Source organism: Electrona antarctica, assembly GCF_951216825.1.
Source record: "Electrona antarctica genome assembly, chromosome: 11".
Lineage (NCBI taxonomy): Eukaryota > Metazoa > Chordata > Actinopteri > Myctophiformes > Myctophidae > Electrona > Electrona antarctica.
Window position 1 is genome coordinate 47,442,831 of NC_136792.1, and position 144,179 is coordinate 47,587,009.

The 144,179-nt window shown below is 42.2% G+C and overlaps 2 protein-coding genes across 2 annotated transcripts in view; both read right to left on the reverse strand.

The window, feature by feature from the left end:
- Window positions 1-36,849: 36,849 nt before the first annotated feature.
- Window positions 36,850-100,624, reverse strand: LOC306932939 (S-adenosyl-L-methionine-dependent tRNA 4-demethylwyosine synthase TYW1-like; the record flags this gene model as incomplete). Its single annotated transcript, XM_079514912.1, has 6 exons — window positions 36,850-37,079; window positions 48,385-48,552; window positions 49,546-49,656; window positions 91,831-91,966; window positions 98,658-98,783; window positions 100,617-100,624. The coding sequence occupies 6 exons, from the start codon at window positions 100,622-100,624 to the stop codon at window positions 36,852-36,854; spliced, it is 777 nt and encodes a 258-aa protein (XP_079371038.1). The 3' UTR covers window positions 36,850-36,851.
- A 17,496-nt stretch (window positions 100,625-118,120) lies between these two features.
- The window catches only part of LOC306932941 (S-adenosyl-L-methionine-dependent tRNA 4-demethylwyosine synthase TYW1-like), a gene marked incomplete at both ends in the record, with an annotated part of 43,377 nt that continues 17,318 nt past the window's right edge, over window positions 118,121-144,179 (reverse strand). Inside the window, 4 exons of the mRNA XM_079514914.1 lie at window positions 118,121-118,138; window positions 119,129-119,264; window positions 130,626-130,803; window positions 139,963-140,072. Of these exons, the coding sequence (XP_079371040.1) occupies window positions 118,121-118,138; window positions 119,129-119,264; window positions 130,626-130,803; window positions 139,963-140,072 (442 nt within the window). The remainder of the gene's footprint in view (window positions 118,139-119,128; window positions 119,265-130,625; window positions 130,804-139,962; window positions 140,073-144,179) is intronic.

Below are 144,179 nucleotides of genomic sequence, written 5' to 3' on the forward strand. Positions count from 1 at the left end.
CTTCATCCTGCAGTCGAACTTTTGATTTATCACAAACTATACATACACCAACTGAGTACTTTTTCAATTCGGCTTTAACTCTCAACCCAAACAAATGATATAAGGTATTTGTATCTATTCCTCTACATGTCCCTAAGGTATTTCTATGTAATTCAGGGTCTTTTGATTTTTCCATATCGTCTTCTAAAGTGAAATATCTCCAATCTGATCTTTTGCCACTATGCCTAACATCTGTTGAGGAATAACTATAAAGATTGATTATATAGAGATTGATTCACTCTGACGTGATATCTGTGATGTCAGTGACGTCACATACTAACCATAGCAACCATGCTCGTTTTTTTGGTTGCTAATCATAGCAACCATGCTTGTTTTTTTGGTACGAACAAACACGGGTACACGGGTACAAAGCCAGTTGTTTGAGTGGTTTGCACCACTCAAAAATATAGAGACAAACACAATGAAATGTATAAAGTCATACCATTTTTTTCAAGACACAAACTGCCACCCACCCCCTGAAAATTGTGAAGAACACACTTCATAAATAGTACACTAACACCAGCTTTCACATTATGACATCTAATAATTGTTTAAAAAATGTAACTAGTAAAAAACACATTGAGACACTGTCTCTTTTACAAGTGGGAGCTGGCCAAGAGGCAGAAATAAAATTACACTTCAATACTACATCATAAATGTTACATTTTGGAACAGCAAATAAAACATCCATAATACACCTCAAAGTACATATGAATAAATACAACACATCACCAAAGTCCTAATCTTTTAGTAGTAGGGCAAAATACACAATATACAAAATCTAAGCCGACATAATATATATAGGCATGAACATAGGCTAGTACATATCCAAACAGATGCAGATGTTGGACTGTACATCTAAGATGATCCGTTTGAAACTTCTCAAGGGTACTTTCAAAGCCAATTTTAGTCTGGACTGGTCGTTCCACGACCAAGGGCCAAAGAAGGCCAGACATGTTTTACCCCCCTCTGAGCCAAGCATTTGACCTGAGGTTGAGACCATTTTGGACCAATTCGCTTTGTAAATGAAAATATGCCAATGTTGCAGCCTGCAAGAGAACCAACCGACTGCAGCATACAATGTGCAGTGATGTGTTCTGAAAGGTGATTTAGTTATGAATCTCAATGCAGCATGGTACAGGGGATCCAATTTGGCCAAGGTGGAGGAGCAGGTAAACCTATAAATGGTTTTCTTACGAGCTGAACAAGCAAAACAAGCCTTCAATCTGTAGAAGAAACCCAGAGTGATTTTTTTTGCACAAGGAATCAATATGAAATTTGAAATTAAGGTGTTTGTAGCCACGGTATTTGTAGTGCTCCACCCACTCGATGGGAGTTCCATCGAGAGTGGAGATGGTCACTGGAGTTGAAATAGCTTGTGGAGTGAACATCATAGCTTTAGTTTTACTTAGTTTAGACAGTTTTTGGTTTAGACTAGTCATTGGTTAGACCAGTCATTAGTCCTACAACTACAACCTAACTCAAACCCTCACCCTAAACCTAACCTCCCACGGGGCAGCACACCTAAACCTAACATTAACCCATATCTAACCAATGACTAGTCTAAACTAAGTATGCACCCCCTTTATTAACTCTTTAGAAGATTTGGGTCCAGTCACTTTGGTTGCTAGTTTCTGCTATGGCAGATTTTTGAATGATTTATTGGAAATTCTCTGTTGTGAATCCAAGACACAAACCGCCACCCACCCCCTAAAATTGTATGTTTTATGTGGACCCCAGGAAGACTACTGCCATGGCACCAGCTAATGTTAATAAAATAAAATCTAGACTAGGACTTTGTACATAGCCTCATCATCATCCTTCGACTGTCGTCGAGATCGTAGATGCCACGTCTTTCCATCGGGTCCTGTCAGCCATTGCTGCTCCCAGTTCTTGGAATGTCAGTCCTGTGTCCCTGGAGATTGTGTCAGGATATGTATGAGGCCTGGTTCCTCTGGACGATTGGGGGAGCCGCCATAGCAGGATATCTGATATTACTTGATCCTTGGAGCGGTAGCAGTGACCAGCAAAGATCGCTCTACGACATGCTACGGTTGTTGTTATTGGTGGCAGTTCACCATAGATCTGCTCTTTGGTTGGATGAGTTTTCCAGGAAATGTTTTTAACACACATGAGGAGTCTTGTATATGTGCCATCAAGCCGGTCTTGTAATTCCTTCTTCATAGTCCATGTCTCAGCACCATATAATAGGATGCTTTCAACACAGGCCCTGAAGAAAGAGACCTTGGTGGAGGTTGAAACGCTGGACTGCCAGACTCTGAGGAGTTTGTTGCAGGCGTTCCAGGCTTGTCCCTTTCTGGCAAGAAAGTCCTTTCTGCTTTCAGCCACATATGAACCCAGATATTTAAAGTCCTCGACTTCCTTAATGTGTGATCCATCCATTGATGTAATACTTGGATGGGTAGGGTCCTCATTCATAAGCATGCACTCCGTTTTCTTGGCATTTAATTTGAGTCCTACTTTGACAGCGGCTTCTTCAAATGAGATGAGCAGCGTCTGAGCAGATTGTATGTGCTCTGCAGTCAGGGCGACATCATCCGCATAGTCGAGGTCAGTCAGGTATTTCTCGCTCCGACGACCAGATCTCCTTCCAACCATGAGGCCTTTGTCTCTGATTTTGTCCACTGATTGTCGCAGAGCATAGTCCCCTACGATGACAAACAGGAAAGGTGCAAGTGTGTCACCTTGGAGAATTCCAGCTGTAGTCTTGAATTATTTTGTTGGACCATCGTGGCTCTGAACGAAGCTGGTGGGATTTTTGTACATTATAGCAATGGCTTCAACAATCTGCTCAGGAATTCCATAGTTATGGAGGATGTGCATCATGGCTGCTCTGTTCACACTGTCAAAAGCCTTTGAGAAGTCTACAAATATGATGGTGCCTCTCCTCTTTGAAATCTTGAGTTCCTCAATGATTCGCCTTATTGCCAGAATCTGTGGAAGGGTGGATCTTTTCTTCCGCAACCCATTTTGGTTCCTTCGAAGAATCGGGTCAACGTGTGGAGTGATCCTGTTCAGAAGAAGAGAGTTGTAGACTTTTGAGGCAATGGCAGATAAAGTGATGCCCCTGTAGTTGTTTGGTTGTTGTAGATCACCGGTCTTTGGTAGTGGTATAATGCAGGACTTGGAGAATGCTTTGGGCTTCCTACCCTTGAGTGTTCCGTTGCAGAATTCCAACAGCTGATTGTGGAAGAGCTCGTGCTTCCATAGGAAGGCTGGAATATTATCAGGTCCTGGCGTTTTGGCCTTGTTGAGGTTCTTCAGGACTGATTGGAGTTCCTCCATGGTAAACAGGTTGGTATCAATGGGTAACTTTTCACTCACCCTTCTGTTGTAGAAAGGGTCATTCAAGTCAACCGATTGTTGGTCAGGAGTTCCAAGAAGAGTGCTGAAGTGATCAAACCATTTGTTAAGTCTTTCTTGAGTGGTGTCTCCGCTAATCTTTATAATTGGAGAGGCCTTTTTGTTTGTTATCTCCCTTAGAGCTTCCCAGGCTGCGCCATGTCGCCGTCCAATGTGAGCCTTTTCCAGTTCCTTGGTTTTAGCTAGGAGCTGTTCTTCAAGCTCTCTGGTGTAGGCATCTTTGAGTGCAGTCTTGGCAGCATCTAGTCTGAGTTCAGATCCCCTTGTGGGACGAGCTCTATGAGAGTTGGCCACACTCTTCAGTACCCTTCTTGCCTCCAGCACTTTACCACTGTTGGAGATCAGATGTGACTTTTTCTTCTGTCTGGGAAGGCTGTCAAGGGCAATTTCCCGGGTTGCATCTACAAGCTTGTCATACTTTGAGCTGATGTCAGTTGGGTCGTCCAGTTGGTCAATAAGAGCAGAGTATCTGTTATGGACTGCTATTGTAAATTCCTGGTTTAATGTGTTGACTGATGACACTTTCTTCCAGTCTATTTGTTTCATGGGGTCTTTGGTTGGTGGTTTGCTTTGCCTGTAGCTTATTTTAAAAGTACCAGAAACTATCTTATGATCTGAGCCCACACTTGTGAATGATGTGTAGGCACGACAGTTTTTGATGGTGTTTTGCCACTTCCTCCGAACAAGGATGTAGTCTAGCTGTGATAGGTATCCGTGAGGAGACCTATGTGTCCACAGTCTGTTCAGGCGGTTCTGAAACCTTGTGTTTGCAGCAATGAGATTCCACTGTTCCATGAAGTCAGTCAGGAATCGGCCATTCTTGTTAGTGGCTTTATGGTAGGTGAATCTGGCCTTCTCAGGGCCCAGCTGGGCATTGAAGTCACCTCCTATGATCAGCAAGTTGTGTGCAGGAACAGCAGCCACAGTAGTTGATAGCACTTTGTAGAAGTTCTCGGTATCAGTTGTATACCTCTCCTCATTGGTGGGACTATAGCAACAGATGACAGTTGTTTGTGGGTTGCCTAATAGTGTGAGAACCACAATGCGCTCATTGATCTTATTAATATTGTGGCATGCTTTCTGAGCTCTGGGGGACAGGAGAAAGCCAACGCCCCTCACTGTAGCATTGATGGTGTTCTTCTCTGCTGAGGCTGTTACAAGTAAGTAGGCGCCAATCTTTTCCTGCATCAGAACTTCAGTATGATGGGTTCGGTGCTCCTGCAGACAGATCACATCGATGTTATATTGGAGGGCATGGTGGAAGAGTTCTTCTTTCTTTGAGACATGGTTGATTGTCCGAACATTGAAGGTGCTGATATTGCAGGGGGTCATGCGACGAATGAATCTTCTTTCCAGGTCTTCTTTGTCCAAATCAGAGCTGATCCTTCCATCCGGATTTCGGACCAGTTCATCATACATTGTGGCAGGGACCACAGTGGACTTAGAAGGCCTGGGGGGGACAGGGGCTTTAACCCTGGTGCTATTGAGTCGTGACATCATTAATCTTGTCGTTTGCTTTAGTGGATCTGAGGGCGCAACTCCTTCAGTCACCCTTTTCTTGTCAGGGGAGGTCCCTTAGCCTTTGACCTTTCCGGGCCCTACTACAAGGCAGCAGGCTCGTAACCCTGATGGGGGAGGCGTACGGGTGATGCACCTTGCCCAAGGGTGACCCGGAACTATGCAGGGCAGGGGGCGTTCATCTCCCTGAGGCTTATACGAGCCCGCATGCCCGCATACCCTACATAGCCTACTCCCTACTATATGTATTATTTAACCGTGCAATTCAAATATACAACAATAAAGTTGCAATGTACGTCCAATCGTTACATTTATTTCACTTTTTGTACCTAGAAAACAGTGGTCTGGTTCTGTAGTGTAGAGGACTGGTGTTGTTTTGTACAGAACAGCCATCCGTCTTCATAGATCTGGCCAGACTTTGCATTTCAATACATCCTAGGTGTCGATGGGCCGGTTCACTATTTGCATCCTGGGTGATCAAAAGTGGCATATCATAATACAGGTGTAAATGTCCTCTAAGAGGAGGACAATCATCTCCACCTCTAATAGGTGAAAGAAAGGATGTCCAATCTACTTAAACCTTTTGTTCTGTAAGCATGTCATCAGAGACGTGCTGGCCATTGGGAAATTCGGGACAACTCCCGAACGGCCGGTCCAGTCCAGGCCGGTCTGGGCCAGCCGTTTTGTTTGTTTTTTATAAAAAAAAATCATATATTTAATTTCAAAGATACAGAATTATCTTTTAACAAGGTAACAGCCTATATAATCATGTTGCTTTTTGACATAATAATGTTGTGCACAGCAGCCGCTCTCAGCCATCCTGGCTGCAGCGCAGCCTGTTAGGTCACTGTAGGACCTAAAGTGACCTAAAATGCGCTCGCACGCCCTTGATTCGTCGGTGTTTCGATTCGTCGGCTCTGGCCGCGTGCCGAGGGCAACTCCACTTCCCGGGCTGAATTATGGGCCCACCACGTCCCTGCATGTTATTACTAAAATGTATAGACTAAAGTAGCTTCTGAAACACAGAGACTCCATCAACAAAGTGACAAATTTATTTTGCAAACAGGAATTTCACTTTATGTATTTTGATGTCTCATAAAGGAATGGGAGATCACTCTGACTTTGACAAGTAAAACATGAACCACTATATATCATTGCTGTTCTGCAGGTACTACTGTGCTTTTATTAAGGGACCATGTCCTAAGTGACTTCTTGGTATTGTATTAGTCTGTTTTTTTCTTCTTCTCCTCCTTCCACCAAAAATAGAAGTTCTGGCTTAACCGTGCAGTCTGCTTTTGCAAAACTTGGTAATGGTAGAGGGCTATCCCAAACAGTGAGGACGCGAAGCCCATAACCACGGATGGCACGGATAATCTATCAAAGTCATATTTGCTTTAGATGGTCTACGTTTCAAAATGAACTCAACTCTCCCATCTCTCTATCACAAATGAGGGAGAGAGAGAGGGGAGAGAAACAGAGAGCAGCTGCTAAATCGGTAACTATTCACCAGAACCGTCTATCTGACATAACAGACGATGATAACTATAATGATGAAATCAGTCACATAATAATATATGACATAATGTGACAACATCAACCACAGACTACAAACTCTACATGGCAGTCTTGTCTGTAGTAGCCAGTGTCTTAACCCATTGAGACCTGAGACCAGATTCTACAAATGTCTTCTAAATCATGCATGGGCAACTGGCGGCCAGGGGGCCACATGCGGCCCTCACCTTCACTTATTGTGGTCGGCAAATCAGTTACATTTCGAAACATGACCTGCTTTAATTACTTCAGTCTATATTGGTAGCTGAATGACTGGTATTAGAATGTTATTGTCCTTTTTAATGTCCAATGTATTTGCATTTAAGTTCATAAAGTTAACATAAGTATAACTAAGTGCATTTGAAATAAAAGCAAAAATAGCTCAAAATAGCTCAAAACGTGCCGCAGTGTGATGCGTTTTGAGCTTGTAGATCTGCTATTTTTTGCTACGACAGAAATATGCATGTGGCCCTCTGGAGTGAGTGTGGAAATATAGTGGCCCTCTCCATCTTCAAAGTTGCCCACCCCTGTTCTAAATCATGACCGTTATATTCTGTGGTTTCATGTGAAGGACCCCAGCAATGATATGTAATTGGCCGTCGACCCCCATGTGAAAATATGTTATTCCATGGTCAGTGGTCACACTACTTTGCATTTCAATGCATCCTAGGTGTTGATGGGCAGGATCACCATTTGTGTAAATGTCCTCAAAGAGGTCAATATCCACCCTCTAATAGGGGAAAGAAAAGTCTGATTCTGTTTGACACAAATGTTATATGTTCTCTAGTGGTCCAAGGTGTATTGCCTTCCAAGTCGTCCTGAACAACCTCTGAGACAAAGCTCATCTAATATATAGCAAATCTACAGGTCAAATTACAGTGGAACAAGAATACGATTGAGAATAAGATTTAATATTGAGACTTGTTTATTTCTACAGCATACTGTTGATGTGGCATGTTCCACAAAGACAATACAGTAACAGAATCATAATAATAAAGATGTAATGAAATAATGTAAATAAAAGAAAAAAAAGGGCTCTAACAGACTCAAACACAAGTCACCATCACTTTTCTGCTCTGAAAACTCTTGACCCAGTTAATAAGAAATACAACAAAAAGCAGACCATTTAAACAGAATGTTAAGTTTACTTGCAATTAATCAACACATTAATCAAAAATTGATAATCATACAACAATTTACGTGGATGTCCTGATGTCGTGGATGTCCTGCCTCTAAGTTTTTGTCATACTGTTCACACTAAACAGATCATGTGCACTCGTGACATTTTCTGTGGCTTAAGGTATTTAAATCCAGTGTGTACAACCTTGTGAAATTCTACATCATTTAAGCGACTGAAAGCTTTTCCACACACATCACAATGACATGGTTTCTCTCAAGTGTGAATTCTCTGGTGGATTTTAAGGTTGCCCAATTGAGAGAAGTGTTGTTCACACTGATCACATCCATAGGGTTTCTCTCCAGTGTGAATTCTCTGGTGTCTTTTAAGGCTAGACATTTGAGAGAAGTGTTGTCCACACTGATCACACCCATAGGGCTTCTCTCCAGTATGAATTATCTGGTGTCTTTTAAGGTTGGCCAATTTAGCGAAGTGTTGTCCACACTGATCGCACCCATAGGGTTTCTCTCCCATGTGGATTCTCTGGTGGCTTTTAAGGCTGGCCAAATGAGAGAAGTGTTGTTCACACTGATCACATCCATAGGGTTTCTCTCCAGTATGAATTATCTGGTGGATTTTAAGGCTAGACATTTGAGAGAAGTGTTGTCCACACTGATCACACCCATAGGGCTTCTCTCCAGTATGAATTATCTGGTGTCTTTTAAGGTTGGCCAATTTAGCGAAGTGTTGTCCACACTGATCACACCCATAAGGTTTCTCTCCAGTATGAATTCTCTGGTGGATTTTAAGGTTGGCCAAATGAGAGAATTGTTGTTCACACTGATCACATCCATAGGGTTTCTCTCCAGTGTGAATTCTCTGGTGGGTTTTAAGGGTAGACATTCTAGAGAAGTGTTGTCCACACTGATCACACCCATAGGGCTTCTCGCCAGTATGAATTCTCTGGTGGCTTTTAAGGGTAGACATTTGAGAGAAGTGTTGTCCACACTGATCACACCCATAGGGTTTCTCTCCAGTGTGGAGTCTCTGGTGAATTTTAAGTGTGGAGATGTTAGAGAAGCGTTGTCCACACTGATCACATCCATAAGGTTTCTCTCCAGTATGAATTCTCTGGTGGCTTTTAAGGTTGGCCAATAGAGAGAAGTGTTTTCCACATTGATCACATCCATAGGGTTTCTCTCCAGTGTGAATTCTCTGGTGTCTTTTAAGGTTGGTCAATAGAGAGAAGTGTTGTCCACACTGATCACACACATTGGGTTTCTCTCCAGTGTGAATTCGCTGGTGTATTTTAAGTTTGGATATGCTAGGGAAGTGTTTTCCACACTGATCACAGCATTGGTGTTTTTTCTTTGCCAAGCTTCTTTGTTCATTCACCTCTGGTAGGTCAGGGCAATCAGACTGATGAGACACTGGATTGGAAACAAATACAAAGATTGTTGATAGGTAGAAAGACAGCACTTTGTGGACTTAAAAGTAGATGTTGCAACAAATCCCTATCATGTAGCCAATGAACAATGGCCTTAAAACGTTAATACATTGCATCACTAAAAATATAGGAATTAAGTGGTTACTTAATACTTAAGTAATACTACAATTATTTAAAAGAAACATTCCAAAGGTCAAATTACATTGAAACACAATATAAGATTCAGAATTAATAAAATGACTATTGACAATATTGAGGGAAAATAAAACAGAACATATGGGTTCTACATCATATGGGTTGAAAGGGGAGGGAGAGTAACATACCAAGCTCTTTGGGTTCCTCCTGTTCAGCAAAAATGTCCTTGGTGGGGTCGAGAGAGTTCATCTTCAGCTGAAGTCTGTGCGGGGTCCAGTCCGATGCGATCAGAAATGATTGATATCCTGGAGCAGTTGCAGAGAATTAGAAATGACACAGACCAACCCTTCTTATACCAGTGCTTTGATATGATTGGCCAAAGAGAACAATAGAACTACCTCTCCACTAATCACAGTCTAACATACTGTCCTCCACCCTCCCTCCTCCCCCAGATATGCTCAATTGATCCAAAGTGACATTTTAATGATATATATATGATATATATATGATATATATATATATATATATATATATATATATATATATATATGTGACCTCTCCTATTCTGCCTGCTGTCTCATCAAATATTGACGCAAGTCCAGGTTGGAGCAGTTGTTAGAGTGTGGTTTATTCACCTGAGAAAGCACAGTTGGGACACACAACCACAGCTCAGACACAGTAACACATGTGGTCATCTCCCTCAGTATGGAGTTCCTCTGTACTGACATAGTGATCGTATAGTGGTTATTTGTTTTTACATAGTCTGACAAAAATACAAAATACAAACATTCCCTTAAATACATGAATTCAAGTACAGCAGAATAATTCCCCTCTAAAACTCCATTTCTATGTAAGTGGGAAGCAATGGACATTAGTGCCACCCACTGAAATAAATGCAAAAGCAACAACATTACAGATGCACAGGACATACCTGAGAAAGCACAGTTGGGACACACAACCACAGCTCAGACACAGTAACACATGTGGTCATCTCCTGTTCAGACACAACATACTCCATGTCAGAGAATTCTTATGTAACACAGCACACTAGCAGAGCTAGCTAACATGCTAACCGTTTTTTACACACAATGAATGAAATAAGAAATGTCATACCATGAAATACAAAAACGAATGTTACTGAATAACATTATGTAAACATGAGTGCATATCTGGTCACTTATATGAAGCTTAGATGTTTGTAATTAATTTGTTTGTGCCTGAGCAAACAGCAGACCATCTTACCCTCAGTATGGAGTTCCTCTGTACTGAGGATTACCCACAATGCAACACAACATCTTCAAAACCAAATGTATTACATACAAAACGAAATAAATTAGCCATGGCTGTGTCCCAAGTTTAACATAATTGAACTATAAAGAAAGTATTTCTTAACACTGTTACATATATATACACACATACACATACACATACACATACAAGGGCAAACTACAATGTTGTCTTGTCCATACTACAACAATGACAATTATATGAATTAAATTACAAATAAAAACAAAGTTAAGATGTTAATAACAAAGAAGCATTTGAGTAGTGTTTTAGTAGTAGGGCAAAATACACAATATACAAAATCTAAACCGACATAATATATAGGCATGAACATAGGCTAGTACATATCCAAACAGATGCAGATGTTGGACTGTACATCTAAGATGATCCGTTTGAAACTTCTCAAGGGAACTTTCAAAGCCAATTTTAGTCTGGACTGGTCGTTCCACAACCAAGGGCAAAAGAAGGCCAGACATGTTTTACCCCCCTCGGATTTGAATGCTGGTACTACACACCGTAGCCAAGCATTTGACCTGAGGTTGAGACCATTTTGGACCAATTCGAATTTGGACAAAGACGGAAGGTCACCAAGAATGGCTTTGTAAATGAAAATATGCCAATGTTGCAGCCTGCGAGAGAACCAACCGACTGCAGCATACAACGTGCAGTGATGTGTTCTGAAAGGTGATTTAGTTATGAATCTCAATGCAGCATGGTACAGGGGATGCAATTTGGCCAAGGTGGAGGAGCAGGCAAACCTATAAATGGTATCACCATAATCCAATTGGGACAGAAAGAGACCAATGACCAGTTTTCTTACGAGCTGAAGAAGCAAAACAAGCCTTCAATCTGTAGAAGAAACCCAGAATGAATTAAAGATTTTTGCACAAGGAATCAATATGAAAATTGAAATTAAGGTGTTTGTAGCCGAGGTATTTGTAGCGCTCCACCCACTCGATGGGAGTTAATTCCATCGAGAGTGGAGATGGTCACTGGAGCTGAAATAGCTTGTGGAGTGAACATCATAGCTTTAGTTTTATTGCCATTTAACAACAACATGTTCTTTATTAACTCTTTAGCAGATTTGGGTCCAATCACTTTGGTTGCTAGTTTCTGCTATGACAGATTTTTTGCACTTTTTGAATGATTTATTGAAAATTCTGTTGTGAATCCAAGACACAAACTGCCACCCATCCCTGAAATTGTATTTGTATGTTTTATGTGGACCCAAGGAAGACTACTGCCATGGCACCAGCTAATGTGGATCCTTAATAAAATAAAATCTAGACTTTGTACATAGCCTACTCCCTACTATATGTATTATTTAACCGTGCAATTAAAATATACAACAATAAAGTTGCAATGTACGTCCAATCGTTACATTTATTTCACTTTTTGTACCTAGAAAACAGTGGTCTGGTTCTGTAGTGTAGAGGACTGGTGTTGCTTTGTAGAGAACAGCCATCCGTCTTCATAGATCTGGCCAGACTTTGCATTTCAATACATCCTAGGTGTCGATGGGCCGGTTCACTATTTGCATCCTGGGTGATCAAAAGTGGCATATCATAATACAGGTGTAAATGTCCTCTAAGAGTAGGACAATCATCTCCACCTCTAATAGGGGAGAGAAAGGATGTCCAATCTACTTAAACCTTTTGTTCTGTAAGCATGTCATTACTAAAACGTATAGACATAGAAACACAGACTCCATCAGCAAAGTGACAAACAGGGATTTCACTTTATGGACTTTGAAGTCTCATAAAGGAATGGGAGATCAATCTGACTTTGAAGTAAAACATGAACCACTATATATCATTGCTGTTCTGCAGGTCCTGCAGTTATTTACATGTAGAATGAAGCTTAAAGAGAAGTCCACGTAACAATGTTTAACGCATGCAATACTGTTCAAATCACAGTACATCGCAGTACAGTATCTGCACTGTGCCCCCATGTTGAAAATAGTGCTTTTGATTGTTACCTTAAAGTCATAAGTGACTTCTTGGTATTGTATTAGTCTGTTTTTTTCTTCTTCTCCTCCTTCCACCAAAAATAGCAGTTCTGGCTTAACCGTGCAGTCTGCTTTTGCAAAACGTGGTAATGGTAGAGGGCTATCCCAAACAGTGAGGACGCGAAGCCCATAACCACGGATGGCACAGATAATCTATCAAAGTCATATTTGCTTTAGATGGTCTATGTTTCAAAATGACCTCAACTCTCCCATCTCTCTATCACAAATGAGGGAGAGAGAGAGGGGAGAAACAGAGAGCAGCTGCTAAATCGGTAACTATTCATCAGAACCGTCTATCTGACATAACAGACGATGATAAATATAATGATGAAATCAGTCACATAATAATATATGACATAATATGACAACATCAACCACAGACTACAAACTCTACATGACAGTAAGGCTGTCGCCAAACATTCACGGTTTGAATGTTCGCTCGTTAGGGTTGGCACTCGAATCTTAATTAATGGGCTTGAACCATTCGTTTATTTTATTTTTATTTTTTTTATTAAATAAAAAATATTATTATTTTGTTGTCCTTTTTTATTAACTCGAAAATAGCAGATCTACAAGATTATATTGCAGCACTCTGTACCGTGCTATGAGCTTGTAGATCTGCTATTTTCCAACAGCTAAAGTTTAAAATAATGGTTAAAGTGGTTGAAAGCTAAAGTGATACAGATGTGTTCAAGATCTTAGTGTCTCAATTGCGGTGGTCTGCTGGGGGTCAACATCAACACAAGGAGAGGGACATTTATACTGAACAAACTAGTAAGTAAGGAAGGATAGCTCTGTAGTTGGACTTAAACTGAACAATCTGGCAGTGGTGACGGACGGTGGGGAAAATAAGGAGGAAGATGGAAGATATCCTTCCCCTGCTGAACAGTGGAGACAGGGAGGTGTATCAAGCATGCTCTACTATAAAATTCAACGATGCATCAACCATCAATCTCCCAACATGCTGCAATGGAGGCCACTTGGATGAGAGATACAAGGAGAATGTGGTCCAAAGGGGAGAAGTCAGAGAAGTAAAAGTCGATCCGTCAATAATATGGAGGTGGAGAGTCCACCATGAGGAATAAAGGGGCGGTCCGTAGAGAGAAATGGGTCAGGAGAATCCGAAAATAGATGAATATAGAGGGAGAGAATGGAAGAGATAGTGTGAGGCTCAATTCACTGTAAAACGTTTCATTTTGAGAAATGAGAACTTGGCACACGGCAATCCACAATACATGCAATTGTTAAGCTGTATAAAGGATGGGCATTAAATACGATAACACTGTAATGACAGCATTTTCTACACACAAAATCAAACATAAAAATGTAACATAATAAACTATGCTGGAATTGCCTTTGTTATCAGTCTGGTATGAGTTACGCTTCCCTGGATGCTTGGCTGGCATAATGAGCCTGATGGCCTCCATCCAAACCAAGCAGGTTCAGGTCTTTTATCCAGAAACATTGAACTAAAAATACAGTCGTGCAATAGGCTGCCATGTGACGTTCAGCGAGTTCTATTTTTAACGACAAGCATTTCATAACCATTCATCCTCACTACTAATTGTTTTTTTTTCTCATATTATCCAATTACTTCAACTGGAGTTATTCATTGCAACAGTGATGTTTTCTTTTATATTGCTGTAATTATTTTAAAAAAAAAGTTTCTATATCAGTGGAGCTCAAACCCTTTCATGTCAAGGACCCCCAGAATGATCTGTATTTGGCCACATGTGAAAATATTTTGTTCCAGTGACGACCCCCCCCCCCCCCTTAGAAGCAAATATTTGAGTTAAAAATAGCAGATCTACAAGCTTGTATAAAATGGTAAATGGTGCATTTAACCAAGGTGCTTTACATAGATTGTGCATTACATTCACCCATTCACACACACATTCATACACTGATTGCGGCGGAAGCCATGCAAGGTACCAACCAGCACATCGGGGGCAATTTGGGGTTCAGTGTCTTGCCCAAGGACACTTCGACATGTAGCCAGGAGGAGCCGGGATTCGAACCGCCAACCCATGGATCATTGGACGACCTGCTCTACCTCTTCAGCCACAGTCGCCCTCACAGTCGCCCTCATCTATATATATCCGCTATAATATAACAGTATAAGTATAAAATAATTGTTAATCTGGTTAAACGCTAAGGTGACACAGATGCGTTCCAGGTCTTAATGGCTTAACTGTGATTTACCTTGAGATGCCAAGTCAAAACAACTCTTGTTGAGTGCTAATGAATTTGTCCATTGTTTTACCAATGCATTAGACAGGAGGTAACAAGCTCATTACATACATATAGCAATGAAATAAGCTACCTCTGAAAGGTTTTCACAGCCCACTCCTTTTTTTCAAGGTTGTTAAGCCCCGATGCGCCTGTGTGAGGTTTTTCACTCCCTTTGGCTTAGCTTTCGAGGAAATAGGATAACGTGGAGAATCGATTTACACGCGTTGCCTGTTGGGCAGAAAGCAGGCGGTGTTAATGCTCATACCTTCTGCCAACACATGGGATGTATAATACCTTGGAGGTAAATGGCTGCAAAAAATAGTACCTAGAGGGTACCAATATACATTGGGGTCCAGAGATAGAAATGGGGATCACATAGCCTAATTCAGGTCAAATCAGGGGTCCTTGAAATGAAAATGGTTGCTAGGGCCGTAAAAATCGTCTCTTATGGGTGCCCTTGGCATATATTGTCTAATGGGGGTCTGCAGGCTAATGATGAGTGTCAATTAATTTTCTGGTGTAAATGTCCTCAAAGAGGACATTTCATCTACCACTATTAGGGGAAAGAAAAGTCTAGTAATTATTTATGCTGGCACAAATCGTATGTTCTCTAGTGGTCGAAGTAGTCAAACAACCTCTGAGACAAAGCTTATCTAATATACAGCAGGTCTACAGGTCAAATTACAGTGAAACAAAGAATACGATTGAGAATATTGAGACTTGTTTATTTCTACAGCATAATGTTGATGTGGCATGTTCCACATAGTCAATACAGTATATAACAACAGAATCATAATAATAAAACATGTAGGGTCAGATGTAATGAAGCAGAAAGAAATAATGTAGATAGATTCTTGCAATAGGGGAAAATCAAAATGGGAGGAGACAAAGGGGACTCTAACAGACTCAAACACAAGTCACCACCACACGCAAAAAGCTGATCAACAGTATGTTAAGTTTACTTGCAATTAATCAACACATTCATCAAAAATTGATCATCATACAATAATTTCCATGGATGTGCGGATCTTTCTCTGCCTATATTATTAAGCTTTTGTCATAGGCCTACTGTTCACACTAAACAGATTTATTCGTCTTATGTGTACACTCATGACATTTTACGGAAAACCTTTTCCACACTGACCTCAAGGAAACAGTTTAAATCCAGCGTTTACTTGTGAACTAATACATCATTTGAGCGAATGAAAGCTTTTCCACATACATCACAATGAAAGGGTTTCACTCAAGTGTGAATTATTTTGTGTCTTTTTAGGTTGGCCAATAGAGAGAAGTGTTGACCACACTGATCACATCCATAGGGTTTCTCTCCAGTGTGAATTCTCTGGTGTCTTTTAAGGTTGGCCAAATGAGAGAAGTGTTGTCCACAATGATCGCACCCATAGGGTTTCTCTCCCATGTGGATTCTCTGGTGGCTTTTAAGGTTGGCCAAATGAGAGAAGTGTTGTTCACACTGATCACATCCATAGGGTTTCTCTCCAGTGTGAATTCTCTGGTGTCTTTTAAGGTTGGCCAAATGAGAGAAGTGTTGTCCACACTGATCACATCCATATGGTTTTTCTCCCATATGAATTCTCTGATGGAGTTTAAGGCTAGGCATTCCAGAGAAGTGTTGTCCACACTGATCACACCCATAGGGTTTCTCTCCAGTGTGAATTCTCTGGTGTCTTTTAAGGTTGGCCAATTTAGAGAAGCGGTGTCCACACTGATCACATCTATAGGGTTTCTCTCCAGTGTGAATTCTCTGGTGGCTTTTAAGGCTAGACATTTCAGAGAAGTGTTGTCCACACTGATCACACCCATAGGGTTTCTCTCCAGTGTGAATTCTCTGGTGGCTTTTAAGGTTGGCCAAATGAGAGAAGTGTTGTTCACACTGATCACATCCATAGGGTTTCTCTCCAGTGTGAATTCTCTGGTGTCTTTTAAGGTTGGCCAAATGAGAGAAGTGTTGTCCACACTGATCACATCCATAGGGTTTCTCTCCAGTGTGAATTCTCTGGTGGCTTTTAAGGCTGGCCAATAGAGAGAAGTGTTTTCCACATTGATCACATCCATAGGGTTTCTCTCCAGTGTGAATTCTCTGGTGGCTTTTAAGGCTAGACATTTCAGAGAAGTTTTGTCCACACTGATCACACCCATAGGGTTTCTCTCCAGTGTGAATTCTCTGGTGGCTTTTAAGGGTAGACATTTGAGAGAAGTGTTGTCCACACTGATCACACCCATAGGGTTTCTCTCCAGTGTGAGTTCTCTGGTGGATTTTAAGGCAAGGCATATGAGAGAAGTGTTGTCCACACTGATCACATCCATAGGGTTTCTCTCCAGTGTGAATTCTCTGGTGGATTTTAAGGGTAGACATGTTAGAGAAGCGTTTTCCACACTGATCACAGCAGCAGTGTTTTTTCTCTGCCAAGCTTCTTTGTTCATTCACCTCTGGTAGGTCAGGGCAATCAGACTGATGATGAGATACTGGATTGGAAACAAATACAAAGATTGTTGATAGGTAGAAAGACAGCACTTTGTGGACTTAAAAGTAGATGTTGCAAAACAAATCCCTGTCATGTAGCAAACTAATAATTGGTCTTAAAACACACATTACATTGAAACACAATGTAATATTCAGAATTAATAAAATGACTATTGACAGGCCTGCACACAACTGGTGCGCCAGTGCGCATGCGTCGTCAAAATGTTTTCTGCGCGGTAGATCAAAGGATGCAAAGCGCATTTGCGCACCAAGAGCTGCGACAGTTATATGTAGAGAATCTGACAGGTATTCAAAAGGAACTCAAAATATGATGTTATGTCCTGTAAGTAGACTTAGAAATAAAACTTGTGTTGACTAATCTTTACACTTGACTCTTATTTTGAAGAGGAAGTCAGAGCACAGGAAGTCTGTTTCAGTTGTAAACAAGCTACTATGACACTTTCCCAAAGTTTACGTTGCTCCTGTCATAGTGCCAGTCGCTAAACCACCTGACCATATTTACAATGTGAAAACCATGCATCTGTCACTTGAACAACACTGGAATTAATTTATTTAAACATGGAACCTGCAGCAGTAGGTGAGTAATTAATGTTATCTGTGTAGGACGTTTCAGTGCTGCTAACAAACCTCCTGCTGCGTAACGACCACACTGTTTGTGACTGTAGTTTAGCATCTTTGTGTCTTTTGCATCTGGCTGTGTGGGCAGCATAACATTGTGGCAGTGTAGAGACGTCCGTCCGTCCGTCAGTCCGTCCGTCCGTCCGTCCGTCCGTCCGTCGACAGTACCCCCCCCACCCCCCCCCCTGTGCGCACCAACTTGCATGTCCAGGTGCTCCTTTGAGAACTAGCCCAAAATAATGATGTGCAGCCCTGACTATTGACAATATTGAGGGAAAAGAAAACAGAACGTAGGGGTTGAAAGGGGAGGTAGAGTAACATACCAAGCTCTTTGGGTTCCTCCTGTTCAGCAGAAATGTCCTTGGTGGGGTCGAGAGAGTTCATCTTCAGCTGAAGTCTGGGCGGGGTCCAGTCCGATGCTATCAGAAATGATTGATATCCTGGAGAAGTTGCAGAGAATTAGAAGTGACACAGACCAACCTTCTTATACCAGAGTATGGATGGTGGAGCCACTAACTGCTTTGATATGATTGGCCAAAGAGAACAATAGAACTACCTCTCCACTAATCACAGTCTAACATACTGTCCTCCACCCTCCCTCCTTCCCCAGATATGCTCAATTGATCCAAAGTGATAACATTTTATATATATGTTACACACTTGGATTGAAATGATGATTTTCCAGTGTGCAGGAATTAAAGGGATTTATTTATCTGTAAACACACAGACAAAGGCACACATAAGCAACACTGCTCACGTTGTTGCTAACTCTGGTCCTAACTGATCAGTCATATCACAAAGATCACAGTCAATAAGGTGCATTCAGTTGGTATACATGAAATAGCAGTAATACTCTTGTACTTGTAAACAGTATACAGAAACCACAAATGACTTCTCTCTTGTATCAAAATACTCCCAATTATGAAATACATCAAATATCACATTACTATATCAATAGCAAAACGTTTTCACCTTGTAAACAACAATAATGTGTCTTCAGTATAAACTCTCACAGTATTATTTAAATAACTCTCAAAAAACGGACTTTATCAGCTGCAATACATTACTCTGGCTACCATAGTGAAATCATCTTACACAACACACATCCACATCACATTCATTCCAGGCTACAGATGAGCTTTTTAACCCAACCCAAAACGTCATGTTCAGTATATTAAGATAAGCATTTCTAATGACAACTCATGTGCATTCCACACACACATTTGCTTCACAGATACTCTTCTCTGTTTATACATTCATTTAACATGTTCACTATCACATTTCTACACTTTATCTCATCGTTTCTCACCTGTAAACACACAGACAAAGGCACACATAAGCAACACTGCTCACGTTGTTGCTAACTCTGGTCCTAACTTATCAGGACCCCTGCTGTCCAAGTAGTGCCTTGAACAGAGAGTGTTTAGCTGCCCAAACGATTGCCTGTCTAAAAATGAGCATCACTCATTAATTGTAGTGCAAACCAGGAATGATACTGTTTCACAGCTTCAGTAAATGTATAATCATGCACAATGTCTCAACCACAGTTCACAGTATAATGTAACCAACTAATTAAATGAAATGAAACACAATCATGTATTGGAACAATCAAATGAAATAATGAAATAATATGATGGGGGTATTCCCGTTGGCTGTATTAATCATGTACTTCAGAATCCCAATATAATCATGTATCTCACACTCTCCCCTCCAAAACAAATGTCGTCCCGACATTCCGTATGTCCCAGAACACTCATGTCTTCAACAGCTAGGTGAGTAACAGCCACAGATAACAGGAGTCAGTGTTCATATCCCAGGATACAGTTCTCAACCTCACATGCATCTCCCAGTTCCATGTAAAGTGTCCATAGCTGATATCATCGTGCACTATGAATATCTGCTGTTGTTCTCCGCCCAGTAGCGGGAAAAGTGTATCCCCACTGATAGGTTATTACCTCTTTCCTGTGCTAAAACTCAGTATAGTGACCAACATTTTATGTTCTATTACCATGTACGCAAAACATGTATAAAATGTCACTGATCTTAAGTGTCTGGCATTTAAATCAAAACAAAACAAAACGATACAATTCACACCCTGAACACTGAACTTGTTCTTAAAGGAGCATTCAGTGATTTGGGTGATTTGGAAAACCACCTAGTCCGCCCGGTAGCAAAATGTGCACATGCACACACTCTACAGTGGGGGGAAGTGCAACAGGCCAACAGCATGTGCACCAAGGCCCGCCCCCACTCGATCATGATTGGAGGAAGGCCCCTCTCATCCTGATTGGATGAAGGCTTTGCCACCCGCCACCAAAACTGAAACTAGGGTTTTTGACCCCAGGGGCTCACTGGGGACAGGGAGGAACTCCTTATATGGTCAGCACACTCTATAGTAGGGAGGATTATCAAAAAAAAAAAGAAAAAATAATTGATATTTGAATGAAGTGAAATCACTGAATATACCTTTAAGTAAACTGTAAACAAACTTCTAGACTAACAATCTGAACCTCACTAGTGTCTAGGAGTGATGCTGGGCTGTCCCAGTGAGTCATAGGTGAGTGTCTTAGTGGGGTGTCTGTCTCTGCAAGGATACTTCCTGACAGCAGGAGACGATGGCTCTGCATCACTGTGGTCATCTGCTTCACCCGACTCTCCAGCCTCTGGCTCCGCTGACTCTGCATTCTCCCCCTCTGGCTCCACTCCCTCCGGCTCATCACGTTCGGCCTCTGGCTCCAACCCGTCATCCTCCTCGTCCTGACGCTCATCTCTCTCGTCGGGATTTGGCTCTGGATCTGCTGTCGCTGGCTGTGGCACGAACTCCTCTGCTTCCACTCTCAACTCGCTGCTGGACCTTCCATACCGTCCTGTTGATGGAGCGCTGATGACTCCCCAGTTATCTTCCTCATCCTCGGAGCTGCTTTGCTGGTCTCGTTGTTGTGACTGCTCTTGGTGTCTGTGCCTCTTTTTGGACTTTCTCTTTGATGTTTTCGGTGTCTCAGGTTGGCTTTGTTCGACTGGGAGAAAGTCACAAGGCAGCAGAAGGTTTCGGTGGAGGACTCTTGTTCGACCTGAGCCTCTCTCTGGCTTCACCTCGTAGACCGGACTGTCTTGGTGCTTTCTCTCCGTCACTACATGGACCTGATCCTCCCAGAAGGATCTCAGCTTCCCTGGGCCGCCTCTCTCAGAGAAGTTGCGTATGAGGACTCTACAACCGGGATATAGCTCTGCTCCGTAACTCTTCTGGTTATAATGCTCCTGTGATCTGTCTCTCTCTCCTTGTGCAGTCTCTGATGCCAGGCAGTATGCCTCCTCCATGCGTTTTCTCCACTTGCTGGCATACTCATTGTGTGATGCACTCTGGTGACTCGGCTTGAGACCAAACATGATGTCCACAGGGAGCCTTGGGTTCCTGCCGAACAGGAGATAATACGGTGCATAACCAGTAGCTTCACTGCGTGTGCAGTTATATGCATGAACGACCTTTGCCAGGGAGCTCTTCCAGTCAGCTTTTGCATCTTCTGTCAGGTTTCTCAGCATGGAGAGCAGTGTTCTGTTAAATCGCTCCACCTGACCATTCCCTTGCGGGTGATACGGTGTGGTGCGTGAGCCTTGGATACCACAGTATGCTTCCATGTTGGTAAACAGCTTGTTCTGGAACTCCTTATCCTGGTCATGGTGGAGTTTGGCAAAGAATCCGAACTTGAGCACGAAGTCACCCCAAATCTTCTCAGCCGCTGTCTTTGCTGATTTGTTGGTACAGGCATAGGCTTGAGCAAAGCGAGTATAGTGGTCCATAACCACTAAAATGTACTCGTATCCTCCTTTGCATTTCTCAAGGTGAAGATAGTCAATTGAAACCATCTCAAAAGGATACGTAGTAACTATGCTCTTCAGTGGTGCTCTGGTTTGCCTATTGGGTCGCTTACTCTTTATGCAGCTGCAGACCTTGGTGATGTAATGCTCAATGTCTCGTTGCATGTGTGGCCAGTAGAAGCGGTTGCGGACCAGATGCAGGGTCCGTTCCACACCAAGATGCCCCATTTCCTCATGCAGTTCTTTGTATATCAATGGGTAGAACTTACTGGGTAGCACTAGTTGAGATCTTGTGGCAGTTTTTCTGAACAGGATGCCATCTTCATCGATGTAGAGTCTGCTCTTCTCCCTCATTAGTGCTGCCACGTCGTCTTGATGTTCTTGACGCTTTACAGTCGGCCACTGTTTAGTCACGATGCATTCTCTTACTCTTTTAATGACGGTGTCCTCCTCTTGTGCCTTTCTCATCTCGCTGCGGGAGATCTCGGTGATCGGAGATGGCACTTGATCCTCTTCCTCTGCACATGCTGTGGCGATGGTGAGTGGGCACATCCATGGTTGTTGCTCTTCGACCTGTATGGATACTGCATGTGTGACACTGCTTATCACCTCAGGCTGCATTTCCTGTGACCACTCTTGCATGTACTTATCCATGTCTAGTGGCATTCGTGACAGGCCATCTGCATCGCCGTTGAGCTTTCCGGGACGATAGCGAATGCAAAAGTTGAAGTCGGCCAGCTCTGCCACCCAGCGGTGTGTCGTTGCATTCAACTTTGCTGTTGTCAGAACATACGTCAACGGATTGTTATCTGTGTAGACGACAAAAGATGGTGCATAATACAGATATTCTCTAAACCGTTCACATATCGCCCACTTCATGGCCAAGAATTCAAGTTTTCCTGAGTGGAGATGGTAATTCCTCTCAGGTTCTGTCAGGGTTCTTGAGCCATATGCAATAACAACAAGCTTGCCTTGCTGTCTCTGGTACAGTACAGCACCCAGTCCTTCTTGTGACGCATCACAGTGCATTACGAATGGGTCTTCGAACTGTGGGTAGCCTAGGATAGGCGGATGTAAGAGGAACTCTATCAGTCTACACAGGACCTCTTGGTGCTCTGCCGTCCAGGTGATGGATTTGCTGGATGGCGCCTGGTCTGATTTCTTCCATCCTCCCGTCTTACTCTTTTGTTTTCCCTTGGGCTTTCCTTCTGGTGTTTTCTCAACCACTAGCAGGCTATACAGTGGCTTGGCAATGCGGGAGAAGTTGGGAATGTACTGTCTGTAGTAGGATAAAAATCCCAGTAGTTTTCTTAAGTCTCCCACAGTTGCAGGTGTCCTGCTCTTCAGAGCTTGCACTGGTGCTAACTCAGTAGGGTTCATCGTGTAGCCTTCTTTAGACACAATCTTGCCCAGGAACTTCACACTGTCTTTGAACACGTCACACTTCCGCGGTGTCAGCTTGACTCCATGTTGCTGGTAGCGCTGTAAGACTGCTCGCAGATCTTGCAGGTGATCATCGAAGGTGCGACTGTGCACAAGGTTGTCATCGAGGTAGGGCTGGCATGACATTTTGGACTCTCATCAGGCTTGAATACTACTTCCTGTTTGGTGGAAAGGGGGCTTGTTCGCACGCAGCACTTGACCTCCTTTGTCTTGCCAGCTGGTATGACTGCATGACGTCGTCCGACTCTGACCACTCCTTCTTTCGTGTCTATGTCACTGGTTTGGAGGAGCTGTGTCAGCACTTCTATTTTGTTGCAGTCAAAGGAGAAGGCTTCCCTCAACGCCTTGGTGGTGACGTCAGGCTGTTTTTCCATTCCACACTTTACTAGCTCTTTGATCACGTTGTAGCCAATTATTGGCTCGGATGGTACTCTTGGGTCACGGGCAATGAGCACAGGTACATGGAGTTCAGGGTTTAAGGTGTCACCTGATTTAAGCTGAAACTTCACTTCCACCCAGCCTGCGAAAGGTATGGCTGTCTGGTTCACTGCCTTTCCCAGCACTGTGCCCGATTCTAGGAGTTCTTGTCTGCTGCGTACTGTCGTGTGTGGCAGGTGATTTCTTCTCCATTTCTCACTCATCATGCTCACCTGTGACCCGGTGTCCCAAATGGCTTGTGTTTTCACTCCATTAAAGGAACAGTCGACAATACACTTCTTCCCAATGAGGCTCAGCAACTTTGATTGGCGCTGTGTGGATAGGTGACTCACATGGATGGCGCCTTCCTCTTCTGCTGACCCCCATGGCTCTGACTCCATCTCCTCTAGCTGTCTGATCCGTTCACACAGCAGGTTCTGCACATCTTCACTCTGTTCACTTTGACTTGGGGAGGGTGCATTTAGTGGCATGACAGTGTGGCCTGAGATCGCTGCTTCATCAGGGTTGCCAAGTGGCTTCCGTGGACCTCTGCAGCCTCTCGAGACGTGCCCTGATTGGCCACATTTGAAACAGTGTTCACAGTGATCACCCACCCCATTGTCTTGACAGGCTTTACATCCTCTCCTTGTATTCCATCTGGGTGTGCGGGGAGCCACTGGAGTGTTGTGCATGCATTTTCTCATTTCCTCCACTTCTTGTTTTAATTGTTTTACCACTTCATACAGCTCAGTGTCCTTTTGACTCGTTGGTGCGGCTCCTTTACGCCCCTTGGTGTTCTTTGCTGCAGCTGCGTGATCTGGTCGATCTTCGTCGTTGTCATGACTCTGCTCAGAGATGGGCAGTATTTGAAATACATGTATTTGAAATACGTATTTGAAATACTTTTTTGTATTTTGTAATTTGTATTTTGCTGGGATGGAAGAAATGAGATGTATTTTGTATCTAGATACTTTCAGATCTAGTATTTTCTGTATTTCAAATACATAAAATACTTTTTAATGTCATTTTACACAGCCTCAGGTTTAAACTGTAGGGGCAAAACACATACCCTGACTCCGCCAGATGGGGCAGCAGAGAGTACACTGGGTTCCCCCCTCCTGCTCCCATCTGGGAACTCTCAGGCAGACTTGATGCCCGGCCACAAAACGGCCTGGCCAATCAGCAGCAGCTAGAGGCGGGATAGCCGCTGCTGATTGGCCAGGTCGTTTGAGGCCTGGCAAGGAACGGTGAGCACAGGGCGGGCGGAGCCGTGGGGGCTTTTTACGTTATTTGCGCAGTGAGTGTAACGCTGCTCAATGGTGAAATCTTCCGCCAACAGCGTACCTTAGTGATCAGAATCAAGGACAGGCCTATCGTAGTAGACATTTCCACCACGCGGAAACGCCCCCCTTTCAAAGTGGGGGGGCGGCGGGGGTGTGTATATATATATATATATACATATATATATATATATATATATATATATATATACAATTGAGTTTTTTTTTATCCTTGTGTTTGTATCTATAATTTCCAGGGGCTATGCTTAAGTTTGTGACTAAAGCCACAACACAGCCTCCCCACTGGGAGCACTGTTTATACCAGTCAGTCTGTCATACCATCCCTCCCCACTGGGGGCGCTGTTTATACCAGTCTCTCTGTCATACCATCCCTCCCCACTGGGGGCGCTGTTTATACCAGTCAGTCTGTCATACCATCCCTCCCCACTGGGGGCGCTGTTTATACCATCCCTCTACACTGGGGGTGCTGTTTATACCATCCCTCCCCACTGGGGACGCTGTTTATACCAGTCAGTCTGTCATACCATCCCTCCCCACTGGGGACGCTGTTTATACCAGTCTCTCTGTCATAGCATCCCTCTCCACTGGGGGCACTGTTTATACCAGTCAGTCTGTCATACCATCCCTCCCCACTGGGGGCGCTGTTTATACCAGTCAGTCTGTCATACCATCCCTCCCCACTGGGGGCGCTGTTTATACCATCCCTCTACACTGGGGGTGCTGTTTATACCATCCCTCCCCACTGGGGACGCTGTTTATACCAGTCTCTCTGTCATAGCATCCCTCTCCACTGGGGGCACTGTTTATACCAGTCAGTCTGTCATACCATCCCTCCCCACTGGGGTGCTGTTTATACCAGTCTGTCATACCATCCCTCCCCACTGGGGGCGCTGTTTATACCAGTCTGTCATACCATCCCTCTACACTGGGGGCGCTGCACAGACAGACAGACAGACAGACAGACAGACAGACAGACAGACAATAAATGTGTATACCTTATTCTGCTCTGTTTGTCTACTTAAAACTGTTTTAAACTGTTTCAAAACCCCCCATTTTTTCATGGGGGGCCCCCTTGCTACAATCATGCTTAGGGCCCCTTGGAGGCCAGAATCGGCACTGCATGTGCACATCTTGTTACCGTGGAAGACGGGGGGGGTTTCCAAAATCACTGAATGCTCCTTTAATTGATAATCTATTCATCTTAGTCATTAGTATCTTGTTTACTTATCTTGTTTTTTATTGTTGGTTTAAATGTAAATTGGTGGTAGGCCTAATCAATCAATCAATCAATCAATCAATCAATCAATCTCTTTCTACATTTTTCTTGAGGTAGAAGTCAAAGAGGAGTGACAGTGATGAATCAGATGGCCAATCCATTCCTTTGTGGGTCCTGTTTGATACAGTTATAGCACATTGATTTGCTTAAAATATAAAGTGTATCATTCTTAATAACCTTCAATGTATTAGACATTCTGACAGGTCATTAATTTAATATTTGGCAATTAATTATGAATTTACTTATCATTATATACATTTTAATGAAAATGTATTTTCATGTATTTTCAAAATACAAAATACGTATTTGTATCTCAAATACATTTCTCAGACCAGTATTTGTATTTTGTATTTAAATACATTCTGTGACCCAGTATTTGTATTTTGTAACAAAATACATTTTCAATGTATTTTGCCCATCTCTGACTCTGCTGATGAATTCCCACTTCTGTCTGCATCTCGTGCACTCTTGTTATTTTACTGCTTGTATTCTTTTTCAGCTTATTCTGTCGTTCAAGATCAGCACTCGATGCTTCATTCATCCTTTCAATGAGGATTTCATCTGTGACCTTCAAATCATCAAGAAAAGTTTTTAGTTGGAACTTGATATTGTCACTGATGAGCCCTGTGCTGACAGACCTCAGGAATGTCAGGGTTGACGTCACGACTACCTAGTCGTTACGGCACTCCCTCCTTTTATAAGGCCTCGTGCCAGAAAATATTCTCTGACGGATTTAAGATTTCTGTAGAGTTACTTCAAGAAGATAAATCTAACTTTAAACCTAAGTTAAAGCTTCCATCTCTAAACCCGGAATCCCATCTATTCGGTAGCCTCTAGACAAGACGTTACATCTAGTCAGCACTTCCGCACTTGTGACCACGGAATATCCTCAACCCTTACAGTTAAATCCGTCCAAAATTTTGGTCGCAGCGGTTGAGCATGTCTACAGGCTCCGTTTAACCCCAATGAATTACCCCTCCCCGGCGACAACCCGCCTCCGGCTGGGGGCAACGATGTTTTGCTTCGCCCAAATTGTACGGTGCGCCCACTTAGCACGGTCAGGATTGAACAAGATGAAGGAGATTATACCCCCAAGGAGATTATACCCCCATCCCAGGCTACCTCAGCCATCCCAGGCTACCTCAGCCATCCCAGGCTACCTCAGCCATCCCAAGCTACCTCAGCCATCTCAGGCTACCTCAGCCATCCCAGGCTACCTCAGCCATCCCCCCTACCTGCAACATCCCTACCACAGTCTCCTACCACAGTCATCCTCCGACTCTGTTTCCGCAACCGTGGACATCCAACCGTCCCCTACCCTGACGCCTCTGCCTACCTCCACCACTCCACCACACCGCGTGGACGCGTTCCTCGAGGGGAGGGTACTGTCAGGGTTGACGTCACGACTACCTAGTCGTTACGTCACTCCCTCCTTTTATAAGGCCTCGTGGCAGAAAATATTCTCTGACGGATTTAAGATTTCTGTAGAGTTACTTCAAGAAGATAAATCTAACTTTAAACCTAAGTTAAAGCTTCCATCTCTAAACCCGGAATCCCATCTATTCGGTAGCCTCTAGACAAGACGTTACATCTAGTCAGCACTTCCGCACTTGTGACCGCGGAATATCCTCAACCCTTACAAGGAATCTGCGGTGTATGAGTTCTGGGCTGTATTGTTCATCTGTCCCTGGCTCCTTAGCAGCAAGCAGTAGTCTCTCTTTTAACTCCATGGCCCTGAAGAGAAAGACTCACGGCTGTCCTGTGTGATATTCACCAGCCGATGGTACAGGTCAGTGGAACTCTCTTCCTTGAAGTGGCCTTTGAGTATTGTTTTAAGTTGGGGGAGAGTGAGGTCACTTTTAATTTCCAGCCTGATGCTGAGGCCTGGGCTGATTGCTTTTACTACGGCTTCAGTAATTTCAGCTTGACAGTGTCCCCTGCTCAGTCCCACATCAATTTGATGCATCAGGTTTGTGAATGAGAGCTTTTCTCTTTGACCCCTCTCCCCAATCTGTCCATGGATCTTAAATTATCTCCGTATTGTCACTTCAGGCAGTCTGTTTTGTGGTGACTGCTGTTTCACCTCTTGCTGGTCTGGAGGTCGACTTGTTTTCTTATTTTTCACTACTCCACTCAGGCGTTTTATTTCTTCACTGAGAGCTTGTGTAGATGACTGAAAACTCAACTGAAGGCTGTCAAATTGTTTTTTTAGGATGGCAAGTTCTTCAGCTTCTCTCTCTGTGTTCGGTTCACTTTCTGCTCCATGCTCCAGCGCCTCTGTTAATTTCAGCAGCTTGTTTAGATGGTCTTCTGCTACATCTGATTCTTCTTTCTCAATTACAGTTTCAATAGATTCATTGATAAGGCGGAGCAAGACGTGCCTCTTTGTTTCCTCTTCAGCTGACACCTTAATTTCAATGCACACTGTCTTTAATTGCTCCACACTCAGGTCCAGTAGCTTCTCACCCAACTGGTCTTGCAATTCTTCCAGCGCCATTTTCTTTAAGTGTCCAGTCTCTCATCCACGTGGAGGCACTTCTCCGGTCCTGGCTCGCTCGCCATATTTTGTTACACACTTGGATTGAAATGATGATTTTCCAGTGTGCAGGAATTAAAGGGATTTATGTATCTGTAAACACACAGACAAAGGCACACATAAGCAACACTGCTCACGTTGTTGCTAACTCTGGTCCTAACTGATCAGAGTCATATCACAAAGATCACAGTCAATAAGGTGCATTCAGTTGGTATACATTAAATAGCAGTAATACTCTTGTACTTGTAAACAGTATACAGAAACCACAAATGACTTCTCTCTTGTATCAAAATACTCCCAATTATGAAATACATCAAATATCACATTACTATATCAATAGCAAAACGTTTTCACCTTGTAAACAACAATAATGTGTCTTCAGTATAAACTCTCACATTATTATTTAAATAACTCTCAAAAAACGGACTTTATCAGCTGCATTACATTACTCTGGCTACAACAAGCATACATCAGTCTGTTGTACCACTGACATAGAAACGTAGCTTTTTCAGGATGTAGAAGACATTTTTAGAATCTGATCTCAGGGCAAAATGGGTTAAGAGCGTCTGCTAAATGGCTAAATTGTACCGATATTGACGTCAGACTTTGGTGCTCTATGTGTTATTCAGGTGTGGCTGAACCACATCTAGCCTAACAAGTGTTGTAACCGACTGCCTTGTGGATACGACAAGAAGAACAAGAACAAGAAACCCTAAAATTCTCTGTTGTCGGCAGACCAATATTTGTCAGGGATTAACACAAATATGCATTGGGAACGGAAATAACTGGGCCTGACCTCGATTAGTCGACTAATCGATCGAGTTTGTTTTTCATGATTTGACTTAGAGATCATGAAATAATTTCTTATATTATAGTAGTTTGGAGAAAAAATACATTAAAAAAAGATATGATTTGTAAGGGAGAAACCAAGCAAGTACATGTTAAATCAGACATTATGCACCCCCATAATGATTCTCTATTGCTCTTCATTCTCCATTTCTCTATAACATTTTTATGTTACGCAATCAGACTGAGAAGGCTGCCAAATTAGACAATATTTGGCCAATCATAGTCGACTATACACATCCTTAGTCGGGGACAGCCCTAGAACCAACTATGGTAATCCATGTGTTCATGATAAAGAAATGAAACAAAAAGTTGATGTTTAACCTCTGCCATTGTGGAAGACATGGTTGAAAAGCACTCGCCTCAGCATCATCTGACTTTCAAACTGTTAGCTTCAACATCTCAGAACTTTATACGCTCCTAGACGTCTTGCAAAGGGCCTGTATAACTTTATACGCTCCTAGACGTCTTGCAAAGGGCCTGTATAACTTTATACACTCCTAGACGTCTTGCAAAGGGCCTGTATAACTTTATACGCTCCTAGACGTCTTGCAAAGGGCCTGTTTAACTTTATACACTCCTAGACGTCTTGCAAAGGGCCTGTATAACTTTATACGCTCCTAGACGTCTTGCAAAGGGCCTGTATAACTTTATACACTCCTAGAAGTCTTGCAAAGGGCCTGTCTGAACTTTATACGCTCCTAGACGTCTTGCAAAGGGCCTGTCTGAACTTTATACGCTCCTAGACGTCTTGCAAAGGGCCTGTTTAACTTTATACGCTCCTAGACGTCTTGCAAAGGGCCTGTATAACTTTATACGCTCCTAGACGTCTTGCAAAGGGCCTGTATAACTTTATACGCTCCTAGACGTCTTGCAAAGGGCCTGTTTAACTTTATACGCTCCTAGACGTCTTGCAAAGGGCCTGTATAACTTTATACGCTCCTAGACGTCTTGCAAAGGGCCTGTATAACTTTATACGCTCCTAGACGTCTTGCAAAGGGCCTGTATAACTTTATACGCTCCTAGACGTCTGGCAAAGGGCCTGTATAACTTTATACGCTCCTAGACGTCTTGCAAAGGGCCTGTTTAACTATATACGCTCCTAGACGTCTTGCAAAGGGCCTGTCAAAAACCTCCCAAATCTCATCTCACATGCCGTCTGCCGTCACCACATCAAAGATGCAGGAGACAAGAGAGCCGCCCTTGGAACAATATTTACTTTCCTTGACGTTTTCCTGAACTCCATCCCAGATTCTATAAACATAAACTTGAAATATTATGCATTTCGGGACCAAAGATGTGTCACAAAGTGTTTTTGCACACAAAAGGGTGTTTGTTTGCACAGTGTATGGCGTATGTCCCAGTACCAGATGTCAATGTACTTTCACATATTTTGAACACAAACACAGTAGCTTACTCTCAGCAGTTCTGAGCACAAAAATATGTGCACCGCTAAACGTCTGTTATAACGAACAGAAATCAATGCATTATCTGATGTTTGTAAATCAAGAGTCACAATGACATTTTCACATTGTTCTACGTCAGTTTTAGTATCGATGCTGCGTGCTTCCAAGTCAAACAGAGGATATGTACACTAGGGTAGCTACATTTACATACTTTGCCCTCTCTCATGGATTCACACACACACACACACACACAGATAATTGGAAAACATACCCAAACACATTTACAAGCCATCTGCGAAAGCCATTATCACTCTCACATTCGGTACGACCAGGCACATAATCATTAGGCCTGATTTATGCTTATTTACTCTAGAAGCTCACAACACATCTCAGCGCAACGCATTGTGGGCTTGTAGATCGGCTAGTTTTGCTGAGCGACACAATGCATTGATTGCACTGTCAGACAATTTACAGTATAGGCATTTAGCATAAATAAACTTTCATAAATTCAGGGCGGCTGTGGCTCAGGAGGTAGAGCAGGTAGGTCCAATGATCCCTGGGTCGGCGGTTCGAATCCCGGCTCCTCCTGTCTACATGTCAAAGTGTCCATGGGCAAGACACTTTGCCTTACATTTACATTGCCTCAAATGAGTTGGTCGGTGGCGACTCTGTGCTAGCTCGCCACCATTGGTGTGTGAATGTGGGAAGTGAGGACGCTGGCGTCGACTGTTCGCCGCTTCACCTCCCAATGTATGAATGAATGAACCATTGTAAAGCGCTTTGAGCACTTGGAAAAGCACTATACAAATGCAATTCATTATAAATGCACACTTCCCTGACTCAAAGTGTTGATGAACAGAACCTATAGCAGACAATAGAATCACCCCTGCCTGTACGGTAGCCATGCCTCTGCTCTGCTTGGCAAAACATCCATGCATTCATTCTCAATGATTACATGTGAAATTATTGCGCAACCTTATAATTTCAACTCACGATTCAACACTTTTCTGCATGCTAAGAGATAAAGGGCAGTATTATGTGTGTCTTAAGTACCAGGTCTTATTACTTAACTTAAGACCTGGAGGCCACTGTTTGGCCACTCAGAATAGCCAAATGGCATTGATCACGCCTCCAGGTCTTAAGTTAAGTAATAAGACCTGGTACTTAAGACACGCATAATACTGCCCACAGTCTGCAAACAACTATACTGGCAACCTCAGTCTTAAAAAGATAAAAGACAAGTAAATTCTCCTGCATTTATTAGAAAATGCACAAATACATGTTTACTGTAACCGCTGTTCTGCTTTTTTCCCACACAGGGAAACACTGGAGAAATATGGAAATAAAAAAATAGCAAATAAAAAAAAGAAGCAAAAGCAAATCAACAATCAAACTGGACAGTTTCAAGTATAACATTTGGATTCAGCGGCTTAGTACAGGACCAGAGAAGGCAATTAAATCCACAAGGGATGAGCCTGGGAGAAAGCAGGGAAATGGAACAGGATTGTGCGTATAGTATACAGTAAGTAGCCTGACGCTTTATAGCAGGGGTGGGCAACTTTGATGATGTACAGGGCCACTATATTTCCACACTCACTCCCTAGGGCCATATATTACTGTCGTAGCAAAAATAGCCGATCTAAAAGCTCAAACCGCGTCGCGCTGCGACGCGTTTTGAGCTTGTAGATCGGCTATTTTTGCTATATTCGAATTGAAATCTTGCATTATTTTTTGCCATTTTTTAATTGGAATCCTGAAAATTAAATAGGATATGATAGGATATATCATAGGATATATCATAGGATATCAAATGCCTTTAATTATACGTGTGTTGAAGCATTGAGCTACTAATTTAGACTGAAGTAATTAAAGCGGGTCATGTTTGCATGTTGTGGAATGAAGCTGAAACCAATATTATATCAGTATTCTGACATTAACCTGAGGGCCGCATTAAGTGAAGGTGGGGGCCGCATGTGGCCCCCTGGGCCGCCAGTTGCCCACCCCTGATTTATAGGATCACTGTGTTTATAACTCTTTTCATATCAAGGCCCATTATTTATTTGGAGCCACAGACCACCATTTTGATGACATTTAGCCTCAGTATTTTGTTATTGTCGGATAAGATTTTGTCCACAATTCCATGATGTATTGATGTTGGTACCATTAGGAGAGATAACAAGGCATACGGTCAAAATAACTATTCTTCTACATTCTCTAATTGTGTAGACTTCCTGTAAATTAAGCAATGCAGATGTTTAACAATAATTTTACTCTTGAGAGTGTAAAATTATTTAACACTCAAGAGTTAAAGATCTATAAGGGTCCATAGGGGTGCATACTTAGTTTAGACTAGTCATTGGTTTTGGTTAAGGTTAGGTTTAGGTGTGCTGCCCCGTGGGAGGTTAGGTTTAGGGTGAGGGTTTGAGATAGGTTGTAGTTGTAGCACTAATGACTGGTCTAACCAATGACTAGTCTAAACCAAAAACTGTCTAAACTAAGTACTGCACCTGGGTCCATATGGTTACCAACTTTCCATCATTTAGCTGGGGACCACCTGGAACCCCCTCAAGGACCACTGGTTGAGAACTACAGCTGTAAGTGGCACAATGGAGCTGAGATAACAAGGAATTCATATTAAAGTATACACAAGACATATCTATTTTTGAGGGGCGATAACCCCGCCTATCTCCAGCTTTTAGTGTGTGTGAAAACACAAACTTTGTGCTAACACAAACATTAACTGCCAAACTACACCAGGCTTTTCTCGCACGTTTCTCGCGCGTTTTCTCCCGTGCGTACGTTTAATTTAGGTCCACTCCTATTTTAAAAACGCACGCGCGGGTCGTGCGTTTAGGGTAAACGCGCGAGAAAAGCCTGGTGTAGCTTGGCCGTTAATGCCATTGAAAATTTTGAACGGACAATTCTGAGTGTTTGTGGAAACACAAACATTGCTTAAACACATGACATTGCGTAACACAAACATTAAAGATGAAGGTGAGGACGCAAATTCTGATTGGCTGGAATGAGATGATGTACGATTAAAAGAGCGTCCCTCACTTCACACGGGTGTGATTTTTATATGTATACATGATTTGTTTTGTATGGATTATGGAATGGGATTTCATTGTAGGGTGTGATTGTGGCCCTCCGGTTGTGGTTTCCACAGAATACGGCTGTGGACTATCATGATAAGTACTTGGATGGTACTTGTCGACCCAGATGTGGCATTATAATACAAGTTCATTTATTTTAACCCATTTAAGCCTGAACTAACGTCGAAATAAAAAAAAAGTCTTCTGAAAGAATATATATTCAAAGATTTGTGCCGCATTTTCACGATTTTTCAAAAATAGCAGGCCTACAAGCTCATAGCGTGCCACGAGGCACGCTATGAGCTTGAGCATGAGCTTAGCACCACACACCTGAACTTAAGCCTCGCCTACAACTGGCTTTGATGTCACTAAAGTGGTGCATTTCCATTGGGCTTTCAGCTTTCAGGAAGAAACCAAAAATACACAGGTAAGACATATTTGAATATTATAATAACCACACATGAGGTGTAAAACAAAATAACGGCACTCCATCTTTAACCCATTTTGGACTGAGGTCGATTAAAAAAATGGCTTCTAAATCCTAATTTTTTTCTGAAAAACCTATGTTTCTATGTCAGTGGTGCTCAACCTTTTTCATGTCAAGGACCCCCAGAATTATCTCTATTGGGCCATGGACCCCCATCTCAAAATATGTAGTTCCAGGGACCCCCCAGAAGCAAATATTTTAGTTAAAAATGTTCGCTCTGAAATATATATTCAATGATTTGCGCCACATTTTAACGATTTTTCAAAAATAGCAGACCTACAAGCTTGTAGATCTGATATTTTTCAATAGCTTTATTATAACATGATGTTTAAAACACCAAAAGTGGTTCCCGCCCCCAAAATGGGTTAAAGGACTAACTACTTCAACCATTTTCAACCTATCTTCATATATGGTCATCACTAATGTTCATGATAAAACAGCACAATTATTTTCCACTCGGTCTGTGTCTCATAGGAGGGCTGTGGGCAGTTCAGAAACCCGTCTTCCAGTGACATCGTTGCGAAGTTTTCTTTTTTTCAACTAACAACATGGGCATGTCATATTGTTGCTGCTTTCCATGACAGTGTACAACTGGAATTATGTATATAGTTCATACCTCCTTGCTAGTATTATTCTGATGTTGTTTGTCACAGACCAAGGACCACAATGAAAACAAATCGAAAGACTTATGTGTTTTTTATCCTTGACGCTTCCCAGGTGAACATGACGAAACTTGTTTTTCGTGCTTGACGTCTAATAAAATCAAATAAAATCATGAATCCTTGCTACACCACAGATTACTATTAGCCCTATATACCTTACCTATATGACTAAGCTTGGCACACATTTCTAATTAGCCTAGTAGCCAAAAAGTGAACCCGGACATGTTGAGTACACCAACGTTTTATGTTAGAAATGTTTAGTATGGGTCCCCAGCATGTAGAAACTGCCGGATGCTGTGCTGACATCATCACATTTGTGATGACGGCATTGGCCGTTTTTTTTTGCAAAACTAATGTTTGAAATGGATTCAACATCCTGAAAACCTCCTAGTTTGACACATCACATGCTACATAAAGCATGATGACATTATTAATATTTTGCCTTCTATAGGTTGTAATTGGTATGGTCACATATTATGCCAATTATGAAAATTGCTCAACATATGCAAGTTAGCATCCGGCAGTTTCTACATGCTGGGAACCCATACTAAACATTTCTAACATAAAACCTTGGTGTACTCATCATGTCCTGGTTCACAATGGGGCTCTATGGGCTGGCTACTAGACTAAATGAGTGTGTCGAGTATTCAAGGTTCCCTGCAGGGAAAGAACTGCAGCTACACATGGGTTGACATGTGGGGGGAAAAGATTGGAGCTGCTTGAACATCCTGAGCATGTCCCGAGTTGCCAGCGTTAGAAGAAGCTTTATTGTTAAAGTGTCAGAAAGGAAAGAAATGTGCTGTGTGTCGCTCGCAGGCAACTACATAAACAGCATAATCCTTCCCAAATGCCTCCATTCTGGGCAATAAAAGCCACAGCCATTGACATTTATATAATGGTGATCGGAAAGGAGAGGAAATATTCAAGATGTGAGTTCCTAAAAGTAGGGAGAGGAACTTTTAAAGGTTAAAGTGAGGTGGAATGACTGAAGAATCAGAGGTCCAGCAAACAAATCAAACCTGCAGAGCGAAGATCATCTATAAGTAAAAAAGAAAAAAATAAGTTCAAGTTCATAGTGGAATGCTTTGAGAAACCAAAAAACAACAACAACACAAATGAGAACAAAGTTTGTGTGAAACCACCCGCTTTGGATGTCATCAACCGATAATCATTCACCAGTAGGTAACTTATCACTCCAATACAATCTCCTGGAGCCTACTGGCTGCTGTTAGGAAAACGTGGAAGTGAAATTACTGCTGCCGAAGCCAAAACATCGTGAAACTGACTTACGTGGCCGGTTGACCCGGCAGATCTACAAGATCTACAAGCTCATAGCGCGCCACCGAGTGGCGCGCTATGAGCTTGTAGATCTGCTATTTTTGAAAAATCAAAGAACGACTGACATAGAAACATAGCTTTTTCAGAAAACTGTCAGGATGTAGAAGACATTTTTAGAATCTGATCTCAGGTCAGAATGGGTTAAGACGGAGGTCAGGGTTAGATTTAGTACTAGTCGGACAACGCGGCCGCCACGTCGGACGTCTCTGTGTTTCCTAGTCACAGCCAGTAGGCTCAGGCGAGCCTGCTGGCTCGATTGCATCCTTGCATAAGTAACCTACTGGGTGATTATCGGACGTTTTTCATTCGAATCTGGGAGTTGAAACTCGGCGTGCATACAACAAACTCCTTGTTCCGAGTAGTCATTTCATTATGTGCAACAACTCCCTCTACTCTCAGCATCCAGAGATGTTTTTGGCCTTGTTGCTGCGCCGCTGGAAGCGCGTCTCGGCGGGATCGAAGCCTTGCTCCTGGGCTCCGAAATGAGCCCAGCGGGGCGTCTTGGCCATGTAGTCCAGGGCCGAGAAGCTCTGCAGTCCCCCGTTCTGCTCATCGTGGGCCTCCACCAGCTCCTGGAAACGATCGTAGTCGATCCACGTCCACCACTCGCCCTCCACTTTGAACTGGACACACAGCAGCAGACAAAGACAAACAGAGACGATAGAAAACTGTAGCATGTGCGTCATGTAGTTTGTTTATTAAAGGACCACTTCACCACTTTTCAACCTATCTTCATATAATAGGTCCTCACTAATAATCATGATAAAATGGCAAAAAAAATTCTACTTGGTCTGTGTCTCATAGGAGGGCTGTGGGCAGTTTACAAACCCGTCCACCAGTGGGAACTGCCCATAGATCCGAAGTCCCGTTAGTCCGAACATGCACTGCTCCCGTGCTTGCGGTTATGTTTAGGTTAGGATTAGAGATAGGGATAGTAATTTCGGAACAAGGAACCTTCTGACTAACGACACGGCACCCCACCAGTGACATCATCAATGGGGAATCCAATCTAACAGAAACTGCAGGCTTTCTAGTCTTGAAAAGTTGCAATGCGAAAAAGGAAGCCATCGTTCTCGCGATGATAGAAATCTAAACATTTTAGTAAAAAACCTCTTGTTTAAAAAGAATCTGCCTAACGATGATGTCACTGGTGGACGGGTTTCCAAACTGCCCACAGCCTTTTTATGAGACACAGACTGAGCAGAAAAGAATGGTGGTATTTTATCATGATTATTATTGAGGACCTATTACGTGAAGATGGGTTGAAAAGTGGTGAAGTGGTCCTTTAACAGGGACAATGGACTTAAGATATTTTCAAAAAGGAAGAACTGGAAAAGATATGGGTGCTACAAAATCCAGACATTATATATACTGCTTTAGCACAAAGCCACTCAAAGCAAATCACAGACAATGCACTCTGGACAAAAATGGCATTCATCATCTCGCTCCCTATAGCGACCGGAGGTCGCATGGTGAGTCTAACTAACCGACCCTACAAGACGCATGTCGGTGACGCCTCAAATGCCACCTTAAAGGACCACTTCACCACTTTTCAACCTATCTTCATATAATAGGTCCTCACTAATAATCATGATAAAATGGCACGCTTTTTTTCTACTCAGTCTGTGTCTCATAGGAGGGCTTTGGGCAGTTTAGAAACCGTCTTCCAGTGACATCATCATTAGGCAGAATTTTTTTTAAAACAAGATTTTTTTTACAAAAATGTTTAGATTTTCATTATCGTGAGAACGATGGCTTCCATTTTCGCATTGCAACTTTTCTGGACTAGAAAGCCTGCAGTTTCTATTAGCTTGGATTCCCCATCGATGAACGTTTCTGAACTGCCCACAGCCCTCCTATGAGACACAGACCGAGTAGAAAAAAATTGCGCCATTTTTTCATGATTATTAGTGAGGACCTATTATATGAAGATAGGTTGAAAAGTGGTGAAGTGGTCCTTTAAGTTATTATTTAAAAAAAAAACAATCACGTCGATTATACAAGGTCACGGAAGGGGGTTGGCCTTAGCGATACATAAAAGGCAATATCTCTCACTTGTCCAATTATAGACGTTCTGTTGGACATCATGGCACTGCTGAGGGTGTATGGGAATTTAGATTTAAAACAGCCATTACATGCTTTTTTTTAATCTCTGCGAGTCATTGAAGGAATTGGTACGGTTTTACCCGCTATACTCTGCTAATGAACCCTGAGGGCATTAAAAAAAGGAGGCCTACTGGGAGTTAACCCATTTTGGGCGGGAACCCCTTTTGGTGTTTTAACTAACTAACTAACTAACTGCCTGAAGAAGGCCGAAAGGCCGAAACGTTGCTATGACTCTTTAAAATAATGTTCTTGAACCAGCAAGTGGCGGTGTGCGGGTCTCTCCTCCTTCCTCATGGTGTTTTAACTAAACATTATGTTATAATTTAGCTATTGAAAAATAGCAGATCTACAAGCTCATAGCGCGCCACCGAGTGGCGCGCTACGAGCTTGTAGGTCTGCTATTTTTCGAAAAATCGTTAAAAATGCGGCACAAATCTTTGAATAAATATTCTTTCAGAGCGAATGTTTTTTTTATGTCGACGTCAGGCCTGAACGGGTTAATGTAACAAGGAGGGAAGCAATTTGTTCAGCCGGAATCTCAATAGAACGTATTTCAGTCTCTAAGCAACACAGTGAAACCACACTGACTGTACGGAACAAGACAAGCCTCTTGTGATGAAAAATGTGCACCATGGATTAAAAGCCAGATCTACAAGCTCACAGCGTGCCCCTTTGTGCCGCGCTTGCGAGATTGTATGTCTGCTATTTTTCGAAATCTTGAAAGTGTGAGAACTACTGATTTTAGAAGAGGGCATTTTAGTCCGGGAGCTAGACCCAGCCCTCATATAAATTTTTGCTACCTTTTTTTCACTATTATTTCCTGTTAGCATATACCTTGGGCCATCTCAAAATGAAGGGACCACTCCCAACTTGGGGCCGTTTGGTTTCAGGGGCCCAAAAACCCCTTTTTTGGTATATGTCTCTGGCGAAATTGTGTAAAGGCAAATAGAAATTCACTAAAATTACATAAATACACATGGAAGTGTGAAATTTGGCATGGAGTATCCTGACACATAGGGGTAAGTATCAGAATAGGATTTTGGGGCTATCTACCATTGTATTCTTAAATATGACCTACATCATCCTCAGAAACACAAAAATATACACTGTCCGCTTAACAAATAACAACAAAGATAGTTATTTTCCAGCACATTAGGGTGAATATAACTGCCTCACTTGTATATAGAAAACTTCCCATATCCTTAAGCTTCAATTTGAGCCCAAGATGACCTCTCTATCTTGAAAATTACTCTTTCTGTGGCCAAAATGCTGCGCTATACCTCAAATCGGAGACATTTTCATTATCAGTCACTATAGCCTTCCAGAGTCCTAGAATGTAACAATAGGTTCACATGTTCTGCAACTACTGATGTCTGAAGTTAGAAACATAAATACTTTATTCTGCCTTTGTGTTCTGTATCTTATTCTGTAGTATCATTCCTATTGTTTCCTGTCTGCCTAGTCACTGTTTACCTGCCTTGTCTCACCCCCCTGTGATTAGTTATCTCCATCTGTGTCCTGTTAGTCCCTCTGCCAATCATCTCTTAATTGTCTATTGAGTTCACCTGTCCTGTTAAGCCCTGTGTCTATTTAAGCCATGCGGTGTGTTTGTGTGGGTCTGTTGACCATTGTATAGGAGAGCTATCTGACGTACTGTACGTACGTACGTACCTATACTACCTGCCTGTTTGGTTTAATGAACACTTTTAAGTTGATCCTGCCGGAGTCCTGCTTTTGGGTCCACACTTTCCTGACATTGTCACTGTTGTGTGCAAAGAAATTGAAGAAACCTCAATACCACAAGACCACTACAGATGAAAGGTATGTACTTAGGTACAGTGACTAAATGTTTAACAATGATTATATGGTTTGTGGAAGTACTTTGCAGCTTTAAATCATACTGTTGCAATCTGTAAATTTATTTAAACTTTCAATATTTAAAAGTCCTGCTCAGGATTTGAAAACTTATTACACACAGAAACGATCTGAACCAGTACTGGCAGCATCCAATTCAAATACTCCATCCACAAGCAGCAACTCAAATTCAGATACTGATCTCATTTGGGTCATTGCTCGGAAAATCAACTCCGGGGATCAGCACATCCCTGGTTTGTCAGGCTGGGTGTCGGTTACAGGCTGTCCTCCAAAATGCCTCACCACAATTGGGTATTACCCCATGATCAATGCTCCTATAACAGACTTGTCAACCATTCAAGAATGCCTTAGATGCAGCCAAGTTGCATCTTCTGAAGCTGGACAAGAGTACACCATCAGTAATCCTCACTAACCCTCTAATATGGAACGAACCTGAAAAATACAAAAAACACATCATCCTCATTGGCACATTCCATTGCTGTGGAGCATACTTGAAAGGAATAGGCAAAAGATACTGCCAGGGTAGTGGATGGGTCGAAGTGGCTTTAGAGGCTAAACTGATCACCACAGGCTCTGTGAATGGAGTCACTGATGGGAAGAATTGGGATAGAGCTATGAACACACACAAGTCCATGCTCGAAGCTCTCGAGAGACTCCTATACGAAAAGTATCTGGAAACTCATGAACCACTCTCTCTGGAAAGTGCAGATTTTCTGGAAAAACTTAACCTGAGTGAATCTACTCTCACTGATGTGTTATCATCAGCTGATGTATCTAATCACATTGGAGAATATCTTTCCTTCAGACAAACTGTGAGGAATGGGGAGCTGGGAGAAACTCCCCAGTTTTGGATGGGATACATGGACTGCGTTTGGCGTGTGCTGTCAATGAATAAAGCAATCAAAATTAATGATTTTGATGGGTACAAAGCTGCCATAAATGCCATGCCAGACCTCTTTTTCTGCTCAGACCAGCAGAATTATGCTAGATTCCTCACTTACTTTGGCTACTTTCTTGAACATATTGAGGAAACACATCCTGGTTCAGAGAAACTTTTGCGTGCTGGAGCAATGAGTGTAGCCAGATCGCATATCCCAGGCAACCGCTGTCACACTGACAAAACAATAGAGGAGACAGCGATGAAATGGCTTAAGTCAAAATCAGGTTCTGGGACATCTTGTGCTGGGATCTGTGGAATCACCACTAATTATGAAGCAAGCCAACGTCACATCCTGACTGCCCATGCTAAAGGAGAGTTTGTCGAGGAGATGTGGAATATGGTTAGCTGCCAAAGTAAGCATTCTGAAAACCAGCACAGAGACCTAAGGCCACGTCAAATCACTCGGTCTGAGAAGCAAGTGCAGCAAACAATAGAAGCATTTCAGAGTTTCATCAACCCATTTCAGCTTGAGACTAATCAGCCACTGACAAGTCTGTCTTCAGGAGCAGCTATGCCAGAAGACGTGCGCTATGATGTGTTGAATGCTCTGAAAAATGGCCAAACTCAAAAAGAGCAGTTCATCAGTAATCGACTCATTGCAAAACAAATCCGTTTTTTCGAACCTATCAAGCGGAACAAATTCAAGACGATGTCTTCCACTGCACCTAAAAGGAAGCTTGTGGCATCAAACCAGAAAGTGATCCAGTATAAGGCGACAAGTGGATTTATCTTTCAGATCTTCATCAAATCCCAACTACTAAGGTCACAAATCAGCATCTCTGACCTGATGTCCTACCCACTGACTCTGACTCCATATAGCATCTCAACAGTTGACGGATTCTTTGCAAAAACCAACAAAGCACAAGGGATGAACTACATGATCAAAGATGCTGAGAAAGTGGAGCTCCCTTCTCCTGGTCAATGTGGTCTCATTGTAGATGGTAATGCCACATTATATATGAGCAATGTGCCCCAGACAATGAAGACTATATCAGAGCGCATCTTCAAAAGTCAACCTACTGCCGCAGAAACAGTATTCAGTACTGACACTTATGTTGACCGACTTCATTCACCAAAATCAGCTGAGAGGGATCGCAGAGGTTGTGGTGAGCGGTACATAGTTAATGGTCTGAATGTTCGCCAACCTGCAGATTGGAAAGGTTTCCTCACAAATGATGACAACAAGAAGTCACTCATACATCTAATTCTCGAGCACTGGAGCTCTCCAGATATGATGGAAGAGATACTCTGAAGGCCCATCATCTTCATTGAGGCTGGTCAAGCTTTCAGGATAGAAGCTCAAGCTGGAGTGATTTCCAAAGCACTTCTACCTGATCTGAATTCAACACATGAAGAAACTGATGTGAGGGTGATCATCTACATCAATCACATCCAAAGCACAATGCCTCACATCAAAACTGTCCGAGTCAGAGCCAGAGACTCTGACATTTTCTTCATTCTCCTCTATTATGCCAAATCCTTCACAGTCGATGTCATATTTGACATGGGAGATAAGCTGATTAACATCAACCAGCTGGCTGAAGATTATTCACAAGAGCATATTTCAGCTTTGCTGGCCTTGCATGCCTTCACTGGTGCTGACTGCACCTCTGCATTCAAAGGCAAAGGAAAGGTGCGACCCATCAAGCTTCTGAATCAGCATTCTAAGTTCATTCAGATCTTTGCCGCAGTGGGGAACTCTTGGGAACTTGATGGGCTTGTGCTAACTGGTGTTGAAGAGTTCACCTGTCGCCTCTATAGCTTTGGTCCTCGAGTGAAGCGTGTGGATGAGGCAAGAGAGATCAAGGTGAAGAAAATGTGTGGCTCAAGCCTCGAGCTTCGACCAGGTCTCTCCCTTGACCTTTCAACTTTTCCACCATGCAAGAGGGTCCTCTTGCAGCATGTCAAAAGAGTTAACTTCCAGGTATGCATCTGGAAGAGGGCTCATGAGAATAACCCAGAAATTCCATCACCTCTTGACCATGGGTTTCATCTGAACTCAGAAAATGGCAAACTAGAGCCTCTATGGTTTGAAGGTGACGTCATCCCCAAAGCCCTCATTGATGTGTTGTCTGAAGAGGGGACAAACGAGGATGACCTAGAAGAAATTCATACACATATGAATGATTCTGATGATGAAGAGGAGGAGGAAGATGAATCTGATGATGAATAAACCTAAAGTAGTTGTCAATATGGAAGGGTTGTGAATTTAAGGTTTAAAATATGCAGTGGTATAACAATTATTTTGTTGTGGTTGTTTTTGTTGTTTTCTTTGATTTCTTTGATAAATTATGAAAAAAAGAAAGAAAAAGAAAAACAAGGAATCTGATGCCCCCTTGTCATACAGTATTTTTCTGTTGTGTCTCCCTTTGTCTTTAACTCGGTCACTGTTACATTTGGGTGCACATTGATTTGGGTGACTATTGATAGGCTATGTACTGAAACAAGCTATTATGTGCATATAATATAATAAATAAATATAAATATAATAAAAGGCATTTGTGTTCCTGCTGTAGTATTCATGTTTCTAACTTCAGACAGCAGTAGTTGCAGAACATGTGAACCTATTGTTACATTCTAGGACTCTGGAAGGCTATAGTGACTGATAATGAAAATGTCTCCGATTTGAGGTATAGTGCAGCATTTTGGCCACAGAAAGAGTAATCTTCAAGATAGAGAGGTCATCTTGGGCTTAAATTGAAGCTTAAGGATATGGGAAGTTTTATATATACAAGTGAGGCAGTTATATTCACCCTAATGTGCTGGAAAATAACCATCTTTGTTGTTATTTGTTAAACGGTTTTTGTGTTTCTGAGGATGATGTCCATATTTAAGAATACAATGGTAGATAGCCCCAAAATCCTATTCTGATACTTACCCCTATGTGTCAGGATACTCCATGCCAAATTTCACACTTCCATGTGTATTTATGTAATTTTAGTGAATTTTTATTTGCCTTTACACAATTTCGCCAGAGACATATACCAAAAAAGGGGTTTTTTGGCCCCTGAAACCAAACGGCCCCGAGTTGGGAGTGGTCCCTTCATTTTGAGATGGCCCAAGGTATATGCTAACAGGAAATAATAGTGAAAAAAAGGTAGCAAAAATTGATATGAGGGCTGGGTCTAGCTCCCGGACTTTGTAGAATCGGCCTCAGTTCTTAAAGGCTGTAATTAATACGACACCTGGGGAGCAGTGAGGCATTAAATGCTTCAACTCAAGACTGTGAGCCCCAGGGGGGGCGAACCGGCAACCTTCTGATGACCAGATGGCCTCTCAGTCCCACTCAGCTACCTGAGGTCTGCCAGATGCCAACACACTGTACTGTACATTATGCAACAGGGCGTTTCCAGGAAGCAGTCAGATTGGTTGAAATAGCCATCTAGCCCGGGCTTCAAACGAGCATGATGGAACGCCTAATCAAAAACATAAAATCACACCCATGTGAAGTGAGTGGTGCAACTCCGTGTGGGGGTCCCGGAACATCCAGACCCGGAGCACGGCCAGGGGGGGGGGCGGCCCGGTTCCGGCGAGCCGCTGAGCCACGTCCCAAACGGTAGAGAAATTATTTACCATGTGGGGGTCTCCGGGGAGTCCCTGGGGGGTCCCCGGAACATCCAGACCCACAGGAACACGCCCAGGGGGCCGGGCCGATTCCGGCGAGCCGTCCCACGTCCGAAACGGTTGAGAAATGAGTTACCGTGTGGGGGTCCCTCTACTGTACCCTCTACTGTATTGTACTGTGCTGTCACTGTACTGTCTGGCACACCCAAAATCATCATATATACACTTAATATGTGCGTGTGTGTTTGTGTGTGTGTTAGGTTGCGCACAGGTGGTGGAAAACAACCATGCTATTGTTGTGCTCATACCCACCCAGGCAGGCACACACACACACACACATAGCTCCGTAAAATCAGCTGTGCCAAGTCTCGCTGCTCTTTTTGCTAGGCTAGCGATTTTCTAGGGACATTTTCGGTCGTAGTGGCTACATCTGTCATTAAATAAATTATGTATTTTTAGCAAATGTAATCAAACGCAATATTACACTCGAGGGTCGTGGTTTACTGTCATTAATGGCACTTCTGCGTTGCTGCATGAACGAGCTGATAGGCGAGTTCTGCAACAGAAATATACTGTACTTTTGAAGATGTTTGATATACTTTCTACCAACTAAATCTGTACCCTGCCCATAAACCACTTAAAAGCCTTACCACTACATGCTAAATACAGCAGTAGATGGGGAGATTATGAGTAAATGAATGGAGGTGTCTAAAGTGGTGGCACAACTTGGCGTGCTTATAGATCACACGGCAATTGTGTTAAGTAAGAAGAAAGGCGGTGATGAAGAGAGAGAACCAAAGAGGAAGGAGGCGTAAATCAATGCAGTGAAACATTGACTTTGGCCTTGTTGGCCGGCTTGTGACAGATGGAGCATAAAAGGAACAACTGGCTCTTTAACAGCTTTTCCCCCCCCCCCCCCCCCCCGGCCAGCCATGGCGCCTGATGGAGGGGAAGGGAACCGGTTGGAATAACGTGTTCCTTCCACGCGCTACGTCCAACCAGCGAAACTCCCCCTGTCAGGTGAAAAGAAGCAGCTTGGACGCTCATGAACTGAAGGAAGCATGAGGTCAGTCCGTTGCTCTCCCCTGGTTGGCGGAGGGAGTGTAGAGCCCAGGATTACATTAGATAATTGACACTGGGTGAAAAATGGACAAAAGAAATCGTGGGATAAAAAATATAAAATAATTATCCCCTCTATATATGGGGATGTTGAGTTGTGGGAGCGTGCTAAGGGGATATTGTATGTCCTGTTCCAAAGATGGGCAAAGATTAAGCTGCTTTAGAGATCAGATTCTAAAATTGTCTTCTAAATCCTGAAAGTTTTCTGAAAAAGCTATGTTTCTATGTCAGTCGTTCTTCGATTTAAAAAAAATAGCAGACCTACAAGCTCGTAGCGCGCCACTCGGTGGCGTGCTATGTGCTTGTAGATCTGCTATTTTTCAATAGCTATATTATAACATAATTGCTAACACCAAAAGGGGTTCCCGCCCAAAATGGGTTAAAAAATATGTAGTTCACAACGTGTCACATCGCCACATGTCCCAACTTGACGCACTGTGAGCTTGTAGATCGGTTATTCACAGCATTATATAATAATGACAAGAGTATACATTAATCATTCTAATCATTTCAGCAGATCCTTTCATCCTTTTCCCTCTCTCTCTCTCTCTCTCTCTCTCTCTCTCTCTCACACTCTGCTATTAGGCTGATTTCAGCAAAACAACGAACATGTTTCAGCGTGTAGCCTTCGTCAGCATTGCCTGGCTCATTATGTCCACTGGCAGAGCCTGACCAGAGCCTTTTCTAGCGGTTCTGAACAACCGTGATTACACACACACACACACACACACACACACACACACACACACACACACACACACACACACACACACACACACACAGTATATTGTTTGTATGCAAGCTGACATCCCTTGTGAATAAGTTAAACTCGCGCAAATCAATAATGGGGACAGTAGCTGGGGAGAGGTATACTATTGATGCTGTGTCTCCCCAGCAGGGGGCAGAGCACAATGGGGGAGAGGTATTATTGATGTCGTGTCTCCCCAGGGGACACAGCATACAATGAATCAACATGGAGGAACACACGATCAATACAACAGTGGCTGAGGAAGACATGATCATATAAAAGTCTCTTCCATAATCTGATGGGAGTTTTTACAGCAGTCTATAGAAAAGATCTATTAGAAAGAGCGAGTAAATGAACCCATTAAGACCTGCTGGAACGCATGTGTGTCCTTAGCTTTTAGCCACTTTTAACCATTATTTGTGTGCAATAGGCATACCACAAGAATACAATTAACCCATTTAGACCTGAGTTAAAAACATTCACTTTGAAAGAATAGATATTCAAAGATTTGCGCCACATTTTTACGATTTTTCAAAAAATAGCAGACCTTCAAGCTCCTATGAGCTTGTAGATCTGCTATTTTTCAATAGCTAAATTATAACATAATGTTTAAAACACCAAAAGGGGTTCCCGCCCAAAATGGGTTAAGAGACAAGGGGGAAAAAGAACATTTAGGAAAAGGTAATACACTGTACAGTATGTGTGTCTATTGTATGTGTTTGTGATTATTATTGACAGCTGGAATGCAGCTGACTAGTAAAATCCTGACTTGGGTGATATAATAATAATAATAATAATAATAATATCTCAAACTTATATAGCGCTTTTCTGAGTACCCAAAGACGCTTTACATGGGGGGGGGGGGGGGGGGGGCTTTACAGAGGTAACAACAAAATAAAAACAACTTTATTAGAAAAAGGAAAAACACTAAAAGCTAAAAACATTAAAAAGAAAGACAGTGGGAAGGGTTAGCTAGGGAAGGCAATATTGAAGAGGTGGGTCTTGAGGGCGGTTTTGAATGTTTGGAGGGTGGGGGCATCTCTGAGTGCCTTAGGGAGGGCATTCCACAGGGCTGGGGCAAAGGCAAAAGCTCTGTCCCCCCACGTACGGATATGTGTAGTATTTGGTTCATACAAAGCTGAACAAACCTACTTTGTTCAGAGTACAACGTTAACTCAGGTGGGATTTATCCAGCTGCTCCTCCAGCTCTCAACATTGCAGATTGTTGACCTGGCCGGGGCTCGCGCTCAACGCACATGCATCCAAAGCATCCGTTTTTCACGTTCCGTTATTATTAGCCAAGGGCCGGAAAAACGATAAGATTTTACACGATTTGTCTAGTTATGTGATAATAAATTAACGTGCTTGTTTAATCAAAATGTATAAATGTTTGATTAAATCTATTTTGACAGCACTGTATGGATGGTCTCTATGGATGGTCAACGGAAGTAAGTATGTTTTACCACCAATTTTTAAGCAAAAATTACAAATATATTTGATTAAATCTATTTTGCGTTAAAACAGATGCACATCGTTTTGATGGATGGTCAATGGAAGTAATAAGCATGCGTTTTACCTTTGTGTGTGCGATAAGCAGGCAGTTGGAATGCTCGTGTTCGCAGGCGATCTCGTACTGAGGCAGCATGTCAACCAGCCGCTGGACGAAGCTGACCACTTCCTGGTGCCAGGGGACGTTGGCCATGGTCAGAGTGCTGGCAGAGCTCTCCCCGCAGTACGTCACGCCCTGGGTGTGGACACACAGACAAGGTCAGTGCCAAATGAATACCCCCCACTGTTGACCTGCAGAGGGTATAGGCAAACATTGAGACGCAAGCCTGACAGGAAGACGTTTTAAAACAGATGGGTGGCGGTGGCTCAGGGGTAGAGTGCCTGGATGGGAACCGCAAGGTTGCCAGTTCGAACCCGGGCTCCCCCAGAGTTACTGTCGAAGTGTCCTTGAGCAAGACACTGAACCCCTAATTGCTAGTTGGTGCCTTGCATGGTTTCCGCTGCCATCGGTGTATGAATGTGTGTGTGAATGGGTGAATGTAATGCGCCTTGGATAAAGGCGCTATATAAATGCACCATTTACCATTTACATACATACAACCCCCCCTCCTCCCCCCTTAGGCTAAAAAAAGAAGAAGAACAAATTACACCCATGTGAACTGAGTGGTGCAACTCTGTGTGGGGGTACCCGGGGGGTCCTTGGGACTTCCAGACCCCCAGGAATGCGCCGGGCCGGTTCTGGCGAGCTGCCCCACATCCGAAACGGTTGAGAAATGACAGAGTTACCGTGTGGGGGCCCCCAGGGGGTCCCTCTGAAGTACTGTACTGTCACACCCGAAATCATCATACAGTTAATATGTGTGTGTGTGTGTGTGTGTGTGTTAGGCTGCGCAACAACACATTATGAGCTTGTAGATCGCCTATTTTCAAATGGCCGAAATGTACAGTAAAAACAGTAGGGCTGAAGTGGGTAAGGCATCTACAAAATCTACAAAGTAACTAAAGTTTTCAAATAAATGTAGTGGAGTAAAAGTACAAAATTTGCCTCTGAGATGTAGAGGAGTAGAAGTAAAAGTGGATGGAAATGGAATGGAAAATATTCAAGTAAAGTACGGATACCTAAAAATTGTACTTAAGTACAGTACTTAAGTACATTTACTTAGTTACTTTACACCGCTGATTTTGCTGTGTGTATGTGTGTGCAACTTTGCATGCCGATCAGACCTACCTTGACTTCTATAAAGTCCGGCTGGCCGATGGCGATTAGCTCAGAGTAGGACAGCATCTCTTCCACGTTCCAAGCCTTCACCAGAGTCAGCCTGTACACCGTCCTCTGCCTCTGCATGCCAGGAGGGATGGGCAAAGTGGAGGCAAAGGATATGACCATTACAATTTAGACATTTATCAGACCAGAGCGATTTACAGTAAGCAAGAACAACACATGCATGGTAATACATCAAATGCATAGAAATAGTCATCAAGGATCAGAAGAAAGCTGAGAACCTAACATCCGTCTAACGGTAGAATATCTGTACAATTAAACTGAGTATACACTATAGAGTGCCATGTCTACAGGAAATACTATCTAAGTTTAGCCTTTGTATAAAGCCTGTAAGGTTGTCGAGGCTAGGTCAAGTGCTACGGGCCTAAGATGGAGTCTGAAAAGGTGATTTTTTGTCAGACTACGGCGGAAGATTGGGAGCGAGTCTGCAGTTCTGATTGCAATGGGAACTTGGGAAGTTCATTCCATAGTTTTGGAGCAGAGAGAAGAGTCTGGGACGTATACATAGACAGAAGGGGAAGAAGCAAGAAGAAGATAATGAAGTGTGGAGTAGGAGGGACGAGGGACGCAGGGAAGGTTTGGAGAAAGGGAAAACGGAGAAGAGAAATCAGTTGTAGATTACTGTACACATAATACTGTATGCTGTTAGAATCCATTAAAGCAATTTAAAACAAGGACTTCGGGGTCTTTGAAAAACGTTTTTATTAAAGGTTTCATGGCATTAATTTTCATTTATTTGAATTTTTCGTTTTTCTTTTAGGTTCTATGACCTCAAGTACACCCACACAGCCTGAACTTTGAACGTTAAGTGGATTTTCTGTGGTTTGGTCTTTCTTTTCTGTGTTCTGAAGCCTTTTGAGCTGCAATAAAAACAGGTACAATCGCTCAACAGTTACAGTTCAAGCACAGTGCAGTGGCAAGCTTCACAGGTACTGAGACTGTACTAGATTTAGATGGTCTAAGTTGCAAATGACCTCAACTCTCCCATCTCTCTATCACAGGCGAGGGAGAGAGACAGAGAGAGAGGGGAGAGAGACAGAGAGAGCAGCTGCTAAATCGGTAACTATTATTCAGAACTGTCTATCTGACATAACAAACTATGATAAATCTAATGATTAAATCAGTCACATAATAATATATGACGTATGACAACATCAACCACAGACTACAAACTCTTCATGGCAATCTCGTCTGTAGTAGTGTCTTAATTGCAGTGGTCTGCTGGGGGTCAACACATCAACACAAGGCGAGAAGGGACATTAACATACTGAACAAGCTAGTAAGGAAGGATATATACTCTATAGTCTATAGACTGTGACGCTGTATATTATAGCGTTTTATAGCATTTTTTTTTTTGGGGGGGGGGGGGCGAACTAATACTTAGAAAGTGTTGTTCTGTACCCTGCCCTGACTGGTCTATTTACGTATTTACTTTTCCCGACTGGCGCTGGTGGTGGTCTCTCTAGCAGCGTGCCCATTTTGTTTTGCGCAATCGTCATTGTGTATTGGCTGCCGCTGCATGCTTGCCTCTCGCTGCAATGACCATTCTGACCATCCGCCCAAAATAATAATACTTTATACGTCCCGGTGGCGCCACTGACATGAATCACCACACCGTAGAGCTCATGATCCCGATAGGAGAGTGTGGAGGACAACGATTCAGGAGTAGCGAGTTGGTGTTGGCTAGCCCGCACTTTTGCAATGCATCAAATCACCTCAAAATAGTAACAAAGTTCTGATATGGTAATTTCAGTCAATCACGTTAAACACCCATTGGGAGGCAACGCCCAACAGTGTAATGTTTGACTCTAACTCTAAATGCTAGGTGTTGATGGGCAGGTTCACCATTTTCTGGTGTAAATGTCCTCAAAGAGGACATTTCATCTACCCTCTATTAGGGGAAAGAAAATTCTAGTAATTATTTATGCTGGCACAAATCTTATGTTCTCTAGTGGTCGAAGTAGTCAAACAACCTCTGAGACAAAGCTTATCTAATATACAGCAGGTCTACAGGTCAAATTACAGTGAAACAAAGAATGTGATTGAGAATATTTTTTTATATTGAGACTTGTTTATTTCTACAGCATACTGTTGATGTGGTATGTTCCACAAAGACAATACAGTAACAGAATCATAATAATAAAAATGTAATGAAATAATGTAAATAAAAGAAAAAAAGGGGCTCTAACAGACTCGAACACAAGTCACCATCACTTTTCTGCTCTGAAAACTCTTGACCCAGTTAATAAGAAATACAACAAAAAGCAGACCATTTAAACAGAATGTTAAGTTTACTTGCAATTAATCACATTAATCAAAAATTGATAATCATACAACAATTTACGTGGATGTCCTGATGTCGTGGATGTCCTGCCTCTAAGTTTTTGTCATACTGTTCACACTAAACAGATCATGTGCACTCGTGACATTTTCTGTGGCTTAAGGTATTTAAATCTAGTGTGTACAACCTTGTGAAATTCTACATAATTTGAGCGACTGAAAGCTTTTCCACACACATCACAATGACATGGTTTCTCTCAAGTGTGAATTCTCTGTGTGTGTCTTTTAAGGTTGGCCAATAGAGAGAAGTGTTGTCCACACTGATCACATCCATAGGGTTTCTCTCCAGTGTGAATTCTCTGGTGGATTTTAAGGTTGGCCAATTGAGAGAAGTGTTGTCCACAATGATCACATCCATAGGGTTTCTCTCCAGTGTGAATTCTCTGGTGGATTTTAAGGTTGGCCAATTTAGAGAAGTGTTGTCCACAATGACCGCACCCATAAGGTTTCTCTGCCATGTGGATTCTCTGGTGGCTTTTAAGGTTGGCCAAATGAGAGAAGTGTTGTTCACACTGATCACATCCATAGGGTTTCTCTCCAGTGTGAATTCTCTGGTGTCTTTTAAGGTTGGCCAAATGAGAGAAGTGTTGTCCACACTGATCACACCCATAGGGTTTCTCTCCAGTGTGAATTCTCTGGTGGATTTTAAGGTTGGCCAATTTAGAGAAGTGTTGTCCACACTGATCACACCCATGAGGTTTCTCTCCAGTGTGCATTATTTGGTGGCTTTTAAGGCCATACTTTGCAGAGAAGTGTTGTCCACACTGATCACACCCATAAGGTTTCTCTCCAGTATGAATTCTCTGGTGGCTTTTGAGGGTGGCCAATAGAGAGAAGTGTTTTCCACATTGATCACATCCATAGGGTTTCTCTCCAGTGTGAATTCTCTGGTGGATTTTAAGTGTGGAGATGTTAGAGAAGCGTTTTCCACACTGATCACAGCAGTGGTGTTTTTTCTCTGCCAAGCTTCTTTGTTCATTCACCTCTGATAGGTCAGGGCAGCCAGAGTGATGAGGAGATACTGGATTGGAAACAAATACAAAGATTGTTGATAGGCAGAAAGACAGCACTTTGTGGACTTAAAAGTAGATGTTGCAAAAATCCCTGTCATGTAGCCAACTAATAATAATCACACATTACACATTACATTACACACATTACATTGAAACACAATGTAAAATTCAGACTTAATAAAATGACTATTGACAATATTGAGGGAAAAGAAAACAGAACATAAGGGTTGAAAGGGGAGGTAGAGTAACATACCAAGCTCTTTGGGTTCCTCCTGTTCAGCAGAAATGTCCTTGGTGGGGTCGAGAGAGTTCATCTTCAGCTGAAGTCTGGGGTCCAGTCCGATGCGATCAGAAATGATTGATATCCTGGAGCAGTTGCAGAGAATTAGAAATGACACAGACCAACCCTTCTTATACCAGAGTCTGGATGGTGGAGCCACTAACTGCTTTGATATGATTGGCCAAAGAGAACAATAGAACTACCTCTCCACTAATCACAGTCTAACATACTGTCCTCCACCCTCCCTCCTTCCCCAGATATGCTCAATTGATCCAAAGTGATAACATTTTATATATACATACACACAAAGGCAAACTACAATGTTGTCTTGTCCATACTGTGCTACAACAACAATGACAATTATATAAATTCAATTAAAAATAAAAACAAAGCATTTAAGTAGTGTCAACTTCAGCACAGCAAAATTAGGGCAAGGACATAAAGGTATCTACTAAAGGGCATGTCATGTTACTGACTGAAATTGCCATGAACAAATTGGACTCCTATAAAGCATAGATAAAAAATAACTCTTGCCTTTGAATATTTATTAAAAATAAAGACAAAAACACAATGAATTTATAAAGTCATGCCATTTTTTTTCAAGACACAGACTGCCCCCCATCCCCTGAAAATTCTCCATAAACACTTCATAAATAGTACACCAACACCAGCTTTTGACATTTAATACAATTTTGTAATTGTATTTGTATGTTTTATGTGGACCCCAGGAAGACTACTGCCATGGCACCAGCTAATGTGGATCCTAAAATCAAATAAAATCTAGACTTTGTACATAGCCTATTCCCTACTGTATGTATTACTTAACAGTGCAATTAAAAAATAAAAAATAAAGTTGCAATGTACGTCCAATCGTTTATTAATTCATTTATTTCACTTTTTGTACCTAGAAAACAGTGGTCTGGTTCTGTAGTGTAGAGGACTGGTGTTGCTTTGTAGAGAACAGCCATCCGTCTTCATAGATCTGGCCAGACTTTGCATTTCAATACATCCTAGGTTTCGATGGGCCGGTTCACTATTTGCATCCTGGGTGATCAAAAGTGGCATATCATAATACAGGTGTAAATGTCCTCTAAGAGTAGGACAATCATCTCCACCTCTAATAGGGGAGAGAAAGGATGTCCAATCTACTTAAACCTTTTGTTCTGTAAGCATGTCATTACCAAAACATATAGACTAAAGTAGCTTCTGAAACACAGACTCATCAACAAAGTGCCAAACAGGGATTTCACTTTATGGACTTTGATGTCTCATAAAGGAATGGGAGATCACTCTGACTTTGACAAGTAAAACATGAACCACTATATATCATTGCTGTTCTGCAGGTCCTGCAGTTATTTACATGTAGAATGAAGCTTAAAGAGAAGTCAACGTAACAATGTTTAACGCATGCAATACTGTTCAGATCGCAGTACAGTATCTCACTGTGCCCCCATGTTGAAGATAGTGCTTTTGATTGTTACCGTATTTATATAAAAGTGTAGAGAGACAGAAAACTGAGGCAGAGATCCAGGGAGACATGTGAGAAATTACACCGGACACCTACTGTGCTTTTATTAAGGGACCAAGTCCTAAGTGACTTCTTGGTATTGTATTAGTCTGTTTTTTTCTTCTTCTCCTCCTTCCACCAAAAATAGCAGTTCTGGCTTAACCGTGCAGTCTGCTTTTGCAAAACTTGGTAATGGTAGAGGGCTATCCCAAACAGTGAGGACGCGAAGCCCATAACCACGGATGGCACGGATGATCTATCAAAGTCATATTTGCTTTAGATGGTCTACGTTTCAAAATGACCTCAACTCTCCCATCTCTCTATCACAAATGAGGGAGAGTGAGAGAGAGAGAGGGGAGAGAAACAGTAACTATTCATCAGTAACTATTCATCAGAACCGTCTATCTGACATAACAGACGATGATAAATATAATAATATATGACATAATATGACAACATCAACCGCAGACTACAAACTCTACATGGCAGTGCAATCAATCTTGTCTGTAGTAGCCAGTGTCTTAACCCATTGAGACCTGAGACCAGATTCTACAAATGTCTTCTAAATCATGCATGGGCAACTGGCGGCCAGGGGGCCACATGCGGCGCTCACCTTCACTTATTGTGGTCGGCAAATCAGTTACATTTCGAAACATGACCGCTTTAATTACTTCAGGTAGCTGAATGACTGGTATTAGAATTGTATTGTCCCTTTTAATGTCCAATGTATTTGCATTTAAGTTCAACATAAGTATAACGAAATGCATTTGAAATAAAAGCAAAAATAGCTCAAAACGTGCCGCAGTGTGATGTGTTTTGAGCTTGTAGATCTGCTATTTTTTTGCTACGACAGAAATATGCATGTGGCCCTCTGGAGTGAGGGTGGAAATATAGTGGCCCTCTCCATCTTCAAAGTTGCCCACCCCTGTTCTAAATCATGACCGTTTAAAAAAATAATCATGTGAAGGACCCCAGAAATGATATGTAATTGGCCGTCGAAGTTTAAAATAATGGTTAAAGTGGTTGAAAGCTAAAGCGATACAGATGTGTTCAAGATCTTAGTGTCTCAATTGCGGTGGTCTGCTGGGGGTCAACGTCAACACAAGGAGAGGGACATTTATATTAACATACTGAACAAACTAGTAAATTGGACTTAAACTGAACATTCTGGAGGTGGTGACAGACGGTGGGGAAAATAAGGTGGAAGATGGAAGATATCCTGATGAACCCCTTCCTTCCCCTGCTGAACAGTGGAGACAGGGAGGTGAGGCGAGGTGTATCAAGCATGCTCTACTATAAAATTCAACGATGCATCAACCATCAGAGAATGGAAGAGATAGTGTGAGGCTCAATTCACTGTAAAACGTTTCCTTTTGAGAAATGAGAACTTGGCACACGGCAATCCACAATACATGCCATTGTTAAGCGGTATAAAGGATGGGCATTTTTATACAAGAACACTGTAATACAATGTAGATGGGCAGGATCACCATTTGTGTAAATGTCCTCAAAGAGGTCAATTATCTACCCTCTAATAGGGGAAAGAAAAGTCTGATTCTGTTTGGCACAAATGTTATATGTTCTCTAGTGGTCCAAGGTTTATTGCCTTCCAAGTCGTCCTGAACAACCTCTGAGACAAAGCTCATCTAATATATAGCAAATCTACAGGTCAAATTACAGTGGAACAAGAATACGATTGAGAATAAGATTTAATATTGACACTTGTTTATTTCTACAGCATACTGTTGATGTGGCATGTTCCACAAAGACAATACAGTAACAGAATCATAATAATAAAGATGTAATGAAATAATGTAAATAAAAGAAAAAAAGGGGCTCTAACAGACTCAAACACAAGCCACCATCATACTTTTCTGCTCTGAAAACTCTTGACCCAGTTACAACAAATACAACAAAAAGCAGACCATTTAAACAGAATGTTAAGTTTACTTGCAATTAATCAACACATTAATCAAAAATGGATAATCATACAACAATTTACGTGGATGTCCTGATGTTGTGGATGTCCTGCCTCTAAGTTTTTGTCATACTGTTCACACTAAACAGATCATGTGCACTCGTGACATTTTCTGTGGCTTAAGGTATTTAAATCCAGTGTGTACAACCTTGTGAAATTCTACATCATTTGAGTGACTGAAAGCTTTTCCACACACATCACAATGACATGGTTTCTCTCAAGTGTGAATTCTCTGGTGGATTTTAAGGTTGCCCAATTGAGAGAAGTGTTGTTCACACTGATCACATCCATAGGGTTTCTCTCCAGTGTGAATTCTCTGGTGTCTTTTAAGGGTGGCCAATAGAGAGAAGTGTTGTTCACACTGATCACATCCATAGGGTTTCTCTCCAGTGTGAATTTTCTGGTGTCTTTTAAGGTTGGCCAAATGAGAGAAGTGTTGTTCACACTGATCACATCCATAGGGTTTCTCTCCAGTGTGAATTTTCTGGTGTCTTTTAAGGTTGGCCATTTCAGAGAAGTGTTGTCCACACTGATCACACCCATAGGGTTTCTCTCCAGTGTGAATTTTCTGGTGGTTTTTAAGGTTGGCCAATGTAGAGAAGTGTTGTCCACACTGATCACACCCATAAGGTTTCTCTCCAGTATGAATTCTCCGGTGGCTTTTAAGGTTGGCCAATTTAGAGAAGTGTTGTCCACACTGATCACATCCATAAGGTTTCTCTCCAGTATGAATTCTCTGGTGGATTTTAAGGCTAGACATTTGAGAGAAGTGTTGTCCACAATGATCACAACCATAGGGCTTCTCTCCAGTATGGATTCTCTGGTGGGTTTTAAGGTTAGACATTTGAGAGAAGTGTTGTCCACACTGATCACAACCATAGGGCTTCTCTCCAGTATGAATTCTCTGGTGGATTTTAAGTTTGGCCAAAGTAGAGAAGTGTTGTTCACACTGATCACACCCAAAGGGTTTCTCTCCAGTATGAATTATCTGGTGGATTTTAAGGCTAGACATTTGAGAGAAGTGTTGTCCACACTGATCACACCCAAAAGGTTTCTCTCCAGTATGAATTCTCTGGTGGGTTTTAAGTTTGGAGATGTTAGAGAAGCGTTTTCCACACTGACCACAGCAGTGGTGTTTTTTCTCTGCCAAGCTTCTTTGTTCATTCACCTCTGGTAGGTCAGGGCAGCCAGACTGATGATGAGATACTGGATTGGAAACAAATACAAAGATTGTTGATAGGCAGAAAGACAGCACTTTGTGTACTTAAAAGTAGATGTTGCAAAAATCCCTGTCATGTAGCCAACTAATAATGGTCTTAAAAACACACATTACATTGAAACACAATGTAAGATTCAGAATTAATAAAATGACTATTGACAATATTGAGGGAAAACAGAACATAGGGGTTGAAAGGGGCGGTAGAGTAACATACCAAGCTCTTTGGGTTCCTCCTGTTCAGCAAAAATGTCCTTGGTGGGGTCGAGAGAGTTCATCTTCAGCTGAAGTCTGTGCAGGGTCCAGTCCGATGCGATCAGAAATGATTGATATCCTGGAGCAGTTGCAGAGAATTAGAAATGACACAGACCAACCCTTCTTATACCAGAGTTTGGATGGTGGAGCCACTAACTGCTTTGATATGATTGGCCAAAGAGAACAATAGAACTACCTCTCCACTAATCACAGTCTAACATACTGTCCTCCACACTCCCTCCTCCCCCAGATATGCTCAATTGATCCAAAGTGATAACATTTTAATGATTATATTTAATGAATGATTATATATATATATATATATATGCTACAACAATGACAATTATATAAATTCAATTAAAAATAAAAACAAAGTTAAGATGTTAATAACAAAGAAGCATTTGAGTAGTGTCAACTTCAGCACAGCAAAATTAGGGCAAATACATAAAGGTATCTAACTAAAGGGCATGTTACTGACTGGAATTGTCATAAACAAACTGGACTCATAGATTAAAATAAAAACTCTTGCCTTTGAATATTTATTTAAAATAAAGACAAAAACACAATGAATTTAAAATTGCCACCCATCCCCTGAAATCCCCCATCCCCCTCTCCATAAACACTTCATAAATAGTACACCAACACCAGCTTTTGACATTTAATAATTTTGTAATTGTATTTGTATGTTTTATGTGGACCCCATGAAGACTAGTGCCATGGCACCAGCTAATGTGGATCCTAAAATCTAGACTTTGTACATAGCCTACTTCCTACTGTATGTATTATTTAACAGTGCAATTACAAAATAATAATAATTCCAATCGTTTATCCATTCATTTATTTCACTTTTTGTACCTGTAGTGTAGAGGACTGGTGTTGTTTTGTAGAGAACAGCCATCCGTCTTCATAGATCCGGCCAGACTTTGCATTTCAATACATCCTAGGTGTCGATGGGCCGGTTCACTATTTGCATCCTGGGTGATCAAAAGTGCCATATCATAATACAGGTGTAAATGTCCTCTAAGAGTAGGACAATCATCTCCACCTCTAATAGGGGAGAGAAAGGATGTCCAATCTGCTTAAACCTTTAGTTCTGTAAGCATGTCGTTACTAAAATGTATAGACTAAAGTAGACCACTCTGACTTTGACAAGTAAAACATGAACCACCATATATCATTGCTGTTCTGCAGGTCCTGCAGTTATTTACATGTAGAATGAAGCTTAAAGAGAAGTCCATGTAACAATGTTTAACGCATGTGCAATAGGCTACTGTTCAAATCGCAGTACAGTATCTCACTGTGCCCCCCCCATGTTGAAGACAGAAAACTGAGGCAGGGATCCAGGGAGACATGTGAGAAATTACACCGGACACCTACTGTGCTTTTATTAAGGGACCAAGTCCTAAGTGACTTCTTGGTATTGTATTAGTCTGTTTTTTTCTTCTTCTCCTCCTTCCACCAAAAATAGCAGTTCTGGCTTAACCGTGCAGTCTACCATTACCAAGTTTTGCAAAAGCAGAGGGCTATCCCAAACAGTGAGGACGCGAAGCCCATAACCACGGATAATCTATCAAAGTCATGTTTGCTTTAGATGGTCTAAGTTTCAAAATGACTGGTCGTTCCATGACCAAGGGCCAAAGAAGGCCAGACATGTTTTACCCCCTCGGATTTGAATGCTGGTACTACACACCGTAGCCAAGCATTTGACCTGAGGTTGAGACCATTTTGGACGAACTTGAATTTGGACGAAGACGGCAGGTCACCAAGAATGGCTTTGTAAATGAAAATATGCCAATGTTGCAGCCTGCGAGAGAACCAACCGACTGCAGCATACAACGTGCAGTGATGTGTTCTGAAAGGTGATTTAGTTGTGAATCTCAATGCAGCATGGTACAGGGGATCCAATTTGGCCAAGGTGGAGGAGCAGGCAAACCTAGAAATGGTATCACCATAATCCAATTGGGACAGAAGAGACCAATGACCAGTTTTCTTACGAGCTGAACAAGCAAAACAAGCCTTCAATCTGTAGAAGAAACCCAGAGTTATTTTTAGCCAAGGTATTTGTAGCGCTTCACCCACTCGATGGGAGTTCCATCAAGAGTGGAGATGGTCACTGGAGCTGAAATAGCTTGTGGAGTGAACCTCATACCTTTAGTATGACTTAGTTTAGACAGTTTTTGGTTTAGACTAGTCATTGGTTAGACCAGTCATTAGTCCTACAACTATACAACATATCTCAAACCCTCACCCTAAACCTAACCTCCCACGGGGCAGCACACCTAAACCTAACCTTAACCCATATCTAACCAATGACTAGTCTAAACTAAGTATGCACCCCCTTTATTAACTCTTTAGAAGATTTGGGTCCAGTCACTTTGGTTGCTAGTTTCTGCTATGGCAGAGTTTTTTAATGATTTATTGAAAATTCTCTGTTGTGAATCCAAGACACAAACTGCCACCCACGCCCTGAAATTGTATGTTTTATGTGGACCCCAGGAAGACTACTGCCATGGCACCAGCTAATGTGGATCCTTAATAAAATAAAAACTAGACTAGGACTTTGTACATAGCCTACTCCCTACTATATGTATTATTTAAACGTGCAATTAAAATATACAACAATAAAGTTGCAATGTACGTCCAATCGTTACATTTATTTCACTTTTTGTACCTAGAAAACAGTCTTCTGTAGTGTAGAGGACTGGTGTTGTTTTGTACGTCTTCATAGATCTGGCCAGACTTTGCATTTCAATACATCCTAGGTGTCGATGGGCCGGTTCACTATTTGCATCCTGGGTGAATACAGGTGTAAATGTCCTCTAAGAGTAGGACAATCATCTCCACCTCTAAAAGGTGAAAGAAAGGATGTCCAATCTACTTAAACCTTTTGATCTGTAAGCATGTCATCAGAGAAGTGCTGGCCATTGGGAAATTCAGGTCAACTCCCGAACGGCCGGTCCAGTCCAGGCCGGTCTGGGCCAGCCGTTTTTTTTTTTAATACACAATTATCTTTTAACAAGGTAACATATATAATCATGTTGCTTTGTGACATAATAATGTTGTGCACAGCAGCCGCTCTCAGCCATCCTGTTAGGTCACTGTAGGACCTAAAGTGACCTAAAATGCGCTCGCACGCCCTTGATTCGTCAGTGTTTCGATTCGTCGGCACGCGGCCTCTGGCCTGCAAACAGGAATTTCACTTCATGTATTTTGATGTCTCATAAAGGAATGGGAGATCACTCTGACTTTGACAAGTAAAACATGAACCACTATATATCATTGCTGTTATTGTAGAATGTAGAATGAAGCTTAAAGAGAAGTCCACGTAACAATGTTTAACGCATGCAATACTGTTAAGATCACAGTACATCGCAGTACAGTATCTCACTGTGCCCCCATGTTGAAGGTGCTTTTGATTGTTACCGTAATTATATAAAAGTGTAGAGAGACAGAAAACTGAGGCAGAGATCCAGGGAGACAGAGAAATTACACCGGACACCTACTGTGCTTTTATTAAGGGACCAAGTCCTAAGTGACTTCTTGGTATTGTATTAGTCTGTTTTTTTCTTCTTCTCCTCCTTCCACCAAAAATAGCAGTTCTGGCTTAACCGTGCAGTCTGCTTTTGCAAAACTTGGTAATGGTAGAGGGCTATCCCAAACAGTGAGGATGCGAAGCCCATAACCACGGATGGCACGGATAATCTATCAAAGTCATATTTGCTTTAGATGGTCTACGTTTCAAAATGACCTCAACTCTCCCATCTCTCTATCACAAATGAGGGAGAGGGAGAGGGAGAGGGGAGAGAAACAGGGAGCAGCTGCTAAATCGGTAACTATTCATCAGAACCGTCTATCTGACATAACAGACGATGATAAATATAATGATGAAATCAGTCACATAATAATATATGACATAATATGACAACATCAACCACAGACTACAAACTCTACATGGCAGTGCAATCAATATTGTCTGTAGTAGCCAGTGTCTTAACCCATTGAGACCTGAGACCAGATTCTACAAATGTCTTCTAAATCATGCATGGGCAACTGGCGGCCAGGGGGCCACATGCAGCGCTCACCTTCACTTATTGTGGTCGGCAAATCAGTTACATTTCGAAACATGACCCGCTTTAATTACTTCAGTCTATATTAGTAGCTGAATGACTGACTGAATGACTTTTATTGTCCTTTTTAATGTCCAATGTATTTGCATTTAAGTTCGTAAAGTTAACATAAGTATAACTAAATGCATTTGAAATAAAAGCTCAAAACGTGCCGCAGTGTGATGCGTTTTGAGATTGTAGATCTGCTATTTTTTGCTACGACAGAAATATGCATGTGGCCCTCTGGAGTGAGCGTGGAAATATAGTGGCCCTCTCCATCTTCAAAGTTGCCCACCCCTGTTCTAAATCATGACCGTTTTAAAAAATAATCTGTGGTTCTCAACTATTTCATGTGAAGGACCCCAGAAATTATATGTAATTGGCCGTCGACCCCCATGTGAAAATACTGCATGTTGTTCCAGGCAGGGACCCCCAGAAGCAAAGATATTAGTTAAAAAACGTTTGATGTAAAAGAATAATAGTCAAAGATTTCACGATTTTTCAAAAATAGCAGATCTACAAGATTATATTGCAGCACTCTGTACCGTGCTATGAGCTTGTAGATCTGCTATTTTCCAACAGCTAAAGTTTAAAATAATGGTTAAAGTGGTTGAAAGCTAAAGTGATACAGATGTGTTCAAGATCTTAGTGTCTCAATTGCGGTGGTCTGCTGGGGGTCAACATCAACACAAGGAGACATATTTGCTTTAGATGGTCTACGTTTCAAAATGACCTCAACTCTCCCATCTCTCTATCACAAATGAGGGAGAGAGAGAGGGGAACAGAGAGCAGCTGCTAAATCGGTAACTATTCATCAGAACCGTCTATCTGACATAACAGACGATGATAAATATAATGATGAAATCAGTCACATAATAATATATGACATAATATGACAACATCAACCACAGACTACAAACTCTACATGGCAGTGCAATCAATCTTGTCTGTAGTAGCCAGTGTCTTAACCCATTGAGACCTGAGACCAGATTCTACAAATGTCTTCTAAATCATGCATGGGCAACTGGCGGCCAGGGGGCCACATGCGGCGCTCACCTTCACTTATTGTGGTCGGCAATCAGTTACATTTCGAAACATGACCCGCTTTAATTACTTGAGTCTATATTAGTAGCTGAATGACTGACTGGATGACTTTTATTGTCCTTTTTAATGTCCAATGTATTTGCATTTAAGTTCATAAAGTTAACATAAGTATAACTAAATGCATTTGAAATAAAAGCAAAATAGCTCAAAACGTGCCGCAGTGTGATGCGTTTTGAGATTGTAGATCTGCTATTTATTGCTACGACTGTTCTAAATCATGACCGTTTTAAAAAAGAATCTGTGGTTCTCAACTATTTCATGTGAAGGACCCCAGAAATTATATGTAATTGGCCGTCGACCCCCATGTGAAAATACTGTATGTTGTTCCAGGCAGGGACCCCCAGAAGCAAAGATATTAGTTAAAAAACGTTTGATGTGAAAGAATAATAGTCAAAGATTTCACGATTTTAAAAAAATAGCAGATCTACAAGATTATATTGCAGCACTCTGTACCGTGCTATGAGCTTGTAGATCTGCTATTTTCCAACAGCTAAAGTTTAAAATAATGGTTAAAGTGGTTGAAAGCTAAAGTGATACAGATGTGTTCAAGATCTTAGTGTCTCAATTGCGGTGGTCTGCTGGGGGTCAACATCAACACAAGGAGAGGGACATTTATACTGAACAAACTAGTAAGTAAGGAAGGATAGCTCTGTAGTTGGACTTAAACGGAACAATCTGGCGGTGGTGACGGACGGTGGGGAAAATAAGGAGGAAGATGGAAGATGTCCTTCCCCTGCTGAACAGTGGAGACAGGGAGGTGTATCAAGCATGCTCTACTATACAATTCAACGATGCATCAACCATCAATCTCCCAACATGCTGCATATGGATGCAATAAAAACAGGTACAATCGCTCAACAGTTACAGTTCAAGCACAGGTGATAAGGATAAGATAAGGATAATCTATCAAAGTCCTTTAGATGGTCTAAGTTTCAAATGACCTCAACTCTCCCATCTCTCTATCACAGGCGAGGGAGAGAGAGAGAGAGAGAGAAAGAGAGGGAGAGAGACAGAGAGAGCAGCTGCTAAATCGGTAACTATTATTCAGAACTGTCTATCTGACATAACAAACTATGATACATCTAATGATTAAATCAGTCACATAATAATATATGACGTAATATGACAACATCAAACTCACTACAAACAAGCTAGTAAGGAAGGATATATACTCTATAGTCTATAGACTGTGACGCTGTATATTATAGCGTCACAGTCCCACAGTCACATCCGCCCAAAATAATAATACTTTATACGTCCCGGCGGCGCCACTGACATGAATCACCTCACCGTAGAGCTTTATTCCTCATGGTGGACTCTCCACCTCCATATTATTGACGGATCGACTTTTACTTCTCTGACTTCTCCCCTTTGGACCACATTCTCCTTGTCTCTCTCCTCCAAGTGGCCTCCATTGCAGCATGCTGGGGGATTGATGGTTGATGCATCGTTGAATTTTATAGTAGAGCATGCTTGATACACCTCCCTGTCTCCACTGTTCAGCAGGGGAAGGATATCTTCCATCTTCCTCCTTATTTTCCCCACCGTCCGTCACCACCTCCAGATTGTTCAGTTTAAGTCCAACTACAGAGCTATCCTTCCTTACTTACTAGTTTGTTCAGTATAAATGTCCCTCTCCTTGTGTTGATATTGACCCCCAGCAGACCACCGCAATTGAGACACTAAGATCTTGAACACATCTGTATCACTTTAGCTTTCAACCACTAACCATTATTTTAAACTTTAGCTGTTGGAAAATAGCAGATCTACAAGCTCATAGCACGGTACAGAGTGCTGCGATATAATCTTGTAGATCTGCTATTTTTGAAAAATCGTGAAATCTTTGACTATTATTCTTTCACATCAAACGTTTTTTAACTAATATCTTTGCTTCTGGGGGTCCCTGCCTGCCTACAGTATTTTCACATGGGGGTCGACGGCCAATTACATATAATTTCTGGGGTCCTTCACATGAAATAGTTGAGAACCACAGATTCTTTTTTAAAACGGTCATGATTTAGAACAGGGGTGGGCAACTTTGAAGATGGAGAGGGCCACTATATTTCCACGCTCACTCCAGAGGGCCACATGCATATTTCTGTCGTAGCAAAAAATAGCAGATCTACAATCTCAAAACGCATCACACTGCGGCACGTTTTGAGCTATTTTGCTTTTATTTCAAATGCATTTAGTTATACTTGTGTTAACTTTATGAACTTAAATGCAAATACATTGGACATTAAAAAGGACAATAACATTATAATACCAGTCATTCAGCTACCTGAAGTAATTAAAGCGGTCATGTTTCGAAATGTAACTGATTTGCCGACCACAATAAGTGAAGGTGAGGGCCGCATGTGGCCCCCTGGGCGCCAGTTGCCCATGCACGATTTAGAAGACATTTGTAGAATCTGGTCTCAGGTCTCAATGGGTTAAGACACTGGCTACTACAGACAAGATTGATTGCACTGCCATGTAGAGTTTGTAGTCTGTGGTTGATGTTGTCATATCATGTCATATATTATTATGTGACTGATTTCATCATTATATTTATCATCGTCTGTTATGTCAGATAGACGGTTCTGATGAATAGTTACCGATTTAGCAGCTGCTCTCTGTTTCTCTCCCCTCTCTCTCTCCCTCATTTGTGATAGAGAGATGGGAGAGTTGAGGTCATTTTGAAACCATCTAAAGCAAATATGACTTTGATAGATTATCCGTGCCATCCGTGGTTATGGGCTTCGCGTCCTCACTGTTTGGGATAGCCCTCTACCATTACCAAGTTTTGCAAAAGCAGACTGCACGGTTAAGCCAGAACTGCTATTTTTGGTGGAAGGAGGAGAAGAAGAAAAAAACAGACTAATACAATACCAAGAAGTCACTTAGGACTTGGTCCCATAATAAAAGCACAGTAGGTGTCCGGTGTAATTTCTCACATGTCTCCCAGGATCTCTGCCTCAGTTTTCTGTCTCTCTACACTTTTATATAAATACGGTAACAATCAAAAGCACTATCTTCAACATGGGGGCACAGTGAGATACTGTACTGCGATGTACTGTGATCTGAACAGTATTGCATGCGTTAAACATTGTTACGTGGACTTCTCTTTAAGCTTCATTCTACATGTAAATAACTGCAGGACCTGCAGAACAGCAATGATATATAGTGGTTCATGTTTTACTTGTCAAAGTCAGAGTGATCTCCCATTCCTTTATGAGACATCAAAATACATGAAGTGAAATTCCTGTTTGCAGGCCAGAGGCCGCGTGCCGACGAATCGAAACACAGACGAATCAAGGGCGTGCGAGCGCATTTTAGGTCACTTTAGGTCCTACAGTGACCTAACAGGCTGCGCTGCAGCCAGGATGGCTGAGAGCGGCTGCTGTGCACAATATTATTATGTCACAAAGCAACATGATTATATAGGCTGTTACCTTGTTAAAAGATAATTGTGTATTAAAAACAAAACAAAAAACGGCTGGCCCAGACCGGCCTGGACTGGACCGGCCGTTCGGGAGTTGTCCTGAATTTCCCAATGGCCAGCACGTCTCTGATGACATGCTTACAGAACAAAAGGTTTAAGTAGATTGGACATCCTTTCTTTCACCTATTAGAGGTGGAGATGATTGTCCTACTCTTAGAGGACATTTACACCTGTATTCACCCAGGATGCAAATAGTGAACCGGCCCATCGACACCTAGGATGTATTGAAATGCAAAGTCTGGCCAGATCTATGAAGACGGATGGCTGTTCTCTACAAAACAACAGTCCTCTACACTACAGAACCAGACCAGTGTTTTCTAGCTACAAAAAGCGAAATAAATGAATGAATAAACGATTGGACGTACATTGCAACTTTATTTTTTATTTTTGAATTGCACTGTTAAGTAATACATACAGCAGGGAATAGGCTATGTACAAAGTCTAGATTTGATTATATTTTAGGATCCACATTAGCTGGTGCCATGGCAGTAGTCTTCCTGGGGTCCACATAAAACATACAAATACAATTACAAAATTGTATTAAATGTCAAAAGCTGGTGTTGGTGTACTATTTATGAAGTGTGTATGGAGAATTTTCAGGGGATGGGGGGCAGTTTGTGTCTTGAAAAAAATGGCATGACTTTATAAATTCATTTTGTTTTTGTCTTTATTTTTAATAAATATTCAAAGGCAAGAGTTGTTTTTTATCTATGCTTTATAGGAGTCCAATTTGTTCATGGCAATTTCAGTCAGTAACATGACATGCCCTTTAGTAGATACCTTTATGTCCTTGCCCTAATTTTGCTGTGCTGAAGTTGACACTACTTAAATGCTTTGTTTTTATTTTTATTGAATTTATATAATTGTCATTGTTGTTGTAGCACAGTATGGACAAGACAACATTGTAGTTTGCCTTTGTGTGCATGTATATATGAAATGTTATCACTTTGGATCAATTGAGCATCTCTGGGGAAGGAGGGAGGGTGGGACAGTATGTTAGACTGTGATTAGTGGAGAGGTAGTTCTATTGTTCTCTTTGGCCAATCATATCAAAGCAGTTAGTGGCTCCACCATCCAGACTCTGGTATAAGAAGGGTTGGTCTGTGTCATTTCTTATTCTCTGCAACTGCTCCAGGATATCAATCATTTCTGATCGCATCGGACTGGACCCCAGACTTCAGCTGAAGATGAACTCTCTCGACCCCACCAAGGACATTTCTGCTGAACAGGAGGAACCCAAAGAGCTTGGTATGTTACACCCTCAATATAAGATGCCGAAGGGGATGCGTTTTGAAAAGGACTCACTGATATTAGAAGCCCCACCAGTCAGCCTCGGGTACGACGCAGGTCGGGAGAGATCTGAGTTGGGAATGCATTCCCAAAAGGCTATGCCACACCCGCAGCGCGGCCCGTCGGTCTGTCAATGTAAACTCTGTACCATTCTGCTTGTCTGCCTGTCCCCCGTTGAACTGGATATGTGGACTTTGTGGAAATCTCGTTCTCAGTCACTTCATCTGTCACAGCCTGTGTCCCTTTTAGGCCCACATGTATCATGCCTGCATATGTGGAATGTGTGGAGATCTCTTTAACTGTCACAGTCTGGGTCCCTTTTAGGCCCTTATAGAAGGCGTTAACAGATGATTCGCTACCATGGAAGATGAACTGTACATATAACCAGGTGTATTATATAAGAGATATTGTACGGTGACAACGGTATGTAATCTAAGCAGTAGCATTTCCATCTGTTTTTTCTTACCAATATCTATGTATGCTGACAATGTGACTCTTGTATGAGACACAATGGCTTGTTTTGTATTCATGTATTTAATTGATCAATATATTAAAGTATCATAATCAACATAATTCATTACGTGTCCTGGGGTAATAACACACACACACCTGAGGTGTGTGTGTGTGTGTGTGTGTGTGTGTGTGTGTGTGTGTGTGTGTGTGTGTGTGTGTGTGTGTGTGTGTGTGTGTGCGTGTGTGCGTGTGTGTGTGAGTTAAAATTCTGCTCTATTACATTGCTCTCTCACTTCAAGGTTTTTCAGGCCAAGAACCTATTTTAGACATTAAGCTGTTTGACAGCACTATCATCAGTGTATGTTGGGATTCTAAAAATGTGTATTTTCAAATTTTCATACATTTAACCACTTAAACACTCAGGCCCAACCTTGAGTCGGTGGGATACACCGTTGTCCAGAAGCAGCACAAAAGCTTCTGCCCAGGGCCCAAATTAGCCAATTCATCGGTTGCTGTGTGTGTCCAATACATACAATGGTCGGTTGCTAGGGTCTAATAAGCGGTTGCTAGGGTAGAACTGTTGGTTGCTATGGTAAAACAGTGGTTGTTAGGGTACCAATTAGCTGTTGCTAGGGTGTAATAGTTGGTTGCTAGGGTCTAAATATTCGGTTGCTAGGGTAAAAGCGGTGGTTGTTAAGGTGAAAAGGATGGTTGCTAGGGTAAAACAGGGGCAAAATATATTGAAGTACAGCAACTTGAGAAACACATTCTGTACGGGAACGCCTTTTGGTGTTTTAAGCATTATGTTTTACTTTATCTTTTGAAAATAGCAGATCTACAAGATCATAGATCTTGTAGATCTGCTATTTTTTAACAATCGTTAAAATGTGGTGCAGATCTTTGAATATTTATATTATTTCAGAGCGAACATTTTAACTCAAATCTTTGCTTCTGGGGGTCCATGGAACAACATATTTTGAGATGGGGGTCCACGGCCAAATACATATAATTCTGGGGGTCCTTGACATGAAAATGTGAGAACCACTGACATGGTGGTTGCTATGGACCAATAGCCGGTTGCTAGGGTCTAATATGCGGTTGCTAGGGTTAAACTGTTGGTTGGTATGGACCAATAGTCGGTTGCTAGGGTCTAATTGGTGGTTGCCAGGGTCAACATGTGGTTGCTATGGACCAATAGTCGGTTGCTAGGGTCTAATATGCGGTTGCTATGGTCAACAGGTGGTTGCTATGGACCAATAGTCGGTTGCTAGGGTCAACATTTGGGTTGCTAGGGTCTAATATGCGGTTGCTATGGTCAACAGCTGGTTGCTATGGACCAATAGTCGGTTGCTAGGATCTAATTGGTGGTTGCTAGGGTCAACATGTGATTACTATGTACCAATAGTCGGTTGCTAGTGTCTAATATGTGGTTGTTATGGTCAACAGGTGGTTGCTATGGACCAACGGTCGGTTGCTAGGGTACAACTGTTGGTTGCTATGGACTAATAGTCCGTTGCTAGGGTCTAATATGCGGTTGCTAGGGTAAAACTGTTGGTTGCTATGAACTAATAGTCGGTTGCTAGGGTCTAATATGCGGTTGCTAGGGTAAAACTATTGGTTGCTATGGTAAAACAGTGGTTGCTAGGGTCTAATATGTGGTTGCTAGGGTAAGAATGGTGGTTGCTATGGTAAAACAGTGGTTGTTAGGGTCCCAATTAGCTGTTGCTAGGGTGTAATAGTTTGTTGCTAGTCTCTAAATATTCGGTTGCTAGGGTAAAAGCGGTGGTTGTTAAGGTGAAATGGATAGTTGCCAAGGTAAAACAGGGGTTGCTATGGTAAACAAATAAACTGTGTTTGTTGAAGGTGAATGGTTGACAAGGTAAAACAGTGGTTGCTATGGTAATAAACTAAAACAGTGTGTTTGTTGACATGTGTGACACGTGTGTGTTTGTTGACATGTGTGACACGTGTGTGTTTGTTGACATAGCAACGGGCCTTGCGTGACATCATCATGACTGATGGCATAAAAGATGAAGTGTCAAACTGTCAACAGATCATTTCACTTCATTTAATCTCATCATCTGAAGGAGGAGTAGACACAGTACTGAGAGCAACATGCCACCCAATCCGGGAACCCATTTGCAAAACCATCTAATCTCAAGGTTCATGGTGCCTGACACTAAACATGGACGTCCATTTAATGGACATGGATCACCTGACACCGTACGCACAATGTTCAATTTGAAAAAGATGGATACAAGGTGCATTTTACAGGACACGCTGAAGGAGAGTGACGTTGGCAGACGGGGAGAGGAATGGGCCTGGCTGTATCTGAAGTCGCTCTACGGCGACAGCGCCACGGTCACCTGGATGAACAGCGGACAGGAATCGCGTCAGCCCTACGACATCATGGTGGTCCACAGCGCCGGAGGGACTCAGTACATCGAGGTCAAAGCAACCAAGGAGGTCCGCTATCATCGGGCCAGATTCGTCGCGTCGCACAACGAACTCAAACACGCCAGAGAGAACCGGTACAACACCGAGTTCTACTTCGTCGTCAACGCACTGGCGGACGAGCCCGAGCTGTACCACGTGACCAACTGGAACGACCACTGGGCGATTCGACGGTCGGAAGATAAGATGCCGAAGGGGATGCGTTTTGAAAAGGACTCACTGATATTAGAAGCCCCACCAGTCAGCCTCGGGTACGACGCAGGTCGGGAGAGATCTGAGTTGGGAATGCATTCCCAAAAGGCTATGCCACACCCGCAGCGCGGCCCGTCGGTCTGTCAATGTAAACTCTGTACCATTCTGCTTGTCTGCCTGTCCCCCGTTGAACTGGATATGTGGACTTAGTGGAAATCTCGTTCTCAGTCACTTCATCTGTCACAGCCTGTGTCCCTTTTAGGCCCACATGTATCATGCCTGCATATGTGGAATGTGTGGAGATCTCTTTAACTGTCACAGTCTGGGTCCCTTTTAGGCCCTTATAGAAGGCGTTAACAGATGATTCGCTACCATGGAAGATGAACTGTACATATAACCAGGTGTATTATATAAGAGATATTGTACGGTGACAACGTTATGTAATCTAAGCAGTAGCATTTCCATCTGTTTTTTCTTACCAATATCTATGTATGCTAACAATGTGACTCTTGTATGAGACACAATGGCTTGTTTTGTATTCATGTATTTAATTGATCAATATATTAAAGTATCATAATCAACATAATTCATTACGTGTCCTGGGGTAATAACACACACACACCTGAGGTGTGTGTGTGTGTGTGTGTGTGTGTGTGTGTGTGTGTGTGCGTGCGTGTGTGTGTGTGTGTGTGTGTGTGTGTGTGTGTGTGTGTGTGTGTGTGTGTGTGTGAGTTAAAATTCTGCTCTATTACGTTGCTCTCTCACTTCAAGGTTTTTCAGGCCAAGAACCTATTTTAGACATTAAGCTGTTTGACAGCACTATCATCAGTGTATGTTGGGATTCTAAAAATGTGTATTTCAAATTTTCATACATTTAACCACTTAAACACTCAGGCCCAACCTTGAGTCGGTGGGATACACCGTTGTCCAGAAGCAGCACAAAAGCTTCTGCCCAGGGCCCAAATTAGCCAATTCATCGGTTGCTGTGTGTGTCCAATACATACAATGGTCGGTTGCTAGGGTCTAATAAGCGGTTGCTAGGGTAAAACTGTTGGTTGCTATGGTAAAACAGTGGTTGTTAGGGTACCAATTAGCTGTTGCTAGGGTGTAATAGTTGGTTGCTAGGGTCTAAATATTCGGTTGCTAGGGTAAAAGCGGTGGTTGTTAAGGTGAAAAGGATGGTTGCTTGGGTAAAACAGGGGCAAAATATATTGAAGTACAGCAACTTGAGAAACACATTCTGGACGGGAACGCATTTTGGTGTTTTAAGCATTATGTTTTACTTTATCTTTTGAAAATAGCAGATCTACAAGGTCATAGATCTTGTAGATCTGCTATTTTTGAACAATCGTTAAAATGTGGTGCAGATCTTTGAATATTTATATTATTTCAGAGCGAACATTTTAACTCAAATCTTTGCTTCTGGGGGTCCATGGAACAACATATTTTGAGATGGGGGTCCACGGCCAAATACATATCATTCTGGGGGTCCTTGACATGAAAATGTGAGAACCACTGACATGGTGGTTGCTATGGACCAATAGCCGGTTGCTAGGGTCTAATATGCGGTTGCTAGGGTTAAACTGTTGGTTGGTATGGACCAATAGTCGGTTGCTAGGGTCTAATTGGTGGTTGCTAGCGTCAACATGTGGTTGCTATGGACCAATAGTCGGTTGCTAGGGTCTAATATGCGGTTGCTATGGTCAACAGGTGGTTGCTATGGACCAATAGTCGGTTGCTAGGGTCAACATTTGGGTTGCTAGGGTCTAATATGCGGTTGCTATGGTCAACAGCTGGTTGCTATGGACCAATAGTCGGTTGCTAGGATCTAATTGGTGGTTGCTAGGGTCAACATGTGATTACTATGTACCAATAGTCGGTTGCTAGTGTCTAATATGTGGTTGTTATGGTCAACAGGTGGTTGCTATGGACCAACGGTCGGTTGCTAGGGTACAACTGTTGGTTGCTATGGACTAATAGTCCGTTGCTAGGGTCTAATATGCGGTTGCTAGGGTAAAACTGTTGGTTGCTATGAACTAATAGTCGGTTGCTAGGGTCTAATATGCGGTTGCTAGGGTAAAACTATTGGTTGCTATGGTAAAACAGTGGTTGCTAGGGTCTAATATGTGGTTGCTAGGGTAAGAATGGTGGTTGCTATGGTAAAACAGTGGTTGTTAGGGTCCCAATTAGCTGTTGCTAGGGTGTAATAGTTGGTTGCTAGTGTCTAAATATTCGGTTGCTAGGGTAAAAGCGGTGGTTGTTAAGGTGAAATGGATGGTTGCCAAGGTAAAACAGGGGTTGCTATGGTAAACAAATAAACTGTGTTTGTTGAAGGTGAATGGTTGCTAAGGTAAAACAGTGGTTGCTATGGTAATAAACTAAAACAGTGTGTTTGTTGACATGTGTGACACGTGTGTGTTTGTTGACATGTGTGACACGTGTGTGTTTGTTGACATAGCAACGGGCCTTGCGTGACATCATCATGACTGATGGCATAAAAGATGAAGTGTCAAACTGTCAACAGATCATTTCACTTCATTTAATCTCATCATCTGAAGGAGGAGTAGACACAGTACTGAGAGCAACATGCCACCCAATCCGGGAACCCATTTGCAAAACCATCTAATCTCAAGGTTCATGGTGCCTGACACTAAACATGGACATACATTGAATGGACATAGATCACCTGACACTAAACATGGACGTCCATTTAATGGACATGGATCACCTGACACCGTACGCACAATGTTCAATTTGAAAAAGATGGATACAAGGTGCATTTTACAGGACACGCTGAAGGAGAGTGACGTTGGCAGACGGGGAGAGGAATGGGCCTGGCTGTATCTGAAGTCGCTCTATGGCGACAGCGCCACGGTCACCTGGATGAACAGCGGACAGGAATCGCGTCAGCCCTACGACATCATGGTGGTCCACAGCGCCGGAGGGACTCAGTACATCGAGGTCAAAGCAACCAAGGAGGTCCGCTATCATCGGGCCAGATTCGTCGCGTCTCACAACGAACTCAAACACGCCAGAGAGAACCGGTACAACACCGAGTTCTACTTTGTCGTCAACGCACTGGCGGACGAGCCCGAGCTGTACCACGTGACCAACTGGAACGACCACTGGGCGATTCGACGGTCGGAAGATAAGATGCCGAAGGGGATGCGTTTTGAAAAGGACTCACTGATATTAGAAGCCCCGCCAGTCAGCCTCGGGTACGACGCAGGTCGGGAGAGATCTGAGTTGGGAATGCATTCCCAAAAGGCTATGCCGCACCCGCAGCGCGGCCCGTCGGTCTGTCAATGTAAACTCTGTACCATTCTGCTTGTCTGCCTGTCCCCCGTTGAACTGGATATGTGGACTTTGTGGAAATCTCGTTCTCAGTCACTGTATCTGTCACAGCCTGTGTCCCTTTTAGGCCCACATGTACCATGCCTGCATATGTGGAATGTGTGGAGATCTCTTCATCTGTCATAGTCTGGGTCCCTTTTAGGCCCTTATAGAAGGCGTTAACAGATGATTCGCTACCATGGAAGATGAACTGTACATATAACCAGGTGTATTATATAAGAGATATTGTACGGTGACAACGCGGTATGTAATCTAAGCATTTCCATCTGTTTATCAAAATTTACCAATTGAGTACCACAGACGAATAACAGTCTAAGTCCACACTATTGATCCATAATATATAAATGATAGATAAGGGTTCAGGACAACGAGGCCTTTTCGTGGAGGGGTCAGTCTGAAATTTGGACTTAGACTGTTTTTCGTCTGTGGTACTCAATTATCTATGTATGCTGACAATGTGACTCTTGTATGAGACACAATGGCTTGTTTTGTATTCATGTATTTAATTGATCAATATATTAAAGTATCGTAATCAACATCATTCATTACGTGTCCTGGGGTAATAACACACACACCTGAGGTGTGTGTGTGTGTGTGTGTGTGTGTGTGTGTGTGTGTGTGTGTGTGTGTGTGTGTGTGAGAATTAAAATTCTGCTCTATTACATTGCTCTCTCACTTCAAGGTTTTTCAGGCCAAGAACTTCAAGCTGTTTGACAGCACTATCATCAGTGTATGTTGGTATTCCAAAAATGTGTATTTTGAATTTTTCATACATTTAACCACTTAACACATTTTGGGCGGGAACCCCTTTTGGTGTTAGCATTATGTTATGCTTTAGCTATTGAAAAATAGCAGATCTACAAGTTCGTAGCGCGCAACCGAGTGGCGCGCTACGAGCTTGTAGGTCTGCTATTTTTTTAAAATCGTGAAAATATTTAGAAGACTAAACGTCCTTTTAGTCACACCATCTTATTAGGGCATAGTGTCACACTATGCCCTGACTGGTCTATTTACGTATTTACTTTTCCCGGGTGGCGCTGGTGGCAGAGGCGTATCTACAATAAGGCGAGGGCAGGCGTCCGCCTGTCCAAATCCATTTCTGGCCTGGCCAAAATCCATACAATGAGAAAAAAAAAGACAAAGACAAAAACAAGACATGAGAACTATTAGTGGACAGCTGATTGGCCGTTGCGGTAGAGCGCGACCCTCAATCACCCATTGTAATGTAAATGCAAGCCTTTCAGCCTTTGTATCCCACTCGTCTGGCAGGTATATCTCTTTGAAAACCTTTAGTGCTACGATTGTGCGCGGGGAGACGACAATTAACACATCTTGCCTGTCCAAAATGTAATTCTTGCCTGCCCAAAATGTAATTCCTGGAAACGCCACTGTCTGGTGGTCTCTCTAGCAGCGTGCCCATTTTGTTGCGCAATCGTCATTGTGTATTGGCTGCCGCTGCATGCTTGCCTCTCGCTGCAATGACCATTCTGACCATCCGCCCAAAATAATAATACTTTATACGTCCCGGCGGCGCCACTGACATGAATCACCACACCGTAGAGCTCATGATCCCGATAGGAGAGTGTGGAGGACAACGATTCAGGAGTAGCGAGTTGGTGTTGGCTAGCCCGCACTTTTGCAATGCATCGCATCAAATCACCTCAAAATAGTAACAAAGTTCTGATATGGTAATTTCAGTCAATCACGTTAAACACCCTTTGGGAGGCAACGCCCAACATTGTAATGTTAGACTCTAACTCTAAATGCTAGGTGTTGATGGGCAGGTTCACCATGTTCTGGTGTAAATGTCCTCAAAGAGGACATTTCATCTACCCTATATTAGGGGAAAGAAAAGTCTAGTAATTATTTATGCTGGCACAAATCTTATGTTCTCTAGTGGTCGAAGTAGTCAAACAACCTCTGAGACAAAGCTTATCTAATATACAGCAGGTCTACAGGTCAAATTACAGTGAAACAAAGAATGCGATTGAGAATATTTTTTTATACTATATATATTTTGAGACTTGTTTATTTCTAGAGCATAGTGTTGATGTGGCATGTTCCACAAAGACAATACAGTAACAGAATCATAATAAAGATGTAATGAAGCAGAAAGAAATAATGTAAATCAAATAAAAAAAGACACTTTTTTTTCTGCTCTGAAAACTCTTGACCCAAATTAAAAAAAAAAAAAAATCACGATTTTTCAAAAAAAGCAGACCTACAAGCTCGTAGCGCGCCACTCGGTGGCGCGCTATGAGCTTGTAGATCTTCTATTTTTCAATAGCTAAATTATAACAATGCTTAAAACACCAAAAGGGGTTCCCGCCCAAAATGGTTTAAGGTTATTGTAGCAGTCAATTTATATTGGGGGTCGGGAGGGGGCGGGGCAGGGGTCCCGAGACATTGCCAAAGCATTTCCGGGGGTCCCCGGCCAAAAACGTTGAGAACCCCTGGTGTAGAGGACTGGTGTTGTTTTGTAGAGAACAGCCATCTGTCTTCATAGATCTGTCCAGACTTTGCATTTCAATACATCCTAGGTGTCGATGGGCCGGTTCACTATTTGCATCCTGGACAATCATCTCCACCTCTAATAGGGGAAAGAAAGGATGTCCAATCTACTTAAACCTTTTGTTCTGTAAGCATGTCATAACTAAAAGTATAGACTAAAGTAGCTTCTGAAACACAGACTCCATCAACAAATTGACAAATTTATTTTGCAAACAGGAATTTCACTTCATGGACTTTGAAGTCTCATAAAGGAATGGGAGATCAATCTGACTTTGAAGTAAAACATGAACCACTATATATCATTGCTGTTCTGCAGGTCCTGCAGTTATTTACATAGCTTAAAGAGATGTCCACGCAACAATGTTTAACGCATGCAATAGGCTACTGTTCAAATCGCAGTACATCGCAGTACAGTATCTCACTGTGCCCCCCCATGTTGAAGACAGAAAACTGAGGCAGAGATCCAGGGAGACATGTGGGAAATTACACCGGACACCTACTGTGCTTTTATTAAGGGACCAAGTCCTAATAAGTGTCTTATTGGTATTGTTTTTTTCTTCTTCTCCTCCTTCCACCAAAATAGCAGTTCTGGCTTAACCGTGCAGTCTGCTTTTGCAAAACTTGGTAATGGTAGAGGGCTATCCCAAACAGTGAGGACGCAAAGCCCATAACCACGAATGGCACGGATAATCTATCAAAGTCATGTTTGCTTTAGATGGTCTACGTTTCAAAATGACCTCAACTCTCCCATCTCTCTATCACAAATGAGGGAGAGAGAGAGGGGAGAGAAACAGAGAGCAGCTGCTAAATCGGTAACTATCTGACATAACAGACGATGATAAATATAATGATGAAATCAGTCACATAATAATATATGACATAATATGACAACATCAACCACAGACTACAAACTCTACATGACAGTGCAATCAATCTTGCCTGTAGTAGCCAGTGTCTTAACCCATTGAGACCTGAGACCAGATTCTACAAATGTCTTCTAAATCATGCATGGGCAACTGGCGGCCAGGGGGCCACATGCGGTGCTCACCTTCACTTATTGTGGTCGGCAAATCAGTTACATTTCGAAACATGACCCGCTTTAATTACTTCAGTCTATATTGGTAGCTGAATGACTGGTATTAGAATGTTATTGTCCTTTTTAATGTCCAATGTATTTGCATTTAAGTTCATAAAGTTAACATAAGTATAACTAAGTGCATTTGAAATAAAAGCAAAAATAGATCAAAATAGCTCAAAACGTGCCGCAGTGTGATGCGTTTTGAGCTTGTAGATCTGCTATTTTTTGCTACGACAGAAATATGCATGTGGCCCTCTGGAGTGAGCGTGGAAATATAGTGGCCCTCTCCATCTTCAAAGTGGCCCACCCCTGTTCTAAATCATGACCGTTTAAAAAAATAATCTGTGGTTCTCAACTATTTCATGTGAAGGACCTATTTCAATTGGCCGTCGACCCCCATGTGAAAATACTGTATGTTGTTCCAGAAGCAAAGATATTAGTTAAAATAGTTTCACGATTTTTCAAAAATAGCTATTTTTTATTGGAGATAAACCTTATGGGTGTGATCAGTGTGGACAACACTTCTCTCTATTGGCCAACCTTAAAAGCCACCAGAATGTCTGATTCAGTTTGGCCTCCAAGTCGCCCTGAACAACCTGAGACAAAGCTCATCTAATATATAGCAAATCTACAGGTCAAATTACAGTGGAACAAGAATACGATTGAGAATAAGATTTAATATTGAGACTTGTTTATTTCTAAAGCATAATGTTGATGTGGCATGTTCCACAAAGACAATACAGTAACAGAATCATAATAAAGATGTAATGAAGCAGAAAGAAATAATGTAAATCAAATAAAAAAGTCTCTCTAACAGACACTTTTTTTTCTGCTCTGAAAACTCTTGACCAAATTAATAAGAAATAAAACAAAAAGCAGACCATTTAAACAGAATGTTAAGTTTACTTGCAATTAATCAACACATTAATCAAAAATGGATAATCATACAACAATTTACGTGGATGTCCTGATGTCGTGGATGTCCTGCCTCTAAGTTTTTGTCTTACTGTTCACACTAAACAGATCATGTGCACTCGTGACATTTTCTGTGGCTTAAGGTATTTAAATCTAGTGTGTAATTCTACATAATTTGAGCGACTGAAAGCTTTTCCACACATATCACAATGACATGGTTTCTCTCAAGTGTGAATTCGCTGGTGTCTTTTAAGGTTGCCCAATTGAGAGAAGTGTTGTCCACAATGATCACACCCATAGGGTTTCTCGCCCATGTGAATTCTCTGGTGGCTTTTAAGGTTGACCAAATGAGAGAAGTGTTGTCCACACTGATCACATCCATAGGGTTTCTCTCCAGTGTGAATTCTCTGGTGTCTTTTAAGGTTGGCCAAATGAGAGAAGTGTTGTTCACACTGATCACATCCATAGGGTTTCTCTCCAGTGTGAATTCTCTGGTGGATTTTAAGGCTAGACAATTGAGAGAAGTGTTGTCCACAATGACCGCACCCATAGGGTTTCTCTCCAGTATGAATTCTCTGGTGGATTTTAAGGCTAGACATTTGAGAGAAGTGTTGTCCACACTGATCACACCCATAGGGTTTCTCTCCCTTGTGAATTCTCTGGTGTTTTTTCAGGTTGGCCATGTCAGAGAAGTGTTGTCCACACTGATCACACCCATAGGGTTTCTCTCCAGTGTGAGTTCTCTGGTGGATTTTAAGGCAAGGCATATGAGAGAAGTGTTGTCCACACTGATCACATCCATAGGGTTTCTCTCCAGTGTGAATTCTCTGGTGGATTTTAAGGGTAGACTTGTTAGAGAAGCGTTTTCCACACTGATCACATCCATAGGGTTTCTCTCCAGTGTGAATTCTCTGGTGGATTTTAAGGGTAGACATGTTAGAGAAGCGTTTTCCACACTGATCACAGCAGCAGTGTTTTTTCTCTGCCAAGCTTCTTTGTTCATTCACCTCTGGTAGGTCAGGGCAGCCAGACTGATGAGGAGATACTGGATTGGAAACAAATACAAAGATTGTTGATAGGTAGAAAGACAGCACTTTGTGGACTTAAAAGTAGATGTTGCAAAACAAATCCCTGTCATGTAGCCAACTAATAATTGGTCTTAAAAACACACATTACATTGAAACACAATGTAATATTCAGAATTAATAAAATTACTATTGACAATATTGAGGGAAAAGAAAACAGAACGTAGTGGTTGAAAGGGGAGGTAGAGTAACATACCAAGCTCTTTGGGTTCCTCCTGTTCAGCAGAAATGTCCTTGGTGGGGTCGAGAGAGTTCATCTTCAGCTGAAGTCTGGGGTCCAGTCCGATGCTATCAGAAATGATTGATATCCTGGAGCAGTTGCAGAGAATTAGAAATGACACAGACCAACCCTTCTTATACCAGAGTCTGGATGGTGGAGCCACTAACTGCTTTGATATGATTGGGCAAAGAGAACAATAGAACTACCTCTCCACTAATCACAGTCTAACATACTGTCCTCCACCCTCCCTCCTTCCCCAGATATGCTCAATTGATCCAAAGTGGTAACATTTTATATATACATACACACAAAGGCAAACTACAATGTTGTCTTGTCCATACTGTGCTACAACAACAATGACAATTATATAAATTCAATTAAAAATAAAAACAAAGCATTTAAGTAGTGTCAACTTCAGCACAGCAAAATTAGGGCAAGGACATAAAGGTATCTACTAAAGGGCATGTCATGTTACTGACTGAAATTGCCATGAACAAATTGGACTTCTATAAAGCATAGATAAAAAACAACTCTTGCCTTTGAATATTTAATAAAAATAAAGACAAAAACACAATGAATTTATAAAGTCATGCCATTTTTTTCAAGACACAAACTGCCACCCATCCCCTGAAAATTCTCCATAAACACTTCATAAATAGTACACCAACACCAGCTTTTGACATTTAATACAATTTTGTAATTGTATTTGTATGTTTTATGTGGACCCCAGGAAGACTACTGCCATGGCACCAGCTAATGTGGATCCTAAAATAAAATCAAATCTAGACTTTGTACATAGCCTATTCCCTACTGTATGTATTACTTAACAGTGCAATTAAAAAATAAAAAATAAAGTTGCAATGTACGTCCAATCGTTTATTCATTCATTTATTTCGCTTTTTGTACCTAGAAAACACTGGTCTGGTTCTGTAGTGTAGAAGACTGGTGTTGTTTTGTACAGAACAGCCATCTGTCTTCATAGATCTGGCCAGACTTTGCATTTCAATACATCCTAGGTGTCGATGGGCCGGTTCACTATTTGCATCCTGGGTGATCAAAAGTGGCATATCATAATACAGGTGTAAATGTCCTCTAAGAGTAGGACAATCATCTCCACCTCTAATAGGGGAGAGAAAGGATGTCCAATCTACTTAAACCTTTTGTTCTGTAAGCATGTCATCAGAGACGTGCTGGCCATTGGGAAATTCAGGACAACTCCTGAATGGCCGGTCCAGTCCAGGCCGGTCTGGGCCAGCCGTTTTTTGTTTTTTAATACACAATTATCTTTTAACAAGGTAACAGCCTATATAATCATGTTGCTTTGTGACATAATAATGTTGTGCACAGCAGCCGCTCTCAGCCATCCTGGCTGCAGCGCAGCCTGTTAGGTCACTGTAGGACCTAAAGTGACCTAAAATGCGCTCGCACGCCCTTGATTCGTTGGTGTTTCGATTCGTCGGCACGCGGCCTCTGGCCTGCAAACAGGAATTTCACTTAATGTATTTTGATGTCTCATAAAGGAATGGGAGATCACTCTGACTTTGACAAGTAAAACATGAACCACTATATATCATTGCTGTTCTGCAGGTCCTGCAGTTATTTACATGTAGAATGAAGCTTAAAGAGAAGTCCACGTAACAATGTTTAACGCATGCAATACTGTTCAGATCACAGTACATCGCAGTACAGTATCTCACTGTGCCCCCATGTTGAAGATAGTGCTTTTGATTGTTACCGTATTTATATAAAAGTGTAGAGAGACAGAAAACTGAGGCAGAGATCCAGGGAGACATGTGAGAAATTACACCGGACACCTACTGTGCTTTTATTAAAGGGATAGTTCAGATTTTTTGAACTTTGAACTTTAATATAGTGGTTCCACCAAAAATAGCAGTTCTGGCTTAACCGTGCAGTCTGCTTTTGCAAAACTTGGTAATGGTAGAGGGCTATCCCAAACAGTGAGGACGCGAAGCCCATAACCACGGATGGCACAGATAATCTATCAAAGTCATATTTGCTTTAGATGGTCTACGTTTCAAAATGACCTCAACTCTCCCATCTCTCTATCACAAATGAGGGAGAGAGAGAGGGGAGAGAAACAGAGAGCAGCTGCTAAATCGGTAACTATTCATCAGAACCGTCTATCTGACATAACAGACGATGATAAATATAATGATGAAATCAGTCACATAATAATATATGACATAACTGGCGGCCAGGGGGCCACATGCGGCCCTCACCTTCACTTAAGTTCATAAAGTTAACACAAGTATAACTAAATGCATTTGAAATAAAAGCAAAATAGCTCAAAACGTGCCGCAGTGTGATGCGTTTTGAGATTGTAGATCTGCTATTTTTTGCTACGACAGAAATATGCATGTGGCCCTCTGGAGTGAGCGTGGAAATATAGTGGCCCTCTCCATCTTCAAAGTTGCCCACCCCTGTTCTAAATCATGACCGTTTAAAAAAAGAATCTGTGGTTCTCAACTATTTCATGTGAAGGACCCCAGAAATGATATGTAATTGGCCGTCGACCCCCATGTGAAACAAAATGTTGTTCCAGGCAGGGACCCCCAGAAGCAAAGATATTAGTTAAAAAACGTTTGATGTGAAAGAATAATAGTCAAAGATTTCACGATTTTTCAAACATAGCAGATCTACAAGATTATATCGCAGCACTCTGTACCGTGCTATGAGCTTGTAGGTCTGCTATTTTAACTCTTTGAGCGTTTCAAGGATTTCTATATAGTAGGTAGACTTCTCTATGGCCAGAATGGCGTTTTTGAATGATTTATTGAAAATTCTCTGTTGTGAATGTGTGACAACGAAAGACCTTCAGAGAAAGCTTGACTTGTCTGCTTACAGGAAAAAAATGAACTGAGTTGATAAAATGTTTAGTTCTTGTGTTGGAAGCCATTTAAAAGAGCCTGCATTTACACTGTTTCTGTTTCTAGGACAACCAAAAAAAGTTATGCCCGGTTGAAGTTTTATTTTCTAAATAACTTTTTTTCTGCTGGGCATACATAGCCATGCAATATCTCATTTTAAAGGGTGAGTTGTCTAGTTCAATTAAAATAAAATAAAAAGTTTCTCACATGTACCACTGTAGATATTTTGCCATCTATAAATAGCATGGTCAGTCATGATCAATCTGACCTATCCAGCTAAAAGTCCCCATAGCTCTGAAATTGGAACATCATATAAACTCAATTCTTTTTTGGGGTAAAATTAGACATTCTAACGCACATTTTGATATATACCATGTTTACATAGTCTTACCAGTACCTTGTCTATTCATGCATGTATCTCAAAAACCTGTTATGAAGAAACACAGTTTTGATAAAAAACACATCCAAGGACATTGTTTTGATATGACTTGGTGCCCATGATATGTATCAAAATATAGACTTGAATGTATACTGTATTATAAAAAAGAAATTGAGTTATTACCATCTACCGTTACAGAGTAAATCACAGTTGAAACTTGCTTAGTCATATACAATAAACCTCACAATAGTGAACAAAATAGTCATGACAGGTCTAACTCATTGTAAAAGCGTCTTTTATTTTTTACGACTACTAACATAATAAAATGATAAATATTACAGAAAATAAATAGGCCTACATACAAAACAGTTACTCCTCCCCTAGCTCTGATCCATAGCTCTAAATGCGCATTTAGAGCTATGGATCAGAGCTACTCCTCCCAAATGTCCCCAAACCCAGTCCTTGACGGTGTGTGAGTTAACCTGACTCCGCCATATGGGGCAGCAGAGTGTACACTGTGTTCCCCCCTCCTGCTCCCATCTGGGAACTCTCAGGCAGACTTGATGCCCGGCCACAAAACGGCCTGGCCAATCAGCAGCAGCTTCTAGCAACTTCTAGCAGCAGCTTCTAGCTTCTACTAGCTGCTGCTGATTGGCCAGGCCGTTTTGTGAGCAACTTCGCTTCTAGCTGCTGCTGATTGGCCAGGCCGTTTTGTGGCCGGGCATCAAGTCTGCCTGAGAGTTCCCAGATGGGAGCAGGAGGGGGGAACCCAGTGTACTCTCTGCTGCCCCATCTGGCGGAGTCAGGTTATGTGTGAGTAGGCTAAATAAAAAAAACACCCAAAAACTGCCCCCCCCTGAAATGAATGAATGAATGAATCCGGTTCAGTGTCGGAGAACGCCATCGCAGTCTTGACTCTTCATCCTCCTCCTCCTCCTCCTCATCTGATGCCAGTTCTAAATATATAAAAAGAAATAAACATTTTAGCTGTAGTCAGTGCACGCTACTATTACATGGCGTTTTACCCGGCTGCTGGCGATCAATGATTTTATTGTGCAGTGTCTTTGTGGGCCGAGTCGTGGCATGACAAATACAAATAGATGCTTGTATAAGTAGTATCACGATAAAATAATATGGCAACGTTAGAATGAAACACCAATGAGTGATCGGTGGTAATGTAGCTAGCTGCCCAGGGTATATCCAGCACCATTGCGTCGCAATCATCCAGCAACATTGGTACTGGCTATTGCCCGGGCTTGTGGCCCGGCCAATAGCCAGTACCATTTGTGCAGTGTTTGTTAGCAACTACTACTAGCCAACAGCCAGTGGAATGTGGTGACGTGATGGTGCTGGATATACGCTGGGCAGCTACATTACACGCGATCACTCATTGGTGGTGTCATTCTAACGTCGCCATATTATTTTATCGTGATACTAATTATACAAACATCTATTTGTATGCCACGATGCCACGATTCGGCCCACAAAGACACAGTACAATACATTCACTTGATCAGATGTTTTTGTTAGCTACGTCGATCACCTATAGTACCGACCCTTGTTATATATTCTCCGACTATGCATGTCACGATGACTAAACCAGTTAGATCTATCCATATATGGTTCTACCACATCTATCTGATATCAGCACTAGGTCGGCTCGGGCCAAATATAGGGATCGTCTTACTAGACATGTCATATTAGGGCATTTTCGAATACAATAAAATTACCTTTTAGCGAAGGCATCAGCCTTGGTGGTAACTCCGGTGGGGAGAAGAAAAAACATTGCACACGTGTAATCCGCGAGGGTGGATGTTGCAGCCCGGCCAACGGTCTGGGACTGGAGAATGCCACTGGACACGGATGGATCATTTTTCAGATTGTTTTTTTTGCGGCGACTGCAAACCTGGCTGAAAAACTCTTCCTCCAGTGCCCACCTCGGAGGAGTCAACCAACCCCCCTGTTCACTGGGGGCTGGGCGTCAGTTTCCAATAGGAAAGCATACACGTGTGTCACGTGACACGGGAATTCTGGGAAATGTAGTTGATATTTATGCTCAATACTATATACAGAGGTGCGGACCGAATTAATATATTGGTATTAATAAAAAAAGAGAACTACGGAAAATCACGTACAGGGCAGAAAAGACTAATGCAAAACTCCACGTGTTTTCCAGTAGTAATCTGTCTAAGGGTTAACAGCTAAAGTTTAAAATAATGGTTAAAGTGGTTGAAAGCTAAAGCGATACATATGTGTTCAAGATCTTAGTGTCTCAATTGCGGTGGTCTGCTGGGGGTCAACATCAACACAAGGAGAGGGACATTTATACTGAACAAACTAGTAAATTTGACTTAAACTGAACATTCTGGAGGTGGTGACGGACGGTGGGGAAAATAAGGAGGAAGATTGAAGATATCCTGATGAACCCCTTCCTTCCCCTGCTGAACAGTGGAGACAGGGAGGTGTATCAAGCATGCTCTACTATACAATTCAACGATGCATTAAAATATCAGTGGAGCTCAAACCCTTTCATGTCAAGGACCCCCAGAATGATCTGTATTTGGCCACATGTGAAAATATTTTGTTCCAGTGACCCCCCCCCCCCCCCCCCCTTAGAAGCAAATATTTGAGTTAAGAAATAGCAGATCTACAAGCTTGTATAAAATGGTAAATGGTGCATTTAACCAAGGCTTTACATAGATTGTGCATTACATTCACCCATTCACACACACATTCATACACTGATTGCGGCGGAAGCCATGCAAGGTACCAACCAGCACATCGGGGGCAATTTGGGGTTCAGTGTCTTGCCCAAGGACACTTGGGCAACATGTAGCCAGGAGGAGCCGGGATTCGAACCGCCGACCCATGGATCATTGGACGACCTGCTCTACCTCTTGAGCCACAGTCTATATATATCTGCTATAATATAATAGTAATAGTATAAGTATAAAATAATTGTTAATCTTGTTAAACGCTAAGGTGACACAGATGCGTTCCAGGTCTTAATGGCTTAACTGTGATTTACCTTGAGATGCCAAGTCAAAACAACTCTTGTTGAGTGCTAATGAATTTGTCCATTGTTTTACATTGTCCAATGCATTAGACAGGAGGTAACAAGCTCATTACATACATATGGCAATGAAATAAGCTACCTCTGAAAGGTTTTCACAGCCCACTCCTTTTTTTTCAAGGTTGTTAAGCCCTGATGCGCCTGTGTGCGTTTTTTCACTCCCTTTGGCTTAGCTTTCGAGGAAATAGGATAACGTGGAGAATCGATTTACACGCGTTGCCTGTTGGGCAGAAAGCAGGCGGTGTTAATGCTCATACCTTCTGCCAACACATGGGATATATAATACCTTGGAGGTAAATGGCTGCAAAAAATAAAGTAGGATGAATTGAGGACACAGGTCACAGAATTAGATCCACTAACCAAATGGATTACTTGGTCTGAAGGAAAACGTCAAAATGATTACAGCTTGACGGACGAATGGACGGACAGACGAACGAACGTACATATTTATAACATTTGTCCTACAGACACTGACGATCGGACGTATGTATCTTTATTATGTTAATGGCTCTGAGCTATGCGCCACAACAGTGTTGATTTTGTCAAACTATGACGAAAGATGTTTGTTGACTACCTTTTTTCACTGACTAAATGGAAACTACATTAAAACTAAGCTATGGTGACTAAAACTAAGACTAAATATACTGACAATTTCGTCAACAAATAAAACTAGACTAAAATGTTAGGAAGGGACTATAGTGGACAAGAGATCCAGTACTAAGTAAAAGACACAAGTCATACATTACACTTGGTTGCATGCTGAAAATAGCAGATCTACAAGCTACAAGTATGTAGATCTGCTATTTTCAGCAAGTGTAAAATCAGTCATTACGACGGCATCAAGGCCCTACGTTTTAGTTGACTAAATCAACCATAGAATGAGTCGACTGTTATGATATTTAGTCGACTAAAACTAGACTAACACTAAAACATTCCAGATGACTAAAATGTGACAAAAACTATTCAAGAGACTATGACTAAATAATAAAACATTGGTACTGCTGGGCAAGACAATGACAACTGTGTTGTTCACATGGCTATATAGAGATACTGTGTACTGATTTGCGTGATGTTTGGACAAAATCTGTAGGAGTAATATCAAAAAATGTCTCCTGGTGGTGCTACAACATGCCGATGTGAAAAAATGTGGGCCATCCCGGGAGTGTGTGTGCACAGTTTTACGTCGATCGGGCCAATGGTGCCGGAGATTAGCTGTTCACAGGCGGATAGGAGGCAGGGAAATATCCTTATGCAATTATATTATAATATAATAATGTTGTGCTCTGTGAACACAACAGCTTTTGTTTACAGTGATGCTGTAAAAAGAGTCAAATACAGAACAATTACTTGAGACAATGACAATGAGAATGGCAGCTCCGACACCAATATCAGTATCAGAAGTGCTTCTGATGCTACCCAAATGCTTCTGTCGATATCAGCTACAACGAATACTGTAGCCTTTTACAAGCATGGATTCCAAAATCACATCGCAGCGAAACACGACTGTTATGTAATTTGAAGTGATGTGTTTCAACATCAATATTAATGCGATGGGAGGTATAAGAGGGCCTCAGGTGGTGTGTCACAGGTGACTGACAGGTTCAGTCTGTTTATATTAGCCAAGTTGACGGAGAAGCTTTGCAGCTTACAAAAAGAAACAAACAGTACACTTAGACAAGGGAGGCATCCTCTGACCGGAACAATTCGTTTCACAATCGTTTTTTTCTCCAAATGAAGAACATACAGGATAATTTTACGTTCTCAGTTCTGGTCTTTTTTTTGTAAATGTCATCCCAATACGGTGGTGTATGACCAAACACAATGGCCACTGTGTGAATATGGTCCATGAAAGAACTATAAAATAATATATTTTACCTGGACCAAAGCAATATATATCCAAAGCATGACCTAATCCAAGCATCATAAAACAACCCACATACAACCGAAAGTCACTCATTATCCACTAGTGACACATATTCTACATCAGTGTTTCCCAACCTGTGTGCCGTTTGATGTGTCCAGGTGTGCAGCCTGATTTGACCGAAAGTAACACTAACCCTCCCCCGAAAGCAATAGAGGGTATGCGTGTGACATCATCATCAAACCAGGAAGTTATGCAGGAACGCCTACTGAGTGGCAAAAAACTACTTTCTGGCCTTGACAGCCCATACATCCACACAGGAAAGTCTTATCTGATTGCATTAAACAACATTAAACAATGTTAAACTCACTTTGCCTGTTGCTTTGCCACTCAATTTGCCATTCACTTTAAGCATGCGCATACTCTCTATAGCTACTGAGCTGCAGGATTCCTATTGTTGCGTCGTTGTCACACGTCTAATTAGACGTCCAACAACAACAACAACGGGACAATAGACTCTAACGACCATCGGCCATAGGAATGTTAATGCTAATGTATGTCTTTGTGTACATGGGGCCTTCACCTGTACTCGACTGGCAACTTTACTGTATAAATGTGGCACAGACTAGCTTGGCACTCACTCACATTGTACAGCTACTACAAGATGGAACCAGCAGCCAAAAAGAGATGCATCCAGAAGACGCTACATTTCGCTCCCTCCAGAAAGACACCACCAGAACCCGACAGCAGCACACACAGCGCCGCCAGGTCACCTGCATCTGACGACGGCACAGCCAGCGGCCCCTTCGTGGGTTTGAAAGAAAAAAAGGAGAAAGACACAGCGAAGCAGGCAAGTCTCTTGATACGCAGTACCACAAATACTTCTGAAAAAGGTCTGGAATTAAGCTACCAAATCGCAGAGATGTTGGCAAAGTTAAAAATGCCTCATACATTGGCAGAAACAGTAATAGCCAATTCATTCAAATTTGCAGGTGATGTGGGCTTGGTGCCACCAGATGCTGCAAAGGAATTAGCAAATGTGCCACTCTCAAAAAACACAATTGGCCGACGCATTGAAGACATGTCTGCAGACATAGAGAGTGTTGTCATACACAAAATTATGACGAGTGGAAAATTTGCACTGCAAGTGGATGAATCAACAGATATAAGTGGACACGCACAGCTGTTGGCAAACGTGAGATTCATTGATTCTGACGCGGATGGTGACTTCATCAGAGAGAATTACCTGTTTTGCAAACAACTGCCTGGAAATAAAACAGGAGAGGAAGTTTTCCGGAATATTTGGAGAAATGGAATTTAAGCTGGGAAGACTGTGTCAGTGTGTGCACTGATGGAGCGGCAGCTATGACCGGGCGATACAAGGGATTTGTTAGCCGAGTGAAAGAGATTAATCCTGACGTCATGGCTACACACTGTTTTTTACACCGTGAGGCGCTGGTTGCAAAGACTTTACCAAAAGACCTGTCAGTTTTGTTGGATGATGCAGTAAGCGTCGTTAACTTTAAAGCGAGACCACTGAAAAGCCGGCTGTTTGCCACACTGTGCGAGGAAATGGAGGCGGAACATCAAACTCTGCTGTTGCACACCGAAGTTCGATGGCTTTCCAGAGGAAAAGTTTTGTCGCGTGTATATGAACTGAGGGAGGAATTAAAGTGCTTTCTGTCCGCTGAGCAATCCAAATATGCCGAACTGTTTGCAAATGAGTACTGGTGTGCAAGACTAGCATACATGGCGGATATTTTTATCCATCTGAATGAACTGAACAGGAAAATGCAAGGGCGAAATGAGAATATTCTTACAAGCACGACAAAACTGAACACATTTCGGAAAAAACTCGCCATCTGGCGGCAGGCTGCAAGCAAGGGAAAGCTAGACATGTTTCCTTGCAGCAACGCTGGATACAAAAACAATCGTGAATTGTGTGGGGTCATTTCTGAGCATCTGGAAACTCTCGAGGACAAATTTGCAATTTATTTGCCCCCAGTTTCCGCCGAAGACTTTGACTGGGTCCGTGACCCATTGGACAGTTATTGGACATACAGGGGGACTATGAATGGAAAAGGAAATTCAATAGAGCTAAGCCTGGACAGGTTTTGGTTGGCTGTTGGCAAAGAATATCCAGCCATCACAGACAGAGCAATGGCAGTGCTGCTCCCCTTTTCCACAACCCACCTGTGTGAGCTTAGCTTTTCAAGCCTGACTTGCATAAAAAACAAACGCAGAGAGAGCCTGAGAGCAGTTGATGAGGAGCTCCGTGTCAGTTTGTCCAGTGTCTCAGCCAGGATAAAAACTCTTTGTTCAGGAAAACAAGCTCAAGGTTCACACTAAGACAGAACTTGCCAACTTTTTTTTTGTACAAAAGTGCTCAAGTTTAAGACCATTGTATTGTGGCAAAAGATTTTTGTTCTTGTTTTTACAACTCCTTTTTTTATTTAGAAGTATTACTTTGCATTGACAAATTGAACATGTGTGTGCTATATTTTGTATATGAGTTTTCAAAAATAAATTGATGAAACTGAGGCACTGTCTGTCCTTTTCTTTCTCTTTAAAGTTATTTGATGAGTGCTGTCATGTGTGTTTAAATAAGTTTTACTCTGTCAAAAGTATAATGTGTTTGGTATCAAAGACGTTTTACTATATATATATATATATATATATATATATATATATAAATATATAGTAAATGTATATATACACTCACACACATACACCCCCCGTATATCTAGGTGTGCCCCGAGATTTTTAGGCTATGAAAAGTGTGCCCTGGGACAAAAAAGGTTGGGAAACACTGTTCTACATCACAGCATTTGGTAATCAAAATAACATCAAATATATTACAACCTGTGCCTCATTCCAACCATACCACTTTTCAACCTATCTTCATATAATTGGTCCTCACTAATGTTCATGATAAAATACCACCATTTTTCTCTACTCAGTCTGTGTCTCATAGGGGGCTGTGGGCAGTTCAGAAACCCGTCCACCAGTGACATCATCTAGGCAATTGTTTTTTTTCTCTGTAAATTCAGCCACCAGATGGCGATGTTCGTGCACTCAACTCAAGCACATAAGACCAGACTGGACTTAATGGACATAATTATGTATTTCAAGCACTACTACTAACACTAGCTCCAGTTTTCTAACAGGAGTGACTGTGATGTGAGGTGGACTAACCTTCTCCCCCAGAGCCTTCAGGCTGCCCAGGAACCGTGGCCAGAAGTCCTTGAAGAGTGGCCGGTCGATCTTTTTCAGGCTGTCCTTGGTGCTGGCATCCACACTCACGTATAGCTGGGTGACCGGCACCAACGTCCTAAAGGAAACAAGGACTTTGCTTTAACATCTCAGTAAGAATGCAGTTAAGACACCGTCCTCATCATTTTTCGACCGCGGTCGAGATCATGGATTTCACAATGCCACCGCCAGACAACCCGGGTCCTTCATTGCCATCCCCAGTTCCGGCTTACTGATGTAATGTGTCCCTAGCGGAAAACTGTGTTCTTCTGGATCGGACTAGTGAAGAAACACAGGGAAGGTTAGAGAAGTCGATGGGTGGCTCTTCCAATAGAGATCTCATTAATTCTAGGCCAAGTACTTATTTGACTTCTTTTTCACAAAGTGCCTCCAGGCCAAAGACGTTTTTAACTTATTTTAAAAGGGGCTTAAATTGATAACATTATAATCATGACTTAAACTTAGAACGCTGGCATTTATTGAAAAAATAGGATCTAATTCACGCCAGCATTTTTTAAATTTGAGCTCTTATTTTGAAAAGCCGCCATTTCCGGTCCATGAGCAGTAGTCATAACCTTGGAAGCTATACGGAGCGGACAGGCCTTGTTTACAATCTGAAGCCAGACCGGAGCTCTGGAGAGCTCTACATCGTCAGATCTGTGCCGTCAAAGAAACGCTGTTTTGACCAAAATGCCATCTGGGACAAGGAATAGGAGATACAGGCGATTGAAATAAATTGATAGAATGGATTCTATCTAAGATCCAGTGCTGTGCTAACAACATAGCTAGCTAACCGGCTAACGTGAGTAGCATTCTGGCTCGAGCAATCGAACGCGCCATAAAAGCGCAATTGCCGAAGGCCGTCGGCAATGGCGTTAAGCGTCACTATCAAAATTAGGCTTCAATTGACTTTTTAAGTGTCGGCAATGGCGCTGAAAGTATTAAGAGTAAGACACATCTTATCTCGTTCTAAAAAAATAGAACAAATCTATGGTGGCCTGTGCTGAACTATTGCTACTGCCATTTAGCGGTGGATGAGTTAAGACACATCGTAACTACTGTATAAGCAAGGAAATAATCGACATGAACAGGAAAACATTTTGACATGACATGTCAGTGCCTGTAGCACATTTCACATGTTCAGGACTCTTTTTATTTTCCATATGCTACAACTTTGTTTCAGATAAGGTTCTCAGAACCTAAATGTGGCCTTGCTCGAGAGGTTATACTAACCTGAGTTCTGGGTGAACTTAACCTAACATTGTTGCACCTCAACACGTTAAGGAGAAGACTTCAGTGGTTTAAAGGCTAGCTGCTCTCTCAACACATTGACTATAGGTGATGGATACAACCAGAAATTAACCGGAAGTGAAAACCCTGTCTCCATCTGCCTCAATGTAAACAGATTCACACAAAAATACATTCATCTCAGATTATTTTCTCAGATTGCGCTTTTGGTCGAAACAAGCTTTATTCAACGGCCCATAACTAAAAAGGTTTTCTGGGTGAAAGAAAAGATGTCAAAAAATATGATATTTCACCAGCGAATAATCACATATTCGACTACTATTACAAGTAAAATCCCCCAAATCTGCACTTTGTTTCCACACGCACACGCATGCACACACGCACGCACGCACACACACACACACACACACACACACACACACACACACACACACACACACACACACACACACACACACACACACACACACACACACACACAACTCCTTATCACAAGTGTGAAGACTTGAAGAGTTTCCAATCAAAGTAATGTCTGGGGCGTCAGACTCAATAAATTCAGACAGCTGGTCCCTGACAGTATCAAGATGATGGATCCATGGCTGCTGTTCCGTGCCTTTGCCTGTATTCTGGTGGCCCAGGGACAGTCGGCATATGACAGCTGAGGCAGCCAAAGACACTGGGCCTCATGCGCCAACCATTCTTAAGAAGTTCTTAAGAGGAAACTTGTTCTTAGACCCACTTAGGAAGTTTTTGGGATCCCTCAATCTTTTCTTAGCTGTGATTTGTTCGTAGGTAAGAACAGAATCTACGCACACTGTGGAGCACTCTTAGGGTGCCTTTTTCGTTCTTAAGTGCAATCTGAAAACATAAAGGAAAAACAGCGCCATTTGCATGATGCTCAAAGTTTGGTCTGAGGACCTCAAGGGGTCCTTGAGGAAGTTCCAGGCAGTCCACAGCAAAATATGGAACATTTACCACTTTAATCCCATTTTATACTTTGAAAATAGCCAATCTACAAGCTCACAAACGCGTCCCATTACTGCCCATTTTGAGCTTGTAGATCGGCTATTTTCGAAACATTTTGATAAATCTTCAAAACATTTCCCTAGCAGAAAATATTTTCATATGGGGGTCTGCAGAATGCATGTCAATTTGGGGGTCCTTGACATGAAAATGTTTGAGAACCACTGGTTTAGAGTTCACAACCCAACCCAAACAAACAAAATGTAAGAGGAAAAGTTAGGAACTTATTGGCGCATGAGGCCCATTGTGACTAGGGATGCACCGAAAGGGAAATTCTTGGCCGAAACCGAATACCGAATATAGGAAACAGTTGGCCGAAAACCGAATATACGAATATGATTAATATTATATATATTTTTTTCCTACCATTGCTGTCATGGCCCTACCTTAAAGCTACCTGATTTATGGCAAAATAAATTGTTATGGCAAAACTTAACTTAAATAATAATCACTATTATGGGTCCATAAAACATTTATTCAGCTCTTTTGAATGCATTAATTGCATACACTATTCAGTGATATTTGCCGCCTATTCGGGCCGAAACCGAATCAGCCGATGCATTTTTTTTTTTGCCATTTTCTGCTGAATATTTTCTGCGGACGAATATTCAGTGCATCACTAATTGTGACGCAGCAGGCAGACATGACCAACCATGAGGTTTCGAAGCATGTGCTCAGATTATAGGTCAAAAGCCTGCGTCGTGAGACATTGTGTGCTTGTAGATTGGCTATTTTCGGTGAGCACGTATAAATTAAGCAACACAGCATGATGGACCTGAAAGCCACGTGGATATCAGAGAACATAGCGACTCCTTGGCCTTTCATGGCACCAGAAAGTGGGATCACATTACTCCCTCCATCTTGGCCTGCTTCCACCGGCAAAAAATACAGAATTGATTTTAACTCATTCTCCCCCGGGATCGTCTTTTGACACCTTTAACTATACTTAGGTTCTCACTGTCTTCCTGTTTTTTATTTACTTGATGCCTATTTATTCTATTTGTTGCTTTGTGTAATGTGTTTTTATTTCGTTTTTTCTCATTCTGTACATCACTTTGGTTGGCTGTTTTTAAATGTGACTTCATTTGTATTAACAAATAACACATTTACAGATATTTAATAATGGAACGTATGATACATTACAGGAAGATTTAATCCAGGGGTTAAAAAAGAAGATATTAAGTCTAACATAAGTAAAAACATAATTGCGATTTGACTTGGAATTTTCCAATGCCTCTTTTAGTTTTTCCATCTCCTATTTTTCTTTTTAAATGCCTCCTAGATTACGAGGAAGGACTTAAGCTAACTCCAAGCACACTTAAGACGAGTACGATGTATTTTTATTTTTTGTAACTGAATGCCTGGAAAATGGAAATTAAGAGTTTACATAGTACGTGGTGCATGCATAAACTTTCCTTAATGATTATATCTGGTTTCAGTATTATTAAGGTTAGTTTTGCAGTCAGTTTGTATTGGTGGTGGGGAGGGGGGGCGGGGGTCGTGAGACATGGCCAAAGCATTTCCGGGGGTCCCCAGCCAAAAACGTTGAGAACCCCTGTCTTAGGGCATAATGTAGGCCTTCGATGAGGCCTTTAGGAGGGCCATTCGAGCCGCAAGTGGAGTCTGCAGTACTACCGCTGCCCAGCGGTGGAGCCTGCAGAACCACTGCGGCTCAAGAATCCACCACTCCTGAATGAAGTGTCTGGTGCTGGGAGTCTGGTGCAACGCACAGGTCCTGGCGGTACTCCTGGTGAGAGCAGGAGTGGATGTAGGAGGGGCCCGGACAGGAGGCAACCCACAGAGCCTAGTCCCTCCACATACCAGAATTGTACCTCTCAGTCCCGGCATAGTAGTTCCGGAGTGGTCCCAACGGATTGTGCGGCCCTGTCTTTCCCTAGTGGTCTGATCGAGGGTAGCTACTGGGACGTAAGTCGGGACTTGATCACCCCGGCTGGGTCACCCGAGTGAGGGGTATGATGTTCGAGAGACCCGAAACCCCGATGACCTTGGGATACATCACTGAGGATACGTCCCAGTTGCATCCAGGCAATGTTATTTTCGTTCTAGCAAAATAAAAACTTTCCAAAAAGTAATTCTAAGGACGTTGACCGGTTTCGACTTTCGACCCATGTAGTTCTTATTCAGGGTGTGTGACTACAAGCCTACTCATTATTCTGCATGTAAAGCACATTGTGCCGTGCTTTCCTTGTCTTGATAAGCTCAGCATAAATTATGTTCAAGGAGCTAGACAAAAAGGTGAAAGGACAATATGAGAAATTACTAGTTCCACGCAGTATATGGCTGTTCACAAGCCCCAGTCGAATTGGGCGACACAAATGTGTGCATGAACATTTGTGGTCAAACAGATATTTTTTTGTTTTGTCTTCATAAAGTGTTTGAATGACGTGTTGCTGTAATTACAGTGACTGTGTGGGGCACAAAAAAATACATTAGTGACCGCTTCTGACCGAGGCTAAGTCATTGAGGGGAAAATAAAATCGTTTGTTCATGTCATATGAAAGAGGGAATCATAGCTTCAAATTGACATTGGTTGTTCAGTTTGACCCACCAGTTTTGGAGATATGGCTTATAGAGTAATGTCTTGCAGAAAACAGCAAGTTGAGAAAACAGGCTTGTGAAAGGTTCACTTCTGTGGACTCTAACATTACACCTAGAGCATGTTTAAGCATTTATTTCATATTTACATGTCGATTTCAGCTCTGACATTTATTTCAGACATGCTCTGTGAAGAATAGATTTGAAGAGTCTGCCTGTGCTATTAACTCATTTTGCATAAAAAAAGAAAATCAGTTTTTCTCCTCTCCTGAACAGTTAGTCTTGCCGCCATGACTGTCTCTGTATCAAAAAGAGTCGCGACTTCCCTCCCACAAAGGATGCAGAACTCTCTTCTCTTCTCATTGTGCAGCACACAAAATAAAAGCACGCGTGCTTCTGTGTCTTTGAAGGTTTCACATCAGTGCACACAAAGCCCTACAAGGCTAGAATGGCTTTTTAGTTATGTATTTTTCATACGGTGCACAAGAGGATATACTTCAAGGACCTACGTACGCCTGTTCTGAATAGCAGTCAGACACAGAGAGACAGAAGGAGAAATTGGTAACAGGCACAGCCACACAGCTGTGTGATGATTTGCAATGTTATTTGTGAGCCTGTAAGGCTCTGTACAGACCGGCTTTGAAGATTGAGTGCACAATAGTTGGGTGCACAGTCACAATATTCAGCAATTCAAATTAAGCAAAGACAACTAATAAAGCTCTACCGTGTATGTAACTAGTGTCCTTTGAAGATATGTTTTCCTGCACCATTATCTATTTTAATATCTCAAATATATAAATATATATAAGAGCTGAATATGGGTGAGGTTCTGTTTTTCACCCTGTGTGTGCGGTTTGCCTAATGTTGCAAACCGCTGAACCAATCGGCTCTGAATGTTTTTGCATGCTGCCATTATAATCTGTCGATGACAACTTGCTATTCAATTTTGGTGAATGCATTACCACACACCTACAGTCCTTCCAGACTATGATAGGAAGGGTGAATTTTCAGACGGGTTTTAATGGAAGCCAGTGATTTGTTTGTTTTGAGGGAAGGGGGCGGGGCATTCCACACCTGAGTGGCAGTGCTGTGAAAAGTGAATTTACCCATATTTGTTCTAAATGTGGGTGGCACCAGATCATTAGTTATGCTCCCTCTAGTGTTGTGGCTGTGGGAGTTGCTCACCTTTGTGAGGTAATCAGTTAAGTAAATAACTGTAAATAAGTAGCATAACGGTTAACGAAATCCATCATGCGATGATCGCCGACCACCCAAGGCATGAATTATTTTACTGCGACTAGCGACGGGACTGCGATGGGCCGTCAAAAACGCGTGCTTTGATTAGAATCGTAATCTGTGATTTAGATTAAGAGAAATCGGTGGGAGAAGATTTGGGCTCCCTCACTTCAACGACTTCTGGTTTTGAATGTTGTGCAATAGGCCTATCTCACAGCCCCCTTTCCACGCCCCCTTCCGGAGCTAGTGGTGTCATTAAATTTAACCATTAGCATTTACACTTTTTTTCTCTGGAGAATCTAAGTACATTTCCTAATGTTATAATGTCAAAGACCGATAATAATATGAAGAAAACACAATGGTATAACAACTCAAATAAGTAGAATAAACCTTACCTTTACAAAACAGTAGTTTGTGGCTTGTGAAAATACCTCTTTTAACATGGAAGTCTATGGACCGCAGAAAAAATAACACCACTAGCTCCAAAAGGGGGCGTGGAAAGGGGGCGGGGAAATGCTGTGAAATAGGCCTATAGACACTCATAGACGGCAGTGTAGCGCTGGCCGATATCAAACAAATATAAAGCATTAAAAGATGGAGATCTCCGTCATGGGCAGTTAAGACTAGAGTGTTGTGCGCCCCTACCTGATTTCCTCGGGGAACTGTGAACATGGGCAGTTAAGACTAGAGTGTTGTGCTGCCCCTACCTGATTTCCTCGGGGAACTGTGCGTTGGTGACGAGGAAGCTGGAGATGCGACGCGTATGAAGGAGGCGGAGGAAAGTGTTGATTTCTGGGTACATGATTGGCGTTCTGGAAGCACTCCAGGAACACCTGGAGACACAAAGAAAGGTCAAATAAAAGGTTAATTTGACGCATCCATCCATCCATCCATCCATCCATCCATCCATCCTAAGCATTGGTTTTACAGTACTGAAAACATGGGACAAACTGAAAAAAGGGGTGGGGGAATCTAAGCAAAGGCTTAGATTTTGCCTACACTAATTGAAAAGTAACAAAAGTTTCAAAACTACCGTAAACGAAATAACAAACTACAGTATGGTATACAGTAGAACCTGCAAGGAGGGTTTAAAATCTGCCTTGAGTGGCTGAGATGTGTGCTGTCCAGCGTTAACAACAGCAACGACGACGCAACGCACAGAAGGATTCTGCACTTCTGGTCAGATGAAGGAGGAGCCAGACCCAGCCGCCCACAGCGCCTGGAGCCTCTAAGGCCCCATTCACACTGGCAGCCTGAATCAGATCTGAGCCACATCCAGATTGGAATTTGATTTGTTTAAATGAGTCATGTGACATGTTGGACTCATTTAAACTAATCGGATTTCACTCTCGATGTGGCACAGATCTGATTCAGGCTAGATTTGTCTGCCAGTGTAAATTGGGCCTTAGTGTCGCCAACATCTCATCAGCAATCTTCCCCATTGACTGTCTCTCAGGACCAGTGTTGGGCGCGTTACTTTAAAAAAGTAATTAGTTATAGTTACTAGTTACTTCTCCAAAAAAGTAACTGAGTTAGTAACTGAATTACTCTATTGTAAAAGTAACTAGTTACTAGGAAAAGTAACTATTTGCGTAAAAAAGTTGTAATATGTCAAAGAATTTGGATTGTTTTTGGGAGCAGGTTTCACAAGCCAGGTGCATAGAGTAGAACAGCATAGACAGGTAGGCCTACTTACAACTTAGACATAATAACCTTTGCCATTTGAGGGAGAAATAAACTTCAACTTCAATATATGTATTGCAAGTCCAGTTTTTAAGTCTCAATATGTTGAAATAAAAGTAAGTAACCTATTTTCCATTCAGTGACAGTTGTGCTAGTCAAAATGCTTCCTTAATTTGGTTTAAAACTTTACAGAGCAACATGTTCACATACATTTGTCAACTATAAAGAAAAACACTGGACTACACTACAGTGCTTTTAGTGTAAATTAAAGAAAAACTGTCTTAGTTACAACTTCAGACAAGACAACTGGTATTCAGGGCCGCATTTAGGGTGCGAATGGTGCCGCCACACAGGGCCTCGCGCTAGGCAGCGTTTTTTGTTTTTTTTGGAAGAAAAAAAAGAAACACTTTCCATTTCAGAGTCGGAGATAAAATAGGCAGGGGCGGTTATTAGCGCTACGCACGACGGCTAGAGGCCCCGAGAGTTCTCTCTGAAAACATGTCGTTCCGTCGAAGTTGATAAGCTACGGTCGGTTTGGGGCCGGGCAGCCCCCGAGGGGAGCCTCCGACGGCCACGCGTCGCCTCCTCCTCCAAACTGGCGTCACTTCATCCTCCCGTTAAGCGACGCCCGACCGTCCCGTCGTGGGGCCCCCTGTTCCCCCATCTGCCGTGCAGAATTAGAGCAGATCTACAAGCTCACAATGCGTCGCAGCGCGACGCGTTGTGAGTTTGTAGATCGGCTGCACCACCGCTCAACGCAGTCGAATTATACACACAATGGAACCAAACAAAAACAAACTGAACACATGTAGGCTAGTTTCGTGCAGATCCGCTCACAAACAAAACGACTAGTCACTCGAGTGAAGTGAAAAGGTAGGCTATGTCATGTGACTGTCATATAGGACTGTGTGTGGACAGAAAAAAGGTTTTATTTCAAATAATTAGTCACGCATGGACCGACGACCGCTCTCTTTTTTTCTAACCGTGTCATGTTTGCAGCAAGAGGAGCAGCAGCCCCAGCCTGTAGTAGCGCACGCACACACACACACACACACACACACACACACACACACACACACACACACACACACACACACACACTGTCAGCCAGCCCGTGGTAATGTCGTATATTACAGAGCCACATTACGATGAAATATCCATATAATGTTGTATAATGTCATATACTGTTTATGCAGGACAAACCTGCACTGACTGAGTTTCTGCATGTGAGCTCTGAGAGGCTTGATATTAGCTGGCCCACAGACACATTCCAAGGAGGGCCTATGTGATCAGTTGAAAAGGTCTGCTATGAAATTGTAAAGGCTATTGTATTGAACCGTGGATACCATTGTGTTAATAATCTATAGAAGTGACCATCTACTTAGTATGCGGTGGTCTGGGGACGCACATGCACGTGCGTACACACATACAAGGGCGTTGGGGTGCACACCCTACATGCACTATTTGGGGAGAATTATAAAGAGGGTCTCAAATGTGCGGAGATCCAGAGAATCCAGTGAGAATCCACAGAATCCAGTCAGAGAGGTCAGTCGAGAATCCAGTCAGTCAGAGTGAGATCTGTAGCCAGGTTCCAGATGAGGTCGGGGACAGCTATGAGGGGACTGCTCTAGGATGGATCTGGAATGGACTGATCATGAATTTGGTAACTAAGCTTTGTCCTTAATAAAATGATACAGAAATAAGGACATGCCTGGCCTCTCCAATCATTTATGCAACAGGGTAAAAAGTGCTTCCTGGACACTCAATATATGACAAATAATGGCAATACACTACAAATAATGGCGAGCTAGATCATGGCCTCATTGTTCGCGCTCGGGGGGGGCAGTCTCTGCTCCTCTGGGACGGATTGAGGATAGGAACTTTGTTTTGTCACGGAGTGTGTCTGGGGGTGCTTGACCTTGTTGTTTAAGTGGTTGGAAGGCCATGACAACTTGTAGGGATTCAGAGTATTGGAATTGAGGATTTAAGTTTAGTTCAGTCTGCTCGGCGGGGACCGTCATCGTCTCTGCTACGGCTACGGTCAACCAGCGGCTTTCAGCAGTGGTGTGCGTCGTCATCACCATGGTTTTCATCACCACGGCGGCAGACGGCCGGAGAGAGGGGCTGCAGTCAGGGGTCAGCGAGCACCACCAGCGTCACCTCTTCAGCAGCGATCGTGAGGGGGGTCCGTTCTGCTCTGCTCGGCTCGGCGATTCAGTGTTCAAAGGGAGGCGTTCATCAGCCGCGGGCACCGAGAGGAGGAGGCTCGGCTCAATTCAACAGATCTACAGGCTCCCAGCAACGCATCACTTTGCAGCATGGGTTTCTGCCTTGCAGTGGCCTACACTGTAGAGAGTTGCAACTTCTCATTTTCAGTCATTTTGTCATGTCTGAAAGGGGGGAGATGGAGAAGTCAGTTCAGTTTGGGAGAGAGGACAGCTCGACAACAACTGTGCGGTGCATCAGGACACTGCATCATGCATATAACCTGTTGGCATGGACAGCCTCATTTGGCCATGCTGGCTGAAGGAACAGTCGACGTGAGATAACGAGAGGGGCAACGGTTACAGAAGAATCTTTATATCAGATGAATATCGTTACATCTGATTTCAAATGTGTGTCTGTGTTTGTCTAATTCAACATAATAGGCATGTATGTTGATGGTTTTGTCGTAGGGCATTTGAATTAGAGAAATTGACTTGATGGGGATGAATATGCCTAGATTTGGGAAAATGAATAATAATGTGTACCGGAATAAAATTAGTAGATGTCTCTTTGTTAGACGAGAGGTAGTGGCCCTGCCGTACGCTTAAGTGTAATCCGTCCTAAGATTAGATAAAGGGCGTATTGTTATTCAACTAAATTTGTGAATGGGGAAAAGTCAATGAAGGTATTTGGCCAAGACTGTGGAGTTATCTATTGTTACATAGATTACTCTGTTTTTTGACGTATATGTGTTGGAAGTTGATCTGTGAATCAGCTGCATGTTGTGAGGGATTAATGCTGATACTCAGATGTGATTTGTACCGTTATCGTTCATTGGGTTGAAAATAGTGGGGTTGTATCTGATGTTATCTGATGTTTTTCCCCGGCCTTGGAAATATGGAGGGTTGAAATAATGTATGGATAATTTCTGCATGTCCTAAAGGAAAACTAAACTTTTGAGGGTCAATAGTATTGGATGATTATAGCTATAATTTAGTCATGACATTAACTGAAGCTAGGTGTTTTAGATGTCACGATTGAAAGGTTATAACACACATTGATCTATAATTGGAGTGCTTTTGAGTAAAAGCAAAAGGGGTTGGAGAAGCGACAATGTATTGTGTTAAGTGTCAGATATGTGTACTAATCATTGATGCCATTATTCATGTTTGAGTTATGTGATTGTTGAAAGTGATAGGGATTATACTACAGAGAAGTTATTGGGGTGTAAACGATTTTTACTGTGTTTTTGTGTTAAAATGAAATGAAATGAGATGAAATGAGATGAAATGAAATGTAATGAAGTAAACACAGAGAGAGTCAAGCATACTGATGATGAGGATGTAAATGTAATGAAGATCACTGGTGATGATTTTATGTAATTTGAATGCTGGAAACTTTTGAGGGTATTTTTGGATTCTATTGTAATTGTGTGATTTCTTTGAATTGCTGATGTTCCAGTAAGTAAGTCATGTATCGGCCAGAGGGAGGATTCTAATGTGGCTCCTTCCTATAAGTTTGTGACACATGTTGGCTCATGTGTCAAGGGAGGAATGTGTCGTATATTACAGAGCCACATTACGATGAAATATCCATATAATGTTGTATAATGTCATATACTGTTTATGCAGGACAAACCTGCACTGACTGAGTTTCTGCATGTGAGCTCTGAGAGGCTTGATATTAGCTGGCCCACAGACACATTCCAAGGAGGGCCTATGTGATCAGTTGAAAAGGTCTGCTATGAAATTGTAAAGGCTATTGTATTGAACCGTGGATACCATTGTGTTAATAATCTATAGAAGTGACCATCTACTTAGTATGCGGTGGTCTGGGGACGCACATGCACGTGCGTACACACATACAAGGGCGTTGGGGTGCACACCCTACATGCACTATTTGGGGAGAATTATAAAGAGGGTCTCAAATGTGCGGAGATCCAGAGAATCCAGTGAGAATCCACAGAATCCAGTCAGAGAGGTCAGTCGAGAATCCAGTCAGTCAGAGTGAGATCTGTAGCCAGGTTCCAGATGAGGTCGGGGACAGCTATGAGGGGACTGCTCTAGGATGGATCTGGAATGGACTGATCATGAATTTGGTAACTAAGCTTTGTCCTTAATAAAATGATACAGAAATAAGGACATGCCTGGCCTCTCCAATCATTTATGCAACAGGGTAAAAAGTGCTTCCTGGACACTCAATATATGACAAATAATGGCAATACACTACAGTAACAGAAAGACGCTTGACATAGTAACAGAGCACATTTCATTGTCAGTAACGGTAACTGCGTTGTAACGATGGAAATTGTAATTAATTAGATTACCCGTTACTGGAAAAAATAACGACGTTAGGTAACGCCGTTTGTTTAAACGCCGTTATGCCCAACACTGCTCAGGACACAGTGTGGGCTGATCAGCCTTGATCAGACCCCGGCCGGCTGTGGCTCAGGAGGTAGAGCAGGTCGTCCAATGATCCCTGGGTCGGCGGTTAGAATCCCGGCTCCTCCTGTCCACATGTCGAAGTGTCCTTGGGCAAGACACTGAACCCTACATTGCCTCCAATGAGTCGGTCGGTGTGAGCTTGCCACCATTGGTGTGTGGGTGTGGGAAGTGAGGACGCTGGCGTCGACTGTTCGCCGCTTCACCTCCCAATGTACAGTATGAATGAATGAACCATTGTAAAGCACTTTGAGCACTTGGAAACGCACTATAAAAATGCAATTAATTATTATTGATTGGGTCGCTTGGAGGAGGGTGTATGTTATAAGACCCAGAAACGATGAGTTCTGTGTTATCTATCTGTGGTTTTCAACTACAAATTGTTGTCTATAACACGATACAATTCAGTAACTTTTTGCTCCTCTGAGTGTGTGCACGCACGTGTGTGTCTGCGTGCGTGCGTGTGTGCATGCATGCATGGGTGCGTGTGTGCAAGTGAGTGAGTGAGTGAGTCAGAGAATGACTCAGTCAGCCTCGAGAGCCAGGGCTAACCAATCAAGCTCAGACTCAGTGTGCGTGTCACAGAGAAGTCGAGGACCTGAGGGAAAGTGGTGCCAATGTGAGGTCTGTGAGATCACAGACAGACAGTCGAGTGCAAGGGTAACCCGACACTCAGACTGAATTTTCATTTAGTTTCACGTCATTATTCAGACTGAAAGCCCTTCAAGTTGAAACGTGGCCGCGGTATCTGATTTTTAACCAAGAGTCACCAGACCTGAATGGCCCGAACATTTGTTTTAATGGCTCGCGATTCAGGGGCTGGAGCCAGTGTAGTAAAAGGGTGCTCTGACAATATATTACGAACATTTCTGCATGTGTGTGTGTGTGTGTGTGTGTGTCATGTGTCTGTCCTTGGAGTATCTTGAGGAACGACCAATCGATCGACTTCAGACTCGGTGTGTGTAGGAACATTTTATGGCCATAATAATAGAGATCGCTAATGGCATCAATTTGACAGTCCAAGTGTACAAAGCCATCAAAGGCCCACCAACATACATTTCAGTTGTCAAAATCAACCTTAGATTTTGTAAAACACTAAAACATTTCAGGTGACTAAAATGTGACTAAAACTAAATGCAATTTTATTCAAAAGACTATGACTAAAATCAAAATCAACACTAAATGAGAGGAGGGGAAGGTGCTCTCTACGGGCATCGTTTTCAACAGGCATAGGCCACGTTTCAATAGTAAGAGTGGAAAAAACAGCGAATCAAGTGAAAGAAACATACAAGTGAGCAAAAAGAAAAAGTTGTGCATTAGAGAATGGGAGAACAGAGGGACTGATTGATTGATTGTTGTTGTCAGATTGCAGAATGGGTACAGTTCAAGGAAGGCACAGGTCAATACAGAAACTGCTAAGAGGATGAAACCAGAAAAAAGGTCAAAGAGAGAAGGATGAGGCTGGGCAGGGCACCCAGAACTTGAGGCAAGTGAATTGACTCCACGGGAGCCAACCCAGGGCAGAGCCAGGAGGGGAAAGAGGCGCACCACCTACACACTGCCCTACAGGAACCTAATGTTAGATAGGAGAGTGTGGAGGCCAGCGATCCAGGAGTCCTGAGTTGGTGTTGGCTATCCACCATATGCAGACCACGGCCATCTTACCATATACAGTAAGTTAATGGCAAGGTGCTAACAAGGTGCAACATCCCATTGGCAGCCCATTCATCCAAACAGAAAAGTCCTATCTGATTGTATTACACAACGTCAAACTCACCAACATTGCAGCTTGAATTATTCTCTTTCTATCCTCAAAGTGTTTGTTTCTTTCTGTCCTTGCAGGTGAAGTGTTGCAGTTTGGACGTGCTCGTTAGATATCACTCAACTGCCCTGCGTACCACCTGTTTTGAATTTGCACATAACGCAGGAGGCAGCAGCAGGACATTGCTTTACTGGAAACGAGTGCTTCCAAACTCTGATGGCAAGATGACCACGGTCTGCAAATGGTCAATAGACCCGACTCTCACAGTAACTAACTATCAACACACATCCTACCAACTGAGTGTGTAACCGCATCACACATTCCACAGCTTCCTCCAGCCTGCTCCAAGAGGCGTGGGCAAAATATGTCTATTACAAAAAGTCCAAATATACAGTAGTCCCTCAGTAGCTACATATAAATTGCACTGAGACCGCTGCACTGCTGGCTCGAATGAAGTAATTCATTAAATGAACCAAACTGAACAGGAAAAACATATTCAGAGCCCTACCAACTGTCATTAAGACATGCAAATCCCTTGACTCCTTCAAAACCGCTCTCAAAGGGCACCTTCGGACGGCTGTAATTCGAAACTGGCCCCCGTAAAATCTGAAACCCCCTCCACCCCCCCCCCCCCTCTCACTGCATATGTTTTTCCCCCCTTTTTCCCTCCTTTATGATGATTTCCTGTTTTTGGCTATAAAGAAGTGTATATTTGTAGGTCTCTAAATGTTATGATGAATTGAAAACGGTGGACCCTCTTGTAAACAAGTGTAATGCTTTATGGTGACGTCCACTCACAGTTAACAGTTTTTGTATTGAGTTGTGCTTGAAATGTACTGTAATTCTGCAAACTGTTAATAAATACAATCAATCAATCAATCAATCAGAGCAGGGATTCTCAACCTGGGGGTTGCGAAACTGAATGGCTGGAAAACGGAAGTTAAGAGTTTACATAGTACACATGCATTACATTCATAAACGTTTGTTAATGATTATATCTGGTTTCAGTATTTATTTATGATGTACTTTATCTGTTACTAAGGTTATTGTAGCGGTCAATTTGTGTTGGGGGTGGGGGTGGCGAGACATGGCCAACGCATTTCCGGGGATCCCCAGCCAAAAAACGTTGAGAACCCCTGCTGTAGAATGTAGAGGACTCTTATTGGTATTTTTTTTGTGTCTAAATAAAGATTATCCAGTACAAGAGTTCTGTCTGGTGATAGCCTCGCAGTGGCCAGACGCGAATCTGCCCGTGCCAAAAAAAAAAAAAAAGAATCCCCTCGGCAGATATAGTATGGCCAAGCCCATGGGCGGAGTTAATGTTTTTTCTTTTTTTTACCCCCCCCCCCCCCCCCGGTGGGTTGCCATAAAGCAGGTGTCTCTGGGTGACTAACGTGAGTTGTTGTGACATGCTGCTGTGTCGTTATCCTGCCGAAGCTTTTCAGTAAACTTTACTATAAGTCATCCTGAACAACCTCTGAGACAAAGCTCATCTAATATATAGCAAATCTACAGGTCAAATTACAGTGGAACAAGAATACGATTGAGAATAAGATTTAATATTGAGACTTGTTTATTTCTACAGCATACTGTTGATGTGGTATGTTCCACAAAGACAATACAGTAACAGAATCATAATAATAAAAATGTAATGAAATAATGTAAATAAAAGAAAAAAAGGGGCTCTAACAGACTCGAACACAAGTCACCATCACTTTTCTGCTCTGAAAACTCTTGACCCAGTTAATAAGAAATACAACAAAAAGCAGACCATTTAAACAGAATGTTAAGTTTACTTGCAATTAATCACATTAATCAAAAATTGATAATCATACAACAATTTACGTGGATGTCCTGATGTCGTGGATGTCCTGCCTCTAAGTTTTTGTCATACTGTTCACACTAAACAGATCATGTGCACTCGTGACATTTTCTGTGGCTTAAGGTATTTAAATCCAGTGTGTACAACCTTGTGAAATTCTACATAATTTGAGCGACTGAAAGCTTTTCCACACACATCACAATGACATGGTTTCTCTCAAGTGTGAATTCTCTGTGTGTGTCTTTTAAGGTTGGCCAATAGAGAGAAGTGTTGTCCACACTGATCACATCCATAGGGTTTCTCTCCAGTGTGAATTCTCTGGTGGATTTTAAGGTTAGCCAATTGAGAGAAGTGTTGTCCACAATGATCACATCCATAGGGTTTCTCTCCAGTGTGAATTCTCTGGTGGATTTTAAGGTTGGCCAATTTAGAGAAGTGTTGTCCACAATGATCGCACCCATAAGGTTTCTCTGCCATGTGCATTATTTGGTGGCTTTTAAGGCCATACTTTGCAGAGAAGTGTTGTCCACACTGATCACACCCATAAGGTTTCTCTCCAGTATGAATTCTCTGGTGGCTTTTGAGGGTGGCCAATAGAGAGAAGTGTTTTCCACATTGATCACATCCATAGGGTTTCTCTCCAGTGTGAATTCTCTGGTGGATTTTAAGGTTGGCCAATTGAGAGAAGTGTTGTTCACACTGATCACATCCATAGGGTTTCTCTCCAGTGTGAATTCTCTGGTGTCTTTTAAGATTGGCCAAATGAGAGAAGTGTTGTCCACAATGATCACATCCATAGGGTTTCTCTCCAGTATGAATTCTCTGGTGGATTTTAAGGCTAGACATTTGAGAGAAATGTTGTCCACACTGATCACACCCAAAAGGTTTCTCTCCCTTGTGAATTCTCTGGTGGATTTTCAGGGTGCCCATTATAGAGAAGTGTTGTCCACACTGATCACACCCATAGGGTTTCTCTCCAGTGTGGAGTCTCTGGTGAATTTTAAGTGTGGAGATGTTAGAGAAGCGTTTTCCACACTGATCACAGCAGTGGTGTTTTTTCTCTGCCAAGCTTCTTTGTTCATTCACCTCTGGTAGGTCAGGGCAGCCAGACTGATGATGAGATACTGGATTGGAAACAAATACAAAGATTGTTGATAGGTAGAAAGACAGCACTTTGTGGACTTAAAAGTAGATGTTGCAAAACTAATCCCTGTCATGTAGCCAACTAATAATTGTGTCTTAAAAACACACATTACATTGAAACACAATGTAATATTCAGAATTAATAAAATGACTATTGACAATATTGAGGGAAAAGAAAACAGAACGTAGGGGTTGAAAGGGGAGGTAGAGTAACATACCAAGCTCTTTGGGTTCCTCCTGTTCAGCAGAAATGTCCTTGGTGGGGTCGAGAGAGTTCATCTTCAGCTGAAGTCTGTTCGGGGTCCAGTCCGATGCTATCAGAAATGATTGATATCCTGGAGCAGTTGCAGATAATTAGAAATGACACAGACCAACCCTTCTTATACCAGAGTCTGGATGGTGGAGCCACTAACTGCTTTGATATGATTGGCCAAAGAGAACAATAGAACTACCTCTCCACTAATCACAGTCTTAACATACTGTCCTCCACCCTACCTCCTTTCCCAGATATGCTCAATTGATCCAAAGTGATAACATTTTATATATACATACATACACACAAAGGCAAACTACAATGTTGTCTTGTCCATACTGTGCTAACAACAATGACAATTATATAAATTAAATTAAAAATAAAAACAAAGCATTTAAGTAGTGTCAACTTCAGCACAGCAAAATTAGGGCAAGGACATAAAGGTATCTACTAAAGGGCATGTCATGTTACTGACTGAAATTGCCATGAACAAAGGCATAGATAAAAAACAACTCTTGCCTTTGAATATTTATTAAAAATAAAGAAAAAAACACAATGCATTTATAAAGTCATGCCATTTTTTTCAAGACACAAACTGCCACCCATCCCCTGAAAATTCTCCATAAACACTTCATAAATAGTACACCAACACCAGCTTTTGACATTTAATACAATTTTGTAATTGTATTTGTATGTTTTATTTGGACCCCAGGAAGACTACTGCCATGGCACCAGCAAATCTTTGTATCTTTGTACATAGCCTATTCCCTACTGTATGTGTTACTTAACAGTGCAATTAAAAAATAAAAAATAAAGTTGCAATGTACGTCCAATCGTTTATTCATTCATTTATTTCGCTTTTTGTACCTAGAAAACACTGGTCTGGTTCTGTAGTGTAGAGGACTGTTGCTTTGTAGAGAACAGCCATCTGTCTTCATAGATCTGGCCAGACTTTGCATTTCAATACATCCTAGGTGTCGATGGGCCGGTTCACTATTTGCATCCTGGGTGATCAAAAGTGGCATATCATAATACAGGTGTAAATGTCCTCTAGGACAATCATCTCCACCTCTAATAGGGGAAAGAAAGGATGTCCAATCTACTTAAACCTTTTGTTCTGTAAGCATGCCATTACTAAAATGTATAGACTAAAGTAGCTTCTGAAACACAGAGACTCCATCAACAAAGTGACAAATTTATTTATTCATTCATTTATTTCGCTTTTTGTACCTAGAAAACACTGGTCTGGTTCTGTAGTGTAGAGGACTGGTGTTGTTTTGTAGAGAACAGCCATCCGTCTTCATAGATCTGTCCAGACTTTGCATTTCAATACATCCTAGGTGTCGATGGGCCGGTTCACTATTTGCATCCTGGGTGATCAAAAGTGCCATATCATAATACAGGTGTAAATGTCCTCTAAGAGTAGGACAATCATCTCCACCTCTAATAGGGGAAAGTAAGGATGTCCAATCTACTTAAACCTTTTGTTCTGTAAGCATGTCATTACTAAAACCTATAGACTAAAGTAGCTTCTGAAACACAGACTCCATCAACAAAGTGACACATTTATTTTGCAAACAGGAATTTCACTTTATGGACTTTGAAGTCTCATAAAGGAATGGGAAATCAATCTGACTTTGAAGTAAAACATGAACCACTATATATCATTGCTGTTCTGCAGGTCCTGCAGTTATTTACATGTAGAATGAAGCTTAAAGAGAAGTCCACGTAACAATGTTTAACGCATGCAATACTGTTCAGATCACAGTACATCGCCGTACAGTCTCTCACTGTGCCCCCATGTTGAAGATAGTGCTTTTGATTGTTACCGTACATATATAAAAGAGACAGAAAACTGAGGCAGAGATCCATGTGAGAAATTACACTGGACACCTACTGTGCTTTTATTAAGGGACCAAGTCCTAAGTGACTTCTTGGTATTGTATTAGTCTGTTTTTTTCTTCTTCTCCTCCTTCCACCAAAAATAGCAGTTCTGGCTTAACCGTGCAGTCTGCTTTTGCAAAACGTGGTAATGGTAGAGGGCTATCCCAAACAGTGAGGACACAAAGTCCATAACCACGGATGGCACGGATAATCTATCAAAGTCATATTTGCTTTAGATGGTCTACGTTTCAAAATTACCTCAACTCTCCCATCTCTCTATCACAAATGAGGGAGAGAGAGAGGGGAGAGAAACAGAGAGCAGCTGCTAAATCGGTAACTATTCATCAGAACCGTCTATCTGACATAACAGACGATGATAAATATAATGATGAAATCAGTCACATAATAATATATGACATAATATGACAACATCAACCACAGACTACAAACTCTACATGGCAGTGTAATCAATATTGTCTGTAGTAGCCAGTGTCTTAACCCATTGAGACCTGAGACCAGATTCTACAAATGTCTTCTAAATCATGCATGGGCAACTGGCGGCCAGGGGGCCACATGCAGCGCTCACCTTCACTTATTGTGGTCGGCAAATCAGTTACATTTCGAAACATGACCACTTTAATTACTTCAGGTAGCTGAATGACTGGTATTATAATTTTATTGTCCTTTTTAATGTCCAATGTATTTGCATTTAAGTTCATAAAGTTAACGTAAGTATAACTAAATGCATTTGAAATAAAAGCAAAATAGCTCAAAACGTGCCGCAGTGTGATGCGTTTTGAGATTGTAGATCTGCTATTTTTTGCTACGACAGAAATATGCATGTGGCCCTCTGGAGTGAGCGTGGAAATATAGTGGCCCTCTCCATCTTCAAAGTTGCCCACCCCTGTTCTAAATCATGACCGTTTTAAAAAATAATCTGTGGTTCTCAACTATTTCATGTGACGGACCCCAGAAATGATATGTAATTGGCCGTCGACCCCCATGTGAAAATATATTATTCCAGGCAGGGACCCCCAGAAGCAAAGATTAGTTAAAAAACGTTTGCTGTGAAAGGTTTTTCCAAATATAGCAGATCTGCAAGATTATATCACAGCACTCGGTACCGTGCTATGAGCTTGTAGATCTGCTATTTTTCAACAGCTAAAGTTTAAAATAATGGTTTAAGTGATTAAAAGCTAAAGCGACACAGATGTGTTCAAGATCTTAGTGTCTCAATTGCGGTGGTCTGCTGGGGGTCAACGTCAACACAAGGAGAGGGACATTTATACTGAACAAACTAGTAAGTAAGGAAGGATAGCTCTGTAGTTGGACTTAAACTGAACAATCTGGAGGTGGTGATGGACGGTGAGGAAGATGGAAGATATCCTTCCCCTGCTGAACAGTGGAGACAGGGAGGTGTATCAAGCATGCTCTACTATACAATTCAACCATCAATCCCCCAGCATGCTGCAATGGCCACTTGGAGGAGAGAGACAAGGAGAATGTGGTCCAAAGGGGAGAAGTCAGAGAAGTAAAAGTCGATCCGTCAATAATATGGAGGTGGAGAGTCCACCATGAGGAATAAAGGGGCGGTCCGTAGAGAGAAATGGGTCAGGAGAATCCGAAAATAGATGAATATAGAGGGAGAGAATGGAAGAGATAGTGTGAGGCTCAATTCACTGTCAAACGTTTCATTTTGAGAAATGAGAACTTGGCACACGGCAATCCACAATACATGCCATTGTTAAGAGGTATAAAGGATGGGCATTTTTATACAAGAACACTGTAATGACAGCATTTTCTACACACAAAATCACACATAATAAATTATGCTGGAATTGCCTGTGTTATCACTCTGGTTTGGGGTATGAGTTACGCTTCCCTGGATGCTTGGCTGGCACAATGAGCCTGATGGCCTCCATCCAAACCAAGCAGGTTCAGGTCTTTTATCCAGAAACATTGAACTAAAAATACAGTCGTGCAATAGGCTGCCATGTGATGTTCAGAAAGTTCTATTTTTAACGACAAACATTTCATAACCATTCATCCTCACTACTAATTGTTTTTTTGTCACATTATCCAATTACTTCAACTGGTGTAATTAATTGCAACAGTGATGTTTTCTTTTATATTGCTGTAATTATTTAAAAAAGTTTCTATATCAGTGGAGCTCAAACCCTTTCATGTCAAGGACCCCCAGAATGATCTGTATTTGGCCACATGTGAAAATATTTTGTTCCAGTGACCCCCCCCCCCCCCTTAGAAGCAAATATTTGAGTTAAGAAATAGCAGATCTACAAGCTTGTATAAAATGGTAAATGGTCCATTTAACCAAGGCGCTTTACATAGATTGTGCATTACATTCACCCATTTACACACACATTCATACACTGATTGCGGCGGAAGCCATGCAAGGTACCAACCAGCACATCGGGGGCAAATTGGGGTTCAGTGTCTTGCCCAAGGACACTTCGACATGTAGCCAGGAGGAGCCGGGATTCGAACCGCCGACCCATGGATCATTGGACGACCTGCTCTACCTCTTCTATATCTGCTATAATATAATAGTATGGGTATAAAATAATTGTTAATCTTGTTAAACGCTAAGGTGACACAGATGCGTTCCAGGTCTTAATGGCTTAACTGTGATTTACCTTGAGTCAAAACAACTCTTGTTGAGTGCTAATGAATTTGTCCATTGTTTTACCAACGCATTAGACAGGAGGTAACAAGCTCATTACATACATATGGCAATGAAATAAGCTCCCTCTGAAAGGTTTTCACAGCCCACTCCTTTTTTTCAAGGTTGTTAAGCCCCGATGCGCCTGTGTGAGGTTTTTCACTCCCTTTGGCTTAGCTTTCGAGGAAATGGGATAACGTGGAGAATCGATTTACACGCGTTGCCTGTTGGGCAGAAAGCAGGCGGTGTTAATGCTCATACCTTCTGCCAACACATGGGATATATAATACCTTGGAGGTAAATGGCTGCAAAAAATAAAGTAGGATGAAATGAGGACACAGGTCACAGAATTAGATCCACTAACCAAATAGATTACTTGGTCTGAAGGAAAACGTCAAAATGATTACAGCTTGACGGACGAATGGACGGACAGACGAACAAACGTACATATTTATAACATTTGTGTCCTACAGACACTAACGATCGGACGTATGTATCTTTATTATGTTAATGACTCTGAGCTATGCGCCACAACAGTGTTGATTTTGTCAAACTATGACGAAAGATGTTTGTTGACTACCTTTTTTCACTGACTAAATGGAAACTACATTAAAACTAAGCTATGGTGACTAAAACTAAGACTAAATATACTGACAATTTCGTCAACAAATAAAACTAGACTAAAATGTTAGGAAGGGACTATAGTGGACAAGAGATCCAGTAGTAAGTAAAAGACACAAGTCATACATTACACTTGGTTGCATGCTGAAAATAGCAGATCTACAAGCTACAAGCATGTAGATCTGCTATTTTCAGCAAGTGTAAAATCAGTCATTACGACGGCATCAAGGCCCTACGTTTTAGTTGACTAAATCAACCATAGAATTAGTCAACTGTTATGATATTTAGTCGACTAAAACTAGACTAACACTAAAACATTCCAGATGACTAAAATGTGACAAAAACTATTCAAGAGACTATGACTAAATAATAAAACATGGGTACTGCTGGGCAAGACAATGACAACTGTGTTGTTCACATGACTATATAGAGATACTGTGTACTGATTTGCGTGATGTTTGGACAAAATCTGTAGGAGTAATATCAAAAAATGTCTCCTGGTGGTGCTACAACAGGCCGATGTGAAAAAATGTGGGCCATCCCGGGAGTGTGTGTGCACAGTTTTACGTCGATCGGGCCAATGGTGCCGGAGATTAGCTGTTCACAGGCGGACAGGAGGCAAAAACATAATCTCGGCCACACCTCCAGCCTAAACAGATCTTTGACACATCAGATTTCTCCAGGTGAAAGACGTGAAATTGCACCAAGGGGTATTCATCACATCCCCAGGCATCATTATGCTACGCCAGAACGCAATGAGGCTCTTCCATTTGATAAAAGACCTTGTGACAAGCTGTCAGAAAAAAAATCATCTACCAATGAATCATAGTCTAATGAACTTAATTACAGGGGGGGAAAATATCCATATGCAATTATATTATAATATAATAATGTTGTGCAGCTTTTGTTTACAGTGATGCTGTAAAGAGTAAAATACAGAACAATTACTTGAGACAATGACAATGAGAATGGCAGCTCTGACACCAATATCTGATACCAATATCAGTATCAGAAGTGCTTCTGATGCTACCCAAATGCTTCTATCGATATCAGCTACAACGAATACTGTAGCCTTTCACAAGCATGGATTCCAAAATCACATCGCAGCGAAACACGACTGTTATGTAATTTGGAGTGATGTGTTTCAACATCAATATTAATGTGATGGGAGGTATAAGAGGGCCTCAGGTGGTGTGTCACAGGTGACTGACAGGTTCAGTCTGTTTATATTCGCCAAGTTGACGGAGAAGCTTTGCAGCTTACAAAAATAAACAAACAGTACACTTAGACAAGGGAGGCATCCTCTGACCGGAACAATTCGTTTCACAATCGTTTTTTCTTCAAATGAAGAACATACAGGATAATTTTACGTTCGCAGTTCTGGTCTTTTTTTTGTAAATGTCATCCCAATACGGTGGTGTATGACCAAACACAATGGCCACTGTGTGAATATGGTCCATGAAAGAACTATAAAATAATATATTTTACCTGGACCAAAGCAATATATATCCAAAGCATGACCTAATCCAAGCATCATAAAACAACCCACATACAACCGAAAGTCACTCATTATCCACTAGTGACACATATTCTACATCAGTGTTTCCCAACCTGTGTGCCGTTTGATGTGTCCAGGTGTGCAGCCTGATTTGACCGAAAGTAACACTAACCCTCCCCCGAAAGCAATAGAGGGTATGCGTGTGACATCATCATCAAACCAGGAAGTTATGCAGGAACGCCTACTGAGTGGCAAAAAACTACTTTCTGGCCTTGACAGCCCATACATCCACACAGGAAAGTCTTATCTGATTGCATTAAACAACATTAAACAATGTTAAACTCACTTTGCCTGTTGCTTTGCCACTCAATTTGCCATTCACTTTAAGCATGCGCATACTCTCTATAGCTACTGAGCTGCAGGATTCCTATTGTTGCGTCGTTGTCACACGTCTAATTAGACGTCCAACAACAACAACAACGGGACAATAGACTCTAACGACCATCGGCCATAGGAATGTTAATGCTAATGTATGTCTTTGTGTACATGGGGCCTTCACCTGTACTCGACTGGCAACTTTACTGTATAAATGTGGCACAGACTAGCTTGGCACTCACTCACATTGTACAGCTACTACAAGATGGAACCAGCAGCCAAAAAGAGATGCATCCAGAAGACGCTACATTTCGCTCCCTCCAGAAAGACACCACCAGAACCCGACAGCAGCACACACAGTGCCGCCGGGTCACCTGCATCTGACGACGGCACAGCCAGCGGCCCCTTCGTGGGTTTGAAAGAAAAAAAGGAGAAAGACACAGCGAAGCAGGCAAGTACTTGATACGCAGTACCACAAATACTTCTGAAAAAGGTCTGGAATTAAGCTACCAAATCGCAGAGATGTTGGCAAAGTTAAAAATGCCTCATACATTGGCAGAAACAGTAATAGCCAATTCATTCAAATTTGCAGGTGATGTGGGCTTGGTGCCACCAGATGCTGCAAAGGAATTAGCAAATGTGCCACTCTCAAAAAACACAATTGGCCGACGCATTGAAGACATGTCTGCAGACATAGAGAGTGTTGTCATACACAAAATTATGACGAGTGGAAAATTTGCACTGCAAGTGGATGAATCAACAGATATAAGTGGACACGCACAGCTGTTGGCAAACGTGAGATTCATTGATTCTGACGCGGATGGTGACTTCATCAGAGAGAATTACCTGTTTTGCAAACAACTGCCTGGAAATAAAACAGGAGAGGAAGTTTTCCGGAATATTTGGAGGAATGGAATTTAAGCTGGGAAGACTGTGTCAGTGTGTGCACTGATGGAGCGGCAGCTATGACCGGGCGATACAAGGGATTTGTTAGCCGAGTGAAAGAGATTAATCCTGACGTCATGGCTACACACTGTTTTTTACACCGTGAGGCGCTGGTTGCAAAGACTTTACCAAAAGACCTGTCAGTTTTGTTGGATGATGCAGTAAGCGTCGTTAACTTTAAAGCGAGACCACTGAAAAGCCGGCTGTTTGCCACACTGTGCGAGGAAATGGAGGCGGAACATCAAACTCTGCTGTTGCACACCGAAGTTCGATGGCTTTCCAGAGGAAAAGTTTTGTCGCGTGTATATGAACTGAGGGAGGAATTAAAGTGCTTTCTGTCCGCTGAGCAATCCAAATATGCCGAACTGTTTGCAAATGAGTACTGGTGTGCAAGACTAGCATACATGGCGGATATTTTTATCCATCTGAATGAACTGAACAGGAAAATGCAAGGGCGAAATGAGAATATTCTTACAAGCACGACAAAACTGAACACATTTCGGAAAAAACTCGCCATCTGGCGGCAGGCTGCAAGCAAGGGAAAGCTAGACATGTTTCCTTGCAGCAACGCTGGATACAAAAACAATCGTGAATTGTGTGGGGTCATTTCTGAGCATCTGGAAACTCTCAAGGACAAATTTGCAATTTATTTGCCCCCAGTTTCCGCCGAAGACTTTGACTGGGTCCGTGACCCATTGGACAGTTATTGGACATACAGGGGGACTATGAATGGAAAAGGAAATTCAATAGAGCTAAGCCTGGACAGGTTTTGGTTGGCTGTTGGCAAAGAATATCCAGCCATCACAGACAGAGCAATGGCAGTGCTGCTCCCCTTTTCCACAACCCACCTGTGTGAGCTTAGCTTTTCAAGCCTGACTTGCATAAAAAACAAACGCAGAGAGAGCCTGAGAGCAGTTGATGAGGAGCTCCGTGTCAGTTTGTCCAGTGTCTCAGCCAGGATAAAAACTCTTTGTTCAGGAAAACAAGCTCAAGGTTCACACTAAGACAGAACTTGCCAACTTTTGTTTTGTACAAAAGTGCTCAAGTTTAAGACCATTGTATTGTGGCAAAAGATTTTTGTTCTTGTTTTTACAACTCCTTTTTTTATTTAGAAGTATTACTTTGCATTGACAAATTGAACATGTGTGTGCTATATTTTGTATATGAGTTTTCAAAAATAAATTGATGAAACTGAGGCACTGTCTGTCCTTTTCTTTCTCTTTAAAGTTATTTGATGAGTGCTGTCATGTGTGTTTAAATAAGTTTTACTCTGTCAAAAGTATAATGTGTTTGGTATCAAAGACGTTTTACTATATATATATATATATATATATATATATATATATATATATATATATATATAAATATATAGTAAATGTATATATACACTCACACACATACACCCCCCGTATATCTAGGTGTGCCCCGAGATTTTTAGGCTATGAAAAGTGTGCCCTGGGACAAAAAAGGTTGGGAAACACTGTTCTACATCACAGCATTTGGTAATCAAAATAACATCAAATATATTACAACCTGTGCCTCATTCCAACCATACCACTTTTCAACCTATCTTCATATAATTGGTCCTCACTAATGTTCATGATAAAATACCACCATTTTTCTCTACTCAGTCTGTGTCTCATAGGGGGCTGTGGGCAGTTCAGAAACCCGTCCACCAGTGACATCATCTAGGCAATTGTTTTTTTTCTCTGTAAATTCAGCCACCAGATGGCGATGTTCGTGCACTCAACTCAAGCACATAAGACCAGACTGGACTTAATGGACATAATTATGTATTTCAAGCACTACTACTAACACTAGCTCCAGTTTTCTAACAGGAGTGACTGTGATGTGAGGTGGACTAACCTTCTCCCCCAGAGCCTTCAGGCTGCCCAGGAACCGTGTCCAGAAGTCCTTGAAGAGTGGCCGGTCGATCTTTTTCAGGCTGTCCTTGGTGCTGGCATCCACACTCACGTATAGCTGGGTGACCGGCACCAACGTCCTAAAGGAAACAAGGACTTTGCTTCAACATCTCAGTAAGAATGCAGTTAAGACACCGTCCTCATCATTTTTCGACCGCGGTCGAGATCATGGATTTCACAATGCCACCGCCAGACAACCCGGGTCCTTCATTGCCATCCCCAGTTCCGGCTTACTGATGTAATGTGTCCCTAGCGGAAAACTGTGTTCTTCTGGATCGGACTAGTGAAGAAACACAGGGAAGGTTAGAGAAGTCGATGGGTGGCTCTTCCAATAGAGATCTCATTAATTCTAGGCCAAGTACTTATTTGACTTCTTTTTCACAAAGTGCCTCCAGGCCAAAGACGTTTTTAACTTATTTTAAAAGGGGCTTAAATTGATAACATTATAATCATGACTTAAACTTAGAACGCTGGCATTTATTGAAAAAATAGGATCTAATTCACGCCAGCATTTTTTTAATTTAAGCTCTTATTTTGAAAAGCCGCCATTTCCGGTCCATGAGCAGTAGTCATAACCTTGGAAGCTATACGGAGCGGACAGGCCTTGTTTACAATCTGAAGCCAGACCGGAGCTCTGGAGAGCTCTACATCGTCAGATCTGTGCCGTCAAAGAAACGCTGTTTTGACCAAAATGCCATCTGGGACAAGGAATAGGAGATACAGGCGATTGAAATAAATTGATAGAATGGATTCTATCTAAGATCCAGTGCTGTGCTAACAACATAGCTAGCTAACCGGCTAACGTGAGTAGCATTCTAGCTCGAGCAATCGAACGCGCCATAAAAGCGCAATTGCCGAAGGCCGTCGGCAATGGCGTTAAGCGTCACTATCAAAATTAGGCTTCAATTGACTTTTTAAGTGTCGGCAATGGCGCTGAAAGTATTAAGAGTAAGACACATCTTATCTCGTTCTAAAAAAATAGAACAAATCTATGGTGGCCTGTGCTGAACTATTGCTACTGCCATTTAGCGGTGGATGAGTTAAGACACATCGTAACTACTGTATAAGCAAGGAAATAATCGACATGAACAGGAAAACATTTTGACATGACATGTCAGTGCCTGTAGCACATTTCACATGTTCAGGACTCTTTTTATTTTCCATATGCTACAACTTTGTTTCAGATAAGGTTCTCAGAACCTAAATGTGGCCTTGCTCGAGAGGTTATACTAACCTGAGTTCTGGGTGAACTTAACCTAACATTGTTGCACCTCAACACGTTAAGGAGAAGACTTCAGTGGTTTGAAGGCTAGCTGCTCTCTCAACACATTGACTATAGGTGATGGATAATACCAGAAATTAACCGGAAGTGAAAACCCTGTCTCCATCCGCCTCAATGTAAACAGATTGACAAAAAAATACATTAATCTCAGATTCTTTTCTCAGATTGCGCTTTTGGTCGAAACAAGCTTTATTCAACGGCCCATAACTAAAAAGGTTTTCTGGGTGAAAGAAAAGATGTCAAAAAATATGATATTTCACCAGCGAATAATCACATATTCGACTACTATTACAAGTAAAATCCCCCAAATCTGCACTTTGTTTCCGCACGCACGCACACGCACGCACGCACGCACGCACGCACGCACGCACGCACACACACACACACACACACACACACACACACACACACACACACACACACACACACACACACACACACACACACACACACACACACACACACACACACACACACACACACACTCCTTATCACAAGTGTGAAGACTTGAAGAGTTTCCAATCAAAGTAATGTCTGGGGCGTCAGACTCAATAAATTCAGACAGCTGGTCCCTGACAGTATCAAGATGATGGATCCATGGCTGCTGTTCCGTGCCTTTGCCTGTATTCTGGTGGCCCAGGGACAGTCGGCATATGACAGCTGAGGCAGCCAAAGACACTGGGCCTCATGCGCCAACCGTTCTTAAGAAGTTCTTAAGAGGAAATTTGTTCTTAGACCCACTTAGGAAGTTTTTGGGATCCCTCAATCTTTTCTTAGCTGTGATTTGTTCGTAGGTAAGAACAGAATCTACGCACACTGTGGAGCACTCTTAGGGTGCCTTTTTCGTTCTTAAGTGCAATCTGAAAACATAAAGGAAAAACAGCGCCATCTGCATGATGCTCAAAGTTTGGTCTGAGGACCTCAAGGGGTCATTGAGGAAGTTCCAGGCAGTCCACAGCAAAATATGGAACATTTACCACTTTAATCCCATTTTATACTTTGAAAATAGCCAATCTACAAGCTCACAAACACGTCCCATTACTGCCCATTTTGAGCTTGTAGATCGGCTATTTTCGAAACATTTTGATAAATCTTCAAAACATTTCCCTAGCAGAAAATATTTTCATATGGGGGTCTGCAGAATGCATGTCAATTTGGGGGTCCTTGACATGAAAATGTTTGAGAACCACTGGTTTAGAGTTCACAACCCAACCCAAACAAACAAAATGTAAGAGGAAAAGTTAGTAGTAAGGGCATTTTATCAGGTATTTGACCAATCTGGGAACTAAATCGTTACCAAGAAATTTCTTCACCAATGTGTTTCTAAAGGTGTCTAATAACATGTACTAAAAGTTTGAAATTCAACTCCCGTGGGAAATTGAGTTATTAGCATAATATGTGACCATACCCATAACATCCTATATAAGGCAAAAAAGTCCAAATTTCATCATTCTTTAAGTAGCATGTGACATATGCAACTAGGGTGATTTCATGATTCTGAATCCATTCCAAGCATTAGTTTTGCACAAAAAACACTCCTTGGGCTAAATTAGGCCATATCCACTTGACCAAATGTGCTGACCTCATCACGTTTGTGTGGCCGTTTTCCTCCCAAGGAGTGTTTTTTGTGCAAAACTAATGCTTGGAATGAATTCAGAATCATGCAAACACCCTAGTTTCATATGTCACATGTTACTTAAAGAATGATGAAATTTGGACTTTTTTTGCCTTATATAGGATGTTAAGGGTATGGTCACATATTATGCTAATAACTCAAATTTCCCACGGGAGTTGAATTTCAAACTTTTAGTACATGTTATTAGACACCTTTAGAAACACATTGGTGAAGAAATTTCTTGGTAACGATTTAGTTCCCAGATTTTCATAGATTTCTCTTACTATAGGAACTTATTGGCGCATGAGGCCCATTGTGACTAGGGATGCACCGAAAGGGAAATTCTTGGCCGAAACCGAATACCGAATATAGGAAACAGTTGGCCGAAAACCGAATATACGAATATGATTAATATTATATATCTTTTTTTCCTACCATTGCTGTCATGGCCCTACCTTAAAGCTACCTGATTTATGGCAAAATAAATTGTTATGGCAAAACATGGCAGACATGACCAACCATGAGGTTTCGAAGCATGTGCTCAGATTATAGGTCAAAAGCCTGCGTCGTGAGACATTGTGTGCTTGTAGATTGGCTATTTTCGGTGAGCACGTATAAATTAAGCAACACAGCATGATGGACCTGAAAGCCACGTGGATATCAGAGAACATAGCGACTCCTTGGCCTTTCATGGCACCAGAAAGTGGGATCACATTACTCCCTCCATCTTGGCCTGCTTCCAGTCAAATACAGAATTGATTTTAACTCATTCTCCCCCGGGATCGTCTTTTGACACCTTTAACTATACTTAGGTTCTCACTGTCTTCCTGTTTTTTATTTACTTGATGCCTATTTATTCTATTTGTTGCTTTTTTTGTGTGCAATGTGTTTTTATTTCGTTTTTTCTCATTCTGTACATCACTTTGGTTGGCTGTTTTTAAATGTGACTTCATTTGTATTAACAAATAACACATTTACAGATATTTAATAATGGAACTTATGATACATTACAGGAAGATTTAATCCAGGGTGGAGGTTAAAAAAGAAGATATTAAGTCTAACATAAGTAAAAACATAATTGCGATTTGACTTGGAATTTTCCAATGCCTCTTTTAGTTTTTCCATCTCCTATTTTTCTTTTTAAATGCCTCCTAGATTACGAGGAAGGACTTAAGCTAACTCCAAGCACACTTAAGACGAGTACGATGTATTTTTTTAACTGAATGCCTGGAAAATGGAAATTAAGAGTTTACATAGTATGTGGTGCATGCATAAACTTTCCTTAATGATTATATCTGGTTTCAGTATTATTAAGGTTAGTTTTGCAGTCAGTTTGTATTGGTGGTGGGGAGGGGGGCGGGGGTCGCGAGACATGGCCAAAGCATTTCCGGGGGTCCCCAGCCCAAAACGTTGAGAACCCCTGTCTTAGGGCATAATGTAGGCCTTCGATGAGGCCATTCGAGCCGCAAGTGGAGTCTGCAGTACTACCGTTGCCCAGCGGTGGAGCCTGCAGAACCACCACTCCTGAATGAAGTGTCTGGTACTGGGAGTCTGGTGCAACGCACAGGTCCTGGCGGTACTCCTGGTGAGAGCAGGAGTGGACCTGGTGAGACGTAGGAGGGGCCCGTACAGGAGGCAACCCACAGAGCCTAGTCCTTCCACATACCAGAATTGTACCTCTCAGTCCCGGCATAGTAGTTCCGGAGTGGTCCCAACGGATTGTGCGGCCCTGTCTTTCCCTAGTGGTCTGATCGAGGGTAGCTACTGGGACGTAAGTCGGGACTTGATCACCCCGGCTGGGTCACCCGAGTGAGAGGTATGATGTTCGAGAGACCCGAAACCCCGATGACCTTGGGATACATCACTGAGGATACGTCCCAGTTGCATCCAGGCAATGTTATTTTCGTTCTAGCAAAATAAAAACTTTCCAAAAAGTCATTCTAAGGTCGTTGACCGGTTTCGACTTTCGACCCATGTAGTTCTTATTCAGGGTGTGTGACTACAAGCCTATTCATTATTCTGCATGTAAAGCACATTGTGCCTTGTCTTGATAAGTTCAGCATAAATTATGTTCAAGGAGCTAGACAAAAGGTGAAAGGACAATAGATTTACAATTTCGGCATGGATTAATTTTAAAGTATATTAAATTAATCCAGAGCGATTTACATTAAGAGAGGACAACACAAGAGTATCATTCCAAAACGGAGAGTAAGAAATTACTAGTTGCACGCAGTATATGGCTGTTCACAAGCCCCAGTCGAATTGGGCGACACGAATGTGTGCATGAACATTCGTGGTCAAACAGATATTCTGTTTTGTCTTCATAAAGTGTTGTTTGAATGTTGTGTTGCTGTACAGTAATTACAGTGACTGTGTGGGGCACAAAAAAAGACATTAGTGACCGCTTCTGACCGAGGCTAAGTCATTGAGGGGAAAATAAAATCGTTTTAAGTGGTGCAAACCACTTCCTTAAGTGACTATGTGTGTGGGTAGCTGGCTGGCTGCCTGCGTATGTCTGTATGTATGTCTGAGCACGAAAACAGCATGGTTGTTTTTCACCACCTGTGCGCAACCTAACACACACACAAACACACGCACATATTAACTGTATATATATGGTGATTTCGGGTGTGCCAGTACAGTACAGTGACAGTACAGTACAGTGGAGGGTACAGTAGAGGGACCCCCACACGGTAACTCTGTCATTTCTCAACCGTTTCGGACGCGGGGCGGCTCGCCGGAATCGGGCCGGCACCCTGGGTGCGTTCCTGTTGGTCTGGAACTACCCCCCCCGGGACCCCCACACGGAGTTGCACCACTTACTTCACACGGGTGTGATTTTTTCATGTCATATGAAAGAGGGAATCATAGATTCAAATTGACATATTGGTTGTTCAGTTTGACCCACCAGTTTTGGAGATATGGCTTATAGAGTAATGTCTTGCAGAAAACAGCAAGTTGAGAAAACGGGCTTGAAAGGTTCACTTCTGTGGACTCTAACATTATACACCTAGCTACATGTTTAAGCATTTATTTCATATTTACATGTCGATTTCAGCTCTGACATTTATTTCAGACATGCTCGGTGAAGAATACATGTGAAGAGTCTGCCTGTGCTATTAACTCATTTTGCATAAAAAAGAAAATCAGTTCTTCTCCTCTCCTGAACAGTTAGTCTTGCCGTCATGACTGTCTCTGTATCAAAAAGAGTCGCGACTTCCCTCCCACAAAGGATGCAGAACTCTCTTCTCTTTGCTCATTGTGCAGCACACAAAATAAAAGCACGCGTGCTTCTGTGTCTTTGAAGGTTTCACATCAGTGCACACAAAGCCCCACAAGGCTAGAATGGCCTTTTAGTTATGTATTTTTCATAAGGTGCACAAGAGGATATACTTCAAGGACCTACGTACGCCTGTTCTGAATAGCAGTCAGACACAGAGAGACAGGAGAAATTGGTAACAGGCAGTCAGCCACACAGCTGTGATGATTTGCAATGTTATTTGTGAGCCTGTAAGGCTCTGTACAGACCGGCTTTGAAGATTGAGTGCACAATAGTTGGGTGCACAGTCACAATATTCAGCAATTCAAATTAAGCAAAGACAACTAATAAAGCTCTACCGTGTATGTATGCCACTGTAACTATAGTGTCCTTTGAAGATATGTTTTCCTGCACCATTATCTATTTTAATAGAGACCAATCGGCTCTGAATGTATTTGCATGCTGCCATTATAATCTGTCGATGACAACTTGCTATTCAATTTTGGTGAATGCATTACCACACACCTACAGTCCTTCCAGACTATGATAGGAAGTGTGTGTGTGTGTGTGTGTGTGTGTGTGTGTGTGTGTGTGTGTGTGTGTGTGTGTGTGTGTGTGTGTGTGTGTGTGTGTGTGTGTGTGTGTGTGTGTTAGAATAGAACACCTTATTGGCAACAGTTAAAAGCACACCAATTAAAAAGCGGCAAAATTGATTAATTAGGAAAAAGCCAAAGCTTGTTTCCATGTGATGTCCCCATTCACACAGAAGTGCTTCCATCGACTACACATAGAACGCATCTGTGTCACATTAGCTTTTAACCACTTGATCATTCAATGATCAAAGAAAAAAGAGACAGAGTGAGAGAGAGGGAGAAAGGAGAGCGAGAACGAACACAATCTCAACAAAAGCAATATATAAGTTTAGGTGAACGACAGCTGCTCATGGCAGGAGTTTTTTTACCTACAGTAGACTATGTAGCCTAATAAAAGAGATTGCACTGCTACAAGTCCCTTTGCATTGACGTTGGGTTCCCAGATTGCCCTCATGTAGACATACAAATACACAGCATTTAATGCCCAGCGTCAGTTGGAACGAGTACATTGCTGTGCTCAGATATTTGTTTCTTCAGAGCCCTTTTCAAGTTAACAGACGGCTGCAATTCAAAACTGGCCTCCGTAAAATCTGAATCCCCCCCACTGCCCACCCCTTTTTCCCCTCACTGTATATGTTTATTTTCCCTTTTTACCTCCCTTATGATGAATTCCTGTTCTGTTCTTTGACTATATATAGAAGTGTCTATTTGTACGTCTCTAAATGTTTTGATGAATTGAACAAGGTGGACCCTCTTGTAAACAAGTGTAATGCCTAATTGGGTTGTCCACTCACAGTTAACAGTCTTTGTATTGAGTTGAGTACATTTGAGCTTGAAATGTACTGTAATTCTGCAAACTGTTAATACATATTTCAATCAATCAATCAATCAACACAGTACCTGTGCATTTGACCTGTAGTTTCTTTTCTAGTTTTTTTTTGGATTGATTGATTATTTTATTAGACAATAAATAATGCAAACAGTACAGTACATGGTACAGTCAAAGCACATTGGTCCAAAAGGATAGCAACGAAAAAAAGACCTTGCGCCTCGTTTCCATTCGGGTCCCATGCATTAATTCAGACACAATAATCGATATATCTCAAAAACTATGTAGCCTACAGGTCAAAATAGGTCAAATAAATCAATCGGAGGGGGGGTATAAGGAGGTTGGGCAATCACCTTCTCTCCTTTTCACCCGCCGACATTGATAGGTGAATTTTCGGACCGGTTTTAACCCATTTTGGGCGGGAACCCCTTTTGGTGTTTTAACTAAGCATTATGTTATACTTTAGCTATTGAAAAATAGCAGATCTACAACCTCGTAGTGCGCCACCGAGTGGCGCGCTACGAGCTTGTAGGTCTGCTATTTTTGAAAAATCGTGAAAATGCGGCACAAATCTTTGAATATATATTCTTTCAGAAGACTTTTTTTTTAAATTTCGACGTCAGGTTAACAGTGATTTGTTTGTTTTGAGGGAAGGGGGCGGGGCATTCCACACCTGAGTGGCAGTGCTGTGGAAAGTGAATTTACCCATATTTGTTCTAAATGTGGGTGGCACCAGATCATTATTTATGCTCCCTCTAGTGCAGTGGTTCCCAAACTGTGGTGCGTGCAGCCCTTGTGGTGCGTTCACCCCTTGTGGTGCGTGCACCCCTTGTGGTGCGTGCACCCCATAGAGTATATATATAATAGAGACTGAACTGGCGTGAAGCTCCGCCCCCCCAGCTATTCAGTCAGTGGAAGTTGCTCAGTGGCGTTTTGAAGCACCCGGAAGACTGCCGGAAGTCCCTCCCAGGACCTCAACTTTGAGGTCCTGAGTGACGTAGGGCAACCGAGCGCTCAATGTTAAAGCCCAGCTGCACGGGGTTTCCCGGTCATGAATCCACGGGTCCGCCTGTAGTCCCTCCTCCTACCACTAGGACCCAGAGCTTCAACGTTGGAAAGTCTGCCTGCCCCCTTGGTGCACCCCTTGTGGTGCGTGCACCCCTTGTGGTGCGTGCACCCCTTGTGGTGCGTGCAGCCCTTGTGGTGCGTGCACCCCTTGTGGTGCGTGCACCCCTTGTGGTGCGTGCACCCCTTGTGGTGCGTGCACCCCTTGTGGTGCGTTCGCCCCTTGTGGTGCATTCGCCCCTTGTGGTGCGTTCGCCCCTTGTGGTGCGTGTACCCCTTGTGGTGCGTGCACCCCTTGTGGTGCGTGCAGCCCTTGTGGTGCGTGCAGCCCTTGTGGTGCGTGCACCCCTTGTGGTGCGTGCAGCCCTTGTGGTGCGTGCACCCCTTGTGGTGCGTGCACCCCTTGTGGTGCGTGCAGCCCTTGTGGTGCGTGCAGCCCTTGTGGTGCGTGCAGCCCTTGTGGTGCGTGCAGCCCTTGTGGTGCGTGCACCCCTTGTGGTGCGTGCAGCCCTTGTGGTGCGCGAGCGCCTTCTAGTCGGTGCACGACATAAAAAGGCTAATGGTGGTGCTATGGTTTTATTTGAAATATATTAACATATTATGCCAATATATGGCAAGTATATGCAGAATATAGCATACTTATGCTGCATGTACTGTATATGCCCTATTCAGGTTAATATGTGGATAAATAGGAAATATATGTCTCTATAGCTTATGCAATTTATATTACCATGTGGGGGGGTGCGTCAGCTTGTTTGGGAGGTAACAGGGGGTGGCCAAAAAGGTTGCTCTAGTGTTGTGGCTGTGGGAGTTGCTCACCTTTGTGAGGTAATCAGTTAAGTACATAACTGTAAATAAGTAGCATAACGGTTAACGAAATCCATCATGGGATGATCGCCGACCACCCAAGGCATGAATTATTTTACTGCGACTAGCGACGGGACCGCGATGGGCCGTCAAAAACGCGTGTTTTGATTAGAATCGTAATCTGTGATTTAGATTCAGAGAAATCGGCGGGAGAAGATTTGGGCTCCCTGTTGGAGGGGAATCATTTTGCCGACCGACCAACGACTTCTGGTTTTGAATGTTGTGCAATAGACGCTCATAGACAGCAGTGTAGCGCTCGCCGATATCAAACAAATATAAAGCATTAAAAGATGGAGATCTCCGTCAAGGGCAGTTAAGAGTGTTGTGCGCCCCTACCTGATTTCCTGGGGGAACTGTGAACATGGGCAGTTAAGACTAGAGTGTTGTGCGCCCCTACCTGATTTCCTGGGGGAACTGTGAACATGGGCAGTTAAGACTAGAGTGTTGTGCGCCCCTACCTGATTTCCTGGGGGAACTGTGAACGTGGGCAGTTAAGACTAGAGTGTTGTGCGCCCCTACCTGATTTCCTGGGGGAACTGTGAACGTGGGCAGTTAAGACTAGAGTGTTGTGCGCCCCTACCTGATTTCCTGGGGGAACTGTGAACGTGGGCAGTTAAGACTAGAGTGTTGTGCGCCCCTACCTGATTTCCTCGGGGAACTGTGCGTTGGTGACGAGGAAGCTGGAGATGCGACGCGTATGAAGGAGGCGGAGGAAAGTGTTGATTTCGGGGTACATGATTGGCTCCCCCACCAGGGACAAGGCACAGTGTTTGACAGCCATGCCTTCCTCATAGCGTTCTGGAAGCACTCCAGGAACACCTGGAGACACAAAGAAAGGTCAAATAAAAGGTTAATTTTGACGCATCCATCCATCCATCCATCCATCCATCCATCCATCCTAAGCATTGGTTTTACAATACTGAAAACATGGGACGAACTGAAAAAATCTAAGCAAAGGCTTAGATTTTGCCTACACTGAAAAGTAACAAAAGTTTCAAAACTACCGTAAACGAAATAACAAACTACAGTATGGTATACAGTAAAACCTGCAAGGAGGGTTTAAAATCTGAGAGGCTGAGATGTGTGCACGACATAAAAAGGCTAATGGTGGTGCTATGGTTTTATTTGAAATATATTAACATATTATGCCAATATATGGCAAGTATATGCAGAATATAGCATACTTATGCTGCATGTACTGTATATGCCCTATTCAGGTTAATATGTGGATAAATAGGAAATATATGTCTCTATAGCTTATGCAATTTATATTACCATGTGGGGGGGTGCGTCAGCTTGTTTGGGAGGTAACAGGGGGTGGCCAAAAAGGTTGCTCTAGTGTTGTGGCTGTGGGAGTTGCTCACCTTTGTGAGGTAATCAGTTAAGTACATAACTGTAAATAAGTAGCATAACGGTTAACGAAATCCATCATGGGATGATCGCCGACCACCCAAGGCATGAATTATTTTACTGCGACTAGCGACGGGACCGCGATGGGCCGTCAAAAACGCGTGTTTTGATTAGAATCGTAATCTGTGATTTAGATTCAGAGAAATCGGCGGGAGAAGATTTGGGCTCCCTGTTGGAGGGGAATCATTTTGCCGACCGACCAACGACTTCTGGTTTTGAATGTTGTGCAATAGACGCTCATAGACAGCAGTGTAGCGCTCGCCGATATCAAACAAATATAAAGCATTAAAAGATGGAGATCTCCGTCATGGGCAGTTAAGAGTGTTGTGCGCCCCTACCTGATTTCCTGGGGGAACTGTGAACATGGGCAGTTAAGACTAGAGTGTTGTGCGCCCCTACCTGATTTCCTGGGGGAACTGTGAACGTGGGCAGTTAAGACTAGAGTGTTGTGCGCCCCTACCTGATTTCCTGGGGGAACTGTGAACGTGGGCAGTTAAGACTAGAGTGTTGTGCGCCCCTACCTGATTTCCTCGGGGAACTGTGCGTTGGTGACGAGGAAGCTGGAGATGCGACGCGTATGAAGGAGGCGGAGGAAAGTGTTGATTTCGGGGTACATGATTGGCTCCCCCACCAGGGACAAGGCACAGTGTTTGACAGCCATGCCTTCCTCATAGCGTTCTGGAAGCACTCCAGGAACACCTGGAGACACAAAGAAAGGTCAAATAAAAGGTTAATTTTGACGCATCCATCCATCCATCCATCCATCCATCCATCCATCCATCCATCCATCCATCCTAAGCATTGGTTTTACAATACTGAAAACATGGGACGAACTGAAAAAATCTAAGCAAAGGCTTAGATTTTGCCTACACTGAAAAGTAACAAAAGTTTCAAAACTACCGTAAACTAAATAACAAACTACAGTATGGTATACAGTAAAACCTGCAAGGAGGGTTTAAAATCTGAGAGGCTGAGATGTGTGCTGTCCAGCGGTAATGACAGCAACGACGACGCAACGCACAGAAGGATTCTGCACTTCTGGTCAGATGAAGGAGGAGCCAGACCCGGACGCCCACAGCGCCTGGAGCCTCTAAGGCCCCATTCACACTGGCAACCTGAATCAGATCTGAGCCACATCCAGATTGGAATCCGATTTGTTTAAATGAGTCATTTAAAACTAATCGGATTTCACTCTCGATGTGGCACAGATCTGATTCAGGCTAGATTTGTCTGCCAGTGTAAATGGGGCCTTAGTGTCGCCAACATCTCATCAGCAATCTTCCCCATTGACTGTCTCTCAGTCTCTCAGGAGACAGTGTGGGCTTATCAGCCTTGATCAGACCCCGGCCGGCTGTGGCTCAGGAGGTAGAGCAGGTCGTCCAATGAATGTGGGAAGTGAGGACGCTGGCGTCGACTGTTCGCCGCTTCCCCTCCCAATGTATGAATGAATGAACCATTGTAAAGCGCTTTGAGCACTTGGAAAAGCGCTATAAAAATGCAATTCATTATTATTGATTGGGTCGCTTGGAGGATGAGTTCTGTGTTATCTATCTGTGGTTTTCAACTACAAATTGTTGTCTGTAACACGATACAATTCAGTAACTTTTTGCTCCTCTGAGTGTGTGCGCGTGCGTGTGTGTGTGCGTGCATGCATGCATGGGTGCGTGTGTGCAAGTGAGTGAGTGAGTGAGTCAGCGAATGAGTCAGTCAGCCTCGAGAGCCAGGGCCAACCAATCAAGCTCAGACTCAGTGTGCGTGTCACAGAGAAGTCGAGGACCCGAGGGAAAGTGAAGTCTGTGAGATCACAGACAGACAGTCGAGTGCAAGGGTAACCCGACACTCAGACTGAATTTTCATTTAGTTTCACGTCATTATTCAGACTGAAAGCCCTTCAAGTTGAAACGTGGCCGCGGTATCTGATTTTTAACCAAGGCTGCCATAGAGTCACCAGACCTGAATGGCCCGAACATTTGTTTTAATGGGCGTGGCTAGCGATTCAGGGGGCTGGAGCCAGTGTAGTACAAGGGTGCTCTGACAATAAATTACGAACATTTCTGCATGCGTGTGTGTGTGTGTCATGTCTGTGTCTGTCCTTGGAGTATCTTGAGGAACGACCAATCGATCGACTTCAGACTCGGTGTGTGTAGGAACATATTATGGCCAAAATAATAGAGATCCCTAATGACATCAATTTGACAGTCCAAGTGTACAAAGCCATCAAAAGCCCACCAACATACATTTCAGTTGTCAAAATCAACCTTAGATTTAGTAAAACACTAAAACATTTCAGGTGACTAAAATGTGACTAAAACTAAATGCAATTTTATTCAAAAGACTATGACTAAAATCAAAATCAACACTAAATGAGAGGGGAAGGTGCTCTCTACGGGCATCGTTTTCAACAGGCATAGGCCACGTTTCAATAGTAAGAGTGGAAAAAAACAGCGAATCAAGTGAAAGAAACATACAAGTGAGCAAAAATAAAAAGTTGTGCATTAGAGAATGGGAGAACAGGGACTGATTGATTGATTGATTGTTGTTGTCAGATTGCAGAATGGGTACAGTTCAAGGAAGGCACAGGTCAATACAGAAACTGCTAAAGAGGATAAAACCAGAAAAAAGTCAGAGAGAGAATGATGAGGCTGGCAGGGCACCCAGAACTTTAAGTTTAACTTTAAATTGACTCTACGGGAGCCAACCCAGGGCAGAGCCAGGAGGGGAAAGAGGCGCACCACCTACGTAGACACACTGCCCTACAGGAACCTGATGTTAGATAGGAGAGCGTGGAGGCCAGCGATCCAGGAGTCCTGAGTTGGTGTTGGTTATCCACCATATGCAGACCGCGGCCATCTTACCATATACAGTAAGTTAATGGAAAGGTGCTAACAAGGTGCAACATCCCATTGGCAGCCCATTCATCCAAACAGAAAAGTCCTATCTGATTGTATTACACAACATCAAACTCACCAACATTGCAGCTTGAATTATAAGTGTTTGTTTCATAAAAATCCACTGTAGACATGTTATGAGTTACTTTCTGTCCTTGCAGCAGGTGAAGTGTTGCAGTTTGGACGTGCTCGTTAGATATCACTCAACTGCCCTGCGTTACGTACCACCTGTTTTGAATTTGCACATAACGCAGGAGGCAGCAGGACATTGCTTTACTGAAAACGAGTGCTTCCAAACTCTGATGGCAAGATGACCACGGTCTGCAAATGGTCAATAGACGTGACTCTCGCAGTAACTAACCATCAACACACATCCTACCAACTGAGTGTGTAACCGCATCACACTTTCCGCAGCTTCCAGCCTGCTCCAGGAGGCGTGGGCAAAAGATGTCTATTACAAAAAGTCCAAATATACAGTAGTCCCTCAGTAGCTACATATAAAATGCACCGAGACCGCTGCACTGCTGGCTCGAATGAAGGACCGTAATTCATTTAATGAACCAAACTAAACAGGAAAAACATATTCAGAGATTATGCTGATGTTCTTCTCTACAGTTTTCTAATACTCATTAATCTTCTGAAATGTGTTTAGAGAGAAGTTGCCGGGTCCATAGCATGGATTGCAATAGATTTTAAACTGATACGTTTGAGCCACCAAAACACTAAGGTTAATGTAGAGATACCCATGTACCGGTCTAAATACTTCGTTAATGTCAATGAAGTTCACTCCCACAACACCAGAGGGAGTTCAACAAACCATGTGCAACCCAGATTCGGCACAAACAAGGGACTAAATTCATTTCGCTCCTATGCAACCAAAATGTGGAACGCCCTACCAACTGTCATTAAGACATGCAAATCCCTTGACTCCTTCAAAACCCCTCTCAAAGGGCACCTTCAGACGGCTGCAATTCGAAACTGGCCCCCGTAAAATCTGAATCCCCCACCCACCCATTTTTTTCCTCCCCCTCACTGTATATGTTTTTTCCCATTTTTTACCTCCTTCATGATGATTTCCTGTTTTTGGCTATATAGAAGTGTATATTTGTACGTCTCTAAATGTTATGATGAATTGAAAACGGTGGACCCTCTTAAACAAGTGCAATGCTTTAGGGTGACGTCCACTCACAGTTAACAGTTTTTGTATTGAGTTGTGCTTGAAACTGTAATTCTGCAAACTGTTAATAAATACTTCAATCAATCAATCAATCAATCAATCAGAGCAGGGATTCTCAACCTGGGGGCTGCGAAACTGAATGGCTGGAAAACGGAAGTTAAGAGTTTACATAGTACACATACATTACATTCATAAACGTTTGTTAATGATTATATCTGGTTTCAGTATTTATTTATGATGTACTTTATCCGTTATTAAGGGTATTGTAGCGGTCAATTTGTGTTGGGGGTGGGGGTGGCGAGACATGGCCAAAGCATTTCCGGGGATCCCCAGCCAAAAACGTTGAGAACCCCTGCTGTAGAATGTAGAGGACTCTTATTGGTCTTTTTCTTTTTTTTTTCTTCCTTTTTTTGTGTCTAAATAAAGATTATCCAGTACAAGAGTTCTGTCTGGTGATAGCCTCGCAGTGGCCAGACGTGAATCTGCCCGTGCAAAAAAAAATAATAATAATTCCCCTCGGCAGATATAGTATGGCCAAGCCCATGGGCGGAATTTATGGGTTTTTTTTACCCCCCCCCCCCCCCCCCCCCAGTTGTTGTGACATGCTGCTGTGTCGTTATCCTGCCGAAGCTTTTCAGTAAACTTTTACTATTTTGATTATAATCATTAAGGACATTCGAGACATATTATGTGCGAGACATACATAGTGTGCGCGTGCTGTCCTAAATAACACATTTGTAGGGGTTAGGGCATTGTATAAAAACGGCAAAATAATGAATACAAGTTTAAAAATGTCTGGGGATTCCCCCCCAGACATTCGCACCCCCCTGGGGTCAAGTTCAAGCTACGCCCATGGCCAAGCCAGGCTAGTCTGGGGATGAATAAAGAAGGCTATTTGAGAGCTGCATGTTTAAATGGGAAGGACGTTGGAATAGTCAGAGAATAAACCATTTGTTAACCCCTTTAGGCCTGACGTCGAAATTAAAAAAAACGTTCGCTCTGAAAGAATATATACCTTTTTTTACGATTTTTCAAAAATAGCAGACCTACAAGTTCATAGCGCGCCACTCGGTGGCGCGCTATGAGCTTGTAGATCTACTATTTTTCAATAGCTAAAGTATAACAGAATGCTTGAAACACTGTATGTTTCTTTTCCCTTTTTACCTCTATGATGAATTCCTGTTCTGTTCTTTGACTATATAGAAGTGTCTATTTGTATGTCTCTAAATGTTTTGATGAATTGAACATGGTGGACCCTCTTGTAAACAAGTGTAATGCTTAATTGGGTCGTCCACTCACAGTTAACAGTCTTTGTATTGAGTTTGTGCTTGAAATGTACTGTAATTCTGCTTGTTAATAAATATTTCAATCAATCAATCAAACCAAAAGGGGTTCCCGCCCAAAATGGGTTAAGCTCTAAAGTCGACGGCACAAACAAGAGTTGTTACTGTGACCTTAACAGACATCCTTCCTATTTCAAGTACCGCATGGAATATTGATACGTTTTTCTTTCATTTTTTCCCCAATAGAATTTCATGTTAAATATGCTTCGATTCATAAATAACAATTTAGAGCAATGTCTCTAGACAGAATTGTGACTAGGCATCACCAATTCAAAGGCAAATTAAACCATACATCAAACGTCATTGTACATTGCTCTGGAGAAATGCCACTTCATTATTTTCATAAGAACTAGCCACTTCCAGCGTTAGAAGTGTCAGAAACCTCATTAAAATGCATATCGTCTTGATGTCTGAAAATGTGAAATGTACGTGTAGCACCCCCACTTGAATTTCTACACAGTGAAATCATCAGTGATAATGTATCCGTCTATAACTCAAATGTAACCAATCAGATCCTTACGTGTCTGGTTAGAGAGTTAACCCATTCAGACCTGAGGACGCATCTGTGTCGCCTTAGCTTTGAACCACTTTAACCATTATTTTAAACTTTAGCTGTTGAAAAATAGCAGATCTAAAAGCTCAGCTATTTTTTTATACTGAGTGTGTGCTATGAGCTTGTAATGCTGAAATCATGAAAATGTGTGCAAATCTTTGAATATATATTCTTTCACAGCAAACGTTTTTAACTCAAATATTTGCTTCTGGGGGGGGGGGGGGGGGTGTCCCTGGAACAATATATTTTCAGATGGGGGGGGTCGCTGCCAAATTCATATAATTATGGGGGTCCTTGACATGAAAAAGTTGGAGAACCACTATCATAGTAACATTTCTCCAGAAAACGGATTCAGAAGACATGTTGTAGAATCTGGTCTCAGGTCTTAATATGTTAATTCAACACTGAGGATTTTACGGTGTATATCGCGGTCCTCCAGAGAAACTCTTGTCCTTCTCCAAAGTGGACAGCTCATATAAAACTCAAGTCTATCAGCAGCAAGGTCATGGAACGGAACACTATTAACAGTGTCCCTGTAGCAATGTGAACACGTGGGATGGAGACTGATGTTATGTTAGGCCTTGCACAACCATTACCGAGTGTCCTCTGGACCTCACCTGGCGGCACAAAGACGCTGGCACTTAAACATTTAAAGTGCAGACTCACTACCAATCTTCCGCCGTAGTCTGAAAACTTGCGTCTTCAGACACCATCCTAGCCTACAGCACTTGCACTAGCCTCGACGACCTTACAGGCATACATACACAAAGGCTGAACTTATGAAACTTAGATTGCATTATTTTGCATTGTACAGATATTCTACTGTTAGACAGATGTTAGGTTCTCATGCTTATGATCGTTGATGATTATTTCTATGTATTTGATGTATTACCATTTGTTGTTCTTGCTTACTGTAAATCGCTCTGGATTAAAGGACCACTTCATCACTGTTCAACCTATCTTCATATAATAGGTCCTCACTAATAATCATGATAAAATACCATCAATCTTTTCTACTCAGTCTGTGTCTCATGGGAGGGCTGTGGGCAGTTCAGAAACCCGTCCACCAGTGACATCATCGATGGGGAATCCAAGCTAATAGTAACTGCAGGATTTCTAGCCCTGGAAAGTTGCAAGGCGACAATGGAAGCCATCATTCTCACGATAATAAAAAATCTAAACATTTTGGTCAAAACAATAGTGTTTAAAAAAAATCTGCCTAACGATGATGTCACTGGTGGACGGGTTTCTCATCTGCCCACAGCCCTCCTATGAGACCTATATCAGACGGAGTAGGAAAAAAAAATCTATTTCCATTTTATCATGATTATTAGTGGGGACCTATTATATGAAGATAGGTCGCAAAGTGGTTAAGTCGTCCTTTAATAGATATTTTTTAGATTTTTAGGTATTATTTAATTATTTTATTGGTTATGCTTTTTTTTTTTAGATAGAATAGTAGACAGATAGGATAATTGAAGGGGGAAGAAATGGAACACATGTCAAACGGGGGAGGGGGGTGCAATTGTGTGGTTGAGGTGGATATTGCCTCCGGACAAAGTTGAACTATTTTAAGAACTCAAAGTTATCCACTTAAGACAACCGACATGTCTTAATCCCAAATTGAAGGGATATAACAAATTGCTCAAAACACATTTTATATAATCTGTCACAAAGTCAAAACAAGTTCTCTTCTGTTTGTGAAGAAAACTGGTGGCGCACAATCATTAGGTGTGCGTGGGTGTGTGTGTGTGTGTGTGTGTGTGTGTGTGTGTGTGTGTGTGTGTGTGTGTGTGTGTGTGTGTGTGTGTGTGTGTTGTGTGCGTGAGCAAGCATGTGCACGTATACATGGCAAGGATGACAGTGATGTGACAACTAAATGTATCCCTCAGTTTTATCTTTTTATCGTATAGTATAGTTTATCGACACTCCAGTATGTAAGATTCAGATTCAAGAGTCTTTGTCACTCTCTACAGCAGGGGTTCTCAACATGTGGGTCGCGACCCCTCGGGGGGTCGCCAAATTATTTTGGGGGGTCCCCAAATTATTTTCAACTGAATGGCTGGAAAGTGGAAATGAAGAGTTTACATATAGTACATGCATACACCTTCCCTAATGATTATATCTGGTTTCAGTATTTATTCATGGTGTATTGTCTTTAGAGACATAGAGAGATATTAAAGGACAACTTTAGTTTTTTTCAACCAAAGTTCATGTTTTAGGTTGTTATTAGAGAAAGTAAAAGATGAGTGTTATTTTTTTTTCATTTGCTGCTTTCTTTCGTTTTAGGGATTTTAGCTGTTTTTGACAGGGGCATTCGAGCATGGGGCTAAATATGTATTTTATATTATAGCGATTTCCTTTTTTATTATTTACTATAGTCCTACTAGACCGCGAGAAATTACATCTGGCCACAAAATATCACAGGATCTACTGAATGTGAAGGTAGCCTACTGGGGGGAAGCCACACTGTGTGTCATATACTGTAGGCTCAATATGTTAGTTTGACACATTCAGTAGATCCCGTGATCTTTTGTGGCCAGATGTAATTTCTTGGGGTCTAGTAGGTCTATAGTAAATAATAAAAAAATAAATCGCTATACAGTTTTGTAAATAAATACATATTTAGCCCTATGCTCGAATGCCCCCACCCCCTGTCAAAAACAGCTAAAATCACTAAAACGAAAGAAAGCAGCAAATGAAAAAAAGATAGTAGAAATATTGAGAGGGATACTGTAATTAGTCCAAGGTGCCGGGGAGAGAGAAGCAAATGTCATTTTACGCTAAAATCTGGACAAAGGAGGGGCTAGCGCCCCTTAAAAAGTGTACAGTGTTGTACCCTGCCCTTTTTTCTTCTAATTATTTGTTGCATTGTGGGAGATCGTATGATCCTCCTTGGAGGATTGGACACACTTTCTAACCTGTATATCTTAGACTTGAGTCCAAGTCTGAAGACGTTATGCAAGTTAGAAGTTATTCAGTACGGTCTGGATGACTCTGAACTCCCACACGACATCAGGTGGGAACTGGCAGCCATGTCTAATGTACCCGAAACAACCAAACCAAGCACACAAAAGAATAAATGAAAATCACACGTGTGAAGTGAGGTGCAATTTTGGGGGCACACTTGGGCTAAAAAACATCCATAATACGATTATTAATTAATAAAAAGCCCCAAAACACCGTAATGCATTCTTGCCTCTTAGCACCCTAGGGGTTAAATAAAAACACGTAAAAATGAAGCGTTCCTGGCGATGGATGAGTTAATGGTAGCCCAACTTTCAGCAGCTGTCACAAAGTTTCCAAAGGGAGTTGACTTGGAACAAATTGAGAGGTGATATAGTAGACACCTTTATGAACACATTTGTGAAGAAAGCTGTAAGCATTTATTTAGCAGATTTGCCACAAATGTAGCTAACTTTCGATAATTATCATGATGAGGCATTTTGTTCCAAATGAACCACTCCGGCAAACTTTAGAAGCCAATCTTGGCTAACGATGGAATATGACAATTCCGACAGACCAGTTTGGTTCAATTACTATAGAAGAGATACTAGAGTGTGTACAGATTTGCGTGATGTTTGCACAAAATCGGTTGGAGTAATATAGAACGTTTTGCAACGATTGGCCTCCTGCTAGCGCTATAACAGGCCGATGTGAAACATTGGGGCAGAGATTCTGCTCTGGTGTCCAGGGATTGTGTGTGTGTGTGTGTGTGTGTGTGTGTGTGTGTGTGTGTGTGTGTGTGTGTGTGTGTGTGTGTGTGTGTGTGTGTGTGTGTGTTCACGTTGATCGGGCCAGCGGTGACGGAGATAGACGGACGGACGGACGGACAGACAGACAGGGTGCAAAGCGTAGAGAGAGAGAGTGAGATCCATTAGCTGTAGCAGCACTGACCTCTGAACCCGTGGATCATGTTCTGGTGTTTCTCTACAGACTCCTGGAGGATGGTCTCAGCAGGGTCCATCTTCCAACGCCACTCCGTGCCCACCGGGTTAGTGTGGTGTCTGATGGTGGTAGGAAAACACAGTGCTCACTGGGTTAGTGTGGTGTCTGGTGGTAGGAAAACACAGTGCTCACTGGGTTAGTGTGGTGTCTGGTGGTAGGAAAACACAGTGCTCACTGGGTTAGTGTGGTGTCTGGTGGTAGGAAAACACAGTGCTTACTGGGTTAGTATGGTGTCTGGTGGTAGGAAATCACAGTGCCCATATTTTCAGATGGTGGACAATTACAGTACATAATAATATTTGAGGTCCTTGACCTGAAAACGTTTGAGAACCACCGACAGAAACATAGGTTTTATATGAAACGGTTAGGATTCACAAGACATTTTGTAGAATGGGCCTAAGGTCTTGGTTTAAACTGCTTCCATCCTCAAAGGCGATTCCCTCAGGAGCTGTACAGTTCAACTATCGTGCTGCTGACAGATCTTCGTTGCAAATTGAAACTCTGTCTTGAGAGATTAGGGATGGCATGCACCGACACTGCTGCCGTTTCACTGCTCAATAGTGACTCTTCAGCGTTGGTCTATATCTATTAAATTAAAGCAACTAGAAGCTCGACAAGAAAAAATAAATTCTCACCCGTGTGAAGTGAGGGGCGCTCTTATCATCGTACATCATCATGACGTAACATGTCGATTTGCTCAGACACATATGACGTAAATTCTCCATGTATTGTCAATGGGAATTTAATCATCGTGTAGGACGAAAATAGACGATTTGCTCGTCTACATCTGATGTAAATTATAATTTCATTGTCAATGGCATTTCATGTTTGTGTTAGGACAAAATAACCGATTTGCTCAGACACCTATGACGTAAATTCTCCATTCATTGTCAATGGCATTTAATGTTTGTGTTAGGACAAAAATGAAGCAGAATATAGGAGGGGCTAGCGCTCCTCAAAAATGGGGGGAAGAATGGAGAAAAACAAGAATTGATTCAAATCAATTAATTACCAGCTGATGCATTATCTTCAGAATTGTGCTATTATCTGAAATGTATATATCTGTGTCTGTTTATGTGTGTGTGTAAACAACAACAGGATCTGTCCAGGTGAGTGTAGCCTAGTACAAAATGGAACCAAAGGACCCTAGAACAAACTCTGAGACTGTCCAAATGGACTGTTATAGGCTCATTTGGTTGTCCTTATTGGCTTCTAGGAGAAAAGCAAGACACTTCACTAATGTGATGTCCTTTCGAAAACCACAATTACTGGTGCAAACAACTACTACCTCTGTCGATAACTGCACTGGGTACATATCAATATTTTTGTAAGACACAATAAGAAGAGGTATTTTTTATAGATATTTGTATTGAAGGAGTGGAGTAATAACATTTTTGCAGTAAACAAGACAGTAATAATAATAATAATAAAAGTTTATTTGTAACATGAAATGCAGGTCAAAGTGCTTTACATGGCAATGGAGGGGAAAAAGCGAGGCATAAGACATTAAAATAACAGCAGTAAAGCAATACAGTGTGGACATGAACAACAAGGAATGTAAAAGATCAAGTAAAAGCTGTTTTAACCCATTTTGGGCGGGAACCCCTTTTGGTGTTTTAAGCATTATGTTATGCTTTAGCTATTGAAAAATAGCAGATCTACAAGCCCATAGCGCAATCAATTCAATTCAAGAATTGATTCAATATGAATAATAACCAGCAGCTTCCGTATAGATGTGTGTTTAATATAAGGGGGGTCCCTGCGGAGGTTGGTGCGGTGGTCCGCGGCAATGTTCCCTCTAATTTGTTTTCGGTCTGAGTAAACACTCAAACCTCCTGAGCAGACATCAGCAACTGCTGAGCAAACATACATCACCTTGACACCAACTAGCCCAACATGAGAGAATGCGAAGTGAGCGCCCCACACTTCACACAGGTGTGATTTTTTTTTTTGCCAAATGGATTTTGGGAGTGAATCAATGAATAGTTAGATAAGGCAACAAGTTACAACATTTTTTTTGGTAATATCAAGGTGGTAGGCTAGCAATTTTAGGAGCCTTTTCAGGCTGTGACCCGCCAAAGTAATCATATTTGAACTGGGGACCCCCCACCCAGACAAGCAACAGAATGGTTCCACATATAAATGTTGTGAAATAGCAGATGTCCAAGGTCGTTGTGAACTTGTGGATTGGCTATTTGCACAATTGTTGCCTCTGTCTTATATAATAATAGGGCTGTCAATCGATTCAAATATGTAATCGCGATTAATCACATGATTGTCCATAGTTAATCGCAAATTAATCGCATATTTTTATCCGTTCTAAATATACCTTAAATCAGTGGTTGTCAAGATTTTTCATATCAAGGCCCATTATTTATTCTGCATTTGAGCCACGGACCACCATTTGATGACATTTAGCCTTCCAGACCCAAACTAAAGAACTGTATTGATGTTGGTACCATTAGGAGAGATAACAGGCCAATGTTGATCAAATTAATTTTGCTACATTCTCAAATTGTGTCGAAGTAATGCAGATGTTTAACAATTTTTCAACTGTTGAGAGTGTGAAATTGAACCAAATGGACCCACTTGGTTTAATTGTACCCGCAAGACTTAAAGATCTCTAAGGGTTCATTTGGTTACCAAGTCTCCATCATGTAGCTGGGGACCACCTGGAACCCCCTCAAGGACCACTGGTGGTCCCCAGACCACAGGTTCAGAACCACTGCTTTAGTGCTTTTCAAAATACTCTTATCAACATGGGAGAATGCTTTTTTTTTTGCAAATGCCATGGAAGAGGGCAGAAATTCTCAAAGCATAAACTCCACACACACGCTGCGCGCACTCCCAGACGACGAGACCCCTCCGCTCCGCTCCGCCTGCCTCTCTCATGCAAGCACGCACACACACAGGCTGTCAACATTAGCTTTAGCAGGCATTAGCATGGTGCAAAAGTAACTGCTGTGTTTGTCTCCCGAAACTGTTCAGTTCAGCCTGCATGAACAGCGCTCGAGCGCTCGGTTTCTGCCCCCTCAATGTCGTAACTCTTCTATGAGTTGGCTCTGGGTCAAACCACCGCGATGGCAAATGGCTGTGAATGTGCGTGGCAATGGAATTGGCCAATGCGAACTCTATAATCGTAATACTTTGGCACAAACCAACTATTGGCGAAGAACAATATTGATGTAACTAAGAGTTTCGATGAGTTAGCTATATTTTATATACAGAGATTTAGAAGGAATAAGCGAAATCGTGAGGCGACAATTCCTCCTCCTCCGCTGTTTGTCTTCTCCAGTGAGGAGATCACAGTGGGCGGTGGCTTCCAGGCGTGTGTGTGTGTGTGTCGTGTGCGTGTGTGTGTGTGAGTGTGTGTGTGTGTGTGTGCGTGCGTGTGTGTCTGAGCCAATGGCGTGAGGGGAGGCAGTGTTGCCAGGTCCGCGAATTATAAGCGAGTTGGAGTGTGTGTAAGTAGTGTGTTGAAAGGTGTTTTTTGTGGGCTTTTTAAATATGCAGACTTGGCAACACTCAGCAAGAAGTACTCGGCAGTATGGTTGCCAGTGTTGGCAACTGTCGTGACAGAAATAAGCTAAGCAGCCTCCACGTTAGGCTGGAAATATGCAGGCTGGAAATATGCAGACTTGGCAACACTCAGCAAGAAGTACTCGGCAGTATGGTTGCCAGTGTTGCCAACTGTCGTGACAGAAATAAGCTAAGCAGCCTCCACGTTAGGCTGGAAATATGCAGGCTGGAAATATGCAGACTTGGCTGGAAATATGCAGACTTGGCAACACTCAGCAGAATGATCTACCAGTCGACTACCAGTGTTGCAAGTTTCCCATGCTAATATTGACCTGCCGATTCTTCGAATCAGCTGGTAAAAAGAAAGGAAGTGATGTATTTTGCATCACAGTACTTCCAGTTGCGCAATAACATAGTAGTTAAGTTGCATAACACTTAGCAATATTTGTGTAAAATGTGGAGTCATTTGAGCTTGCGTGTGCTGCGAGACATGAGAACAAAGCTGTCTCGAACTCCATGGCCATCGTCTTGGATTAGTGTAGCTGGATGAGTCAGGGCAGTGCTCTGTGTGTTGCTAATTTAAAGTTAATTAGTTAGTTAGTTTTTAATTACTTATATGTGAGAATAAAATAACTGTGAACTAGAAA